General features: G+C 43.9%; 1 protein-coding gene across 2 annotated transcripts; it reads right to left on the reverse strand.

Annotated features, from left to right (window-relative positions):
- Positions 1–5,505: 5,505 nt before the first annotated feature.
- Positions 5,506–109,165, reverse strand: LOC120995001. 2 transcript variants are annotated; one of them, XM_040423944.1, is made up of 4 exons: positions 109,014–109,165; positions 26,663–27,174; positions 21,676–21,843; positions 5,506–6,284 (listed from the first exon to the last, which is right to left on the reverse strand). In XM_040423944.1, the coding sequence occupies exons 2-4, from the start codon at positions 27,141–27,143 to the stop codon at positions 6,067–6,069; spliced, it is 867 nt and encodes a 288-aa protein (XP_040279878.1). In that variant the 5' UTR covers positions 27,144–27,174; positions 109,014–109,165; the 3' UTR covers positions 5,506–6,066. The 2 variants fall into 2 exon arrangements, with proteins under 2 accessions (XP_040279878.1, XP_040279880.1); XM_040423946.1 differs by lacking the exon at positions 109,014–109,165 and adding an exon at positions 86,741–87,193.
- Positions 109,166–144,179: the final 35,014 nt, after the last annotated feature.

The following is a 144,179-nucleotide window of genomic DNA, read 5'->3' on the forward strand; positions in this document are numbered from 1 at the left end:
CTATAATAGAAAATGCCTATTCTTGTCCGCGATTGTGGACAAGAATAGGACATGCTCTCTCTTTTTTCCGGGGCCGAGGAACAGAACCACAGATTAAATTAATGGGTCCGCACCCGTTACGCAAAATTGCTGACTCATTCATACAGCCATTTGAACGAGCCCAAAGTTGAATAAGTAATCATCCTGCAGCACATTTCAAAGAGTACGTGACTAAAGGTCTTTTTACACAGACCGATCATCAGGTAAATTATTGGGTGTTTTCAGTAATGCTCGTTCCTGCTAATTTCCCTCTGTAAGGGCTGTTTCAGATGAGCGTGTCCAGTGTGGAAATCACGCTCCATGTGTGAGCATGATTCTCCGTTATGGACACTGCTCTTTTCGCAGGAGCACATGGCATTATACTGATTTATAATGCTGTGTGTATCTGCATGACCTGTATCTACTGAATTATACGGACATAATTCTGTAGAAGTAAGGTCATGCAGGGACACACAGAATTATACTGTAAATTAATATAATGCCATGCGCTCCTGCAAAAAGAGCAGTGTCCATAACGGAGAATCACACTCAAACACTGAGCGTGATTTCTGCATTAGACACGCTTGTCTGAAACAGCCCTAAAGGTGATCATGTGATGAACAAGCAAACGCTCATTCATTGGATGATTATCATTTGGACAACATCAAAAATAATAGATTCTGGGCAGTATATCTCCCAGTGTAAACCGTGATCTGTCCAGAAACAATAAATGTTTATGGGGAACTAGCAATCACAGAGGCATTTTCTTATCCCCATACAAAAGAGATGATTGCTTCAAGTAAATGCAGCTCTCACCTTCTCATATGATCAGGCAATTATTGGGAACATTTGGCTTGTTCGTGATAATTGTCTAAAACATCGGCCTGTGTGAAAGGACCATTACAAGTCCATAATAAGACGCTGAATCATATGTCCAAAAATCCAGTCCAAACGGCAAGTAGAAAAATATGTGATTTAATTTCACTTGAATGGATATTGTCATCTCTACTTTTTGTTCTATTGTTGTAAATCTTTAGGCTGCCCTTACACGTTCAGGTCTTGATCAGATTTTAAGGGGTGGGTCATAAAAGGGTCATTAACAGTGAGAAAATCTAAGTTTTCCTTCTCTTTTTGTAAATCCATTCCTAGTTTTAGCTTCAAAACTGCATCTACAAACCAGATCAAAACCTGAATATGCACCGACTGCCTTTTCTTTATTTAAGATACAATACGTTTAAGAAGATATAAAGTATAAACAAGAAGCATATTTGAGATATTAGAAAGGCATTTACTAAATAAAATAACATTTTTGAAGTGCAAAATCATTTTCCTTAGTTTTTTTGTACCAGTGTGCAGTATTATTGTATTCAAGGAAGAATGCCCTAATGGAAAAATATAGCCAAATGTCAATTAGATATCTGGGACTGTAAATCCTCGACTGCTTACATGGTTTGACCTTTTAATTTTAAGATATTTTTCCACATGAAAACACTAATTGGTGAGGTCCATCCAACCATTCTGTATACTGCAGACCAGTCCCAGATTTTGGTGGATGTCCCACAGTCCTGGGATGGCTGCATCATGTTCCGAATTCCCAGTTGTATAGTATACAAAGGTGAAGCAAGGAGCGATCTGCTCCCTTCTCCACCATTCACCAGTCTGTACTTTCTCCAGCAGGCAAGCACGATGCAGTGACATCATCATTCCTGCTGCTCTGAGCATTGGAAAGCACAAGCCAAGGAATTATGTACTTTGCTCATGGGGGAATAGGGCAAGGTATTACTTTTTTATTTTAAAGAGGTTTTGCCACTTCAGCAAGTGGCATTTATCATGTAGAGAAAGTTAATACAAGCCACCTACTAAAGTATTGTTATTACCATATTGCTTCCTTTGCTGTCTGGATTCATTTTACTATCAAATTATGACCACCTTGCAATCCATCATTGGTGCTAAGGGATGCACATATAGGAAACAATATCGGCCTCTCTGGTGACCAGGACTGTGGGAGCTCACACAGGCTAGTGCTTTTTTTAAAGTATGCAAGCACGGCCATGCTGATGGATTGCACCATGGCAATGAGCAGTGTATAATATGATGGAAAAATAAATTCAGCCAGCAAAGGAGGCAATATGGACAATCACAATACATTAGTAAGTGCCTTGTATTAACTTTCTCTACATAATAAATGCCACTTGTTGAAGTGATAAGTAGAGTATCACTATTGTGAAGGGTCGCTAAGGGGGCATTCCTACTGTGATGGGGCACTAAAGAGGTATTACTACTGTGACGGTGCTCTGAGGAGCCATTCTTACTATGAGGGGGCACTAAGGGGGCATAACTACTGCATAGTGGCTTCTTACTTTTACAGGGCACTAAGGGGTGTCATTACTCTGAGGGGGCTCAAGGGGGACTTAATATGTGGGAGCACTTACAGTGGGGCACTGTGAAAGGCTGTGGGATACAAAGGGACACTATTACTGAGTGGGGGCTCAACGGAGACTAAGCTAACTTCTTTCATTTTTTGGAAAGTTGAGAGTTATGCTTCTACTGACCTAGAGAACAGGTCAGTTAAGACTGAGCCAGTGTGGTCACTTGTGGTTACCATATGAAGGGTTGAGTGCCTTTACTTTATCTGGTTTAGATAAGCCCCATACAAATGTTTCTTTACCTGCATATCAGTGCATTACACAGACAACCCATTGATTTCAATGCATGCTATGTATTAGTTCAGTTGAGGGTTTGCTTGCTGTCCAACCTACTTTTGTAACCTTGTTTCTAAATGAGTATCACTGGCAGGACTCTGCGAACAGTTACTAAACTGATTTTAGGATGACTCCACAGGGAAAAAATCTGATTCCAGCGGCAGCAAATGTAAAGCACAATCCCATGTTAACTTGGGTATCTGTTTTGCTGCAGTTTTTCCCACATGAACCCATCTTAAGGATCTAGCAGAGACACTTAATATACAGAGTATGATGAGGGCAGAATGGATCGTACAATATACTATATCAGGAAAATTACAAGCACTATTATTGTGTATTGTTTTATCATTTGTGCTGCATAATGGTTTAGACACGAAACAGTAGCAAAACAAAAACAATATTTAGTAATAAGGCATATTGAGTTATTGTGCATATGATAGTTAGGCATTTCATAGCTTAAATTACAGGGGTTTACCAAAACTCAACTTTTTTCCTTTCCCTGCTCTAAACTAGGTTAATCAAGGTACTTTTAATATACTTTTTGAAGTCTGTCCACATTTCCTATTTTGCTTTCCATGATCATGCCTTCATCTCCAGTTCCGCTGGCACCCTGTACTTTTCTCCCATAATTATTTGCTTGAAACCCACTCCTCAAATGTATGGGACATCATAAGTGCCTGGATCATGTAATTCATCTATGGAACATGCACCATATCCGCACCAAAATCTGCAATTTCTAATTGGTGCAGTTTAGTTGTGCTTTTGCCACAGATCTCACCCTTCATTAGAAAAGGGTGAAATCTGCAGCTAAAATCGCACACATGATTGACATGCTTTGGATTTTGGAATCTGCATGGCAGGTCAATTTCTGCCCAGAAAAAATCTGCTAATAATGCTGTAGTTTTCAGCACAAAAATCTGCATGGAAAAACCGAATGTTATCCGCATAGTGTGCAGGTGCCCTAAAGCTAAAAATACCAATACAGTGGTGGATGCTGTTTTTTTTTTTGGGGGGGTTGACACTCAGAGAACCCCTTACAGGGTTTTCTGTGAGTTCAATATTGATGTCTAGACTCAGGATATGCCATCAGTATCTTAATGAATACTTCTGTTCAGTTTTTACAAAAGAAAAAGGAGAAGGACCTCCACTAGAAAGAATGACTATTAAATCGTTTGATGCATGTATCTTTACAGAGGAAGATGTTCTAAGTTTGCTGTCTAAGGTGAAGACAGATAAGTCACAGGGGCCTGATGAGATACACCCAAAATTATTAAAAGAGCTTAGTGGTGAGCTGGCAAAACCGTTAACAGATTTATTTAACCAATCATTAGTAACAGGAGTCGTCCCGGAAGATTGGAAATTGGCAAATGTCGTGCCCATTCACAAGAAAGGTAGTAGGGAGGAATCTAGCAACTATAGACCAGTGAGTCTGACATCAATAGTAGGCAAATTAATGGAAACCCTATTAAAGGATAGGATTGTGGAACATCTAAAATCCCATGGATTGCAAGATGAAAAACAACATGGGTTTACTTCAGGGAGATCATGTCAAACAAATCTTATAGATTTTTTTGACTGGGTGAATAAAATAATAGACGGTGGAGGTGCAGTAGACATCGCATATCTAGATTTTAGTAAGGCTTTTGACACTGTCCCACATAGAAGACTTATCAATAAACTGCAGTCATTGAGCATGGACTCCCATATTGTTGAGTGGATTAGGCAGTGGCTGAGTGACAGACAACAGAGGGTTGTAGTCAATGGAGAACATTCAAAACAAGGTAATGTTACCAGTGGGGTTCCACAGGGATCTGTACTGGGACCGATTTTGTTTAATATCTTCATAAGTGATATTGCAAAAGGCCTCGCTGGTAAGGTTTGTCTTTTTGCTGATGACACAAAGATATGTAACAGGGTTGATGTTCCTGGAGGGAAACGCCAAATGGAAAAGGATTTAGGAAAACTAGAAGAATGGTCAGAACTCTGGAAACTGAAATTTAATGTGGATAAGTGCAAGATAATGCACCTGGGGCGTAAAAACCCAAGGGCAGAATATAGAATATTTGACACAGTCCTGACCTCAGTATCTGAGGAAAGGGATTTAGGAGTAATTATTTCAGAAGACTTAAAGGTGGGAAGACAATGTAATAGAGCAGCACGAAATGCCAGCAGAATGCTTGGATGTATAGGGAGAGGTATAAGCAGTAGAAAGAGTGAAGTGCTTATGCCGCTGTACAGAACACTGGTGAGACCTCACTTGGAGTATTGTGCGCAGTACTGGAGGCCATATCTCCAGAAGGATATAGATACTCTAGAGAGAGTTCAGAGAAGAGCTACTAAACTAGTACATGGATTGCAGGATAAAACTTACCAGGAAAGGTTAAAGGACCTTAATATGTATAGCTTGGAAAAAAGAAGAGACAGAGGGGATATGATAGAAACTTTTAAATACATAAAGGGAATCAACTCGGTAAAGGAAGAGAGCATATTTAAAAGAAGAAAAACTACCACAAGAGGACACAGTTTTAAATTAGAGGGGCAAAGGTTTAAAAGTAATATAAGGAAGTATTACTTTACTGAGAGAGTAGTGGATGCATGGAATAGCCTTCCTGCAGAAGTGGTAGCTGCAAATACAGTGAAGGGGTTTAAGCATGCATGGGATAGGCATAAGGCCATCCTTCATATAAGATAGGGCCGGGGGCTATCCATAGTATTCAGTATATTGGGCAGACTAGATGGGCCAAATGGTTCTTATCTGCCGACACATTCTATGTTTCTATGATCGGTGGGGGTCCGACACCTGGCACCCCCACTAATCAGCTGTTTGAAGAACTGCAGCTGCAGTGAGTGCCATTGAGATCTTGTTCATTGGTCACTTGCCTATTTGCAGATCAATCCCATTCAAGTGAATGAACTTGAGATACAATAGCAAGCACAGTCACTATACAATGTACACCGCTGTTCTTTGTAAGCTGTGAGGAGGCTGCAGTGCACACCAGTGCACTGCAGCCTCTTCAAGTATCTAATCCACATGGATGCCAGGTGTCGGACCACCAGTTATCAAATATTATGAGGATAGGCCAGTATTGAACTACTGGAAAACCCCATTATAACTGTTTTGACAATGAGAAAAAATATATCATAGTTGATTAAAAAAAGGCACTTGAAAGAGAACCTGATACTAGGCAAACATACATACATTGCAGGTATACTTAAGACATGAACTGGTTAACTGCTAGTTAATGGTCATAAGCCAGTGTTTATAAAACAAACAACTCATTAAGGCAATTCATAGAACCTAAGAAATAAGAACTTTTGGTTCCCATCAGTTGAAGTGCATCTCAAATCAAACATTTCTTCTTAAGGAACCGGTATATGCTGGATCCATGTCCTTATCTCCGGGTAAAAACTCCAGTCTAAATTGGCCTGGTCTGCCGCTGAATGAGACATAGTCATGCTGGGATTCATCTTCCTCTAAAACTGTCATATTGGGATTATAAATCCGGGGTGCATCATATAGTCCTCCAGAGATCACAAGAGTATCATCAGGTGGAGAATATCCCTCTGAAGAAACAGAGCAATAGAAAAATAAGTAAATCATCTCTGACGTTTGGTTTATAAGAACACTTATGTTATATACTATGGGGCACATTTATTAAGACTGGCATATTAGACCTGGCGTGAGCGGGGCGAAGTCACAGATAGCTTCACAATTAACCATTGCGCCGCTATCTGCGCCTGAAATATGCCTAATTTAGGTGTATTTCGGCATAGTAAATGACCCCCTATTTACATATAGATTATCCTTGACTAAGCAGTTGACAGGTGGCAATCACAACCATAGTCCTGGCAGTCACATAACAAATAAGAATTAGAAATCAGTGAAATGACAACTATGGGTACAATATCAGCAGAAGCTATCTCATAAAATAAATACATTTTATAATGTATTCATTTTATACGCTTTAAAGGGTTTCTACCACCACATTTTCACCTATTTAGCTGTCAGACACTAGCGATCTGCTAGTGTCTGCTCTACCTAACCATGCTATTGTAATCCCTTTCTGTGCAGCGGTTACCCTAAAAAACTTTGTTTTATTGGTATGCTAATGAGCCTTGGTATGCTATGGGGGCGTCTTTTCAGCACCTAGAGGCTCCGTCCACTCACAATTTCTGCCGCCCAGCGCGCTCCAGCCCGCCCCTCTACTCTAGATTGACAGCCCACTCATGCCTGCGCCATGTGCTTCTGTATTCGGCGCAGGCGCAGTGACTGTTGGACTGCTCCCTGCGCCGTAATCGGCGCAGGTGCAGTGAAGATGCCGGCGCAGGGAGACAGTCACTGCGCCTGCGCTGAATACAGAAGCGCAGGCGCGAGAATACGGCCGAGATCCAGAGAAGTAGTCTATCAATCTAGAGGAGAGGGGCAGGCTGAAGCGCACTGGGCGGCAGAAATGGTGTGTGGATGGAGCCTCTAGGTGCTGAAAAGACGCCCCCATAGCACCTAGAGGCTCATTTGCATACCAATAAAACTACTTTTTTAGGGTAACTGCTGCACAGAAAGGGATTACAATAGCATGGTTAGGTACAGCAGACACTAGCAGATCGCTAGTGTCTGACAGCTAAGGCTACTTTCACACTTGCGTTCGGGGTTCCGCTTGTGAGCTCCGTTTGAAGGCTCTCACAAGCGGCCCCGAACGCATCCGTCCAGCCCCAATGCATTCTGAGTGGATGCGGATCCGATCAGAATGCATCAGTCTGGCTCCGCTTGGCCTCCGTTCCGCTCAGCAGGCGGACACCCGAACGCAGCTTGCAGCGTTCTGGTGTCCGCCTGGCCGTGCGGAGGCAAACGGATCCGTCCAGACTTACAATGTAAGTCAATGGGGACGGATCCGTTTGAAGTTGACACAATATGGTGCAATTTTCAAACAGATCCGTCCCCATTGACTTTCAATGCAAAGTCTGGACGGATCCGTCTGACTAACTTTCACACTTAGATTTTTTTCTGAACTATAATGCAGACGGATCTGTTCTGAACGGATCCCAACGTTTGCATTATAGGAGCGGATCCATCTGTGCAGACACCAGACGGATCCGCTCTGAACGCAAGTGTGAAAGTATCCTAAATAGGTGAAAATGTGGTGGTGGAAACCCTTTAATGAGTCACAACAAAAAGGAGTGCAAAACACACCATCAATGAATAATAAAATATAATGTTTATTAATAACAATGGTAAAAAATATTGTCCACAATGCAAATTTGTGAACAAGCAGGGACAAAAACACAGTATGGTTTTCTGCTTGAAATCATCAAGCAGTTCTTCAAAGAAGACAAGCAAGTGTGTGACTCCCACTAACTGTCTTGTACCAGTTTTCGTCCCTCTGTTAGCACACTGTGTAAGCAGAGACTGCGTATGTTTTGTAAATTTCTACTTTCTAAACAACAATCATTAATTCAGGGAGTATGACTTTAACCACTTCCCGCCACGCTAACGCCGAAAGGCGTCATTTCTGCGGCGCTCCCAGGTCACACTAACGCCAATAGGCGTCATCTCGCGTGAGCCGAGATTTCCTGTGAACGCGCGCACACAGGCGCGCGCGCTCACAGGAACGGAAGGTAAGAGAGTTGATCTCCAGCCTGCCAGCGGCGATCGTTCGCTGGCAGGCTGGAGATGTGTTTTTTTTAACCCCTAACAGGTATATTAGACGCTGTTTTGATAACAGCGTCTAATATACCTGCTACCTGGTCCTCTGGTGGTCCCCTTTGTTTGGATCGACCACCAGAGGACACAGGTAGCTCAGTAAAGTAGCACCAAGCACCACTACACTACACTACACCCCCCCCCCCCGTCACTTATTAACCCCTTATTAGCCCCTGATCACCCCATATAGACTCCCTGATTACCCCCCTGTCATTGATTACCCCCCTGTCATTGATTACCCCCCTGTAAAGCTCCATTCAGACGTCCGCATGATTTTTACGGATCCACTGATAGATGGATCGGATCCGCAAAACGCATCCGGACGTCTGAATGAAGCCTTACAGGGGCGTGATCAATGACTGTGGTGATCACCCCATATAGACTCCCTGATCACCCCCCTGTCATTGATTACACCCCTGTCATTGATCACCCCCCTGTAAAGCTCCATTCAGACGTCCGCATGATTTTTACGGATGCACTGATAGATGGATCCGATCCGCAAAACGCATCCGGACGTCTGAATGAAGCCTTACAGGGGCATGATCAATGACTGTGGTGATCACCCCATATAGACTCCCTGATCACCCCCCTGTAAAGCTCCATTCAGATGTCCGCATGATTTTTACGGATGCACTGATAGATGGATCCGATCCGCAAAACGCATCCGGACGTCTGAATGAAGCCTTACAGGGGCATGATCAATGACTGTGGTGATCACCCCATATAGACTCCCTGATCACCCCCCTGTAAAGCTCCATTCAGATGTCCGCATGATTTTTACGGATGCACTGATAGATGGATCGGATCCGCAAAACGCATCCGGACGTCTGAATGAAGCCTTACAGGGGCATGATCAATGACTGTGGTGATTACCCCCCTGTAAAGCTCCATTCAGATGTCCGCATGATTTTTACGGATGCACTGATAGATGGATCGGATCCGCAAAACGCATCCGGACGTCTGAATGAAGCCTTACAGGGGCGTGATCAATGACTGTGGTGATCACCCCATATAGACTCCCTGATCACCCCCCTGTCATTGATTACCCCCCTGTCATTGATTACCCCCCTGTAAAGCTCCATTCAGACGTCCGCATGATTTTTACGGATCCACTGATAGATGGATCGGATCCGCAAAACGCATCCGGACGTCTGAATGAAGCCTTACAGGGGCATGATCAATGACTGTGGTGATCACACCATATAGACTCCCTGATCACCCCCCTGTCATTGATTACCCCCCTGTAACGCTCCACTCAGATGTCCGCATGATTTTTACGGATGCACTGATAGATGGATCGGATCCGCAAAACGCATCCGGACGTCTGAATGAAGCCTTACAGGGGCGTGATCAATGACTGTGGTGATCACCCCATATAGACTCCCTGATCACCCCCCTGTCATTGATTACCCCCCTGTCATTGATTACCCCCCTGTAAAGCTCCATTCAGACGTCCGCATGATTTTTACGGATCCACTGATAGATGGATCGGATCCGCAAAACGCATCCGGACGTCTGAATGAAGCCTTACAGGGGCATGATCAATGACTGTGGTGATCACACCATATAGACTCCCTGATCACCCCCCTGTCATTGATTACCCCCCTGTAAAGCTCCATTCAGATGTCCGCATGATTTTTACGGATGCACTGATAGATGGATCGGATCCGCAAAACGCATCCGGACGTCTGAATGAAGCCTTACAGGGGCGTGATCAATGACTGTGGTTATCACCCCATATAGACTCCCTGATCACCCCCCTGTCATTGATCACCCCCCCTGTCATTGATCACCCCCCTGTCATTGATCACCCCCCTGTCATTGATCACCCCCCTGTAAGGCTCCATTCAGACATTTTTTTGGCCCAAGTTAGCGGAATTATTATTATTTTTTTCTTACAAAGTCTCATATTCCACTAACTTGTGTCAAAAAATAAAATCTCACATGAACTCACCATACCCCTCACGGAAACCAAATGCGTAAAATTTTTTAGATATTTATATTCCAGACTTCTTCTCACGCTTTAGGGCCCCTAGAATGCCAGGGCAGTATAAATACCCCACATGTGACCCCATTTCGGAAAGAAGACACCCCCAGGTATTCCGTGAGGGGCATATTGAGTCCATGAAAGATTGAAATTTTTGTCCCAAGTTAGCGGAACGGGAGACTTTGTGAGAAAAAAATTAAAAATATCAATTTCCGCTAACTTGTGCCAAAAAAAAAAAAATTCTATGAACTCGCCATGCCCCTCATTGAATACCTTGGGGTGTCTTCTTTCCAAAATGGGGTCACATGTGGGGTATTTATACTGCCCTGGCATTCTAGGGGCCCCAAAGCGTGAGAAGAAGTCTGGTATCCAAATGTCTAAAAATGCCCTCCTAAAAGGAATTTGGGCACCTTTGCGCATCTAGGCTGCAAAAAAGTGTCACACATCTGGTATCGCCGTACTCAGGAGAAGGTGGGGAATGTGTTTTGGGGTGTCATTTTACATATACCCATGCTGGGTGAGAGAAATATCTTGGTCAAATGCCAACTTTGTATAAAAAAATGGGAAAAGTTGTCTTTTGCCAAGATATTTCTCTCACCCAGCATGGGTATATGTAAAATGACACCCCAAAACACATTCCCCAACTTCTCCTGAATACGGCGATACCACATGTGTGACACTTTTTTGCAGCCTAGGTGGGCAAAGGGGCCCACATTCCAAAGAGCACCTTTAGGATTTCACAGGTCATTTACCTACTTACCACACATTAGGGCCCCTGGAAAATGCCAGGGCAGTATAACTACCCAACAAGTGACCCCATTTTGGAAAGAAGACACCCCAAGGTATTCCGTGAGGGGCATGGCGAGTTCCTAGAATTTTTTATTTTTTGTCACAAGTTAGTGGAAAATTTTTATTTTTTTTTTTTCATACAAAGTCTCATATTCCACTAACTTGTGACAAAAAATAAAAACTTCCATGAACTCACTATGCCCATCAGCGAATACCTTGGGGTCTCTTCTTTCCAAAATGGGGTCACTTGTGGGGTAGTTATACTGCCCTGGCATTCTAGGGGCCCAAATGTGTGGTAAGGAGTTTGAAATCAAATTCTGTAAAAAATGACCTGTGAAATCCGAAAGGTGCTCTTTGGAATATGGGCCCCTTTGCCCACCTAGGCTGCAAAAACGTGTCACACATCTGGTATCCCCGTACTCAGGAGAAGGTGGGGAATGTGTTTTGGGGTGTCATTTTACATATACCCATGCTGGGTGAGAGAAATATCTTGGCAAAAGACAACTTTTCCCATTTTTTGTTTATACAAAGTTGGCATTTGACCAAGATATTTATCTCACCCAGCATGGGTATATGTAAAAAGACACCCCAAAACACATTCCTCAACTTCTCCTGAATACAGAGATACCAGATGTGTGACACGTTTTTGCAGCCTAGGTGGGCAAAGGGGCCCATATTCCAAAGAGCACCTTTCGGATTTCACTGGTCATTTTTTGCAGAATTTGATTTCAAACTCCTTACCACACATTCGGGCCCCTAGAATGCCAGGGCAGTATAACTACCCCACAAGTGACCCCATTTTGGAAAGAAGAGACCCCAAGGTATTCGCTGATGGGCATAGTGAGTTCATGGAAGTTTTTATTTTTTGTCACAAGTTAGTGGAATATGAGACTTTGTATGAAAAAAAAAAAAAAAAAAAAAATCATCATTTTCCACTAACTTGTGACAAAAAATCAAAAATTCTAGGAACTTGCCATGCCCCTCACGGAATACCTTGGGGTGTCTTCTTTCCAAAATGGGGTCACTTGTGGGGTAGTTATACTGCCCTGGCATTCTAGGGGCCCGAATGTGTGGTAAGGAGTTTGAAATCAAATTCTGTAACAAATGACCTGTGAAATCCGAAAGGTGCTCTTTGGAATATGGGCCCCTTTGCCCACCTAGGCTGCAAAAAAGTGTCACACATCTGGTATTGCCGTACTCAGGAGAAGGTGGGGAATGTGTTTTGGGGTGTCATTTTACATATACCCATGCTGGGTGAGAGAAATATCTTGGCAAAAGACAACTTTTCCCATTTTTTTATACAAAGTTGGCATTTGACCAAGATATTTATCCCACCCAGCATGGGTATATGTAAAAAGACACCCCAAAACACATTCCTCAACTTCTCCTGAATACAGAGATACCAGATGTGTGACACTTTTTTGCAGCCTAGGTGGGCAAAGGGGCCCATATTCCAAAGAGCACCTTTCGGATTTCACAGGTTATTTTTTACAGAATTTGATTTCAAACTCCTTACCACACATTTGGGCCCCTAGAATGCCAGGGCAGTATAACTACCCCACAAGTGACCCCATTTTGGAAAGAAGAGACCCCAAGGTATTTCGTGATGGGCATAGTGAGTTCATAGAAGTTTTTATTTTTTGTCACAAGTTAGTGGAATATGAGACTTTGTAAGAAAAAAAAAAAAAATAAATAAAATCATCATTTTCCGCTAACTTGTGACAAAAAATAAAAAGTTCTATGAACTCACTATGCCCATCAGCGAATACCTTAGGGTGTGTACTTTCCGAAATGGGGTCATTTGTGGGGTGTTTGTACTGTCTGGCCATTGTAGAACCTCAGGAAACATGACAGGTGCTCAGAAAGTCAGAGCTGCTTCAAAAAGCGGAAATTCACATTTTTGTACCATAGTTTGTAAACGCTATAACTTTTACCCAAACCATTTTTTTTTTACCCAAACATTTTTTTTTTATCAAAGACATGTAGAACTATAAATTTAGAGCAAAATTTCTATATGGATCTCGTTTTTTTTGCAAAATTTTACAACTGAAAGTGAAAAATGTCATTTTTTTGCAAAAAAATCATTAAATTTCGATTAATAACAAAAAAAGTAAAAATGTCAGCAGCAATGAAATACCACCAAATGAAAGCTCTATTAGTGAGAAGAAAAGGAGGTAAAATTCATTTGGGTGGTAAGTTGCATGACCGAGCAATAAACGGTGAAAGTAGTGTAGTGCCGATTTGTAAAAAAGGGCCTGGTCTTTAGGGGGGTATAAACCTGTGGTCCTTAAGTGGTTAAAGAAAGAAGATAACATATAGTAAATCTCTCGCCCTGCCATTGTTTTATAAGTAAAGGCCTAATTACGCTGCCCGATATTCAGGCAGGAAGTGTGTCTATAGATGATACACACATCCATCATCATCTATTACACAGGCCGATGCAAAGTGAATGTGGGAGGAACAATTGCTACCAAAGTCGTTCTTCCCTGATTCAGTTTTATTGATTATTGGCAGCATGTCCCTGATTACACAGGGTGATGTGCTGCTGATAACTATGTATCTATCATCCTAAATAAAGATGCCAAACAGCCAACAAATTAGCTTTTGCTTGTTCTTTGATCTATTGGCTGCATGATTATAAAGGCCACTTATCAGGGATGAGCGTTCATATGAATGCTTGTTTACAATAATTGGCCCAAATATTCAGTCGAAGGCTACTTTCACACTAGCATTTTGGCTTTCTGTTTGTGAGATCAGTCATGTGCTCTCACAAGTGGTCCAAAACGTATCAGTTTGGCCCTAATGCATTCTGATTGGAAAAGGATCCGCTCAGAATGCATCAGTTTGCCTCCGATCAGTCTCCATTCCGCTCTGGAGGCGGACACCAAAATGCTGCCTGCAGTGTTTTGCTGTCCGCTTGACGAAACTGAGCCAAACGGATCCATCCTGGCACACAATGTAAGTTAATGGGGACGGATTCGTTTTCTCTGATACAATCTGGCACAATAGAAAACGGATCCGGCTCCCATTGACTTTCAATGGTGTTCAAGACGGATCCGTCATGGCTATAGAAGACATACTACAACCGGATCCGTTCATGACGGATACATGCGGTTGTATTATTGTAACGGAAGCGTTTTTGCAGATCCATGACGGATCCTCAGAAAACGCTAGTGTGAAAGTAGCCTAAGAGTTAAAAATGGATATACTGTCAGTTTTTCATGGTCAATTTAAAGCCATTTAAAACAGCCATTAAAAACTGATGAATTTCACTGGCTTTTGAATGCTTTTACTTATCCAAGCCATTCTGAAATTGTTTTCTTGCAATACATTGTACTTCATGATAGTGGAAAATTTTAGTCAATATAATTTACTTTTATTTATTTAAAAAATCCCAAATTTACAGAAAATTTTGAAAAATTCACAATTTCCTAAATTTTTATTTCTCTGCTTTTAAGGCAGATAGTGATAACTCATAAAAGAGGTATTACTTTACATTTCCCATATGTCCACTTTTATGATTGCATAATTTTGTAAATATCATTACATTTTTTAGGATTTTATAAGGCTTAGAATTTTAGAAGCAAATTTTAACATTTTTAAGAAAATTTCTGAAACTCACTTCTTTAACCTCTTAAGGACACATGACGTACCGGTACGTCATGATGTCCTGGTACTTAAGGACACATGACGTACCGGTACGTCATGAATGGTTCCGATCACTGCCGCTCGGCCGGCGGTGATCGGAACCCGGTGCCTGCTCAAATCATCGAGCAGGCACCTGGGGCAAATGCGTCGGGGGGTCCTGTGACCCCCCCATGTCGGCGATCGCAGAAAACCGCAGGTCAATTCAGACCTGCGGTTTTCTGCATTTCCGGGATATTCGGGTCTCTGAAGACCCGATAACCCGGAACAGGATGGTGATGGTGGTGTGATTTCACTCCACCAATCACCATCCAGCGATCCTGAGTGGTGATGGTGACATCACCACTCAGGATCGCTTTCTGATTGGTCTGTGGGTGGTCCGGCGGCAAATTCAAAAGATGCAGGCGCTCCTCTCCTCCTCCTTTTGTGTTCTGGAGCCGGAGGAGAGAGGAGCTGCCTGCACGTGTGTCTGCCAGCACCCCCAGGACCCGATCTGTGCCCCCAGGACCCGATCTGTGCCCCAGCACCCCCCATCAGGTACATAGGGACAGCACAGGGAAAGTTTAGTTTAGGCAGGGAAAAAAAAGGGAAAGTTAGTTTGTGAACTTTTATTGCATCACCCTAAGTTAGGGTGTCTGGGGTCCCCAGCACAGCTGTGTGACCCTAGACCCCCCAGGGGTGCTGCCACTTCCCCCCCCACACCTTTTTTGGGGTGCATTTTTTCTTTTTTTTTTTGGTGTACGCTGACTGTGGCCGGCACTTAGTGTCCGGCCGCTGTTAGCGCATCGCACACCTCACCGCTGATCAACTTCGGACGGTTGATCAGCGGTTTTGAATTTTTTTTTTCACATTTTTTGCCCTTTTTTTAGTTAGTTGTTTTTTTTTTTTTCTGTTAGTTTTAGGGTTAAGTCCGCGAACACCCGTGCCCCCACACACACGCACACAAAATAAAGAGTTACACACACGCACATATACACGCAGACACACACTCCCCTATGGCCCGCCGGACGTTCTCGGCCGAGGAGGCATACGCCCAGCTTGCCTCTGACTCCGAGAGTCCCAGTGAGGATGAGGATGACCCCACATTCCTGTTGTCATCCGCGTCCTCCTCATCATCTAGCGATGATGATGAGCCCCCAAGGCGGCGGAGACGCCGCCAGGCGGAGCAAGGGGACCGCCATGTTAGGGACCCTGTGGCCCAGCCTGGTACGAGCAGCTCTGGGGCTCGTACTGGTTTCCCGGCCCACCAGTTAAATCCACCGGAGCCCCCTGCCGGTGAACTTGTCTGGTGTAGCCCAGAGCGATACGAGCCTGTGATTCCTAAATTTTGTAGGCCAATCAGGAATCCAGATTTCCACAGTGGGCTACACTGAATATGACTTTTTTTGTCATTTTTTCAGTGACCCACTGGTAAATCTGATGGTGGAGCAGACGAATCTGTACGCCCAACAGTTCGTCGCTCAACACCCGGGCTCCTTTTTGGCCAGGCCCGGTGGCTGGACGCCGGTCAGTGCAGCCGAAATGAGGAAATTTTGGGGCCTCATGCTGCATATGGGCCTGGTCAAGAAACCCAGTGTCAGGCTGTACTGGAGTGGGGACGTCCTATACCAGACCCCACTTTACAGTACAGCCATGACACGCTCCCGGTTTGAGGCCATCCGGAAATGTCTGCATTATTCCGATAATGCAGCATGTCCACCCCGAGGTGATCCTGCCCATGACCGTCTGTATAAGATACGGCCGGTCATCGATCACTTTGGGGCCAAATTCATGGAGGCCTATGTACCTGGAAGGGAGGTCGCAGTTGATGAGTCTCTCATTGCGTTCAAGGGGAGACTCATTTTCCGCCAGTATGTGCCCTCCAAGCGGGCGAGGTATGGCGTAAAGCTATACAAAATTTGTGAGAGTACCTCAGGGTACACTTACAAATTTCGTATATACGAGGGGCGAGATTCCCGGATTCAACCACCAGAATGTCCCCCCACTCTGGGTGTTACCGGGAAACTTGTGTGGGACCTTATGTACCCACTGCTGGATAAGGGTTACCACCTGTACGTGGATAACTTTTATACCAGTATCCCCTTGTTCCAGTCCCTTGCCGCCAGATCCACGTTCGCTTGTGGGACCGTGCGGAAAAATCAACGCGGCCTCCCTGCCCTCCCCCTCCAGGTACCTATCCCCAGGGGTGAGACCCGTGCCCTTACCACTGGAAACCTGTTGCTGAGCAGGTATAAGGACAAGAGGGATGTCCTTATGCTGTCCACAATTCATGGTAACGGCATCACCCCTGTCCCTGTGCGAGGTACCGCGGCAACGGTCCTCAAGCCCGATTGTATCGTCGCCTACAATCGGTATATGGGAGGAGTTGATCTCTCGGATCAAGTCCTCAAGCCATATAACGCCATGCGCATAACCCGGACATGGTACAAAAAAGTTGCGGTCTACTTGGTGCAGGTTGCCATGTAGAACTCTTTTGTACTATCCCGAAGCGCTGGCAGCACAGGGACATTCCTGCAGTTCTATGAGGCAGTCCTCATGGCCCTGATCTTTTCGGACCGGGAAAGAGCAGGCCGGAGTACCTCGGGAACTGTAGGTGCCCGGATCGTCCCTGGCCAACACTTTCCAGGTGTGGTCCCCCATACTGGAAAGAAGGGACGAACCCAAAAAAGGTGCAGTGTGTGTCACAGGAGGGGGATACGGAAGGACACCACTACTCAATGTGACACGTGCCCCGATCATCCGGGCCTCTGCATTATTGGTTGCTTCAGGGAGTATCACACTTCCATGGAGTACTAAATTTATATCCCAATTTAGCACTGACATCGGAAAAAAAAACTGGTTCTCAGACTTGAGACACCCAAAAAAAACGAAAATAATTTATTAAAAGTAGACATATTAGGTATTGCCGCGTCGGTAATAATCTCCTCTATAAAAATACCCCATGACCTAACCCCCCCAGATTAACACGGTCAAGAAAAAAAAAAAAAAAAGGTGCAAAAAAAGATTTTTTTTTGTCACCTTACATAACAAAAAGTTTAATAGCAAGCGATCATAAAGTCATATAGCCCCCAAAATAGTGCCAATAAAACCGTCCGCTCGTCCCGCAAAAAATGAGCCCCCACATAAGATAATCAGATAAAAAAATAAAAAATAAATGACACCTAGACTTTAGAGATACAAAAATTTATTTTTTGTATCAATAAGGATAATATAGTCTAAAACCTAAATAAATGTAAAAAAAAGTAGACTTATTAGGTATCGCCGCGTTCGTAAGAATCTCCTCGATAAAAATACCCCATGATCCAACCCCCCAGATTAACACGGTCAAAAAAAAAAAAGTGCAAAAAACGATTATTTTTTGTCACCAAACATAACAAAAAATTTAATAGCAAGCGATAAAAAAGTCATATAGCCCCCAAAATAGTGCCAAAAAAAACGTCCGCTCGTCCCGCAAAAAATGAGCCCCCACATAAGATAATCGGATAAAAAATAAATAAAAAAATGACACCTAGACTTTAGAGATCCAAAAATTTTCTTTTTGTATCAAAAAGGATAATATAGTCAAAAACCTAAATAATTGTAAAAAAAAAGTAGACTTATTAGGTATCGCCGCGTCCGTAAGAATCTCCTCTATAAAAATATCCCATGACCTAACCCCCCAGATTAACACGGTTAAAAAAAACGGTGCCAAAAACGCAATTTTTGGCACTTTTCCATTTCAATCCGTTTTTTCCGGTAACAAAACGAGGGTTAACAACCAAACAAAAGTTAAAATTTATTACCCTGATACTGCAGTTTACAGAAATGCCACATTTGTGGTCGTAAACTGCTGTATCAGTAAAAGGGAGGCCGCAAAAGGAAAGGACCGACATGGTTTCTGGAAGGCCGATTTTGATGGCCTTTTTTATTGACACCATGTCCCTTTTGAAGCCCCCCTGATGCCCCCCTAGAGTAAAAACTCCCTAAAAGTGACCCCATCTAAGAAACTACACCCCTCAAGGTATTCAAAACTGATTATACAAACTTTATTAACCCTTTAGGTGTTTCTCAACAGTTAATGGCAAATGGAGATGAAATTTCAGAATTTCAATTTTTGGTAACCTTGCCTCACAAAAATGTAATATAGAGCAACCAAAAATCATATGTACCCTAAAAATAGTCCCCCAAAAAATGCCACCTTATCCCCTAGTTTCCAAAATGGGGTCACTTTTAGGGAGTTTCGACTCCAGGGGTGCATCAGGGGGGTTTAAACAGGACACGGTGTAAATAAACCGGTCCATAAAAATCAGCCCTCCAAATACCAAACGGCGCACCTTTCACTCTACGCCCCGCTGTGTGGCCGTACAGTAGTTTACGGCCACATATTGGGTGTTTCTGTAAACGGCAGAGTCAGGGCAATAAAGATACAGTCTTGTTTGGCTGTTAACCCTTGCTTTGTTAGTGGAAAAAATGGGTTAAAATGGAAAATTTGGCAAAAAAATGAAATTTTCAAATTTCATCCCCATTTGCCAATAACTCTTGTGCAACACCTAAAGGGTTAACGACGTATGTAAAATCAGTTTTGAATACCTTGAGGGGTGTACTTTCTTAGATGGGGTCACTTTTAGGGAGTTTCTACTCCAGGGGGGCATCAGGGGGGTTGAAACAGGACACGGTGTAAATAAACCGGTCCATAAAAATCAGCCCTCCAAAAACCAAACGGCGCACCTTTCACTCTACGCCCCGCTGTGTGGCCGTACAGTAGTTTACGGCCACATATTGGGTGTTTCTGTAAACGGCAGCGTCAGGGCAATAAAGATACAGTCTTGTTTGGCTGTTAACCCTTGCTTTGTTAGTGGAAAAAATGGGTTAAAATGGAAAATTTAGCAAAAAAATGAAATTTTCAAATTTCATCCCCATTTGCCAATAACTCTTGTGCAACACCTAAAGGGTTAACGACGTATGTAAAATCAGTTTTGAATACTTTGAGGGGTGTACTTTCTTAGATGGGGTCACTTTTAGGGAGTTTCTACTCCAGGGGGGCATCAGGGGGGTTGAAACAGGACACGGTGTAAATAAACCGGTCCATAAAAATCAGCCCTCCAAAAACCAAACGGCGCACCTTTCACTCTACGCCCCGCTGTGTGGCCGTACAGTAGTTTACGGCCACATATTGGGTGTTTCTGTAAACGGCAGAGTCAGGGCAATAAAGATACAGTCTTGTTTGGCTGTTAACCCTTGCTTTGTTAGTGGAAAAAATGGGTTAAAATGGAAAATTAGCCAAAAAAATGAAATTCTCAAATTTCATCCCCATTTGCCAATAACTCTTGTTCAACACCTAAAGGGTTAACGACGTATGTAAAATCAGTTTTGAATACCTTGAGGGGTGTAGTTTCTTAGATGGGGTCACTTTTAGGGAGTTTCTACTCTAGGGGTGCTTCAGGGGGCTTCAAATGGGACATGGTGTAAATAAACCAGTCCATAAAAATCAGCCCTCCAAAAACCAAACGGCGCACCTTTCACTCTACGCCCCGCTGTGTGGTCGTACAGTAGTTTACGGCCACATATTGGGTGTTTCTGTAAACGGCAGAGTCAGGGCAATAAAGATACAGTCTTGTTTGGCTGTTAACCCTTGCTTTGTTAGTGGAAAAAATGGGTTAAAATGGAAAATTAGACAAAAAAATGAAATTCACAAATTTCATCCCCATTTGCCAATAACTCTTGTGCAACACTTAAAGGGTTAACGACGTATGTAAAATCAGTTTTGAATACCTTGAGGGGTGTAGTTTCTTAGATGGGGTCATTTTTGGGTGGTTTCTATTATGTAAGCCTCGCAAAGTGACTTCAGACCTGAACTGGTCCCTAAAAATTTAGTTTTTGTAAATTTCTGAAAAATTTCAAGATTTGCTTCTAAACTTCTAAGCCTTATAACATCCCCAAAAAATAAAATATCATTCCCAAAACAATTCAAACATGAAGTAGACATATGGGGAATGTAAAGTCATCACAATTTTTGGGGGTATTACTATGTATTACAGAAGTAGAGAAACTGAAACTTTGAAATTTGCTAAATTTTTCCAAATTTTTGTTAAATTAGGTATTTTTTGGTGCAAAAAAAAATAATTTTTTGACTTCATTTTACCAGTGTCATGAAGTACAATATGTGACGAAAAAACAATCTCAGAACGGCCTGGATAAGTCAAAGCGTTTTAAAGTTATCAGCACTTAAAGGGACTCTGGTCAGATTTGCAAAAAATGGCCTGGTCCTAAGGTGTAAAAAGGCTGTGTCCTTAAGGGGTTAAGAACCAGTTCATTTATGAAGTCACTTTGTAGGGCTTACATAGTGGAAACCACCAATAAATGACCCCAATTTAAAAACTAAACGCTCAGGTTATTCAAAAATGATTTTACAAACTTTGTCAACCCTTCAGGTGTTCCACAAGATGAACTTTTTAAATTTCACTACGGTTTGGCAGACATTCCATTTTAATCAATTTTTTTCAATGATCATGTGCTATTTTTATATAGTCAGTCATTACAGACATGGGGATACCTTATATGTCTGTTTTTTTTTTGTTTGTTTTTTTGCAATTTAATATGTCTTTTTTATGGGAAAGGGGCATTACTTAGTTTTTGTTTTACTTAAAACTTTGATTCTCTTTTTTCACGTTTTTTTTTTTTTTGTCCCATAATGGGACTTCAACATTTCATAGTCTGACCCCTGCTTCAATGCAGTACAATACATCTGTATTATACTGCATTGACTATCAGTATATTACAGTGAATCCAGTTCCCTGATATGGTCTTTATATTAGTTTCTCAGTAATGGAATACTTGTATTCTAATGTTAGCTTTACCTGATTCATACACATTTTCACGTAGAGGGTGGTGAGAGTACTGAGATCTTCCTTTCCTGTATTTGTTGAAACAGAAGGCGAGAATAGTCAACAATACCACAACTAAGATGGTGCTAAAGATGGATGTCAAGACTGTCTCCGAGTATTTCATACCACTACTTTTTACACCTAGAAAAAAATGAAAATTGTTTAAATTTGAATACATTTTCTGTTTTTATCACATTTATCTCATCACATTCAGTTACTTTATTGAATTGCATACATGGACAAGACAAAGAAATATTGAAGACAACATTTGTTAGAGAAAAATTACCTTCAGTTGTAACATAAAACAATATGATAGAAAAGAAATATATACACCATGCTGCCTTTTTTCTTTTCTGAGCTGCTATCTTAAATTATACTAGTAAAAAAATATATAACAGCTCCTTTACTTACACTTGTGCTTCAGTTTTTGTTTTATTTTTCATTGCATTTTATGCAAGCCTTTTCTATGACTTTTTTCAAATTCAAAGAGCAGTGATAAGACATGTCTACTCCATCACTTAAAGGGAACCTGTCATGTGGATATTTGATTATAATCAAACTAATTATATACAATCATGAACTACTAAAAAGTACCTTAGATGTATTCACTTACTGGTGTGACAGATGGTTACCTCATAATATACACACCAAGATGCCACATGCTAATGAGCTGATTTGAGTCCAGCGTGATGTTATTGAGTCCAGCGTTTATTTAATTAACAGCTATAGCCACTCCCCTGCCCACCTGCTACTGATTCATATGGAAAATAACTGTCAATCAGCAGCAGGTAGGCTGGGAGAGTCAGGAGCTCATAAATATTCATGACTCATCATTATCAGCTGGAGCTTTTCAATACAAGATGTAAGCAGATTGACTGGGTCAATTAAAGAAAGTGACCCAGCATTTTGCTAAGAGAATCAGTCAATTATTTATGTTGCCCTTAGTTACGACACCATAAAACTGGTGACAGGTTCCCTTTAAGGGAATGAGTTACCTTTACTAAGTGCCTAGTAGAATACCTATCAAAGATAAGGGCCCAAAGTAACGCCAACAAATAAACCACAGGTGCTAAAAATACATAACACCTATATGGGAAAACCCAAGGACGCTGTATACACAAATCTACAATGTATTCCAAAATATATATATATTTTTTTTTTTATTAAAGTTATAAAATGACATGATAAAAGATATAAAGGAATTATCAATGACAGACAAAAACCACAATAGTGTGCCAGAATAGGTTCAGATGTAAATATGCATAAGATAAAATAAAGTAGATTCAAGGTGTGGGTGTATCACAACAGTCTAGCCATATGGCTCACCCTCCTAGAAGTTAGAAAAGTTACACAGTCCACAGCATGTAAAATACAGATTCGGTTCATGGCACCTCCAAAACACCCCGACACGTGTTTCGCGTAAGCTTCCTCAGTAAAAACATATTTTCCACCTTCATATGGTAGGCATGTTGCGTAAAAGCAAATGGTGCAAACCCCCAGTTTGTTATGTAGCAAAACAAGAAAAACACCAAGCGAGCAAATACTTTAACAAGTCTCATTGTTGCCTCCTTCCTTAGGGCAGTTTTACAGGAGTGTATGAGTCCTGAAAACATGCTCATGTGTGGGAGCTGTATTTCCCAGACTGAACACTGAAGTGAACTTGCAGCATCATAATGATTTATGATGCTGTGGATTCCCATCTCAACGGTGGTCTACTGAATTTTACTCACATAATGCCAGGATTACAGTTAAGTAGACACTTCAAAGCAGTGTTCAGTATGAGGAATACAGCTCCCATATGGAGTTTGTTTCCCGGACAATATAAATTGTGTGAAACTGGCCTTATAGACACAAACTTTTGACAAAGTTATAAACAGTGTCTAAAACACATAATACATTTTTCATTGAAAATCTCCCTCATAGTTTTAACGTATTTCGGGTCTTTAAAGATGTAGTATTGCTGTAACTGACCCAAAGAGAGTGAAGTTGACATGTTAGTCTTACTGCATAGGGAACAACCTAAAAACAAAACCCATAAAACTGTGGCGGAATTAAGTTTTTTTCAATTTAACCCCATTTAGAATCTTATTCCAACTTCCCACCACATCGTATACAATATGAAATAGTGTCATTAGAAAGTACAACTTGTTCTGCAAAAAACAAGCTCTCATATGGCTATGTGAACAGAAAAATAAAAAAAAGTTATGGCTTTGGGAAGGCAGAGAGTGAAAAACAAAAATGTAAAAGAAGTAAATTGCCTTGTTGGGGCGAGGTTAAATTCTCATACTAGGTCCATAAAAATTTAACTATCTCAATATGTTAATATTGGATAAATTCAGTGGCGTAACTACCGGGGAAGCAGCTGCTTCGGGCCCGGCGCCCCGGCAGCGTGTGTGACAGTTTACTTTAAAGTTATATCGATTCTTGTCTTAATGTTCAGGGCCCCTTCACAGCAGCAGCGGCTGACCAGGCCCCCTCGCTAATGTGATCTAATCTTACTATCTTCCTAAAGTCTCCTGATGTGTCTGGGATTCGAACCCACAACCTCCAATGTATCAGAGGCAAAGCATTAACCCACACAGCCATAAAGGCTGCATTGCAACTGATTGAAAAAATATGAGACTTCTACTGTTATAGCTGGCTAAGTGTACATCTATACACATGACAGCTGCCCCAACACACCCAGCACTGCTATATCTCTATATGACAGCTGTCCCAGCACACTCAGCTCTGCTATATCTCTATATATGAGCAGCTGTCATGTGTATAGATGTACACTTAGCCAGCTATAACAGTAGAAGTCTCATATTTTTTCAGTCAGCAGCAAGGCAGCTCTTATGGTCTTGTGGTTAAGTGCTTTGCCTCTGATACAGAAGGTCGTGGGTTCGAATCCCAGCAGAAACTTTTCTGAAATACAAGCACTGACTCCATATATGGACATACAGGAAGAGGCTGCATTGCATCGCTGACATGGAGGTAAGTAGAAGTGTTTATTATTTTTTTTTAATACCCGACTGTTACTGCCATGGGGGAGCGGGAGGCACTTGATACTGGCACATGGGGGGAGGGGGGTTGGCACCTGATACTGGCACCTAGGGGGGGTTCGCACCTGATACTGGCACCTGGGGGGGGGTTGGCATCTGATACTGGCACATGGGGGGGGAGAGGCACCTGATACTGGCACATGGGGGGGAGAGAGAGAGACACTTGATACTGGCACTTTTTTTGTGTGGGGGGGGGAAGATGGCACTATGATACTGGGACATGGGGAGGAGAGAGGCACTTGATACTGACACCTGGGGGGGGGGGGGGGGGGGTTGGCACCTGATACTGGCAAAAGGGGGGGGGGTTGGCACCTGATACTGGCAGGGGGGGAGAAGCACCTGATACTGGCACATGGGGGGGAGAGGGGTTGGCACCTGATACTGGCACATGGGGGGGGGAGGGAGAGAGGTACTTGATACTGGCACTTTTTTTGTGGGGGGGGGAGATGGCACTATGATACTGGGACATGGGGGGGAGGAGAGAGGCACTTGATACTGGCATGTGGGGGGGGGGTTGGCACTTGATACTGGCACATGGGTGGGTTTGGCACTATGATACTGGCACATGGGGGGGCACTTGATACTGCCACTTTTTTGGGGGGGGGGGTGGCACTATGATACTGGGACATGGGGGGAAGAGAGAGGCACTTGATACTGGCACATGGGGGGTTTTGGCACTATGATACTGGCACATGGGGACATGGGGGGTGGGAAGGAGAGAGGCACTTGATACTGGCACATTGGGGGGGGAGATGGCACTATGATACTGGGACATGTGGGGGGGAGGAGAGAGGCACTTGATACTGGCACATGATGGGGAAGCATCTATGGGGACACTTACTGGCACATTATTGGGGGGCATTATGGGGGACACTAGGCCGGCAGTCTATCAGAGGCCGGACACTGAGGGGCATCTACTGGGGCACTATATATGGGGCATTTTATCTGCTACTAGGGGCTGCTACTAGGGGCTCATACCCTAGTAGCAGCACCAGCCTCTCCCTGCTCTGCTATTCCTCTGCCCCTTCTCCAAATCCTTATTATGAAATCTTTCTCATTAGGATAAAGCACAACATCAGCTCCGCCGAGTCCCCGGCCAAGTGTTGAAGTGGTGTCCGAGATCCCCAAGGGTCAAGTAACTGTAAGTTTTCATATGAAATATGTTTATGTTATACACATATAGCATCCACTGTGCCACACAATATACAGTATACCGCTACACTGTGCCAAAGGAGTGGGGTTTACACAGGAGGAGGGAGGTGCGAAGCGCACTGGAGGGGCCCTTACAAATATTTGCTGTGGGGCCCAGTCACTTCTAGTTACGCCCCTGGATAAAGTAATCAGAAACTGACTCTCTATCAGCCTCATGATCCTTCTATATCTAGCACTTTGTCGATTGAAATGAGAGTAAAGTAATCAATTCAATTATTCATTTTTCGCATTGCTGAGAAAAATGTAGTTTGAATATATGCAAAATGAGCCTTTAGGAGTAACTATGGCGTTGCTGTTACTCAGAAAGGCTCTGCTCTCTTTCTGCATCTGCCGCACCCTCTGCACTTTGATTGACAGAGCCAGGCAGTGAAAATATCATCATGCCTCTCCCTGTCAATCAAAGTGCAGGAGGCGTGGCAGTTGCAGAGAGAGCAGAGCCTCTTGGTGTAACATCATTTTTCTCAGCAATGCGGGCACATATGAACATGGGACCAACACAGATGCCTTCAGCTGCCAAGGGCACATGTACCAGGTCAGCCAGTTTCATAGGTACAAATCTGCAGATGCCCTTAAACATTTTCAGGCGCCTTTACTTGCTGTTCTTTTTTGATGCTGTTGTATGAAAAGAAAGAAACATAATAGATAATTGTGACCAGCTTCAGCTTATACTAAATATATGAATATGAAAAGTTTTGACAACATACCTGACACTAATGTTGAGTTTTCCTCCACTGGGAATGTCAGAGTCACTGGTGTATTGCCTTGAGTTGATATTTCTTGGAATGGAGAGACAGTTGTTGTGTTATTGCTTTTATTAACTGTGCTGCTCACATCTCCAGTCACTGATACAGCCAGAGATGACGATAAAGTTGAGGGGGCTGTGGTGATGGATCCAGCCTCGGTACTGTTCGTCATAGGTGTAGGTGTAGTTAGAAATGACATCTCAGTGGAGTCCACAGCTGTCGTGTTGTCATGACTGAATGTTGAATTAGGACTTGAATACAAGACAGGAGAAAGGGTAGTTTCTGCTGGTGTGTCAGAAGGCACATTTGCTGTGGTTACTGAAGCTGTAGCATTAGAATAGCCCTCAGTCGGAGTCACTCCAGTTGTTGTAGCTTTAACATTCCAAACTGCAGAAGTGCAGATAATAATAGCAAAAAGTGCAGATGTTGTTCTTGAATACATTGTAACCACTATGTATCAGGTCTCCTGATGACTGAAAATGAATACAAAGAATTGAATTACTGCTTCACATATACATTTATAATCTAGTATTAGAAAGGCTAAACATATCTACCTGATATTTATCTAGCTGCATTCAAACGACCGTAAGTGTTTTGCAGTCTGGAAATTTCGGATCCACAAAACACTGATTCTGGCCGTGTGCATTAAGCATTTTGCAGACCGCACATGGCTGGCACTATAGAGAAAATGCCTATTCTTGATTGCTCTAGGACATGCTCTATATTTTTGCTGGGCAACGGAACTACAGATGCGGACAGCACACTGTGTGTTGTCCACATCTTTTGCGGTTTTAAATCCCATACACCTACCGCATTATCCTAAAACGAGACCGCTGCAGCGATTTTGTGTCCGGTCAAAAAAACTGACCAAACCGTAATAGAATGCATCCTGATCTGGTTTGTTCAGTTTTTTTCCCCATTGACAATGAATGAAACGTTTTGCCCCGGTTTTGAGATCCTCTGCCGGATAAGTAAGTAGCCTTAGGCCTCATGCACACGACCGTTGTGTGTTTTGCGGTCCACAAATCGCAGATCCGCAAAAAACGGATGGCTTCCGTGTGCATTCCGCAATTTGCGGAACGGCACGGACAGCCTTTACTATAACTGCCTATTCTTGTCCACAAAGCGTGGACAAGAATAGGACAGGTTATATATTTTTTGCAGACCACAGAACAGAGCAACGGTTGCGGACAGCACACAGAGTGCTATCCGCATCTTTTGCGGCCTCATTGAAGTGAATGGGTCCGCATCCGAGCCGCCAAAACTGCGGCTCGGATGCGGACAAAACGGCCGTGTGCATGAGGCCTTACTTTGCATGAGGCTCTTTTTTTACTTTGGTCCCAGGGTAAGTTCACATGGAGGATTTTGCCCGTGACCAAATTCTCTCTGCATCCCACAGCAGAAACCATTGCACTGTGCTGTGATTTCTGCTGTGGGTTTTCATGCAGGCCTACTCTAGGTGTAGATTCAGTGAATGGAGCTAAACCATGGGCAGGCTCCTGCTGCAGCTTTTGAGGGTCCAAGTGGTAACCGTGCCAAGAATGGACCTGTACATTATTGGCAAGGTCTTGAAAACTGTGTGGCAAAAACTATCGCCATGGCCTCCCACTGAAAACATTGGAAGGCAGTTTCAGCGCAGATTCAGCCCGGTTTTTGGTACTGAATCCATGCTGAAACCACACCCAAAATCCTCTGTGTGAACCTACCCTAAATCTTACTTGCTGATGTGAGATGGGCCACAATTATTGAGGCACAAGCCAGAACTGAATCTTTACCAACTAGAAAATAGATAAATAAATAGGACTGGCACTCTGTATGTGTGGTAATATGGAATAAATACAATAGGTGATGTAATAAAAGTGATCACAATTTATTCAAAACAAAATACAATAAAATACACAATAAAATAGAAGCATATATAAACACTAAAAATTGATAGCAGCACTGGCATATGATAATTTCTTTGTGGATTTATGATATAAAGTTCATGTAAACGACCAAACTCAATTGGGTAGAGTAATTGTCTTGTTAATCACAAAGTTATATAAAGTGCAAAAGGACATGTGCAAGCGAAAAGTCTGATGGTTATGCAGCTTGTGCAAAAATTGTGCAAATATTCAGCACAAATATGTTGTCTCCTGAATAGCGATAGGTTGCAGTCACTATAATGAAGTACTCCAAGGTAAGAAGATATCGGATCTTACCTTAAGCTGACTGGAGTAAAAAGACATATATATATGAAATGGATAAAAACATATAATAGTGATACATATTGTTTGGTGTCTTGGTTAATTCCAACAATCCACTACTTTGAGGGGTTTCAGTATTAAGATGTTTTTGAACAGGGATGAAAAGTGAAATCAGTGAAAAACTCCTTCAGGATCTGCCGAGCACAGCTCTTGCTATCTGACTGCCGCACACTAGGTCTCGCGATACCTTGCCAGAGTTCCAGACCGGAGGTACGTCACGGATCACGTGAGACGCAGCATACTCTGCGATACAGACGGCCAAGCCAGCAGCACGCCACAGACCGCACTGCTCCGGCGTCTACTTCCAAGTGCGAGACCATTCGCACTACACATGTGAGTGACTTTGTCTTTTTACTCCAGTCAGCTTAAGGTAAGATCCGATATCTTCTTACCTTGGAGTACTTCATTATAGTGACTGCAACCTATCGCTATTCAGGAGACAACATATTTGTGCTGAATATTTGCACAATTTTTGCACAAGCTGCATAACCATCAGACTTTTCCCTTGCACATGTCCTTTTGCACTTTATATAACTTTGTGATTAACAAGACAACTACTCTACCCAATTGAGTTTGGTCGTTTACATGAACTTTATATCATAAATGCACAAAGAAATTATCATATGCCAGTGCTGCTATCAATTTTTAGTGTTTATATATGCTTCTATTTTATTGTGTATTTTATTGTATTTTGTTTTGAATAAATTGTGATCACTTTTATTACATCACCTATTGTATTTATTCCATATTACCACACATACAGAGTGCCAGTCCTATTTATTTATCTATTTTCTATACTTGTCTGTATGGGTGATACAGTTTTTCTGGCCTAGAGCACCTGGTCCTCATTTGCATAAGAGTGAGCTATTCCTTTTACACTTTTTTCAACTTTACCAACTAGTAACTGTTAGATATCAGGTATAATTTATGCTAGTTTTCTGAAGTAAATTATAATAAAATTGCTGGGCCTCCTCTGACCCTCTCTGTATTGCCTACTTATTTGAAAAGTATTAAGCGTGGCTCAAAACCTCCAAAAGTGACAAAGTTTTGTGCAAGTGGGGCTTTCACCAGAATTTGTGACTTTATGACAAAAAAACTGATGTAGGGAGTTTGATAAAAGTCCCTGTATGTATTTTAAAGCATTTTTTGCCATTTTGTGCACCGCTTTAAGTGCATTTCCCTTCTAACACTTTAAGCATAAATTTTTTTTTTATCCTAGAGAAGCCTATGGGAAAACCAAAAATATGCTATAGCTAGAACATAACTAACAACAGCAAACATTAGCTATTAAATTCTTCGTATGTATTGCACTTCATAAAGTACTACAGACTTTAAAGTAACATTTGCATGCATGAAAAAGCAACAGAAAAGTGCCACAAAAAAAAACAACAACATGACACCACCCTAAGGGTACAGCCACATGTAGCAGGCCCGTTGTGGATTCTCTGCAGCCGAACATCTGCATATCTAGTCAAAACCTACAGTAGCAAAATTGCTGTGGATCATAGCTCAAATGGGTTTTCTGGTGCTTAGTTATTGATGATTCCCAGCACCACCAATCAGCTGCCTAACGCAGCCACTGGTGCGGGAAACTTTTCAGTGGACTAAAGGCTCTTTCCACTGTTTTGTGTCTGTCATCAGAGTAATGCAGCTTAGCTTCTATTCACTTGAATGAGAGGTTAGCTGCAGTACACCAGCATGGCAACTACACAGTGGAACCTTGTGCTTCCAGCTCTGTCCACTGCCCGAAACAACTGACCGGTGGCGCTGCTGTGTGTCAGACCACCACCAGTTTGATATTGATGACCTATCCTATGATCAGTGCTCTGCTAGCACAGGACTGTGGCTTTATTACTGAGCAGTTTGCACGTTTGGATGTGCACCATGCCACTAAAATGTTGCAAGTAATAGAGTGTAATATTTTAGCGGTAAAATATTTGGTTTTCCTTGCTAGTCGCCAAATGACAAAACAGTTGAGAAAAATAAATGTAACTGAAGCCAATTTTTTTCTGTGAAACAGTAGGAAATTGCACATTTTTGATGCACATCTATACCTTCTCAGGGCAAATGTAGATTTCACTTGTTGGACAATAAATAACAACAATTTCAACAGTGTCAACTATCGCAGACATTCTGAAGATGTATCTTTAAAAAATGTTTTCAATGTTTACACACATTTACATTTTACATACGATATTTACTGTCGATTTTAAACATTTCTTCCTTGTGTTTCTGTTTATAACTGTTTTGTTAAAAAGTCTTAAGATCTACATTTATAGATCTCATGGCAATTCAAACTGTCGGACAATTCCACAAGCACCAGATTTACTAGGTGGCCTACTAATTTGAATAAATGAAGCAAAATTATTTTCAATGAATACTTGCTATTGTAAAATACTCTGCTATTGATGAATATAGGCCGATGTTTCTCATTTCTCTGACTTATACAGACTATGGTTCTACTATATAATAATAATAACAATATATAAGTACTGTATAATTTCCTCTTCCAATATGAAATTATTGAATGCAATGCTAAATTTAAACACTAGAGGTCCACAGAGTTCTGCAGTTCCTTTACTCAAGAACCAGAAAACATTGGAAAAAATTGCAAAAATATATTTAAAAAATGGAATCAACTGAAACATGTCAGATATAAACATGAAAAAGTAAATAAAGTTTAAATAAATGAAGTAGAAAGAATGAGCCTCATAATCAGATAAAATAAAGTTTAAATAAATGAAGTAGAAAGAATAAGCCTCATAATCAGATAAAAAATTATAAAATTAAAAAGTATGCAAAAAAAAAAAAAATACAGTATGCGAAATGACTATATGAAGAACCAGTCACATGTACAGATACACATTAAATTACTGTATAGTTTAATGTTCAAGAAAATTGATTTTGTGACGGATTCATAGATAGATTTTTTTGCCTTCACAGGATAGCTGATAAATGTTCAATCCAAAGATCGAGGAGTAACCGAGTTCCCTCTTTGAATAAAGTGGTAGTACTGTATGCATTTTGGTTGACCATTCCATTCACTTCTGTGTGTGAACAAACCTTTAAAAAGAATTACTCCAAAAAAAGCTGCATCCATGTGCAGAAAAAGTGCCAACAGCTTATACCTGATCTTATGCACGTCTGACGGATAACATCTTCTGGATAACTCTGCGCAGTTATTGTATTTACTGTGCTGCCTGTCAGATGCTAATGCCTTTGATTATCATCCTCAGCACAGACTTCATTTGTGGCCTAGTAGAGGATATTGAGGGCATCTAGAATGTGTTTTATATAGTATTGCCATGGGGGACTTCCCTCACCTATGCAGGTTATAAATGAGCGGCATAGCCATTTCAAGCAGCTGATTAGTGGGTCATAATCTGATATTGATGACCATCAATATTCCGAACCCAAAAAACCCCATTAATCACAATCAGTGACTGCAGCTTGGACAGGATATCATGAATCTAAGAAATCCAGTAATTGTATAGTAAGGAGAGGAAATGCCAGCACCGCCAAAGAACAAAGTGCTCACTAATCCAGATTTATTGTGAAATCCAAATCTGGTACAAAATCTTCCGAAAACTGCTTACAGGTTTAAACCAGCATATTAAAAAAATCAAAGATAAGATTGAAACGCAAACCATAATTTTTTTGGACTATTTTGTACTAGGTTTATCTTGTACAATAAAGCTGAATTAGTGTGCACCATGATCTTTGGCAGTGCTGACATTTCTGAACTTTACAAAGTGTATTTGTATCTGTATGGTACAGTAATATACACTCTGAGTGGAACCATACTATGGAAGTATTCTCTCCTTGAGGTAATGTCATAATCCAATGGAAAAGGCATTTTTTTTTCCTCCCAGATTCCACTGCTTTGTCCTTTCTTATACTTTACATTGCAGCTCATGTACAAACTCACCAGAAGATCTGCGCATATTGAGATGATTCACTTACAGCAAAGATTGAGATTGTATAACAAGATTGTGAAATGTATGTAGGTCACTGTTCACAAAATGGTTAATTTCTGGAAAATAGACCCCTTTGAACTGTCCAGGTTATTTTATTGCAGGATGATGATACAGGAACCAGAGTTTTCTTGGAGGAGAAAGAGTGAGACTTTTGACAGCTTGGGTTTAGTTTGTCCAGGTTCCAAAGGACAGATGGACATTTGTTTATCCTCACTAACCGCCCCCTTCCCCGTCCCATACAGTGAGATGAAAGGGACAATTGACAATTTAATATGCATGGTACTTGTCCCCTTATTAATCTACTGTCCAGTCACGTTTAAAACAATGAAATGAGATTCATGCGATTGAAGCCAGACCTGAAAGCTGATTGCAAAATGTACATGGCTGTGCTGTATTACTAGTACAGTTGAATATACAGGGAGTGCAGAATTATTAGGCAAGTTGTATTTTTGAGGATTAATTTTATTATTGAACAACAACCATGTTCTCAATGAACCCAAAAAACTCATTAATATCAAAGCTGAATATTTTTGGAAGTAGTTTTTAGTTTGTTTTTAGTTTTAGCTATTTTAGGGGGATATCTGTGTGTGCAGGTGACTATTACTGTGCATAATTATTAGGCAACTTAACAAAAAACAAATATATACCCATTTCAATTATTTATTTTTACCAGTGAAACCAATATAACATCTCAACATTCACAAATATACATTTCTGACATTCAAAAACAAAACAAAAACAAATCAGTGACCAATATAGCCACCTTTCTTTGCAAGGACACTCAAAAGCCTGCCATCCATGGATTCTGTCAGTGTTTTGATCTGTTCACCATCAACATTGCGTGCAGCAGCAACCCCAGCCTCCCAGACACTGTTCAGAGAGGTGTACTGTTTTCTTTCCTTGTAAATCTCACATTTGATGATGGACCACAGGTTCTCAATGGGGTTCAGATCAGGTGAACAAAGAAGGCCATGTCATTAGATTTTCTTCTTTTATACCCTTTCTTGCCAGCCACGCTGTGGAGTACTTGGACGCGTGTGATGGAGCATTGTCCTGCATGAAAATCATGTTTTTCTTGAAGGATGCAGACTTCTTCCTGTACCACTGCTTGAAGAAGTGTCATGGTCTTACCTTCTTGCTGTTCTCCTTCGTTTGACATGTGCTGGCGGCCATCTTGGTTTCTGGGTTTCTTGTAGCCTCCCACCCTGCGGCTCCTCCTTCCCACTGGGAGGAGCTGGATGCCTAGCTCATATACATAGAGGTCTGTGGCTTCAGTTCCTTGCTTGGTCCTCCTGTGTTCACATGCTTCTAGACTGCTGCTGCTTCTGGTTCCTGATCCTGGTTTCGTCCGACTACCCTGCTGGTTCCTGATCCTGGTTTCGTCCGACTACCCTGCTGGTTCCTGATCCTGGCTTCGTCTGACTACCCTGCTGGTTCCTGACCTCTGGCTTCGCAAAGACTCTGCTTCGGTTTCGCCATCCGTTTGGACTTTTGCTTTACAGCTTTATTTTCAATAAAGCCTTCTTATTTTCACTTATCCCTTGTTGTACGTCTGGTTCATGGTTCCGTGACATTAGGACCAAGCCATGAATTCTGACGGTACAGGGCCATCCTCGCTACCCACGCTGGTTGCCAGACTTGATCAGCAGGATCACCTGTTGGGTCGGTTCGCTGTGGCGTTGCAAACCCTGCTTGAACGCACGGCTCATTTCGCTCCCGTTGCCGATGGGTCGGTTGTCGCTTCTGGGCCCGCTCCTACTGCCGCTCCGGTTGTTGCGCCAGAGTCTACCCCGACACCTGTTGTTGCACCTGCGGTGTTTCGGGGTATGATCGGTTCTGCCCCTCTTCCACAGCGCTTTGGGGGAGAGCCAACTCAGTGCCGAGGTTTCCTTAACCAGGTGGGCATTTATTTCGAGTTGCTGCCACATGCCTTTCCCACTGAGAGATCAAAGGTGGGCTTCTTGATCTCGCTGCTCTCGGACAAGGCCTTGGCCTGGGCCAGCCCTTTATGGGAGAACAACAATCCGGTGGTTGCCGAGTTTTCCGGTTTTGTTGCTTCCCTTCGGAGGGTATTCGATGTGCCGGCTCGTGCTGCCTCTGCTGCGAAGCTCCTTATGTCCATCAGACAGGGTTCACGATCCGTAGCTGAATACGCCATTGAGTTTCGTACCCTGGCAGCAGAGGTGGGCTGGAATAATGAGGCTCTGGTCGCTGCTTTCTCTCATGGTCTCTCGGATGCCTTGAAGGATGAGGTTGCAGCTAAGGACCTACCAGTGGAGCTCGAGTCTCTTATTTCTTTCCTGATTTTGATTGACACCAGACTCAGGGAGAGACCTTCCTTTAAGGAGAGCCTGCGGAGGTTTTCTAACAGATTGGCGCCTACGTTTGCTGTCCCACCCGTGCCTCCCTCTCCTCCCACGCCTCCTGGGGATGACTTGTCTGGGGGTGAACCCATGCAGCTGGGGTTTGCTCGCCTGTCCGAGGGGGAGAGGGTACTCCGGAGACGCGAGGGCCGATGCATGTACTGTGGTCTCGGTGGGCATTTTCGGTTGGCATGTCCGAACCGTCCGGGAAACGCTCGCACCTGAGATCCTGTCGGGGGCAGATCTTGGGTGGAGTCTCCTCGTCCCCGGTTTCCCGTGTTGACAAACCACTGATTACTGTTGTCCTCTCCTGGGTCGGGGGCTCGGTGACGACCCAGGCGTTGGTGGACTCTGGTGCTGGTGGTTTGTTCATTGATAATGTGTTCGCTGCCACCAATTCCATTCCTCTGCAGGCTCGAGGTTCCCCACTGGCTCTTGAGGCGATAGACGGCAGACCCCTTCTGCCGCCACACGTGACTCATGAGACCCTTCCAGTGGGGATAGCCATTGGTGCCGTTCACAGAGAGTCGGTCTGCCTCCAGGTTATTTCGTCTCCACACTACTCGGTGGTCTTGGGGTACCCCTGGCTCCGGAAGCATAATCCGACTTTCGATTGGAGATCGGCCGAGATCCTCTCGTGGTCACCGCAGTGTGGGGCTAGTTGCATCCATGGGTCTGTCAAGTTGCTGTGTACTTCCTCGGACTCTCTGTTGCCTCCTGAATACGAGGAGTACCGGGATGTATTCGATAAGGTGCGCACGGTTGCCCTACCTCCGCACCGCCCATACGATTGTGCCATAGAGTTACAATCTGGTGCCGTTCCTCCTCGTGGCAAAGTCTATCCACTGTCGGTAGCGGAGAATGAGGCCATGGAGGAGTACGTGAGGGAGGCGCTTTCACGCGGACACATTCGCAACTCCTCGTCCCCGGCAGGGGCTGGATTTTTCTTTGTGAAAAAGAAGGGCGGTGAGTTGAGGCCTTGCATCGATTACAGGGGTCTCAATCGCATCACGATCAAGAACGCTTACCCGATACCCTTGATTTCCGAGCTGTTCGATCGCCTTAAAGGGGCCACGGTCTTTACCAAACTCGACCTGAGGGCGGCATATAACCTGGTAAGGATCAAGGCGGGCGATGAGTGGAAGACCGCGTTTAACACCAGGACCGGTCATTATGAATCCTTGGTTATGCCCTTTGGGTTGTGCAATGCGCCCGCAGTCTTTCAGGAATTCATCAACGATGTTTTCCGTGACCTGTTGCAGCAGTGTGTGGTGGTCTATTTGGATGACATCTTGGTATATTCTGAATCCATGGAGGCCCACATTCTGGATGTCAGACGAGTGTTGCAACGGTTACGAGAGAACAAGCTGTTCGGTAAGCTTGAGAAATGCGAATTTCACCGATCCCAGGTAACCTTCTTAGGTTACATCATTTCCGCTGAGGGGTTCTCCATGGATCCTGAGAAGGTTTCAGCTGTCTTACAGTGGCCCCAGCCCAGTGGTCTTCGTTCCCTGCAGCGCTTTTTGGGCTTCGCCAATTATTATCGGAAGTTCATCAGGGACTTTTCCATGCTAGCCAAGCCTCTCACGGATCTGACCAGGAAGGGCAGTAATTCCCAGGTCTGGCCGCTCGAGGCCATCCGAGCTTTTGAGGCTTTAAAGTCCGCCTTTGTGTCGGCTCCGATTCTGTCGCATCCCAACCCTGGGTTGCCCTTTGTCCTCGAGGTGGACGCGTCTGAGACGGGAGTAGGCGCCCTTCTGTCTCAGCGTAGAACACCAGAGGGTCCTCTGCTTCCTTGTGGGTTTTACTCCCGGAAACTGTCTTCCGCGGAGTGCAACTATCAGATTGGTGACAGGGAGTTATTGGCCATCGTGCAGGCCCTTAAAGAATGGAGGCACTTGCTCGAGGGTTCGGTGGTTCCGGTCCTCATCCTGACGGACCACAAGAATCTGACCTACCTTTCTGAGGCCAAGAGATTGACACCACGTCAGGCCAGATGGGCTCTGTTCTTGTCACGTTTTAATTACGTGGTCTCCTACCTACCCGGTTCCAAGAACATCAGGGCGGATGCCTTATCACGGCAGTACTCCGAGCTGTCCAGGGAGGAGTCGATTCCGACTTCGGTCATACCTCCGAATCAGATCTTGGCCGCCATTCGCACCAGCCTGACCTCTCCCCTGGGTGAGCAGATTTTGGCGGCTCAATCTGGTGCTCCCTCTGGGAGACCCAACGGCAGATGTTTTGTGCCTGAGGAGTTGCGCACTCGGTTGTTGCGAACCTACCATAACTCCAAGACCGCGGGGCATCCTGGAAAGAATCAGCTGTCCTGGGCTGTTTCACGTCTGTTCTGGTGGCCTTCCCTACGTTCCGACATCGCCGCATATGTAGCGGCATGCTCCGTTTGTGCCCAGAGTAAGTCCCCTCGGCACCTTCCGTTGGGTCTTCTGCAACCCATAGCCACCGGGGAGCGCCCATGGTCACACCTGGGGATGGATTTCATTGTGGACCTCCCTGCATCCCGAGGCCATACGGTCATTCTCATGATTGTGGATCGGTTTTCCAAAATGTGCCACTGTGTTCCTCTCAAGAAGTTACCCTCTGCACAAGAGTTGGCCACGATTTTTGCCAGGGAGGTCTTCCGGTTGCACGGTTTCCCCAAGGAGATTGTGTCGGATCGGGGGAGTCAGTTTGTGTCCAGGTTCTGGCGCGCCTTTTGCTCCCAGTTGGGGATTCATCTCTCCTTCTCCTCTGCCTACCACCCTCAGTCCAATGGGGCCGCAGAACGATCCAATCAGGCCTTGGAGCAATTCCTTCGTTGCTATGTCTCCGATCACCAAGACAATTGGGTTGACCTCCTGCCTTGGGCTGAGTTTGCCAGGAACACGGCGGTGAACTCTTCCTCTGGGACGTCTCCCTTCATGGCCAATTATGGGTTCCAACCTGCCGTGTTACCGGAGGTATTCTCTCCCCAGGATATTCCGGCTGTGGAGGATCACCTTTCCGTCCTACGTGCTTCTTGGGTACTGATCCAGAAGTCCCTTGAGGTCTCTGCGCAGCGCCAGAGACTCCAGGCTGATCGCAGATGAGCGCCTGCTCCTTCCTACCAGGTCGGAGACCGTGTATGGTTGTCCACCCGCAACCTCAACCTTCGAGTGCCCACTCCCAAGCTGGCGCCTCGCTTTGTTGGTCCCTTCCGAGTGCTTCGCAGGGTAAACCCGGTAGCCTATGCCCTTGCGCTTCCTCCTGGCATGCGGATCTCCAACGTGTTTCATGTCTCCCTGTTGAAGCCACTGGTGTGTAATCGTTTCACTTCCTCGGTTCCTCGGCCTCGTCCGGTCCAAGTGGGTAATCGTGAGGAGTATGAGGTGAGCAATATCCTGGACTCACGCCTGGTCCGCGGTCGGGTGCAGTTTTTGGTCCATTGGCGTGGTTATGGTCCAGAGGAGCGTTCCTGGGTTCCCTCCGCAGATGTCCATGCTCCTGCCTTGCTCCGAGCCTTCCACGCACGCTTCCCTCAGAAACCGTTCTTTACTCCGCGGAGGAGGGGCCCTTGAGGGGGAGGTACTGTCATGGTCTTACCTTCTTTCTGTTCTCCTTCGTTTGACATGTGCTGGCGGCCATCTTGGTTTCTGGGTTTCTTGTAGCCTCCCACCCTGCGGCTCCTCCTTCCCACTGGGAGGAGCTGGATGCCTAGCTCATATACATAGGAGGTCTGTGGCTTCAGTTCCTTGCTTGGTCCTCCTGTGTTCACATGCTTCTAGACTGCTGCTGCTTCTGGTTCCTGATCCTGGTTTCGTCCGACTACCCTGCTGGTTCCTGATCCTGGTTTCGTCCGACTACCCTGCTGGTTCCTGATCCTGGCTTCGTCTGACTACCCTGCTGGTTCCTGACCTCTGGCTTCGCAAAGACTCTGCTTCGGTTTCGCCATCCGTTTGGACTTTTGCTTTACAGCTTTATTTTCAATAAAGCCTTCTTATTTTCACTTATCCCTTGTTGTACGTCTGGTTCATGGTTCCGTGACAAGAAGGTGTCTTCCAGAAACTGGCAGTAGGACTGGGAGTTGAGCTTGACTCCATCCTCAACCCGAAAAGGCCCCACAAGCTCATCTTTGATGATACCAGCCCAAACCAGTACTCCACCTCCACCTTGCTGGCGTCTGAGTCGGACTGGAGCTCTCTGCCCTTTACCAATCCAGCCACGGGCCCATCCATCTGGCCCATCAAGACTCACTCTCATTTCATCAGTCCATAAAACCTTAGAAAAATCAGTCTTGAGATATTTCTTGGCCCAGTCTTGACGTTTCAGCTTGTGTGTCTTATTCAGTGGTGGTCGTCTTTCAGCCTTTCTTACCTTGGCCATGTCTCTGAGTATTGCACACCTTGTGCTTTTGGGCACTCCAGTGATGTTGCAGCTCTGAAATATGGCCAAACTGGTGGCAAGTGGCATCTTGGCAGCTGCACGCTTGACTTTTCTCAGTTCATGGGCAGTTATTTTGCGCCTTGGTTTTTCCACACGCTTCTTGCGACCCTGTTGACTATTTTGAATGAAACGCTTGATTGTTCGATGATCACGCTTCAGAAGCTTTGCAATTTTAAGAGTGCTGCATCCCTCTGCAAGATATCTCTCACTATTTTTGACTTTTCTGAGCCTGTCAAGTCCTTCTTTTGACCCATTTTGCCAAAGGAAAGGAAGTTGCCTAATAATTATGCACACCTAATATAGGGTGTTGATGTCATTAGACCACACCCCTTCTCATTACAGAGATGCACATCACCTAATATGCTTAATTGGTAGTAGGCTTTCGAGCCTATACAGCTTGGAGTAAGACAACATGCATAAAGAGGATGATGTGGTCAAAATACTCATTTGCCTAATAATTCTGCACGCAGTGTATGTGCGTAATACAGATATAGCATCGCTAGCGCTCCCTTCAGAATCGCGGGAGCGCAAAGCGATTTCCAATTCAATTAGCAAACCTGAATCGCGTAAATAGCCATTGAGAAAAATCAAGGTGCAATGTTGGTTTGTGAACACCAGATGGCGCATGGAACTACAGTCAGTTAGTTCTCGTGCGCTATACAGTAAATATCAAAGTATCGCTGTGGAGATAGAAGTACTGTAGGTGTCAAGGCTTATTCCATTACAGAAGTCTCGTAAAGACGTCTAGCAGACATACAGGTTGTAAACCATTCGGCCATAACTTCACATACTGTACAAAGCACTAAATCCAGTGCTTCATTCATGTTCCTCCAGGAGACATGCTGTTCATATGGTAACAAGTCATATACTGGCGGCAGTTAGCGGAGAAGTAGCAGTAAATCACTGATAAAGCCGGTCATATCAAGTGTCCTCCCTGTAAAGCTGGTAGCATAAGTTTTATATGAAGCAGTAGTAAATAAAACCCACGTCCTCCTCTCCCCGTTCGCTTATCAATGCAGTATACAGTAAAAGAACGCTTGTCAGGTCCGTGCTGCAGAGGCAGAGATTAATCGCAGCTGTCCCCTTAGCTTCACTTTAGTGGGGTGTTAATTGGCAGGAGTATCGGTATTGTAAGTAGCTGCCCTCTGTATTTTCTTTCAAATCGTAAGATGCAGCGATGCATAATATATATGGCACAGTCATAGGGTACAGTATTTGTTGCTGTACTAGCGGGTGTATTAACAAATGTTCTCCTTAGTTAGTCACGGTCCACCGGTTGTCAGGTCCGCGCTGCACAGGCAGTGATTAATTAACGTTCTGTGTAGAGCCGATTCACACTATCATTCAGTCTATCCTACCGCTCTCTCCCCGGCTCTGTCTTTTCCGCTGCTGTTCTGTGCCTGCCCAATTCTAAACTATTACAGTACTTTCCCCTATATTTATTTTAAAGGAAGAGGGGTAAAAGGGTTAATGTGCAGTCGGACTGGAGGTCAGGGGGACGCTCCAGAACATAAGGGGCCAATAAAAGAAAAAAAAAAAAAGGACAGTATCTGGGCTTTAAATATAATGGGGACTGCCATTTTATTTTCTGACTGGTCCTTATATACCCCCCAGGGTGTGTTTCATTGGTTGAAGGAGTCACATGCCCTCCCCTGGCCAATCACATTACTGAAACTAGGTTTCATTCAAAGAATACTGAATAGGCAGCAAATGGGATACATTTTCCCACGGTCATGAGAGCCAATCAGGGGCAATCCCCAGGTAATTAAGGTTTTAACCCCTCCAGCCCCTCCTCGCCCATGTGAAAAGGGCCTTAGATCCTATTGTAGCCATACTGAGAGTGGGGGGTAGGGTGTAAAGTAACACCCTATACAGTAAACATTCTTAAAACATAAGTAAAATAGTGTTTAGGGGATAAGAAAGTTATTAGAGAATGTCCCAATTTTAAGTAATAAGATAGTTTGCTTCAAGTATGTCAGATACACAATCAATATTATTGCATTCATCAGTTTTTTTTTATCCTTTAAGTGTATATTGTTTTGTATCTTGATGCAGTTTTCCATATTTATTTTTATTTATTATTTGTTTTTCTCTGAAGTAGTGGATACAGAGTGTATTTATTAGCTATGTTCCTATAGTGGCTGAATGTTAATACGGTATTTATATTATATATAAATTTACATATAGTATAATTAGTGTAATATTGTATAGTTATTTATTCCATGATCCATATGAGGTATGGTGATTTAGATATAGTGTATTGTACAGTATAATTGACATATATAGATAGATAGAAAGAAAGATAACCTCTGTATTAAAAAATAATTATACAATATTACACTAATTATACTTACCCAGCGCTGCAGCTGTATTGATTTATTTATTTTTGTTTTTCATGTAACAATATTATTTGTTTTAAGGGTGTCAGTTAGGGGTGGGCGATATAGGCGATATGCGATATAAATTTGTGCCACGATATGGATTTTGTGCATATCACTTATATATCCCGGGCCGCGATATGATCACGCTCTCGGCGCGCACCATGTTCTCCTAAGCCGGCACAGTGGAGAAGGAGGGAGTCCCTCCCTCCCCATTGTGCGCGGCTGCCGCTGACCACCAATGAGAACAGAGTAGGAGGAGGAGGGGAGGGACTGTGGCCACTGCGCCACCAATGAATGTGCCGGCCATATCCCACGGGGTCCCCCCCCATCATTGGTGGCAGTGGGCAGTTCCGATCGGAGTCCCAGCAGTGTAATGCTGGGGCTCCAATCGGTTACCATGGCAGCCAGGAGTCACGCTACTGAAGTCCTGGCTGCCATGGTATGTTAGTGAGCAGCATTATACTCACGTGCGCCGTGGCCGCCGGTCGCTCCTTCTTCTGTCTGTGCAGCGCATTGCTAATGCTTATAGCATTCGCAATGCGCCGCACAGACCTATGAAAAGAAGGAGCGGCCGGCGGCCACGGCGCACGTGAATATAATGCTGCTCACTAACATACCATGGCAGCCAGGACTTCAGTAGCGTGACTCCTGGCTGCCATGGTAACCGATCGGAGCCCCAGCATTACACTGCTGGGACTCCGATCGGAACTGCCCACTGCCACCAATGATGGGGGGGGAGGAGGGGGACCCTGTGGCCACTACCACCAATGATTAATACTGGGGAGGGAGGGGGCTGATCAGAGGCTGGGGGGCGGATCAGAGGCTGGGGGGCACATGAGAGGCTGGGGGGCACATGAGGGGCTGGGGGGGCACATGAGGTCCCGGGGGGGGGGGCACATGAGAGGCTGGGGGGGCACATGAGAGGCTGGGGGGCGGATCAGGGGCTGGGGGGTACATTAGAGGCTGGGGGGAGGATCAGAGGCTGGGGGCACATGAGAGGCTGGCTGCCATGGTCAGCTCCCTGCTGTTTTGTGCACAAAGCACAGGGCAGCAGGGAGAGTGTAAAGTCCTATTCACCCTAATAGAGCTCTATTAGGGTGAATATGTCAAGGGTTCTAGCCCTTAAGGAGGCTAATAGTTATTAAATAAAAAGTAAAAAAATAAAAGTTTAACCAGCTCAGGACCGCCGTACGCAGGATTGCGTCCTGGCGGCGGCCCTGCTATTCTGGGTGGACGCATATACGCGTCCTCTCGCGAGAGGCGAGATTTCCTGTGAACGCGCGCACACAGGCGCGCGCGTTCACAGGAACCGAAGGTAAGCGAGTGGATCTGCAGCCTGCCAGCGGCGATCATTGGCTGTAGATGCGTTTTTTTTTTTTTAACCCCTAAAAGGTATATTAGACGCTATTTTGATAACAGCGTCTAATATACCTGCTACCTGGTCCTCTGGTGGTCCCTTTTGCTTGGATCGACCACCAAAGGACACAGGCAGCTCTGTAATAAGTAGCATCAAACACCACTACACTACACACACCCCCCCCCGACACTTATTAACCCCTTATTAACCCCAGATCACCCCATATTAGACTCCCTGATCACCCCCCTGTCATTGATCACCCCCCTGTAAGGCTCCATTCAGACGTCCGTATGTGTTTTACGGATCCGATCCATGGATCCGTAAAACACATACGGACGTCTGAATGGAGCCTTACAGGGGGGTGATCAGGGAGTCTATATGGGATGATCACCCCCCTGTAAGGCTCCAATCAGACGTCCGTATATGTTTTGCGGATCCGATTCATGGATCCGTAAAACACATACGGACGTCTGAATGGAGCCTTACAGGGGGGTGATCAATGACAGGGGTGTGATCACCCCCCTGTCATTGATCACCCCCCCTGTAAGGCTCCATTCAGACGTCCGTATGTGTTTTGTGGATCCGCAAAACACGGACACCGCGGATCCGCAAAACGCATACGGACGTCTGAATGGAGCCTTACAGAGGGGTGATCATCCCATATAGACTCCCTGATCACCCCCCTGTCATTGATCACTCCCCTGTAAGGCTCCATTCAGACATTTTTTGGGCACAAGTTAGCGGAAATGTATTTATTTTTATTTTTTGTTTTTTCTTACAAAGTCTCATATTCCACTAACTTGTGTCAAAAAATAAAATCTCACATGAACTCGCCATACCCCTCACGGAATCCAAATGCGTAAAAATTTTTAGACATTTATATTCAAGACTTCTCACGCTTTAGGGCCCCTAAAATGCCAGGGCAGTATAAATACCCCACATGTGACCCCATTTTGGAAAGAAGACACCCAAAGGTATTCCGTGAGGGGCATATTGAGTCCATGAAAGATTTTAATTTTTGTCCTAAGTTAGCGGAAAGGGAGACTTTGTGAGAAAAAAAATAATATAAATTCCGCTAACTTGTGGCAATTTCCGCTAAAAAGTTCTATGAACTCACTATGCCCATCAGCAAATACCTTAGGGTGTCTACTTTCCGAAATGGGGTTATTTGTGGGGTGTTTGTACTGTCTGGGCATTGTAGAACCTCAGGAAACATGACAGGTGCTCAGAAAGTCAGAGCTGCTTCAAAAGGCGGAAATTCACATTTTTGTACCATAGTTTGTAAACGCTATAATGTTTACCCAAAAATTTTTTTTCTACCCAAACATTTTTTTTTTTATCAAAGACATGTAGAACAATAAATTTAGATAAAAATTTATATATGGATGTCATTTTTTTTGCAAAATTTTACAACAAAGAGAAAAATGTCATTTTTTTTTGCATAAATTTCGTTACATTTCGATTTAATAACAAAAAAAGTAAAAATGTCAGCAGCAATGAAATACCACCAAATGAAAGCTCTATTAGTGAGAAGAAAAGGAGGTAAAATTCATTTGGGTGGTAAGTTGCATGACCGAGCAATAAACGGTGAAAGTAGTGTAGTGCAGAAGTGTAAAAAGTTGCCTGGTCATTAACCACTTACCGTCACGCTAACGCCGAAAGGCGTCATTTCTGCGGCGCTCCCAGGTCACACTAACGCCAATAGGCGTCATCTCGCGTGAGCCGGGATTTCCTGTGAACGCGCGCACACAGGCGCGCGCGCTCACAGGAACGGAAGGTAAGAGAGTTGATCTCCAGCCTGCCAGCGGCGATCGTTCGCTGGCAGGCTGGAGATGTGTTTTTTTTAACCCCTAACAGGTATATTAGACGCTGTTTTGATAACAGCGTCTAATATACCTGCTACCTGGTCCTCTGGTGGTCCCCTTTGTTTGGATCGACCACCAGAGGACACAGGTAGCTCAGTAAAGTAGCACCAAGCACCACTACACTACACCCCCCCCCCGTCACTTATTAACCCCTTATTAGCCCCTGATCACCCCATATAGACTCCCTGATCACCCCCCTGTCATTGATTACCCCCCTGTCATTGATCAACCCCCTGTAAAGCTCCATTCAGACGTCCGCATGATTTTTACGGATCCACTGATAGATGGATCCGATCCGCAAAACGCATCCGGACGTCTGAATGAAGCCTTACAGGGGCGTGATCAATGACTGTGGTGATCACCCCATATAGACTCCCTGATCACCCCCCTGTCATTGATTACACCCCTGTCATTGATTACCCCCCTGTAAAGCTCCATTCAGACGTCCGCATGATTTTTACGGATGCACTGATAGATGGATCCGATCCGCAAAACGCATCCGGACGTCTGAATGAAGCCTTACAGGGGCATGATCAATGACTGTGGTGATCACCCCATATAGACTCCCTGATCACCCCCCTGTAAAGCTCCATTCAGATGTCCGCATGATTTTTACGGATGCACTGATAGATGGATCCGATCCACAAAACGCATCCGGACGTCTGAATGAAGCCTTACAGGGGCATGATCAATGACTGTGGTGATCACCCCATATAGACTCCCTGATCACCCCCTTGTCATTGATTACCCCCCTGTAAAGCTCCATTCAGATGTCCGCATGATTTTTACGGATGCACTGATAGATGGATCGGATCCGCAAAACGCATCTGGACGTCTGAATGAAGCCTTACAGGGGCATGATCAATGACTGTGGTGATCACCCCCCTGTCATTGATTACCCCCCTGTAAAGCTCCATTCAGATGTCCGCATGATTTTTACGGATGCACTGATAGATGGATCGGATCCGCAAAACGCATCCGGACGTCTGAATGAAGCCTTACAGGGGCGTGATCAATGACTGTGGTGATCACCCCATATAGACTCCCTGATCACCCCCCTGTCATTGATTACCCCCCTGTAAAGCTCCATTCAGACGTCCGCATGATTTTTACGGATCCACTGATAGATGGATCGGATCCGCAAAACGCATCCGGACGTCTGAATGAAGCCTTACAGGCGCGTGATCAATGACTGTGGTGATCACCCCATATAGACTCCCTGATCACCCCCCTGTCATTGATTACCCCCCTGTAAAGCTCCATTCAGACGTCCGCATGATTTTTACGGATCCGCTGATAGATGGATCGGATCCGCAAAACGCATCCGGACGTCTGAATGAAGCCTTACAGGGGCATGATCAATGACTGTGGTGATCACCCCATATAGACTCCCTGATCACCCCCCTGTCATTGATTACCCCCCTGTAAAGCTCCATTCAGATGTCCGCATGATTTTTACGGATGCACTGATAGATGGATCGGATCCGCAAAACGCATCCGGACGTCTGAATGAAGCCTTACAGGGGCGTGATCAATGACTGTGGTGATCACCCCATATAGACTCCCTGATCACCCCCCTGTCATTGATTACCCCCCTGTCATTGATTACCCCCCTGTAAAGCTCCATTCAGACGTCCGCATGATTTTTACGGATCCACTGATAGATGGATCGGATCCGCAAAACGCATACGGACGTCTGAATGAAGCCTTACAGGGGCATGATCAATGACTGTGGTGATCACCCCATATAGACTCCCTGATCACCCCCCTGTCATTGATCACCCCCCCTGTCATTGATCACCCCCCCTGTCATTGATCACCCCCCTGTCATTGATCACCCCTCTGTAAGGCTCCATTCAGACATTTTTTTGGCCCAAGTTAGCGGAATTATTTTTTTTTTTTTCTTACAAAGTCTCATATTCCACTAACTTGTGTCAAAAAATAAAATCTCACATGAACTCACCACACCCCTCACGGAAACCAAATGCGTAAAATTTTTTAGACATTTATATTCCAGACTTCTTCTCACGCTTTAGGGCCCCTAGAATGCCAGGGCAGTATAAATACCCCACATGTGACCCCATTTCGGAAAGAAGACACCCCCAGGTATTCCGTGAGGGGCATATTGAGTCCATGAAAGATTGAAATTTTTGTCCCAAGTTAGCGGAACGGGAGACTTTGTGAGAAAAAAATTAAAAATATCAATTTCCGCTAACTTGTGCCAAAAAAAATTTTTTTCTATGAACTCGCCATGCCCCTCATTGAATACCTTGGGGTGTCTTCTTTCCAAAATGGGGTCACATGTGGGGTATTTATACTGCCCTGGCATTCTAGGGGCCCCAAAGTGTGAGAAGAAGTCTGGTATCCAAATGTCTAAAAATGCCCTCCTAAAAGGAATTTGGGCACCTTTGCGCATCTAGGCTGCAAAAAAGTGTCACACATCTGGTATCGCCGTACTCAGGAGAAGTTGGGGAATGTGTTTTGGGGTGTCATTTTACATATACCCATGCTGGGTGAGAGAAATATCTTGGTCAAATGCCAACTTTGTATAAAAAAATGGGAAAAGTTGTCTTTTGCCAAGATATTTCTCTCACCCAGCATGGGTATATGTAAAATGACACCCCAAAACACATTCCCCAACTTCTCCTGAATACGGCGATACCACATGTGTGACACTTTTTTGCAGCCTAGGTGGGCAAAGGGGCCCACATTCCAAAGAGCACCTTTAGGATTTCACAGATCATTTACCTACTTACCACACATTAGGGCCCCTGGAAAATGCCAGGGCAGTATAACTACCCAACAAGTGACCCCATTTTGGAAAGAAGACACCCCAAGGTATTCCGTGAGGGGCATGGCGAGTTCCTGGAATTTTTTATTTTTTGTCACAAGTTAGTGGAAAATGCTGCTTTTTTTTTTTTTTTTTTTTTCATACAAAGTCTCATATTCCACTAACTTGTGACAAAAAATAAAAACTTCCATGAACTCACTATGCCCATCAGCGAATACCTTGGGGTCTCTTCTTTCCAAAATGGGGTCACTTGTGGGGTAGTTATACTGCCCTGGCATTCTAGGGGCCCAAATGTGTGGTAAGGAGTTTGAAATCAAATTCTGTAAAAAATGACCTGTGAAATCCGAAAGGTGCTCTTTGGAATATGGGCCCCTTTGCCCACCTAGGCTGCAAAAACGTGTCACACATCTGGTATCCCCGTACTCAGGAGAAGGTGGGGAATGTGTTTTGGGGTGTCATTTTACATATACCCATGCTGGGTGAGAGAAATATCTTGGCAAAAGACAACTTTTCCCATTTTTTTATACAAAGTTGGCATTTGACCAAGATATTTATCTCACCCAGCATGGGTATATGTAAAAAGACACCCCAAAACACATTCCCCAACTTCTCCTGAATACGGAGATACCAGATGTGTGACACGTTTTTGCAGCCTAGGTGGGCAAAGGGGCCCATATTCCAAAGAGCACCTTTCGGATTTCACTGGTCATTTTTTGCAGAATTTGATTTCAAATTCCTTACCACACATTCGGGCCCCTAGAATGCCAGGGCAGTATAACTACCCCACAAGTGACCCCATTTTGGAAAGAAGAGACCCCAAGGTATTCGCTGATGGGCATAGTGAGTTCATGGAAGTTTTTATTTTTTGTCACAAGTTAGTGGAATATGAGACTTTGTATGAAAAAAAAAAAAAAAAAAAAAATCATCATTTTCCACTAACTTGTGACAAAAAATAAAAAATTCTAGGAACTTGCCATGCCCCTCACGGAATACCTTGGGGTGTCTTCTTTCCAAAATGGGGTCACTTGTGGGGTAGTTATACTGCCCTGGCATTCTAGGGGCCCGAATGTGTGGTAAGGAGTTTGAAATCAAATTCTGTAAAAAATGACCTGTGAAATCCGAAAGGTGCTCTTTCGAATATGGGCCCCTTTGCCCACCTAGGCTGCAAAAAAGTGTCACACATCTGGTATTGCCGTACTCAGGAGAAGGTGGGGAATGTGTTTTGGGGTGTCATTTTACATATACCCATGCTGGGTGAGAGAAATATCTTGGCAAAAGACAACTTTTCCCATTTTTTTATACAAAGTTGGCATTTGACCAAGATATTTATCTCACCCAGCATGGGTATATGTAAAAAGACACCCCAAAACACATTCCCCAACTTCTCCTGAATACAGAGATACCAGATGTGTGACACGTTTTTGCAGCCTAGGTGGGCAAAGGGGCCCATATTCCAAAGAGCACCTTTCGGATTTCACTGGTCATTTTTTGCAGAATTTGATTTCAAATTCCTTACCACACATTCGGGCCCCTAGAATGCCAGGGCAGTATAACTACCCCACAAGTGACCCCATTTTGGAAAGAAGAGACCCCAAGGTATTCGCTGATGGGCATAGTGAGTTCATGGAAGTTTTTATTTTTTGTCACAAGTTAGTGGAATATGAGACTTTGTATGAAAAAAAAAAAAAAAAAAAAAAATCATCATTTTCCACTAACTTGTGACAAAAAATAAAAAGTTCTATGAACTCACTATGCCCATCAGCGAATACCTTAGGGTGTGTACTTTCCGAAATGGGGTCATTTGTGGGGTGTTTGTACTGTCTGGCCATTGTAGAACCTCAGGAAACGTGACAGGTGCTCAGAAAGTCAGAGCTGCTTCAAAAAGCGGAAATTCACATTTTTGTACCATAGTTTGTAAACGCTATAACTTTTACCCAAACCATTTTTTTTTTACCCAAACATTTTTTTTTTATCAAAGACATGTAGAACTATAAATTTAGAGCAAAATTTCTATATGGATCTCGTTTTTTTTGCAAAATTTTACAACTGAAAGTGAAAAATGTCATTTTTTTGCAAAAAAATCGTTAAATTTCGATTAATAACAAAAAAAGTAAAAATGTCAGCAGCAATGAAATACCACCAAATGAAAGCTCTATTAGTGAGAAGAAAAGGAGGTAAAATTCATTTGGGTGGTAAGTTGCATGACCGAGCAATAAACGGTGAAAGTAGTGTAGTGCCGATTTGTAAAAAAGGGCCTGGTCTTTAGGGGGGTATAAACCTGTGGTCCTTAAGTGGTTAAAGGTGTTTAAGCTAGGGGGGCTGAGGTGGTTAAACACCCCCCCCCCCAAATATAGAAAACAATATATTGAGATATATATCGCATATCGCACATGCTTAAAATTATATCGCAATATAGATTTTAGGCCATATCGCCCACCCCTAGTGTCAGTGTTAACATCATAATTCATATTAGGTTTCCATTGAGCAATTGTGGAGAAAGAGATCCAACATTAAGAATAGCAAGAATAGGTGTGGGAATTGTCCTGTAATAATTGGAATAAAATGTTGTTTCCTCTAATAATGTTGCTTAGTTGTAGATGGGTCTGTGATGTTATTCAAGTCTCTCTGGCATGCGCATGTTAGTCCAGTATACAGTATACTGTACATTGTTCTGTCTTTCAAGTAGTTGAGTTGCCTACAGTACTTGAGTTGAAATGTCTGTCTTTCCATAGTGCTGGCTAGGGCTGGGGGCTATTATTCTGTGAGTCCAGTGCCCCCCGCTGATCTACTGCCAGGGGCCATTCTCTGCTCAAGTGCTGGGTTCACAAGGGTTAATGGAAGCCTTATAAAATTGTATTCTTTGTTATTTTTTACACTTGTGTTGCGCTTATTAATATCATACTTGGTTTGGAGTGTGCCAGTATGGTATAGACACAGACCTGGACATATGTAGCAGAGCCGATTTTGTCATTGAATTCTCAGAGGGCTGCGTGCTTTCCTAACTCTTGTGCATACAGTACCTACTGTACCGCTGGGGCTTCGGTGGCTATGTAACTACTGAAGGGCGGCATTAGCATATGAATCGCGATTTGCATCTAAATACCTTCAGTGTTTAGGGGATAAGAAAGTTATTAGAGAATGTCCCAATTTCAAGTAATAAGATAGTTTGCTTCAAGTATGTCAGATACACAATCAATATTATTGCATTCATCTGTTTTTTTATCCTTTAAGTGTATATTGTTTTGTATCTTGATGCAGTTTTCCATATTTATTTTTATTTATTATTTGTTTTTCTCTGAAGTAGTGGATACAGAGTGTATTTATTAGCTATGTTCCTATAGTGGCTGAATGTTAATACAGTATTTATATTATATATAAATTTACATATAGTATAATTAGTGTAATATTTTATAATTATTTATTCCATGATCCATATGAGGTATGGTGATTTAGATATAGTGTATTGTACAGTATAATGGACATATATAGAAAGATAGATAACCTCTGTATTAAAAAATAATTATACAATATTACACTATATGTAAATTTATATATAATATAAATATATAAAATATATTTATATATAATAAATCAATATAGCAGCAACGCTGTATATATTGGTCTATTTTTGCCTGTAAACTTTTGGTGTATTTTAAAACTTACCCAGCGCTGCAGCTGTATTTATTTATTTATTTTTGTTTTTCATGTAACAATATTATTTGTTTTAATGGTGTCAGTGTTAACATCATAATTCATATTAGGTTTCCATTGCGCAATTGTGGAGAAAGAGATCCAACATTAAGAATAGCAAGAATAGGTGTGGGAATTGTTCTGGCAGAAGGGGGGGGGGGGGGGGCGGGGGGGGTTGCCGTCAAGGAGGAAATGATCAAAAGGCTTTGCTAAATACAAATGTATCCATACTGTACATGTTGTTTTTCGATACTGTATTAACATTCAGTAGCATCCTGGCTGCCATGGTAACCGATCGAAGCCCCAGCGATTAAACTAGGACTCCGATCTGAACTGCCGCTCCACTGCCACCAATGATGGGGGGGAGGGGGGTTTTTAACCAATGATTTTAAATAGGGGGGAAGGGATAGGGGAGGCCGCACTGGACACCAATGATTTTAATAGGGGGTGGGTGGGGTGGGGGGGCCGCACTAGCCACCAATGATTTTAATAGGGGGAGGGGGGGCCGCACTGGCCACCAATGATTTTAATACTGAGGAGGGAGGGGGGTCTGGCCCCCTGCTGCCTTGCAGCACCTGATCTCTTACAGGGGGCTGTGATCCGCGCAATTAACCCCTCAGGTGCGGCACCTGAGGAGTTAATTGTGCGGATCACAGCCCCCTGTAAGAGATCAGGTGCTGCCAGGCAGCAGGGGGCCATTATGTCCACAGTTCTCAGTATATTCTAACTTGAAGCGTCCCCATCACTATGGGAACGCCTCTGTGTTAGAATATACTGTCGGATCTGAGTTTTCACAATCTAACTCAAATCTGATGGTATATTCTAACATAGATGCGTTCCCATGGTGATGGGGACGCTTCAAGTTAAAATATACCATCGGTTTGGAGAAAACTCCGATCCGATGGTATATTAATATTACCCGAACCCGAACTTTTACTGAAATGTTCGGGTTCGGGTACCGAACACCGTAAAGTTTGGGTTCGCTCAACCCTAGTGCCATCCCCGATGTACTGTAGGTCTGTGTGGTTCTGCTCACCCATTTTTGAAATTTTATTTAATGATTGACTGTTCAGGTGCCATCCCCTATAGCGCCCGGCTCCTGTACAGTGTCGGGATGACTACGGGCTGTATCAGGAGTCGGATAGCGATATTAATACACAGCACATGCTGCTCTGTACATCGAGTTACACTACTAGAAATTCACATAAAGTACGGTACTACTGATTAATCTAGTACTTTAACTCAACACTGCCATCTACTGGCATTGGTGTGTATTGATACACTGGAGGAGATAAAATCGCGTTTAGTTAGTAACGAATTGCGAAATAAGGGATCGGTAGCGATGACACATCTGTACTTACCATTTGTAATGTCCATTTAATGCTCAGAACAATATCAAAGGGTCAATCATCATAGTTATAAATCATAGCATGCTACTTTCTGTTCCCTTCTTCAGAATCTTCCTGATGTCCCCTCTCAAAAATTGGCTAATATGCCTACAATGAACAGATCATTTTTTCCACATCATCAACACCTCCCAGAATGCAAATCACCAGAACAAGCTTAGACTGGTCCTAAAGTAAATTCCCCAGTGGGCCCCCAGTCCCCCAGCCTCCACAAGTGGAACATCATACGGTAAGACTGCACTACATATAGAAAAGCAACGTGCAGGATTTTAGCCCAGCGGACCGTGCCGGCACTGCTGCTTCTACCCGAGGGCACGGGTGTCGGGCTCCCTCTTCCCCTCCTGCTACCATGCGCGGGCAGCAGGTAGCTTAACTGTTGCATCTGTGCTCCATGCCAGAGTTTACTTCCTGCTGGAGACCTGAACTGTTTGTTAGGGCTTGCATGGGTGTGTCTCTCCTCACTTATGAGGCAGCACGTACATGCCCTCTGTCTTACCAGCCTATGGCTGGATTGTAGGAAGTATCTAAAGGCGCTTCCTACCCAATGAGCAACTCTTGGTCACTAGCTTGTCTAGTTCCTGGTGTGAAGGTGTTTTTGAAGTTCTGTTTTGCTGTGTACTGGACCCTGCTTTGGAATTATTGGATTTTGCTTGTTTGCCGCCTGCCCCTGACCTTGTACTTCGTTTACGGACCCTGCTTGATCGCTGCCTGCCCTGACCTCGGACTTCCTAACCACATCCTTCCCCACAGTGCTTGCACCGGTATCTCTGACCCCCCTGGTCAGCTGCCACTGACTCGGGGACTGCTCTGGAGTGGCACCTGGCAACTACCCTAACGGCCCAAGCCTATCCTAACCATCATAGGCTCTAGTGAAGACCAGGTAGTTGCTTAGTCACGCCCCTCCAGAGTATAGCCAGTCAGTGGCACAGTGGGTCCACACCTGCTTGCATAACACAGTATCTCAACCAGCCCTTGTGAATATAAAAACTGAGTAGCAAACTACCCAATTTATTATTATAGATGCATCAGGTGGCTTATCTAGGTATAACGGCAGGCCACCCAGCATCCTCTTTCCCCAGGGACCTGCCTTCTCTAAGCTTCAGCAGGGACTCCCATAATCAATCATAATCTAGCATCTTGCTGCTGCTGTGTGAGCAGTAGTGATGAGCGGCATAGGCAATATTCGTTTCCGGGATATTTTGCGAATTCTTCACATAATATTTGCAATAAATTCGCAAAATTCTAGAATTCGTGATCTTGTCATTATTTTCGAAAATCGGCCCTAATGGTGCGCATATTTTTTGCGCAATACATGCAACTTCACATTTTATCAGGTCTGAGTAGATATTACTGATTGGTGCACTAATTGATGTGACACCACAGCACTATGTCTGTAGCATGTATGTATGGACAGCAGAGAAACAGTCATTCCTATCACACTACCTAACACCCTACACTGGAAATCAGCTACACTATATCACTATCTAACCTACACTGACTCCCACTAACTATCTGTTTTACAGTGGATATAAAAAGTGTACATACCTCTGTTAAAATGTCAGGTTTCTGTGCTGTTAAAAAATGAGACAAAGATAAATCATTTCAGATTTTTTTTTATGTGACCTATAAACTGTACAACTCGATTGAAAAACAAACTGAAATCTTTTAAGTGGAGGGAAGAAAACAAAACAAAAAAAAAACTAAAAATAATGTGGTGGCATAAGTGTGCACACTCTCTTATAATTGGGGATGTAGCTGTGTTCAGAATTGAGCAATCACATTCAAAAATCATGTTAAATAGGAGTCAGCATACACCTGCCATCATTTAAAGTGCCTCTGATTAACCCCAAATAAAGTTCAGCTGCTTTAGTTGGTCTTTCCTGAAATGTTCTTAGTCGCATCCCATAGCATCCCATAGCAAAAGCTATGGTCCACAGAGAGCTTCCAAAGCATCAGAGGGATCTCATTGTTAAAAGGTATCAGTCAGGAGACGGGTGCAAAAGAATTTCCAAGGCATTAGATATACCATAAAACACAGTCAAACACATCATCAAGTGGAGAAAATATGGCACAACAGTGACATAACCAAGAACTGGACGTCCCTCCAAAATTGATGAAAAGACGAGGTGAAAACTGGTCTGGGAGGAATATCTGGCAAGTACTGGCTGTGTGGTACATGTGACAACAATCTCCCATATTCTTCATATGTCTGGGCTATGGGGTAGAGTGACAAGACAAAAGCTTTTTCTTACGAAGAAAAACATCCAAGACAGGCTACATTTTGCAAAGGTAGAAGAAATGAAAAAATGCTCCAGCACCGCAATGGATGAAGTGAAATCCCGGTCTTTATTGACACCAATATTCAGGCATGTACAGCAGTCATATAACTGGCACCCTCCGGTTCCCAAGATCCAAGATCTACGCGTTTCGAACAGTCGTGTTCTTATTCATGATCCCATACATTTTGCAAAAACACATCTGCAGTCTCCCAAAAGCATGTGGGAAAAGGTGTTATGGTCTGATGAAACCAAGGTTGAACTTGTTGGCCATAATTCCAAAAGATATGTTTGGCGCAAAAACAACACTGCACATCACCAAAAGAACACCATACCCACAGTGAAGCATGGTGGTGGCAGCATCATGCTTTGGGGCTGTTTCTCTTCCTCTGGAACTGGGGCCTTGTTTAAGCTAGAGGGAATTATGAACAGTTCCAAATCCCAGTCAATATTAGCACAAAACCTTCAGGCTTCTGCTAGAAAGCTGAACATGAAGAGGAACTTCATCTTTCAGCATGACAATGATGGAAAGCATACATCCAAATCAACAAAGGAATGGCTTCACCAGAAGAAGATTAAAGTTTTGGAATGACCAAGCCAGAGACCAGACCTGAATCCGATTGAAAATCTGTGGGGTGATCTGAAGAGGGCTGTGCAAAGGAGATGCCCTCGCAATCTGACAGTTTTAGAGTGTTTTTGCAAAGAAGAGTGGGAAAATCTTGCCAAGTCAAAATATGCCATGCTGATAGTCTCATACCCAAAAAGATGAGTGCTGTAATAAAATCAAAAGGTGCTTCAACAAAGTATTAGTTTAAGGGTGTGCACACTTATGCAACCATATTATTTTATTTTTATATTTTTTCTTCCCTCTACCTAAAAGATTTCAATTTGTTTTTAAATTGAGTGGTACAGTTTATAGGTCACATTAAAGGTGGGAAAGGTTCTAAAATGATTTATCTTTCTCTAATTTTTTTACAGCACAGAAACCTGACATTTTAACAGGGGTGTGTAGACTTTTTATATCCACTGTATATATATGAGCTAACTAACTATCTAATGTAATTGGATAAGGAATAGGATCCAGATGAAAGCACAGAGCACAGCAATGACACTGCTCTCTCGCTCTCTTTCAGAACTGCAAAAAAAAAAACTGCAGAAAATGGCTGCTGGGGAGTTTCCCATATGGTAAGGGGTAGGCAACTTTCCTATTGGTTGCTAATTCTCTAAGTGCCGATATTCGCGATAATTCGCTATTAGAATATAGTGCATATAGTACACTAGTGAGCAGATATTATTTGCATGTAGCTGTACAGTGGGAGCCCAGGTAGAATTTACTGGTGGGCCCTGTAGAGGCAGAGGGGCCATAGACCCTACAGGAATATTTCCCAGTGGGCCGATGCCCAGGGGGCTGCCCAAGACCTCCTCATGGCTGAAATCTGGGTACATTAATTAATGTATGAGCATCAGGCGCGTATGTATCTGACTGGCGGCCACAGGTGCCCACCTGAACTCAACAATTTTGCCGCCCTCAGGACGATTATATAGTTTCATACTGTGGCGGGGTCAGTAGTATTTTATGCTTTTCTGTGGTATTTGGTGTTGCAGCCAGTATTTTGTGCTGCACTGTGATATTTGGTTCCGCTGGAGAGGTATTTTGTTCTGCACTACGGTATTGCTGGCCCTGCCTGCTTCTGTTGTCTCTGCCTTCTTGTATTGCCCTGCCTTCTGTTAATTTGAATCTGCCTGCACCATGGGGCCACTTTAAGTTCCCAGTCTGCCTCTGGGCCTTAGCCACCCCAGTCTGACACTTCACCAGAGCAAATTCAGTGAAGATGTTAAACCAGCACATATGCAGCACTGTAACTACAGCTTTGGACTATACTGCAGACTGCAAGTTCAGTATAAAATACATAAATATATGTATGAAGTTACTCAACATATTCTGTATATTTAGTCTATATCGTATTTCAAATGGCAACCATACAGGGATTGTCATAAAGGGATTGTCTTGGATATTTTGTTAAGTAATGTTGATCGAGCACCAAAGTGCTCGGGTGCTCTGGTGCTCGAGTAGAACACTTTGGGATGCTCGGGTGCTCTACAGAGCACAATGGAAGTCAAAGGAAGAACCAGAGCATTAAACCAGGCACCCCCTGCTCTGAAAAGGGGAGGGTGTCTGGTTCACAGGAAAAGGTCAGAAATAGATAGAAACACCACTGAAATGGTTCGGGAACAGCATGGGGAGGATGTCTGGATGTATCTTGGACTCCCAGGTCGCTGATGGGAACAATGCTGTCCAAGTAGTATGCCACTTTTACAGACTGACAATAATACACACAAAACCGAAGATAAAATCGATTTTAGAGGACAAATTGCTAGGAAACATTCTTTCCTGTATATTTACTTGTATATAAAGTGCAAGTGCACTCCGATACAACCTGTATATCACATAAAGGAGGGCCTCATTCACATTGTGGTACAATTGTCCAGGTAGTAGGACTCCTACACCCATAAAGCCTATGCACTAAGTGAAAGGGCTGCCAAAAATTACAAGGAATCGGCACTACAATACACCCTTTATTACACATAAAGGAGGGCATCATACACACCCTTGAAAAATTATGATTGATGGCCTGCTGGTGACCCTCAAAAACATTATTAGCAAGGGCCTGCTGGTGACCCTCAAAAACATTATGGGTGAGGGCCTGCTGCTGATCTGACCATCTAAAACATTAGGGGTGAGGGCCTGCTGCTGATATGACCATCTAAAACATTAGGGGTGAGGGTCTGCTGCTGATCTGACCCTCTAAAACATTAGGGGCGAGGGTCTGCTGCTGATCTGACCAACTAAAACATTAGGGGTGAGGGTCTGCTGCTGAGCTGACCCTCTAAAACATTTTGAGTGCCTGCTGCTGATCTGACCATCTAAAATATTAGGGGAGAGGGCCTGCTGCTGATCTGACCATCTAAAACATTATGGGCGAGGGCCTGCTGGTAACCCTCTAAAACATTAGGGGTGAGCGTCTGCTGCTGAGCTGCCCCTCTAAAACATTAGGAGCGAGGGCAGCCTAATAAGCATGTTGATATGATGGAGGAGGACGAGGACAAGAAAAGGAAGATTGAACCATATACCCTTTTTTGTGGTTGAAGGGGTGCATGGGAATACAGTGTATTCAATACACCATAAAAGCCACATTTAAAGTGCCTTTATGTTCCGCTGCTTTCCTCTAGTGGAGTAGAGAAGTCAGGTGCAATCCAGGCCTTGTTCATTTTGATAAGAGTCAACCTGTCAGTATTTTCAGTTGACAGGCGGATGAGCTTATCAGTTATTATGCCCCCAGCAGCACTAAATACCCACTCTGACAAAACGCTGGCGGAAGGATGGGCCAGCACCTCCAAGGCATAGAGCGCCAGTTTGTGCCACGCGTCCAGCTTGGACACTCAATACTTGTAAGGCACAGATGGATCACTGAGGATACTGACACTGTCTGCTACGTACTCCTTCACCATCTTCCAAAACTTTTCACCCCTTGTGACACTAGGCCACGCATCAGGGTGAGGATGCTGGCGGGGTGTCATGAAACTGTCCCAGGCCTTGGAGAATGTTGCCCTGCCTCTGTTGGAACTGCTCAGTGTTCCCCTTATCTCCCCTACTCAGTTGCCCAAGGAACTACGTACTCTGCCGCCAGCGTTGTCAGCTGGAAATTTTTGGAGCATTTTTTCCACAAGGACCTTCTGGTATTGCACCATTTTGCTAGTCCTCTCCACCACAGGAATGAGAGATGAGAAGTTCTCTTTGTAGAGGGGGTCGAGAAGGGTGAACAACCAGTAATCAGTGTTGGCCAAAATGCTTATAACGTAAGGGTCACGGGAAAGGCAGCATAACATAATGTCAGCCATGTGTGTCAGAGTCCCAACAGACAAGACTTCGCTGTCCTCATCAGGAGGATGACTCTCAAGCTCCTCATCCTCTTCCTCCTCTTCGGCCTATCCACGCTGAACAGATGGAATAAACCTGCTATGGGTACTACCTTCTGTAGCGGAGGCAACCCTCTCCTTCTGCTCCTCCTCCTCCTCATCATCATCCAATTCAAGCTGATAAGACAAACTGAGGGTGGTCTGGCTATCACCCTGTGTACTGTGTTCCCCCATTTCCACCTCTTCCACATGCAAAGCGTCCGCCTTCATTGTGAGCAGCAAGCGTTTCAGTAGACACAGAAGTGGGATGGTTACGCTGATAATAGCGGTATCGGCGCTCACCATCTGTGTTGATTCCTCAAAGTTGCATAACAGCTCACAGACATCTATGCCCACTCGTCGCTTGTGAAGAGCGGAAGCTGACTGGAAAGGCGACGACTATGTTGCAGCTGGTATTCCACTACTGCCCTCTGCTGCTCACAAAGCCTGGCCAACATGTGGAACTGTGGAGTTCCAGCGCGTGCTCACGTCGCACAACAGTCAGTGAGCTGGCAATTGCAAGCGCTGATGCAGCGTTGCCAGACTTTCTGAATTCAGCACACACGCGGCGCACCTTCACCAGTAGCTCAGGCAAATTGCGGTAGGTTTTATAAAAAAACGCTGAACCACTAAGTTGAAAACGTGGGCTAGGCATGGTATGTGTGCGAGCTTGCCGAGCTCCAAAGCCGCCACCAAGTTATGGCCATTATCAGACACAACCATGCCTGGTTGTAGGGTGAGTGGCGAGAACCACAGCTCAGTCTGGTCCCTTATATCCTGCCACAGCTCTGCGGCGGTGTGCTGTTTGTCACCTAAGCAAATTAGTTTCAGCACAGCCTGTTGTCGCTTCCCCACTGCATTGCTACACTGCTTCCAGCTACTGACTGGTGCTGCAAGATGAGAATTCAGAGGTGGAGGTGGAGGAGAAGAAGGGGGGGTTGCAGCAACTAATGTAGGTGGTGGAGGAAATCCTGATGGAAGTAGGGCCCACAATCCTTGGCGTCAGTAGCACCTGTGCCATCCCAGGGTACGACTTGCTCCTGGCCTCCACAACGTTCACCCAATGTGCCATCAGGAAAATGTAGCATCCCTGACCAAAAGCACTTGTCCATGTGTCAGTCGTTAAGTGGACCTTCCCAATAACTGCGTTGGGCAGGGCACGGGTGATGTTGAGGGACACATGATGGTGTAAGGCGGAGATGGCACACGGGTTAAAATAGTGGCAGCTGGGGACTGAGTAATGAAGGACGGCCGCCGCCATCAGGCCGTGGAAAGCCTCAGTGTCCACAAGCCTAAATGGCAACATTTCCAGGGCCAGCAATTTAGAAATGTGCGCATTCAGTGCTATGGCCTGTGGGTGGGTGGCTGGGTATTTGCGCTTTCGTTCAAAGGCCTGGGGTATGGACATCTGTACGCTGCGCTGGGACACAGAAGTGGATGTGCTAGCTGATGATGCATGCGAAGGTCCAGGTGCAGGGCGGGAGGCATCCGGGCCTGCGTCTTAGACAGGGGATTGGCCAGCACGTAACACAGGAGAAGATGAGGCAGTGGTGTGACCCGTAGACACTGATTGTGGATCCAGGCGTTCGGCCCATCTATTAGGGTGCCTTGATGCTATGTGGCGGATCATGCTGGTGGTGGTGCACACCCCTGCTCATTTTGGTACGGCATAGATTGCAAATGACAATTATTTTATCGTCCACACTTTCCTCAAAAAAGCGCCAGACTGCAGAACACCTACCCCTTGGCAAGGGAGATTGCCGCAAGGGGGTGCTCTGGGGAACAGTTGCGGGCCTATTTGGTGTGGCCGCCTTCTCCATTTTGCCAGCCCACTGCCTCTTCCAGCCTGTTGCAGTGCTACGGATCCCTCCCCCTCTGTACTGCTGTCCTTGCTCGGCTTGCCACCTTCCCAGGTTGGGTCAGTGATTTCATCGTCCACCACCTCCTCTTCCACTTCCTCACTCTGGTCATCCTCCTGACTTGTTGACCTAACAAGAACCTCACTTATTGACAACTGTGTCTCTTCCTCATCATCAACCTGTTGAGACACTAATTGCCGTTGACTTATTGGCAACTGTGTCTCATCATCATCATCATCATCCACCTCGTGAAACAGTAATTGCTTTTCCACACCATCATCTTCTTCTGACTGTGGATGGTCAAGAGTTTGGGAATCAGGGCACAAGATCTCCTCATGTCCCTCTTTAAGTGGGCTTGGCCCGAGGCCCAAATCAAGAAATGGTGATGAAAAGAGCTCCTCGGAATATCCGAGTGTGGGATCACTTGTTTGCCAAGAATCTCCATGGTGGGAGGAAGGAGGATCAGGGTGAGGATTCTGTTGAATGGACTTTGTGGAGACTGGACTTTGTGGAAGACAGGGTGGTGCTTAACCAACGGGAAGCATTATCTGCTGCAATCCAACCGACCACCTGGTCGCACTGGTGTGACTTCGAGAGTGGTGTCCTGCGCCACCCTGCAAACTGAGACATGAAGCTAGGTATAGTGGATGAGTGTGTTTCTTGTGCTCTGGCAGCAGGCACAGTTTCACCGCGCCCAGGGCCACGGCCTCTGCGTGCACCATCAGCAGCACGCCCACTTCCTCGTCCCTTACTGCTCGCCTTGAGCATATTAAATGGCATATGTGCTTGCAAGTATGTCACACGTACAGTAGCGCATGTTTTTTAAGTGTATGCGCAAATAAATTACACTAAATGTCACAGATATTTAGGATGCGCAAACGTTATGCAGGAGATGTAGCGCAGGTAATGTTGCTGTCACAAGCGGCTAAGAAAAAATTACACTAAATGTCACAGATATTTAGGATGCGCAAATGTAACACAACAGATGTCGCATAGGTTGTGTCACTGTCAGCAGCTGCCAAACAATTGCACGCAATTTAGCGCACGTTGCGCTAATAATATACAGTACAGACCAAAAGTTTGGACACACCTTCTCATTCAAAGAGTTTTCTTTATTTTCATGACTATGAAAATTGTAGATTCACACTGAAGGCATCAAAACTATGAATTAACACATGTGGAATTATATACATAACAAACAAGTGTGAAACAACTGAAAATATGTCATATTCTAGGTTCTTCAAAGTAGCCACCTTTTGCTTGGATTACTGCTTTGCACACTCTTGGCATTCTCTTGATGAGCTTCAAGAGGTAGTCCCCTGAAATGGTTTTGACTTCACAGGTGTGCCCTGTCAGGTTTAATAAGTGGGATTTCTTGCCTTATGAATGGGGTTGGGACCATCAGTTGCATTGAGGAGGTCAGGTGGATACACAGCTGATAGTCCTACTGAATAGACTGTTAGAATTTGTATTATGGCAAGAAAGAAGCAGCTAAGTAAAGAAAAACGAGTGGCCATCATTACTTTAAGAAATGAAGGTCAGTCAGTCAGCCGAAAAATTGGGAAAACTTTGAAAGTAAGGGCTATTTGACCATGAAGGAGAGTGATGGGGTGCTGCGCCAGATGACCTGGCCTCCACAGTCACCGGACCTGAACCCAATCAAGATGGTTTGGGGTGAGCTGGACCGCAGAGTGAAGGCAAAAGGGCCAACAAGTGCTAAGCATCTCTGGGAACTCCTTCAAGACTGTTGGAAGACCATTTCAGGGGACTACCTCTTGAAGCTCATCAAGAGAATGCCAAGAGTGTGCAAAGCAGTAATCAAAGCAAAAGGTGGCTACTTTGAAGAACCTAGAATATGACATATTTTCAGTTGTTTCACACTTGTTTGTTATGTATATAATTCCACATGTGTTAATTCATAGTTTTGATGCCTTCATAGTCATGAAAATAAAGAAAACTCTTTGAATGAGAAGGTGTGTCCAAACTTTTGGTCTGTACTGTATATTGCAGCCAGATAAAACAATTTGGGTCTCTAACACCTTTTAACACTAAACCCTGACTAAAAAAATAAACAAATTCCTGTCCCTATCTGTCTCTTCTGCAGCAGCTCGCCCTGACTAAGACTGAGCCTTACCACGTGTCATCGGGTGCTTTATAGCACCCGATGACATGTTTCGGCTAGCCAATCACTGTAATGCCAGTAACCAACAAGGCTACAGTATTACAGTGAGTGCCAACACTTTCCCGCACGTTTATTGGCTGCTTAGTAGCCAGCAAACGTGCGGGGAGGAGACTTGAGCATCGCTCACGAGCATCGCGTTCGAGCACACGCGGTGTTCGGCCGAGTCAAAATGGTGTTCCGCCGAGCATGCTCGCCCAACACTAATGGTAACGTAATGTTGAGTAATGCTGACGTAATAAAGATCACCCTACTGTATTTTATTGTGCACTATAAAATATTGAATTTCCCTTGCTGTGGTGCTATTGAACAATTATACTTGTTGCTTATACAATGCTAAGATATTCAACGCTGATATTGCTTGCCATTTACTTCAGTCCCTGTCCCCAATTGGCTTGGCAATCCAACTTAGGAGTCAATTAATGGGATTCTATCACCTCTTTTTACCCTATAGAGATGCGGACATGCACAGCTAGATCGCTGCTAGCATTTCCGCAATATAACCGGCTAGTGTTCCTTCCCTGTGCTGGCATCAGCCTCATGGAAGGAACTGCGCATGCGCGAGCTCGCGCACCGCGAGATTATGGCGATCTGACTTCGTGATCAAGGAGGAGATTCGTGGATACAGGTGGTGCTGGGCTCCTTCACAGGGGGGCATGGCTGGGCTCCAGAACGGCTAGTACAGCCCCTTGGGCTCCTTACCAGGCTGATTTACATATATATGAAATCATTTTTTACACTCAATATAACCACTCAGAGATATGGGACAGGTATATTGTGAACATGCTAGCGGCGATCTAGCCAAGCATGTCTGCATCTCTATAGGGTAAAAGGAGGTGACAGAATACCTTTAAGCTACATACTATATATAATTCTGTTTGGAGTGTGGAAGGAAACTACAAACACAGAGAGAACATGTACACTCCTAGCAGATGTTAACCTTGGTCAGATTCAAATCCAGGACTATTTGCAAAAAGTCATAATGATAATTTACATAAATTATGTAAAATGCGGGACATGGCACAAACAACTCTAAAAATGGTGCAGATACCCCATAAATTTGGCACAAATGCCTACTCTTATTACAAAACAGGCAAAATCAATCCACTTTTGTGGCACAGTGCACTTGTTACATTACCCCCCTAAGTTTACATCACCTATTTGTTGGTTTAATTTAGTCCAAAAATGCACCTAAATGTTGTGACATGTTGTGACCAAGGTCCTGATTGTATAGAAACCTCAACTTTGTTAAAACACTGTGCAACATTCTGAATTGCTTATGGACATACAGTCACAATTGTGGATAAAGAAATTGTCTCCTAATTGCACCCTAACATGAAGAGTGTTTTATCATACACCTTATGTTCGATATGTGTTACAGGCATGAGTAGTGAAACTAATTGTTCCCTTTTGAAATTAAAACCAGCAGTATAGCAAGTCTGGAATCTGCCTGAAGGATTGCTGTGCCTAAGATATGTGACATGATCTACATTCTTACATTGTGAAAATGATGCATACTGTACGCCTAAGCCAATATCACAGTAGTACAAATATACCAATTGTATCCTATGAACACCTCACCTATGATGACAATTTTTTTTATCACAAACGCTCTTTAGGTACTGTACAGATTTAGAGTCAACTGTATTCAGATTTACTGCAGACAGAAATGTTGTATCCAACCTGCATATTTTGCATCTTTTCATTTACCCTTTACCTCCTTTCCTGTTTCCTGTAGGTGTACACGTTTCAATATATTTGTGCTAAGTGGGTAAGGGGGCTTTTTCAGTTGTGAATAAGAGATGTGCACTGAACCAATCAGATGTCTGCTCATGCCATCCCCTTCCCTCTCACAGCATGCAGTCTAAAGCTCTCTTTCTTAGGCCTCATGCACACGGCCGTTGCCCGGCCGTGGCCGTATTGCCACTTGAATGCCACTTGAAGTCTGCAATCCATAGCTGCGGTGCGGAACGGTGTCACGGAACCCCACGGAAGCACTACGGAGTGCTTCTGTGGTATTTCTGTCCGTGCCTAGAAACATATTCTATTTTTTTTTGCAGTGCGAACAGATCACGGACCCATTCAAGTTGAATGGGTCTCGATCCATCCCGGCCGCTGCACGGATGTTGCCCGTGCATTTGGGCCCACAAATTGTGGCTCCCAATGCACGGAATGGCTGCACAACGGCCGTGTGCATGAGGCCTTACTGTTTTCTATTTTTCATTTTATACTAGATGTATTTTTTCGGTGACTGAGGAGGTTTTTAAATATTTACACATAGGGGGTCATTTATAATTTAGGAGTATTTCAGGCGCAGAATGAGGTGCAACAGCTAGATGAGCCGCAATATGCGACTTCTTCCCGCTAACGCTAGGTCTAAAATTGTGGGCGTGATGTTAGCGGGGAAGGGGACAGGCCGGGAGGCCCGTCTCATTTACTATTTTCTACGCCTGTTTTAGTGTCTTGCAAATGTCTTGCAAATGTCTTATTAGTCAAAAATCACAGAAGCAGATAAGAACAACCTGCATGATATGATAAATGAATAGGAAGATGTGCATGGCTACAATTATAAAAGAAAACTCTAAACCTATCTATGCCGTTTTGTATCTACATTAAGTAGAGCAGACCCTGCATGTATATTGTGCTGCTCCTTGTTACCTCTGTGTGCACCAAGCAAACAATGACAGGAGGAGCACGCACAGCTATATTTACCACCTAATCAAGGTCTCCTGTGGGATCCCCAGATAAAATAGAAGCACATTCACACTGGAAGGTTCCACTCCTTCAAGTATATACTACAAACTAGTCAAAAATCACAAAAACAGATAAAAACATCCTGCACGACATTATGAATGAATATGCGGATGTGCATGGCTACATTTATAAAAGAAAAATCACAGAAAATAATGCACTAACAAGGAGCTTCACACTATATGTGCAGGGTCTTCTGTCCTAAATGTAGATGCCCAATGGCATAGAGATAGGTTTGGAGTAGATCCTGCCTGACTGAGACCACCTTGGCGTTTGTTTTGATCAAAATATATTACTTGAGAGTCTCAGATTAGAATGAGGGCTTAGTCTATATATAATGTTTGCATCTATGAGTGTTAGTGCATTATTTTTTGTGATCTTTCTTTTACAAATGTCTTACGCTTAGAACTGGCAGAGGATCCGCTGAAGTTATGAAGAGGCCCGCGACTCTTCATAACTTCGGCGGAACCACTGCCAGTTTAGGGCTTTATTAAGACTGGCGTCTAAAATGCCTGTCTTAATAAATTTGCCTCATAGTCTAAAGAGGGTGAACTAGAGGAAGATGAAGACGCTATTTACCCCTAAAAAGGTGTTCGATATTGTAATAATATGCCACCATTGCAATAAGTCAGTTTGTGAACATTATTTCTCACCTAGATATTCCATCATCTACTGTGAGCGGTGTTATTACAAAATAGAAGGGTTTAGAAACCACAGCAACTGAGCCACAAAGTGTCAGACCACGTAAAGTTACAGAGCTGGGTTGCTGAGTGCTGAGGCACATAGTGAACAAAAGTCACCAACACTCTGCTGATTCAAGGTTTCAAAACTTCTCTGGCATTAACATTGTAGCCATGGCCTAGCAACTGCATGCAAACTTTACATTACCAAGCATGCCAAGCATTGGATGAAGTGGTGTAAACCATGCTGCCACTAGACTCTGGAGCATGGGAAACGTGCTCTGTGCAGTGACGAATTACAAGCATTGGATGAAGTGGTGTAAACCATGCTGCCACTAGACTCTGGAGCATGGGAAACGTGCTCTGTGCAGTGACGAATTACAAGCTTTGGATGAAGTGGTGTAAACCATGCTGCCACTAGACTCTGGAGCATGGGAAACGTGCTCTGTGCAGTGACGAATTACAAGCATTGGATGAAGTGGTGTAAACCATGCTGCCACTAGACTCTGGAGCATGGGAAACGTGCTCTGTGCAGTGACGAATTACACTTTTCTGTTTGTTGAATGTCAGGAGAACAGTTGTGGCAACTGTAAGGTTTGGTGGATGAGGGATAATGCTGTGAGTATGTTTTTCAGGGTTTGGGTTGGACCTATTACTTCCAGTGAAAGGAAATCTTAATACTTCAGCATACCAATACATTTTGGACAACTCTATGCTTCCAGCCATGTGGAAACAGTTTGGGAAAGGCTGTTTTCTGTTAAAAGGGTTTTCAAACACTTTTATACGTAATCGGTGAGGGTCCAACAGCCGGAACCCCTGCCGATCAGCTGTTTTAGAAGGCACTGGTGCACTCCTTCTCTCAGCTCACCAAGCATAGCGTTGTGCATTGTACAGTGTCTGTGCTTGGTATCGCAGCTCAGCCCCAGTCAAGTGAATGGGACCGAGCTGCCCCTAGGCCATGTGAACGATGACTGGGATTTACATATGGCCTAGGCTAAACTGCAAGAAGGCCACTGTGCTACTGCCAGTGTCTTCTCAAGCAGCTGTTTGGCAGGGGTCCCAGATGTCAGAACCCAACTGATTAGATACTGATGACCTATCCAATGGATAGGTCATCAGCATGACTGTGCTCTGGTGCACTAACCAAGGTCCATAGAGGCATGGTTGGATAAGTTTGGTGTGTAATGACTTGACAAACCTGCACAGGGCTCTGACTTCAACCCCACTGAACACCTTTGGAATGAATTAGAATGGAGTTTGCAAGCCAACATTAGTGTTTGACCTCACAAATGCTCATCTGGATAAATGTGTACGAATTCCCGAAGCCAGACTCCATAATCTTGCAGAAAGACGTCCCAGAAGTGTGGAAACTGTTTTAGCTGCAAAAGGGTGCCAATGAATTTAGAATGGGAGAGATCCAGATCCTTTGGTTGATTTGGAAAGTAGTTTGGATCTGATAGCGAGAGAGACTCGGAATCAGCCATCTCACTGTTGGTTATTCCTTGATCAGCTTTGGAAGTATTGTGAATGTACTCTGGGGTGACAACTGAATAATATCAGTGCCTTTGTTATGAACTACCTAAACCACCTCAGTAAAGAGACTGTTTGCTGCTCAACAAAATAGACCTCATTGTTGACTTGCACTCACTTCACTGCCCCACCATTGCATGGCCTACATCACGAGGGAGCTTTAATTTGTACCTCTAAACCTCACAACATCAAGGGCGCCCCAGCCCACATTAGGCAAAAATCCCAGAACAAAAGGTGTGTCCTGAGGGGAAGAAAGGTTGTACCCTTCTCCCGTCACTTCATGGCCCTAGGGAGCGCTAGAGTGAGGAACTCCACTGTGAACCACTGCTACCACTATCAAGATCACAACCACCACTCGGATCCGATCTATCCTGCACCTCCCCTGCAGCTTCTTTCAATTCTGATGGATTTTTTTAAGAAATGTTCAAAACCAATGATGCCACTAGTGAATCTGTTCAGTAGATACTACAAAAGGGCGAATATATATTTGCAATAACACTTGTAACATATTTAAAGGGGTTATCCCATGAAAATGTAAAAAATTTAAATATACATAATCTAGTACACGATTACTGCTTTCTAACAAAGCTAGACACAGGCCTGTACCTCACATAATTCCAGAGATCTCGCCATTCATTACTTCAATTGTTCTGCTAGATTTATTTCAAGCTGCCAGCTTAGGGGCTGTGTCCATTCTTATGGGCGCGCCCTTTCTGCTGCAGCTGGAGGCAGATGAAGGATAGAACTGAGCATTCACTTCCATCTCTGTCTTAAATTTTTAATTACAAGCAGTTACAAAAATATTCTGATACCGATGCTGGTGTGAAAACGGTAGAATATTATTTTGTGAGACAATCTACAATTACCACTTACATTTTTTAGGCACAAAGTTAACTCATGGGGTAGGGTGTTTTGGGCCTTAAAATGTCATCGTTTGGAATACTGCATTCTAAAGGTGATTTTAAAAAATCTTAGTCTTTCTACTTTTCTTTATGAGAGACAAATGAAGAGTTCTTCCGATTTAAAATTGGAGCTAATATAATATCATTTCAGTTTGTAGGAATTATCTAGAGAAAATTCACCAAGGAACGGAAAAATGCATTTTTCTCATATTTTCATGATCTGTTTTCAGGTAGTTTATTCAATTAGTACAGTATTTACCCCCCAACACTAATCCTTTATTCTCCTGTGCCTGGCAAATCTAAGTTTGTGTACATTGTGTAATGTTTGACGTCACTATAACACTGAGAACAAAGAAACTCATTTAGTAATTAATGTATCTTTCTCTCTTGAAGTTGGATACATGGATGACAATAAGAGAAGGCACCAAATCAGAAAGCGCAGGCTTGGAACACACAAAATTATATATAACCAGTGTTAAAATGCTTTTTCTAGCTGATAGTGTGCTTCTAGCATGACATTTTGGTCACTATTTAAAGAAAACAGTAATTTGGTGCTTGTCTGCAAAGTCTGATGATATTAATGGTATCTCCATATATGCTGGCAATCTGTAAAAAGAAGGATTTTCATAATATGTGCTGCTCATGTGTGATGAGCCTGATGAAGGTGGCGGCCTACCACTGAAACGCATAGCTAGCCTATTATTTATAGTGTTTATGTATGTTTTTAATAAATAATTTTATAGATAGCAGAGGCTTTTGTTTTTCTTTTTCTGCTCCTTGTTGAGCAAACATTTTGCTTAGCTAATCAAGGGACTGTTCCCCAGTTGGGGACAGCTATTTAGGGTGATCATCCAAGTAGATAGGGACAGTGGTGTGGATCGAGACTAGGGGGTGCACTGTTACCTAACGTGACAGTTGCATTTATTGCTTCACAGCAAGGCCAAGCAAAGGCATGGTGTATTGGATTGAATTGATGATCAAGTGTAATATTTTTACTTGTTTGTTTGATTTGGTTATCTTGATCAACTTTTTTGGTCAAATTTAGGCAGAAATACAGAAAATCCTAAAGAGTGCACAAACTTTCAGACACCACTGTAGGTACTTTTTAAAATTTTGTCAGATTACAAACTGTCCTTTTTGTCAGAATTCATGGTTAAATTGTATATTTGTAGTATGTTACTAGAGAGCAAATGAAAGATGTTTAAAGTGCAACTATCATTTCATTTTTTAATGTGTAGGGACAGTGAGTGTGTTTTTGCAATACATTTTATTAGAGAAATACTGTATGTCAATTTTATTACAAAACTGTGTGTAATGTTTACCCTTAGCAATTCTCTAACTGAGGGTTGCTAAGAAGAATCCATCTACTTCATTCTACTCAATGTTGAAGACCCTGGATAACTGTATGATGCAGAAGGAAACTTCTCAGCCTGCCTCTGGTCTCCCTCTTTCAGTCCCTTCTTCATTACCCCAGCCTTCTTCCCTAAGTGTGCAATAGCTTTCTAAAAATGATGTAACATGCTTTCCTGCAGTTTATCTGCTGCCTTAGCTCTGACAGTATTACAGGAACATGGCGCCCTCTTCCTTAGGCCGCAGCCTTACTACAGCGCTTGCCACACAGGGCCACAGAGCCCCTGAACATCGCAGCATCCTGCTACCCACTGAGGGATCATTTAACTCCATGCTTTTTCACTCATCTATGCGGCTCAAACCGGTTGTACTGAAGAAGGCGATAAGCCGAAAAACGTTTTTTGACTGGAACCGCACATTAATAAAAGCATTATTCTTGAAAACCAAGTGGAGTACAGGAGTCTAAATTCTATCTAGGAACATAGTACAGTTATCACTAGGGCTGATTTCTGCAGCCCTGCTCCTCTTTCTATCTTTCCAGCATTAACCAGAGACACAGTAGAAAGACAGAGAGTAGTGGGGCAGTGCTGACAGTACATTTACAGAAATATAGTAAACATACTGTCAGTGCTGAATGCTGTAGTCTCGCTCCTCCTCTTATCTTCCAAGGACTAATCAGAGAGACACAAGGAAGAAAGGAGCAGGACTGCAGTGTTTAGAACTGACAGTAAGTGTACTATGCTCCTGGCAAGCTAAGGCTACTTTCACACTCGCGTTTTGGGCGGATCCATCATGAATCTGCAAAAACGGATCCGTTACAATAATACAACCGCATGCATCCGTCATGAACGGATCCGTTTGTATTATCTGCAACATAGCCAAGACAGATCCGTCATTAACTCCATTGAAAGTCAATGGGAGACGGATCCGTTTTCTATTGTGTCAGAGAAAACGGATCCGTCTCCATTGACTTACATTGTGTGCCAGGACTGATCCGTTTGGCTCACTTTCGTCAAGCGGACAGCAAAACGCTGCAGGCAGAGTTTTGGTGTCTGCCTCCAGAGCGGAATGGAGCTGAACAGAGGCAAAATGATGCAATCTGAGCGGATCCTTTTCCATTCAGAATTCATTAGGGGAAAACTGATCCGTTTTGGACCGCTTGTGGGAGCCCTGAACGGATCTCACAAACGGAAAGCCAAAACGCGAGTGTGAAAGTAGCCCAAGAAGCCATCTCTATCATACATTTATCCAGCGCCTTCAGTGTTTAGTAGAATGCTGAAGACAGATTCTCCATAGTAACCCTCAGAGGATTGAGGGGTGACTTGACATGCATAATAAAGTATATTACCATACAACACACTTACTGTACTTTAAAGGGATGCAGTGAATTTTAAGTAGGCAGAACTTATAGTGTAAGTGCTCTTTACAAGTATGGTTCCTTTGTTGCAATTGACCCACAGAAAAATAGAAATGTTTAAAATGTTATGCTTTAATGTAATGTAGCTGACATCTAAGAAATGTGCGTTGTCATTAGAACATTAGGAATTTAGAGAGATTATTCATGTCTGCTCGACATGCAGAAAAAGCTGGGTTAATCATTAACAAAACTTGTTTCAGCAAGTTGGCATGTACTCAGCATAGTTTGTGATAACAATAAAAGATTGTTGTGTTATACGGAAAAGTTTTCATCTTAAGTTTATTCCCCAAATAAGTATTTTCTTCTTCTGACTGCAGAAATGAGCCATATTGACTGTACCAGTAGTAGTATAAGCAGAATGTACTGCTTACTTGTCAAAATCAGTATTTGTCATTATTGCTAACTCTATAAATGAACCATCATCATATCTTTTTATTCCATACAAAATCACTGATTGTATGGATCTATTCCACAATACAAAGGATGCCAAGCCCAACATCTTCCTGGCCTCTTCCCCAGCCATGTAGTGTTTCTGGAGACTCTACCCACTTACAACTGTCCATGGGGACTGACCATCTTTACACCTAGCCTCCACAGTGTATTGTATGAACGTACAATCCTATGAAGAATTATACCCCTCAATCCTGCTCACTCCTCTCAACTGAAATATATTTCTATTGAAAATAATGAAAGCATAGTAAGACATGTGAGAATCATAATACGACATATGACACAATGTATTCCTTGTAAATGCATTATGATAAACTGCAAATATCACGTCATAGGACTTAAATATTGAGAACAAACTGATGTGAAAAAATAATGGAACTCAATATACAAGGCAAAAAGGATATGGTGGGGAGTACAATTATGCAATCCAAAAAAATAAAATAATAATCTGTTATCTGTTGCATACAGTAATGGGTCAGACTCAGAGCACAATGAAATAGGGTAGCACTCCTCCCATGTCCACCTTAACATAAACACACTTGTCTTCCAATTCCTGCATGATTAGAAAGTGGCTTGGTTCCATGACTGCTGCAGCCAATTATAGGCCTCAGCGGTCACAGTGGCTTGAATGCTACATCACAGCATAGGCATGCAATTTGTAGTAGCGGTCATAGGACCAAGCCACTTCCTGGTACTGCTGGAACCGGAACCATCTGGTAATGGATCTGCCACGTAATGCGGTGAGTGGATTTGTTTATCTTCAGGGAGACAGGGGAGGAACCCAGGGGTTGTCGGCTCTATGTCTAGACAGTGCCTTTAAATCATATAAAACGAATGTGAGGTTTGCAAAGAAATTAGAGGACGCCCACCCAAGTTGCCCACTGTTGTAGGGACTTATTTCTATGCCACTCGGAAGTATCAAAATACAGTTTGTATCAAAAATGCAGATATACTCTATTAAAGAGGCTCTGTCAGCATGATCAACCCTATTAAACCAGGCATACTGCCTGGTAGGGCTCATCTTGCTTATTAAGCTATATATTTATTTTGTCTATATGCTAAATAGCTGAAGAGATAGCTGTGTTTTTATTTTTATGCAAATGAGTAAGTTTGAGCACCTGGAGGCAGGGCTAAATCCTTGGAACACTGCTTTGTAACACCCCCTGTGCTCTGAACTCTTCCCATCACTTGATTGGCAGAGATATACATCAGCATGTTGAGGGCAGAGATGTATCCTAGCATGTACATACCATATACCATATACACTGCTTATTGTAAATAACCACATGGAAAACTAATATACATACAGTTGCAAGAAAAAGTATGTGAACCCTTTAGAATGATATGGATTTCTTCACAAATTGGTCATAAAATGTGATCTGATCTTCATCTAAGTCACAACAATAGACAATTACAGTCTGCTTAAACTATTAACACACAAAGAATTAAATGTTACCATGTTTTTATTGAACACACCATGTAAACATTCACAGTGCAGGTGGAAAAAGTAAGTGAACCTTTGCATTTAATAACTGGTTGAACCTCTTTTGGCAGCAATAACTTCAACCAAACGTTTCCTGTAGTTGCAGATCAGACGTGCACAATGGTCAGGAGTAATTCTTGACCATTCCTATTTACAGAACTGTTTCAGATCAGCAATATTCTTGGGATGTCTGATGTGAATCGCTTTCTTGAGGTCATGCCACAGAATATCAATCGGGTTGAGGTCAGGACTCTGACTGGGCCACTCCAAAAGGCATATTTTCTTCTGTTTAAGCCATTCTGTTGTTGATTTACTTCTATGCTTTGGGTCGTTGTCCTGTTGCAACACCCATCTTGAGCTTCAGCTGGTGGACAGATGGTCTTAAGTTCTCCTGCAAAATGTCTTGTTAAACTTGGGAATTCATTTTTCCTTCGATGATAGCAATCCATCCAGGCCCTGACGCAGCAAAGCAGCCCCAAACCATGATGCCCCCACCACCATACTTCACAGTTGGGATGAGGTTTTGATGTTGGTGTGCTGTGCCTCTTTTTCTCCACACATAGTTTTGTGTGTTTCTTCCAAACAACTCAACTTTGGTTTCATCTGTTTTGCCAGTACTGCTGTGGAACATCCAGGTGCTCTTGTGCAAACTGTAAACGTGCAGCAATATTTTTTTTGTACAGCATTGGCTTCCTCTGTGGTATCCTCCCATGAAATCCATTCTTGTTTAGTGTTTTACGTATCGTAGATTTGCTAACAGGGATGTTAGCATATGCCAGAGACTTTTGTAAGTCTTTAGCTGACACTCTAGGATTCTTCTTCACCTCATTGAGCAGTCTGCGCTGTGCTCTTGCAGTCATCTTTACAGGATGGCCACTCGTAGGGAGAGTAGCAGCAGTGCTGAACTTTCTCCATTTATAGACAATTTGTCTTACCGTGGACTGATGAACAGCAAGGCTTTTGGAGATACTTTTATAACCCTTTCCAGCTTTATGCAAGTCAACAATTCTTAATCGTAGGTCTTCTGAGAGCTCTTTTGTGCAAGGCATCATTCACATCAGGCATTGCTTCTTGTGAAAAGAAAACCCAGAACTGGTGTGTGTTTTTTATAGGGCAGGGCAGCTGTAACAGACACCTCCAATCTCATCTCATTGATTGGACTCCAGTTGGCTGACACCTCACTCCAAATAGCTCTTGGAGATGTCATTAGTCTAGGGGTTCACATACCTTTTCCACCTGCACTGTGAATGTTTACATGGTGTGTTCAATAAAAACATGGTAACATTTAATTCTTTGTGTGTTATTAGTCTAAGCAGACTGTGATTGTCTATTGTTGTGACTTAGATGAAGATCAGATCACATTTTATGACCAATTTGTGCAGAAATCCATATCATTCCAAAGGGTTCACATACTTTTTCTTGCAACTGTATTACTGGATTATTCACAGGCACAATATATGATTATAAAGTAATACTACTATAATATAGTAATATGTATTAGCTTTCTAACCATAGAAAAAAACCTTTTCTCTATGTAATAATACTATAGCATAGTAATAAGTGGTCAGCCTTGTATGTAGAGATCCCAGGTTTAAATCTTGGGAGAGACTCTCAGATTTTTTTTCTGCCACATTTAACCCATAATAAAAGTCTATTGAGAGAACTGTTCTTTAATGATTAGTAAGCTAATACATATTGCTGGTTTCTTTATAATCATATATTGTGCCTGTGAATAAACCAGTAATACGAGCAGTAATAAAAAACAAGTTTTAGGTTTGTAATCATTAAAAAACTCTATTCTCAATATAGTAAGACATTTTATTATATTATTATTATATAATTTATTATAGTATATCCTTTTATTATGGGTTAAATGAGAGAGAAAAAAATCACAGAAAAAAAAACATGTATGTCTTTTCTGGGACTTGATCTTAGGATCTCAACATGCAAAGCTGACCACTTAGTCCCACATGAAGATAGTTTTTTCTATACTCAGAAAGCTAACACATTACTGGCGTCTAATCATAGAAATCCACTCTTCTCAATGTGGTAAATTTACAGTAAATATTGTATATAATATTTACATTCTGGGAGACAGCTTTAGAACACAGCTCTACCCTCACCATGCTCATGTCTAGCCCTGTCAATCAAATGGAAGGGGGGAGGGTGCATAGCACAGGGGCTCCAAGGATTCAGCCCCACCTTCTGGTGTTTGAACTTACTCATTTGCATTTGAATGAAATCACAGATATCTCTGCAGCTATTTAGTATACAAACAACAGAAAAATATATGGGGTAATTTATTAATGCTGTCATTTTAGACGCCAGTCTTAATACCCCTGCTTGTGCATGATGCGCCTAAGTTATGTAGCGGCACCAGCTTCTACATAACTTAGGCGCATCCACTGCTAACCTAAATCTGCACCAGCTCCTTTGCTGGCATAGGTTCAGATTATTTTCTGCACCTAAAACAAGCATAGAAAACGGTAAATGAGATGGGCCAGTCGGCCTGCCCCCTTCTCCACCCATGCCATGCCCTCTTTTTTAGACCTGCTGTGAGCAAGGAGAAGTTGCAGATTCGTCTGCAAATCCCCTTTGCGACCAATTCTGTAAGAGGTATATGCCAAAAATTGGCGTATATCTAATAATAAATGACTCCCATAGTTTTAATCAGCATAATGAGCTCTACCAGGCAGTATGTCTGGTTTAATGGGTTTATCATGCTGACAGAGCTTCTTTAAGGAACTCTGATAAATTGAGAGCATCAGTTGGTTTCCATTTGTTTGCTATGTGAAACCTAGTTGCTATGAGAATCCTAGTAGAATGTTCAATATAGTTAAGAAAGTATAGACATGTAGAGAGAATCTCTAAATCGCACATCCTCATACCTATGCTTCTGATATAACAACTGTTTTCAATTATCAGCATTTCTTATGATAAAACATGGCTATACAGCACTGTTATCAATCATTTGCTGTGCACTATAAAGAACAGTTGTTATATCAGAAGCATAGGTATGAGGATGTGCGATTTAGAGATTCTCTCTACATATCTATACAATTTATGCTATAAACTTGTTTTTCCCCCTCCCCTGAATCAGCACTCCTCTCCATGTGGCTCAGGCGCTTTTTAATTAGCAGAAGTCTGCAAAGGGTCTATAAATTCCTACCACATCTCAGTTGGAGTTCCTGAGAGGCTGTGAACAGGTGAGCCATTTGCACCAGTTCACATGCGGCGCTGGACGGCGGCCGTCGCTGCTTCTGTGCCGTGCTGGTGGAGTGATGGGACCCGGGGCCCAGGTGGCCTCACTGTACAGTGGGGCTGCTGTGCGGCTGCTGGATCCCATTGCCTGCTGGAGCGGTGTGGTGGCGCGGTGGTCGCCGCACGGCTCTGCGCCATGGTTAGAGTAGGTTCCCACTTAAACAAGAGGCAACCTTGTCGCGGTAAGTGGGCCTATGCTCTTTGATCAAACTGGTATACTAATTACCTCTTTATAGTGCACAGCAAATGATTGATAACAGTGCTGTATAGCCATGTTTTATCAAAAGAAATGCTGATAATTGAAAACAGTTGTTATATCAGAAGCATAGGTATGAGGATGTGCGATTTAGAGATTCTCTCTACATATCTATAGTTAAGAAAGTGTTTGGTTTAATGTGACCCTCTGGTTGAAGAAAAAAATACACATTTACTGGGGAATGAACAGGACATTTACATAGTGATCTCCTTTTTTCTTTTGTTGGTAACCCAAGACTAGAGCTGGACAAGTAGGAAGTGTGTTGGACCATAGATGCACATTTTGCATCAGATAATCTGAGAGGTGATGTGGTCATCTTGGATAGCAGAAGAGTAGCCTCAGAATTATTGTAGCAGATCTGCAGCTAAAAAGATGTTAGTGTTCTGTTTGTTCCTCACTTAATGTGAAATTTTTAAGTTCTAAATCCATTAAATCAGAAATATATTAAAAACTATGGGGGTAATTTATGACCAGATATATGTCACTTTTGTGGCGTATATCTAGTGCAGATTCTGTTGCATGCCATATTCTTCCCTGCTCACGCCAGGTCTAAAAAAGTGGGTATGGCATGTACAGGGAAGGGGATGGGCTGGCAAGTCCATCTCATTCTTCATTTTCTACACTTGGTTTAGGTGTGCAAAATGTTATAAATGTAAGACAGCAAGGAAGCTGTCTTACATTTAGAATCAGAATTGGATGTGCCGAAGTTATGTAGAGGCCTGCGTCTCCACAAAACTTCAGCGGATCCACCGCCAGCTGTAGGGCTTATAAGCGCCAGTCTTAATAAATGTGCCCCTATGTTTCCAAAATGGTTATGGTGCTTTACATAACCACCATAAGTGATACAACATGACTCTGACTCTCTTCCCATTTGCATTGGGGGCTCAATTCGTAGCCTCCATCTCAGATTCTGGCATATTTGACAAAGGACTATTATTTTTTACTGTCAAAACGACAGACACCTTGTCAGAAGCTGGTGCCGCCTCTCATCATAAGTCATTAGGGCCTGTTAGATGCCACTGGTATCCATTGTGCAACAGAGTGTGTTGGCTCTGGCTTGTTTTTGTGAACCTCCACACAAAGGGCTCAAATGTAGGCTATATTTAAAAGCAAGGCATAAACAAGGATATGAATGAATATTTTATTAAATGGTATGGATTTTTTTTGTATTGTTAGTAGGGTAGAAAGCTCTGTCTATTTTTTTCTTGGAACATAAACTCCCACATTGATTCTAACACGGTAACAATTGGCACCAGACAATATTGCATCAGAGAGTCAGATCTTAAGACTTACAAGCCTAGAATGTCCCTAGAGGACATAAGATAATATTGAGGCACATACAATTAAAACAATGGATGATCACAGAAGTTATTATTTTTTCCTGTATAATTTAGTAAAGAACTTTTGCAGTACTGTCATTAAAACCATAGATATGTATGTAGTATAGAATATTCTCCCTCTATTGCTATTAGGAGGATGGTCAATGTGTTGTGCGTGGTATTGCAGCTCTGTTTAAATGAAGTCTGAGAAAAAGTATTCATACCCCTTGAACTTTTTCAAATTTTTTTATGTTACTCCCAAAAACTTAGATGTATTTTATGTGATAGACCAACACAATGTAGCAAGTGTGGATGAAGTGAAAAGAAAATGATACATGATTTTCCAAAATTTTGATAAATAAATATCTGAAAAGTGTGGTGTCCATTTGTATTCAGCCCCCTGTACTCTGATACCTCTAAATAAAATCCAGCGTGACCAATTGCCTTCAGAAGTCACCTAATTAGTAAATGAAGTTCACCTGTGTGTAATTTATTTTCAGTATAACTACAACTATTGTGAGAAGGCCTCAAAGGTTTGAGGTCTCAAAGGTGATCAAGCAGCATCATGAAAGGAACACACCAGACAGGTCAGAGATAAAGTTGTGGAGAAGTGTAAATCAGGATTAAGTTTTAAAAAAATATCTCAAGCTTTGAGCATCTCATGGAGCACTGTTTAGCCCAACATTCGAAAATGGAAGGAATATGGTACAACTGCAAACCTTCCAAGACATGGCCGTCCACCTAAACTGACAGCCCAGGCAAGGAGAGCACTAAATAGAGGAGCAGCTAAGTGGCCCATGGTCACTCTGGAGAAGCTACAGAGATCCACAGCTCAGGTGGGGGAATCTGTCCACAGGACATCTATCAGTCATGTACTTCACAAATCTGGTCTTTATGGAAGAGTGGCAAGAAGAAAGCCATTTTTGAAAGCAAGCCATAAGAAGTCCCATTTGCAGTTTGCTACAAGCCTTGTAGGGGACACAGCAAACATGTGGACGAAGGTTCTCTGGTCAGATGAAACCTAAGTTGAACTTTTTGGCTTGAAGAGGACCTTTCACTAGAATAAGACATCTAAACTAACTATACAGACATGTAGAGCGGCGCCCTGGGATCCCCCTGCACTTACTGTTATACCTGGGAGCCGCTCCGTTCTCCCGATATAGCCTCCGGTATCTTCATAGTTTGGCTCCACCCAGGGGAACCTGCCGGCGTCTCATTCTCCCATGCTGTAGCGCTGGCCAATCGCAGCGCTCAGCTCATAGCCTGAGAGGCTTTTTTTTCTCTCAGGCTATGAGCTGAGCGCTGCGATTTGCCAGCGCTACAGCATGGGAGAAGGAGACCCCGGCAGGTTTCCCTGGGTGGAGCCTAACTATGAAGATACCGGAGGCTATAACGGGAGAACGGAGCGGCGCCCGGGGATAACAGTAAGTGCAGGGGGATCCCTGGGTGCCGTTCTACATGTCTGTATAGTTAGTTTAGATGTTTTATTCTAGTGAAAGGTCCTCTTTAAATGGAAAACGCGGAAAACTAACAAGGTACATCACCCTGAAAACAATCCCCACCGTGAAACATGGTGGTGTCAGCATCTTGCTGTAGGGATGCTTTTCTTCAACAGGGACAGGAAAGCTGGTCAGAGTTGATGGGAAGATGGATGGAGCTAAATACAGGGTTATCCTGGAGGAAAACCTGTTAGAAGCAGCAAAAGACTTGAGACTGGGTCTAAGGTTCACCTTCCACACAGTATAATGACCCCTCTAATGCCCCCACAGTATAATGACCCCCCAGTGGTCCCCCACACAGTATTATGTCCCCCAAGTTTCCCCCCATTTAGAATAATGACCCCCAGTGGCTCCCCTTCAGAATATTAACCCCCAGTTGCCCCCACACAATATAATTACCTCCTGTCACCCCCCATACAGTATAATGACCCCCCAGTGGCCCCCTCACTGGGGGTCATACTGTATGGAGGGGGCAATGGGGGTCATTATACTGTGTGGAGGAGCCCTCACACAGTATAATGACCTCCCAGTGGCCCCCTCACATACCTATCATTGCTGGAGCGCAAGTTAGCCGTCAGTCCTTTCATTCACTAACCACAGCTCATCTCCCTGCACTCCTCTCCTCTGGCCTGCGTCAGCAGTGAGACACAAATCCTGACGTCACCGCTGGGCCAAGCCTGGAGGAGAGAAGGAGCTGCGGTTAGTCAATGGAAGGACCACCAACTTCCCTGCGCTCCAGCAATGAGCACTTCCATCTGTATTGATGGAAGTGCTCATAGCATCCAGCCCAGCACCCCCTAAGAGCTGGCACCCAGGGTGGACTGACCCCCCTTGCCACACCACTAGGCAGTGGACCCCCCCAGGAACAGCGGGCCCCGGCACTTGCCCGAGTATGTTGGTTGCTGACGCCGGCACTGCTTAATTCCATTGAGAATCTATGGCAAGACTTTAAAAAGTGCTGTTTACAGATGCTCCCCATTCAATCTGACTGACCATGAACTATTTTGCGAGGTAGAATGGGCAAACATTTCAGCCTTTAGATGTGCAAAGCTGGTATACCCCAAAAGACTTACAGCTGTAATTGGAGCAAAAGATGGTCCTACAAAGTATTGACTTGGGGGGGGGGGGCTAAATACAAATGTATGCCACACTTTCCAGATTTTTATTCATTAACATTTTTAAAAAAACATTTATTATTTTCTTTTCACTTCACACATACTTGCTACTTTTTGTTGGTCTATCACATAAAATACCAATAAAATACATTTATGTTTGTGGCTGTAACATAACAAAATGAGGAACAGGTCAAGCAGTATGAATATTTTTTCAAGGTACTGTACGATACCCTATGTAGCTTATGCTGACAGTAGAGCGGAAATAACCAATGGCCCACAATGGGGTCACTCTTCCAACCTCTTGCTGATGAGAGTTGGCATTCATCAATGACAACCGGGGACCCCGCTGAGAAGACACAAATTCCCGCTTCTGACCTCTTCTTTGTCTCCACAGAGGTCTTTTTTCCCCTGTAACTGGGGCTCTTCCGGATATTTTAATGACCTCTTGGAGAACATATTATGTGCCAAAAATATATAAAAAAATATGCAAATTTTTTTATAGAATACAAAAAAAAAATAAAAAAAAAAATAAAAATCTCACATCAACCAAAACCATTGCCACTATTGCCTCATTCACATGAAGCTATACATATTAGATATCAAAACGACCGACAAAACATAGGGAACCCATTTAAAAAAAAAATTGTCAGTGTCAGTTTGCATACTTAAAGAATATGTAGCTATAGTTTGAAAGAAAAATACTTTTTAAAGATTTGTTTACGCAATTCTCCGCTAGTAAAACAAAAAAGGCCAGCTGGCCAGGTCAATAAAGGGCTAACTAAAGAGTTCTCTCCCCACTAGTAAGGGAAAGTGCTTACTGGTTATTGCAGGGAAGCAGTCACACAGATATAACCTATAACTGGGGGGCGGGAGGCGGTAATAACCAATGAGCACCTTACTCAGCAGAGAAGGAAAGCGCTAATTTATGAATAGGAGGCAGGATGGCAGGGAAGGAAATGCTGTCTGTTATGGCCCCATTACCCTGCACAATTTACGGGCTAATTATTGAGAACAAGTGTTCATAGGAATGCTCATTCTGGCCTGTATAATTGTGCCAATGATCAGCAGCACAATTGCGTCTGTAATCAATCAACAGAACTGGATGAGAGGGGAACGACTGCGGAAGCGATCATTCCTCCCCATTAACTTTGCATCGGCCAGTGTAATAGGCCAATGCAAATGACCCCTGATCAACATTTTTTGCAGCTAAATGGAATAGAACAGTATAACAATGCAGCACTCAGACCAAAAGGACTGTGCCCCCCTGGTGTATTGGCTTCCCGTGCACCACCTATAGCTACACCCCTGGACATAAGAACCAGAATAATTCAGCGATTGTAACTGCATGTCTTCCTGCAATTTCACTCATCAATTTTGCTCAATTATTAACAGAAAACCGGGACAGCTATTTGTTTGCTTTCACCAATAATTAGTTTAAAGCTGTTTGGATTAGCAGACATGATTAGAATAATAATTCCGGTCCACTAAGTCATACAGTGAGTTCTGCTGTTGTATGAAACCATTGCTGAGTCCTGCTAAAGACCCTGACCTTTGTCTTGAATATAAGTTGCATTTTATTACACCTTTACTGACATATCTTTGCATTCACTGTATAATATGTCTTGTACTTGATCTGGTTTTGTAACCAGCTGCATAACATAACATGCTTTATGGCAGCACTTTGTGCAATGATTATATACTTCGTGGAAAGATTAGATACTGTTAGGCTGAATTCACACAGGATAGTTTTGTTGTGTTTTGAGCCACTGGGAAAACTACATTAAAAACACACACTTTCTAAGATGCCTATAAAAAAGCACAACATAATTGCATAAAAATGCCCTCTGTAAACCTTGCCTTATAAATAATATTTAGCATAGACTAGTAGTAGTAGTAATGGCTGTAACACTGGTATAGGACAAATTAAGGCCTGTTTCACACTTGCAGTATTTGGCAGATCTGGCAGAGGATCTCAATAGCAAAAAAAAAAGTTTCTGTTTAGTCCTCATGCATTCTGAACAGAAAGAGATCCATTCAGGATGCATTGGGATGTCTTCCGCTCTGGCAGCATTCTGTTTTGTGATCGGACACAAAACCGCTGCAAGTGGTGATAGTGATATTCTTTACTTGATTTGATAAGACTACACCTTTAATTAAATAAATAACTATGTTTATTAAAGGGGTCATCCAGGAATTTGATATTGAAAACCTATCTTTATGATATGTCATCAATATCGGATAGTCAAGGGTGGGACTCCCGACACCCCCAGCGATCACAGGATCGGCCACTGTGCTTACTGGAGGTCTGGTGAGCACTGCGGTCTGTTCACAGCTTACTAAGCACAGCATCATACATTGATATTGCAGCTCAGCCACATTCACTTGAATGGGACAGCTGTGCTTAGGTCACCTTGTATGTAATGTCACTAGCCTAGGAAGAGTCCTAAGCGCTCATGGAGAGCTGAAACCTCTTCCTACTGCTGATCAGGGAAAGGTGGTGGGGGTGACTCCCAGCACCCTCGCCAATCTCATATTGATGACTTATCCTGAGGATAGGTTATCCATATGAAATTTCCAGAGAAGCCCTTTAAGCCTGCAGTAATAGTTTGGGTAGTATAGCACATTCTCTGTATCACCCCTATTCTTCCTGAAAGCACCATAATCAGAAATATATGTTTTTCTTTGCTTTGTTATCTGCAATGCCAGAAATTACACGTACCCACCATCACCAGCAATTCACCAAACTGTTATTATCACAGGAAAACAGCAGCCTTATTAAGTGATAAAGTAGAACAGAGGTTAGCAACCTTCAGCGCTCCAGATACAACTCCCAGCAAGTACACTTGCTGGGCTGTTCTCAAAAACACTTAGAGATGTAAATGAAGCTACAGTACTGGAGGTTGCTGACCTCTGAAGTAGAACCTAGTTTACTCTTAGTCACACCATAATCATTATTCAAGAAGGATATTGTGCATAAGATATATACTGTACATACTGTATACAGCATAGACAAAGAAAATTTTATTCATTATAAAGTCTGATGGATATTTCTATGTGAACCCTCAGAGCTTCCCATGCAATTTTAGCCTAGAGAGCTGCAGTAGTCCTCTCTCCCACCCAACTCAAGAATTTCCATTTCATTAGTAATGAGTACTATTGTGATAGGATATAATCCTTCTGATGGGTCAGGTGCTATGCAACAGGCCGATTATTTCTTATGCAGATTTTAGGTGCTTTATGACTAAATGATGAAACTGAGGTCTGAACACAGCCAGTGGGGTACCTCAGGGATCTGTTCTGGGACCCATATTGTTTAATATCTTTATCAGTGAAATTGCAGAAGGCCTCAATGGTAAGGTGTGTCTTTTTGCTGATGACACAAAGATTTGTAACAGGGTTGATGTTCCTGGAGGGATACACCAAATGGAAAAGGATTTAGGAAAACTAGAGGAATGGTCAAAAATATGGCAACTAAAGTTTAATGTTAATAAGTGCAAGATAATGCACCTGGGGCGTAAAAACCCGAGAGCAGAATATAAAATCAGTGATACAGTCCTATCCTCAGTATCTGAGGAAAGGGATTTAGGGGTCATTATTTCAGAAGACTTAAAGGTAGGCAGACAATGTCATAGAGCAGCAGGAAATGCTAGCAGAATGCTTGGGTGTATAGGGAGAGGCATTACCAGTAGAAAGAGGGAGGTGCTCATGCCGCTCTACAGAGCACTAGTGAGACCTCATTTGGAGTATTGTGCTCAGTACTGGAGGCCATATCTCCAGAAGGATATTGATACTTTGGAGACAGTTCAGAGAAGAGCTACTAAACTAGTACATGGATTGCGGATAAAACTTACCAGGAAAGATTAAAGGACCTTAATATGTATAGCTTGGAAGAAAGACGAGACAGAGGGGATATGATAGAAACTTTTAAATACATAAAGGGAATCAACAAGGTAAAAGAGGAGAGAATATTTAAAAGAAGAAAAACTGCTACAAGAGGACATAGTTTTAAATTAGAGGGGCAAAGGTTTAAAAGTAATATCAGGAAGTATTACTTTACTGAGAGAGTAGTGGATGCATGGAATAGCCTTCCTGCAGAAGTGGTAGCTGCAAATACAGTGAAGGGGTTTAAGCATGCATGGGATAGGCATAAGGCCATCCTTCATATAAGATAGGGCCAGGGGCTATCCATAGTACTCAGTATATTGGGCAGACTAGATGGGACAAATGGTTCTTATCTGCCGACACATTCTATGTTTCTATAAAGAAAAAGAACACTCTCACAGACCTCTCCTTTAAGGATGAGTTCTAATGTTGCGGTGGTTGCATGCAGAGAAAACCCTTCCCTTTCACAGCAGCTAGCGGTTGCATGATACATCAGACTTCACTTCAAAATCATGCAGCCATTGGCAGCAGCGGGTGAGAATTTATTCACATGCTAGTGCAACATTAGAACAATAATACTGGAAATTTTCACGTCCATTTTACAGCACACAACCTGGACCCCCAACAATTCTACTGAACTAGACTTAGACGATCATAGGATTTTTTGATGATCTAAGTCAGCTCAGTAGACCAGCAAGGGGTCGCATAACTGTAATATAAACATTAAAATGAGCACAAAAAGGGAGCTTTAAGAACTTACATGCATATGTACGATAACCACACTTTTTTATATTGAATTTTCTAGGATATTTTACAACTTTTTTTTTTTGTTAAAAGAATGTACACTCAAAACTCAATCAACTTGACTTGACATGGTTCCAATGACTAAATATACATGAAAACTTGTAATGCTTATTGTCTACTGCACATTAGACATTGAGAGCTCCACTTCACACCCACTGAAATCCATGCAATAAAAAACAGGACTATAAAACACTGCGATTTGCATTTGATAAAGTTTGATGTATAGTACCTGCTCATAAGTTACTAACAACTCAAGTTACTTACAAATCTTGATTCAACTAGAATAAGTGGGCTTGTAAGGGCGTGTTTACCACAGCACCCTACGGTATTGTGCATAGCCGGGTGTCATAGGAATTGCATGTGCTACACACTTATATTCAGTCGATGGTCTTAGCTGAAACCTTATGGGTAGCTATATTTTACACAGAGCTAATAGTTCAGGACGGTAACAAAGTTAAAAGACTTTTTACGACAGTGCAGAGATTGCTGGGTGAACTGTTCCTCAGAAATCAGTGATAGAAGGGTTAAACACACTGAAGTACACTCAATAGGTGGGTTAGACATGTCTTACCTGAGCGATCTGGGTACAAGTTCAAATTAGCATGTATTTTTGTCAGAAGCTCAGTCTGGAGGTGAGATGAGGAAGATTGTTACTTTGTAACGCAGTTAAAATACTTCTCACTTCCGGGTGTGATACATGGGCTCTCAGGATTGCCTTTGTTCATGGACTAGAAGTTTAAAGCAATGTCTTCCCCTCTATACGTCCCTCAGTTTAAAAGTTTGAAGACAGCTCGTAAGGAAAGCTGATGACATAGTGTACCTGGAGGCAGCTGTTCTGGGTCATAACAGGTTTTCTGTTTGTCGAAAGCCTTTGTAATAATCTCCCTGGAGGGCTGAATGAGCCGTGGTAATATCTCTATGGAAACCACTGAAAGTTTAACCAGTGTTTAGAGATTACAGAGGGCGCCTTTACAATAGGCTTTGGACGCACCTGTCTGCCAAAGTGATCTGACTGAGAAAATGGCTTTTCTTATGACGATACTATAAGGGCAGGGCGGAAGTTTCATGTGCCCGGAGGAAAGTTGTGTTTCTGTTAAAGGTTACTGTACTGAAAAAAGCAGGATGTAAAGTTTTCATATATAGTATATCATTATGACCAGTGCCAAGGGGCAGACTGGCTCCAAGTAAACAGCTCTCTTAGAAACGGAGATGTTTTTATACCACTGCACAGCAAGCTATGTAAAACTGTGGTAATTCAAGTTACAATATATATATATTAGCTCCTGGATGACCATTATATATTGAAAAGATCATATCTTGAAACTCTAACTGCGCAGTACCCCAGACCTCGGGGTACTGCAATATTGTATATAGTTATTGTATTATATCATTATGTATTTTATTGTATGCAAATGGCAATATCTTCCAGTTAAGGAGATGGATGGCAAGGGTTAAGAAGGAACAGGGCTATCCACCCTGTTCCTCCCCTCTTGGTAGGAGTCGGCTGGTCCTGCTTCCTGCCAGAAGGGGGAGTTCCTGTCCAGAGACAGAAGGGAGAGGAAGCAAAAGTCTGAACTCCTGCTCCTGTTCTTGATTCTCCAAAGAGATCGATCTTTCTTCAGCTTCAACCTAGACAGTAGAGTGAACTGCGACAACCAGCATTTAAGGCACTACAGCAAGTTGAGGGATTACAGCCAAGACATCCATCACCTAGCATGTTACTAGAACAGTACCAACTAAGTGTTACATTGCCACCATCCAACCTGCCTTCATAATCATTACTAGTGTCAGAGAAGATTTGTCTGCTGCTACTGTATGTATTGGACTTTCTTCATGGCACTTTTTAATTCCACTGCACTGATCCCCAGGGAGCAACAGCCTGAGGGAGAACACAAAACACTTCATCAGGGCCACTACCACTCCCCTCCTCTACCACTCTCCTCCAGGGCTCGCTGGAACTGTATAGGATGTATAGGATCAAGGTAAAATAAGTAGGTAACTATTACAGATAAGGCTCCATTCACACATCCGCAATTACAGACCCATTCATTTCTATGGGGCGGCACTTCCGGGTCCACAATTCCGATCCTGAAAAAAATAGAACATGTGCTATTCTTGTCCGCAATTGCGGACAAGAATAGGCATTTTCTATTAAGTGACGTTGATGTGCAGAACCGCAAAACACACATGGATATATGAATGGACCCTAAAGCAAGTCTTTACATATAACAAGTAGATGTAGCTTTTGGAAGCTATAAACTACTTTCTATATCATGGACTGGTATTTCTTAGAGTCCTGTACAATACACACAGTGTACCAAAAAAGTTAAATGCAGTCATCCTCACCAGTGTCAGAGTTCTTTGGCTCTACTAGAGAAAATTATTCTCAAGATCAAATCTCCATATTATCATGAAAGTTTCTTGATTCAAAGCAAAAGACACTAGTGACAAGTGATTGACCTCAAAGACAACTCCAAATGGATTTTGGGGCCCACTATGGTATCAGAGCCTGTGCTCACTGGAGTATCCATTGGTACTCTGGTAGGTCAGTCTAACGCTGATTCTCACCTTAAGTCCAAAGTAGCTCATCGTGGAAAAGGTAAATAGCAGTTCAGAACCTGTAGTACCACACTGTGCTGTAGAGGCGTGCTACTAGACAGCCAATCAGTGCATGTACTTCAGTAAATATAAATTTTTTGTCAGTGCAAAGCTTATTAAAGCTGATTAATTGAATATTTCAGACCTACTTGCAGTATAAGGCTAGAACGCAGCTGGTCGACAGTCCCTATGAAACTTAAGTGCAGAGACAGACAAACAAACAAACACAGGCAGACAATTACAATACCAGAGTCATCAGAAATGTGTCAGAACCAGATGGGTTATGCAGTACCAGAACAAGAGACAGAAGGTGGTCAGAAGACAAGCCGAGGTCAGAAACACAGTATATAAATAAGCGAAACAGGAATGAGAAAGAAGGAACCTATCGTTTGCAACTGTGTATGGCCAGGAAGGGATTTAAATACAGCGCCGAGTCCTTGGATCAGAACCTGATAGGTCCATTACTCGGCCCCCTATTAATCAGAAACACTAGTACACAGTAATAGAACAGCTGAGCTAATGAGCCAACTGCTAATCTCTTCCAGCTCATGCCCGCTTTAGGGAGAAACAGAGCATTACATCCTGTGAAAAAGAATGCAGTCGCATCACCAGGTGGTGAGGCTCAGCAGAGCGCCCCTTCCGACACGGCCATGCCGAGGCTGAAGATCGTGCTGCTGGAACCCAGACAGGTAAGTTTATTATAAAAGCAATGCACATGCTATCTCCCAAATTTACACTCCTCAACATTGAAATTGCAACAGTAATAAGGACAGGCTATATTGATATTGAAATTGAGAAAGTGTGAGATGTCACTAAGATCTGCATGTTATAGATCTTGAGTGTGAACCCATGGTGCCAACTAACCAGTTTGGCTTTGAACTAAACTCTAAGGGCATTATTCCGATGCAGCTCCAGGGATCTGGACTTCACTGCAGAGAAAAACGATCAGATTGCTACCTTCTGGGATGGTCTTAGAGATCCAGGCAGCGCACAGTTAATACAGACACATGAAAGACTTGCGGGCGGAGTAATGAGACAAACAGGCAGACAGGCTCGAGATTTGACTTGAGCACAGACAACATAGACTGGGGGAAATTTATCAAACTTGTGTAAAGAACTGACTTAGTTGCCCATAGCAACCAATCAGATCCAGCTTTCATTTTCCAAAGAAACTGTGAAAAATGAAAGGTGGAAATCTGATTGGTTGCTATGGGCAACTAATCTAGTTCTACTTTACACCAGTTTGATAAACTTAAACACAAACTAAACTGAACTTGGAAGTGCAGGGGTACACAGGCAGGAAGGTAAAAGGTGAAACACAAAGGAATAATGGCAGGAGATAACGTAGGATAAACGCAGGTGAATCACAATAGCACTAGACTATTAAAACACCTTTGCTGGTCACCAGGGAATCTAAAGGTTTCTAACTTTCTAACTGCACCATTTAATATTGCATATGTTGTAGTAGGAAGCTGGAAAAAAATTCCAGAAAATGGGCTTTGCTTTTACGACGTTCCCTATACAGTAAAACTGACCTTTTCCCTTCATTCTCTGTGTCAGGACTCATGTACACGGCTTTAGCCATTTTTGCGGTTCACTAAATTGCGGATTGGCTAAACATGGCCAGCCAGGAGCCTTTTGCATTTTGCGTAACGGAACGTCCTGCCATCTATAGAACAGTACTATCCTTGTCCGTAAATTCGACAAGTATAGGACATGTTATATTGTTTTGCGGTGTGCTGTCTGCATCTTTTGCAGCCCCGTTGAAGTGAATGGGTCCGCATCCGACCTGCAAAAAATGCGGATTGGATGCGGACAAAAAACACATTCATGTGCATGAGCCCTCAGTATGATTATAATAATACCATGTTTATATAGTTTTTCTTGTGTTTTAACCCTTTCAGGCCCGGAGGTTTATTATTTTTTTTGCTCTTTCGTTTTGCACTCCCTGCCCTCCCAGAGCCATGACTTTTTTATTTGTCTGTTCACATAGCCATATAGGGGCTTGTTTTTTCAGGGACAAATTGTACTTTCCAATGCCACCATTTAATATTGCATATGATGTAGTGGGAAGCGGGAAAAAAATTCCAAATGGGGTGAAATTGCAAAAAAAAAAGAGCAATTCCACCACAGTTTTACGTTTTTTTTCATTAATGAGGTTCGATGAATGATACAACTGACCGGTTAATTTTATTCAACAGGTCAGTATGAATCCAGAGATACCTTATATGTGTAGTTTTTCTTGCGTTTTGATAGTGATAAAAAAAATTAAATTAAAAAGTGGGAAAAAAAATCTGTTTTATTTTTTTGTCGCCATATTTTGACCCCTATAACTTTTTGGTAATTATGAATATGGAGCTGTATGGGGGCTAATTTTTTGTGGGGCGATCTGAACTTTTCATTCATACCATTCTGGGGTGTGTATGACTTTTTGATCACTTTTTATTTCAGTTTTTGTAGAAAATGAAGAGACCAAAAAACGTCGAATCGGCCATTTGGACGCTTTTTGCTGTTTTGCCGTTTGCCGTATGGGGAATATATTTTTATACTATGGGCGTTTTCGCACATCGCGACAGCCATGATGTGTATTTTTTTACATTTTTTTAGTTCTTTTATTTTTATTTTGGTAAAAGGGGGGTGATTTGAATTTTTAATGTTTTTTTATTTTTTTAAACTTTTTTTTACACTTTTTTATAGTTCCCATAGGGAAATATAACATGCAATCATTAGATTGCTATTATCATAGACTCCAATGCACTTGCCTATTACAGGCAAGGGCTCCATAGGAAATACTATGCAGCAGCCTCCTGTCATTCACAAAGACTGGGGCTGCTGCGCACACGATCCGGCTTCTCTGATTGCCACACGGGGTGCCAGAGCACCACCGGAAGCACGCGCTTCCAGTGTTTCACACGCTCAGATAACGTGGTCAGGATTGACCAAGGCATCTGAGGGGTTAAATGTCCGCAATCGGCATTACTGCCGATTGCTTACATGAGCTGTGGGTGTATGCTATCTTTAAAGACCCCACCGTACATGTACGGCACTGGACGTTAAGGGGTTAATACTGGAAAAAAATGAAAACGTTAGAAAAAATAATTTTTTTCTTTACATCGCCATATTCTGACCCCTATAACTTTTTTTTATAGTTATGTTTATGGAGCTGTATGGGGACTATTTTTGCAGGGCGATCTGTAGTTTTTATTGATACCATTTTGGAGTGTGCATGACTTTTTGATCACTTTTTATTCAAGTTTTTTTGGGGTGAAAAGATGAAAAATGGGGAATCGGCCATTTCTATTTTTTTTATTCCGTTATGCAGTTAGTCATATTTATGTATGTTTTTTTTATCTCAATTATGGAGATGGGAGCAGGTGATTAGAATTTTTATATTTTTATATTTTTAAAACCCCCTTTTTTATTTTTTTTACTAGATCACCTAGATGGCTAATAAATAAATAATCATTATATTGCTTCTACAGTTCATTGCTATTGCTAAGTTCTTCTCCATAGATACTACAGCTGGGAAAACCCTGGTTTTCACAGCTGTAGTAGGGCTTTCACTTACAACCAAAGCTCCCCCAATCGCTGCACAGGTGAGCTGTTCAGGCCCCAGTAGCACAGCTCTCCAGAGTTTTCGGCCCTCAGTTGCCGTGGTCACTGGTGGCCACTGCGCTCGTGAGCAGGCACCATTTTTAAAAAGTGGTTAATCTATATATATAAAGAAGGACGAATACAGTATATGTATGTATGTATATGTGTATGTTTCACAGTCACTCAAAAACGCAACCATCGATTTCAACGAAACTTGGTATACACATCCCTTGCTACCTGGAAAGAAATCTTGTGAGGGGTCACAGCTCTCTAGCACGTACCGTTCCTGAAATATTCCCAAAAAATGCAAATATGGCACATCACATGACCTACATTAGCCAATAGAAGCCTGCAGGTCTTTCTCTTCATATCTCAATTGCCATACACACGGTCACATGTCCCATATCAGCCAATAGAAGCTTGCAGGTCCTTAGTCTCCACATACACACAGTTTTACTCCAGGTTTCCATAACAAACCTGCCATTATTCTTCACTGCTGCAGGTCAGCTTTAAAGGGGCAGGGCGCTGTGGATGACACTGTTAAGGGGGCAGGGGCCACTATTGAAAGGGCAGCTGCTGTGGAGGTCACTGTTAAAGGGGTGGGCACTGTGGAGGTCACTGTTAAAGGGGCGTTCACTGTGAAGTTCACTGTTAAGGGGGCAGGCACTGTGGAGGTCACTGTTAAAGGGGTGGGCACTGTGGTGTCACTGTTAAGGGGTTGGGCACTGTGGAGGTCACTGTTAAAGGGGCGGGCACTGTGGATGTTACTGCTAAAGTGCTAAAGGAGCGGGCACTGTGGAGGTCACTGTTAAAGGGGTGGGCCCCTGAGGAGGTCACTGTCAAGGGAGTGGGGTGCTGTGAAGGGGCAAGCTGCTGTAAAGGTCAAAGTTAAGGGGATGGGCTGCTGTGGAGATCCCATTTTAAGAAGGCTGGGCACTGTGGGGGGGGGGGGTCAGTGTTAAGGGGTGGGGGGCTGTGGAGTTCACTGTTATGGGGGATACTGTCGATATCTTTTAACGACACACACAAACATTAAGTGAAATAGATGAAATATACCCGTGCAAAGCCGGGTCCTTCTGCTAGTGTTGGTAATAAAAGTTATGTTTTAACTGGGTATGATTTCAATAGCAGTGAGCAATGCCATGAAGAAGCCTTCACAAGGGAACGTCACAATGGTCCTACTCCCAGGATTGGTGTGGGGTGGCATGAGGTATGGTAACTTTCTTAATTTGAGAAATATTAACAGCTTGGCATTGCATTGATTTGATCGTGGAGCCAGTGATACAGCCACTTCTCCAAAGTGTCCCAGGAGCCATTTTTCAACAGGACAACACAAAGCCACATGTTGCTTGTGCCACTGTGAGTAGCCTTTGAGGCCTAAACGTGCTACCATGGCCTTCAGAATCTCCAGACTTTGTATCCCATTGAGCACATCTGGGACAAAGGGAGCTGCCAGCTGCCATGATTTGCATGCCCAAAGGTGTGGCAGAACATTCCTCAGACCACCATTAATAACCAAATTAATAGCAAGCCAACATACGTTTGTGTATTTCTGTGCATTGCACCCATAATCAATACTAAATAAATAAAGATTTTTTTATATTTTATTTTCACTTTTTATCATTTGCATATCATTAAAGGGAACCTGTCCCCTTCAAAAACCATCTGAAGCCGCCAGCAGTACCTTAGAGTAGCCAGCAGTGTGTTTCTGACAATTGTTTTGTTCCTGGAGGCAAAAGCCCCTTCGCAGTGACTGACAGCCGGCAGTTCGGCTGGCTTTGCCGAACTCTCTGCATAAGCGCTGTCAGTCACAGAAAAGGGGCAAGGAAGGGGGCGTGGTTACCTTGACTTAAAGCAAGGAGGCCGCTGCCCCCTTCACTTCAATCATGTCTAGAGAATCGCGCCGGCAGGGGATAAAGGAACGTTTTCAGAGCTTTTGCCGCATCTGCCTTCAGGAACAAAACACACTGCTGGATACTCTCAGGTACTGCTGGCAGCTTCAGATGGTTTTTGGAGGTGACAGGTTCCCTTTAACCGCTTTACGTCCGCCCATAGGATATAAACGTCCTATGGGTGGACCTCTATTTCTGAAAGCACGTTTTAAAACGTCCTTTCAGAAATAGCAGCTGCACGCTAATCGTGCAGCTGCTGATCGGGTTGCCCGCTGTCAGTGACAGCAGGGCAACCCTTAGAGAAGGCAGGGACAGTTCCCAGGTGTCCCTGCCTTCTGGATCGCTGCAGACACAGCGCTCACCGAGCGCTGTGTATGCAGAGAAGGAAGCGCTATGCGCTTCCTTTTCCGGCCCGGCGGTCATGTGACCGCCGTGACCGGAGAGTGCAGGAGCTGTGTGAGGTCTCTCAGAGACCTCGATCAGCCCTGCTCTGAGGCTGTACAGCGCTGGATTGCTGCTGTACAGCCTCTCTAGGGGTGTATTTGTCCTGTAACTGGGGCTACTATGTCAGCCCCAGTTACAGGAGAAATCAACAGTGAAAAAAAAAAAAGAAAAAGTGAAGTAAATGTCCCCCAGAGGTCTTGTATGACCTTATGGGGGACGAAAAGTGTAAAATAAAAAAATAAAAATAAAAGGTTGAAAATAAAAAAATAAAAAAAGTTTCACATGTAAAAAAAAAAAGTCCCCAAGTAAGGAATGAAAAAAAAATTTTAAAAATAGAAAAAAGAAAATAAAATAGACATATTTGGTATTGCCACGTCCGTAAAAACCAGCTCTATAAAAATATCACATGACCTAACCCCTCGGGTGAACACCGTAAAAACAAAAAAACTGTGTCAAAACAAGCAATTTTTGTTACCTTGCATCACAAAAGGTGCAACACCAAGTGATCAAAAACGCGTATGTCCCACAAAATGGTACCAATAAAACCGTCACCTCATCCCGCAAAAAAAATGAGCCCCTACATAAGAAAATCTCTCAAAAAAAAAACCAAAAACTATAGCTCTTAGTACATGGAGACACTAAAACATCATTTTTTTGGTTTAAAAAATGCTATTATTGTGTTAAAGTGAAACAAATAAAAAAAAGTATACATATTAGGTATTGCCGCATCCGTAAAAACCAGCTCTATAAAAATATCACATGACCTAACCCCTCGGGTGAACACCGTAAAAATTTTTTTTTAAAAATGTGTCAAAACAAGCAATTTTTGTCACCTTGCATCACAAAAGGTGCAACACCAAGTGATCAAAAACGCGTATGTCCCACAAAATAGTACCAATAAAACCGTCACCTCATCCCGCAAAAAATGAGCCCCTACATAAGAAAATATTTAAAAAAATAAAAAAACTATAGCTCTTAGAACTTGGAGACACTAAAACATCATTTTTTGGGTTTCAAAAATGCTATTATTGTGTTAAAGTGAAACAAATAAAAAAAAGTATACATATTAGGTATTGCCGCGTCCGTAAAAACCAGCTCTATAAAAATATCACATGACCTAACCCCTCGGGTGAACACCGTAAAAAAAAACAAAAAAAAACTGTGTCAAAACAAGCAATTTTTGTCACCTTGCATCACAAAAGGTGCAACACCAAGTGATCAAAAACGCGTATGTCCCACAAAATAGTACCAATAAAACCTTCACCTCATCCCGCAAAAAATGAGCCCCTACATAAGAAAATCTCAAAAAAAATAAAAAAAAATATAGCTCTTAGAACATGGACACATTAAAACATAATTTTTTTTGTTTCAAAAATGCTATTATTGTGTAAAACTTTAATAAATGAGAAACAGTATACATATTAGGTATCGCCACGTCCGTAACAATCTGCTCTATAAAAATGTCACTTGACTGAACCCCTCAGGTGAACGCTGTAAAAATAAATAAATAGAAACTGTGCTAAAACAACCAATTTTTTGGTCACCTTGCCCCATAAAGTGTTATAATGAATGATCAAAAAATCATATGTACCCAAAAATAGTACTAATAAAACTGGCAGCTTATCCCCTAGTTTCCAAAATGGGGTCACTTCTTGGGAGTTTCTACTGTAAGGGTGCATCAGGGGGCTTCAAATGGGACATGGCATCTAAAAACCATGTGGAGTTCCTTTTCTTCTGCGCCCTGCAGTGTGCCCATACAGCAGTTTATGACCACATGTGGGGTGTTTCTGTAAACCGCAGAATCTGGGTAATAAATATTGAGTTTTGTTTGGCTGTTAACCATCGATGTGTTAAAGAAAAAAATTGATTAAAATGGAAAATCTCCCAAAAAAGTGAAATTTTAAAATTTGATCTCCATTTTCCTTTAATTCTTGTGGAACGCCTAAAGGGTTAACAAAGTTAGTAAAATCGGTTTTGAATACCTTGAGGGGTGTAGTTTCTACAATAGGGTCATTTATGGGGGTATCCACTATGTAGGCCCCACAAAGTGACTTCAGACCTGAACTGGTCCTTAAAAAGTGGGTTTTGGCAATTTTCTTAAAAATTTGAAGAATTGCTTCTAAACTTCTAAGCCTTCTAACGTCCTAAAAAAATAAAATGACATTTCCAAAATGATGCCAACATAAAGTAGACATATGGGGAATGTTAAATAATAAATATTTTATAAGGTATCACTTTCTGTTTTAAAAGCAGAGAAATTGAAATTTAGAAAATTGCAAATTTTCAAATTTTTGGGTAAATTTGGGATTTTTTCATAAATAAAGGTGAAATATTTTGACTCAAATTTATGACTATCATGAAGTACAATGTGTCACGAGAAAACAATCTCTGAATGACTTGGATAAATAAAGGTGTTCCAAAGTTATTACCACATAAAGTGAGATATGTCAGTTTTGCAAAATTTGGCCTGGTCAGGAAGGGGGCAAATGGCCCAGATGGCAGGTGGTTAACATGTCTATCAATCCTGTGATTTCTATAATTGCTTGACTTTTCCTTTTTGCTGAGAAGCATTAAGTACCCTAGAAATTTTTCGAGTTTTGTACAACAAATAAGCATAGTTTGGCTAAAAGGAGTATGGCATAAAGGGCTTCTGTCACCCCACTAAAGTCAAATTATTTTTTTTGGTTACTTAAATTCCTTATACTGCAATATATCAATATATAATACTCTTACTGATTTTCGTTCTGTAGTTTCTTCAAAAAATGGACTTTTATAATATGTAAATTACCTCTCTACCAGCAAGTAGGGCGGCTACTCGCTGGTAGCAGCCGCATCCTCCTTTCATAATGACGCCCCCTCCTCATGTTGATTGACAGGGCCAGCGAACGCGCTAGTCCTCTGACTGGCCCTGTCTGCGCTTTAAATCTTGCGCCTTCGCCGTACCGGTCTTCAGTCGGCGCAGGCGCACTGATAGGAGGACGCTCGCTCGGCCGCTCCTTCCTCAGTGCGCCTGCGCCGGGTGTAGATGTGACGTCATCGGCGCAGGCGCATTGAGGATGGAGCGGCCGAGCGAGCGTCCTCCTCTCAGTGCGCCTGCGCCGACTGAAGACCGGTACGGCGCAAAATAAGCCAATTAATAGCTGGTATACACTTACACCATTCTAAAAATGCACCAAATGTATCATCCAGCATCAGCCACTTTGATAAACTTGGTGCATCTTTAGACAGCTTAGTGCAGGGGTACTCAACTGGCAGACCACGGTGATGTATGGTATGGAGTTGCAACTATGGTCAAGGACAATATATGTCGTTCACAACCCACTGGGTAAATATGGTTCCGGACCGGGCACACCAGCAACTTGGCCAGATGATGCCATTATGCCATTATGTTGTAATGCTGGGATTCCTGTGCCAATGTCCTCCTCTGTCTCCTCATCCTCCACCTTGTCCATACCCTCCAATGTAGGAATGGTTCACAGTGGTCCTGCTATGCAAAGCTTGGCATTACCACGCAGTTCTGCACCTGGTCAGCCTGGGCAAACTGAGCCACACCGGGGAGGAACTGTTCCATGTCATCAATGAAGAAATCAAACAACGGCTGTCTCCTTGCCATTTGGAGATAGTAACCATGGTCACTAATAATTGGAAGAACATTTTGTCTGCGCTGTGTCAGGGAGGGCTGAGCCATGCCTTCAATCTAGTTGTCACCAGGTTCCTCAAGTCTTCCACTTAGGCTACTTTCACACTTGCGGCAGAGTGATCCAGCAAGTAGTTCCGTCACCGGAACTGCCTGCCGGATCCGGCAAAACGTATGCCAACTGATGGCATTAGTAAGACTAATCAGGATCCGGATCAGTCTTAAAAATGCCTCAGAAAAATGCATTGAAATGCTGGATCCGTCTTTCCGGTGTCATCCGTCAAAACGGATCCGGTATTTATTTTTTTTCACCTTTTTTTCGGTCTGTGCATGTGCAGACCGGAAGGATGGGTCCGGCATTCCGGTATTTTGAATGCCTGATCCGGCACTAATACATTCCTATGGAAAAAAATGCCGGATTCAGGCAAGTCTTCTGTTTTTTTCGCCGGAGATAAAACCGTAGCATGCTGCGGTTTTATCTTTTGCCTGATCAGTCAAAATGACTGAACTGAAGACATCCTTATGCATCCTGAACGGATTACTTTCCATTCGGAATGCATGGGGATATACCTGATTAGTTCTTTTCCGGCATTGAGCCCTTTTGACGGAACTCAGTGCCGGAAAAGAAAAATGCTAGTGTGAAAGTACCCTTAAATGCAAGAGCTGTTAAAAATGACCAGGGAACTGTGCATGCACTTCAGCCACTCTTACCTTGCAAAACACACCCTCTTTGAGCTGCAAAGGCAAAATGCTCTTCCCCAACATCGCCAATTATGCAATGTTTTCTACAGTTCTCAGAACTCTATGCTCCATATGTTAGACCGCCTGCACGAGCAAAGGAAGGGGGTCAATGATTTCTTAATACAGACAGGTCAACTCCCCGGTGTAACTTTCACGTTAGCCAGTGGCAGCTCATGTATAACCTGTGCTGTTTGCTCAGGCACTTTGAGGAAGAGGAAGCTTCATTATTTGTAATTCGGCAGAAGCACGCACATGCACGTCTTCTGAATGTTGCCAGCCCCTCCCCATAGCGCTGAGCAGCCACGCAGGGGAGAAGAAGGAGCCAGGGCCTTCACCTCAGTCCGTGTCTGGCTGTAGCTCACAGACAGACAGTGGTGCCTGAATATAAGCCCAAGGTGTGTGTGTGTCTCACTGTGTCTCACTGCTGTGCCCCCCCCCCCACCCGTTGCCTGCTGGCTGCTGTGCCCCCCCTACCCGTTGCCTGCTGGCTACTGGCTGACTACTGTGAACCTTAGGGCCTGCAGCTGCCAGAGACAGGCTGTTAGCAGTGAGTCATGACTCAGAGTCGTGATGTTAATAACTTTCTGGTGCCAGTCTCTGCCATCATGGAGGTGGTCGGGGGAGAAATGTACCGTGGGGGGTGGGGGTTGGGGAGATGTGCTGCTGCCAGGCCCATGGAGGAGGAGAAATGTGCCATGGAGGGAGGGGGTAAGATGTGCTGCTGCGCTGCCAGACCCAAGGAGGGGGAGAAATGTGCCATTGGGGGGTAAGATGTGCTGCTGCCAGGCCCATGGAGGGGGAGAAATGTGCCATGAGGGGGGGGGGGGGGAATGTGACACGAAGGGGGTGATGTAAAAAGGAGGGGGTGATGTGACATGGAGGGGGAGTAATGTGACATTAAGGCCAGGGGGCATCATTGGAGGCACTTTTTACTGGCACATTATTAGGTGGCACTATGGAGGCACTTCTTGCTGGCACAATATTGGTGGGCACTATAGGGGAATCGCGGCCACAAAGAAGGGGTATGTTATATGGAGGGCTCTGTACAGTGGCATTTTATACTGGGACACATTATGGTGAGTACTATGGGGTCATCTCTGGGGGGCACTAAGAAGGGGTATTTTATGCTTGCAAATTATAGGGGACACTGAGGGCATCTACTGGGGCAATATATAGGGGCCTTTTATACTGGTACATTATGAGGGCACTAGGAGGAAGGGGGAGAGGAGCACTATGGGGCCTTTACTGGGGGTACTATATAGGGGTATTTTATACTGGCACATTATGGGGGACACTATGGTAACATTAGCTCAACTGGGGGCATTACAAGGGGGTATTTTTTGCACTGTCTATTATAAGGAGAGTTATTACTACTGGGGGAGCATTATGGTGGCTTTATTACTCCCCCATGGTATGATCCCCTAGTAGCAGCACCAACCTCTCTCTGCTCTGCTATCCCTCTGCCCCTTCTCTAAATCCTTATTATGAAATCTTTCTCATTAGGATAAAACACATCAGATCCGCCGAGCCCCTGCCAAAGTGTTGAAGTGGTGTCCGAGATCCCCAAGGGCCAAGCCAAGTAATTGTAAGTTTTTATGTGAAATATGTTTGTTATACACATATAGCATACACTGTGCCACACAATATACAGTATACCTCTACACTGTGTAGTCTGTTCTATAAGCACTACATTATTTTCTGTCCGCCACCACAAAACAATCTGGAAGTGTCCCTCCATGTGGCATCATGTAAGTGTCTGATCAGGGCGGGGGGGTCCGGCCGATGGGATCCCCCACGATCTCCTGTACGGTACTCCGGCTCTCCTTGTGCCCGGAGCGGTGGTCAACACTCCCCCTCCATGTATCCTCAGAAAAAGCGTTCTAAAGTTATTACCAGTTAAAGAGACCCAGTCAACAAAAAAAAAAGAGCCTGGTCATTAAGGTAAAAAAAATGGGTCTGTCTTTAACCGGTTAATATTTTGCAGAATTTATGTTTGTTTAACATTGTAGGATAGAAGACAAATATGCATAAAAGTGGGAGAGAACATGACAGGGGACGGAAATTTGAATCAGGTCACAAAAAAAGAAAAAAGAATATTGCTTTTGAGGAATGCAAAGAAGAATTACATGGCTCTATGCATACATTTTTAAAGGACAGGGAAGATAACTGCAGTTGAAGAGGTACCTGAACATGAACAGGTGGAATCCAGTTTGGCTGAGAAAGATGATTCACAGCCAAGCACTTCTGGTCTGACTGAACATCAAAACATTTTGTGTAGCACTGAGGAAGGAGTTGCAGAAAATCCTCAGGATTCTGGTTCTGACCATTCAGAGTCTAGTCATCAGCCTTTTTGTTATGATCCTGGGGAAGGGAATTTCCCAGTGGACGATCAAGACAGAATATGTTATATCCAGAAAGGACCAATCAGGGAAGAAAATTTAACTTTCCCATTAGACAGTACAAAAAGACATTTTTCCAACTTTAATTACTTACGTATTCTTAGCAACAAGGAAACCCAAGACAGGCGCTGGCTAGTTTATTCTAAACAGAAGGACTGTGTTTTCTGTTTTCCCTGTCGACTATTCTCAGTATCACGGAAAGCTTTTGTGTCTGATGGCTGCAGTGACTGGAAGAACCTCAGCAGTCGACTGAGTCTTCATGAAAATAGTTCTGACCATTTAGAGAACATTCTTAAATGGATGGAAGCTAAAACAAAATTTAGATGTGGGAAAACTATTGATGCATCAATACAGAAGCAAATACTGCTTGAAAAACAGCATTGGTGGGAAATTCTAGAAAGGCTTCTAGCCACAGTGCAGTTTTTGGCGTCTCATAACTTATCATTTAGAGGTCACAGGGATAATTTAGAAGAAAAGAGAAGTGGAAATTTTATAGATCTAATTAAACATTGTGCAAGATTTGATCCTGTTCTTCGTGAGCACTTACAGAGGATAGACGATAAACGTGTACACAACAATTACTTGGGCAAAACCACCAAGTGGTGTCAAAACCAGGATATTAAATATAAAACCTTTAGCCTTTTTTACACCCTGTGGATGTCACAGTTGGAATTTGGTACTTGGCGATGCAGCAGCATCTTGTTCAAAAGCTAAACTATTTTTGAGGGTTTTGCAACGACTTCACACATTATTTTCTGGCTCATCCAATAGGCGGTCTGCTTTAAAAGAGAAGGTTACTATTACCCTCAAGCCATTATCTGACTCTAGATGGGAATGCAGAGTTGAGAGTGTAAAGGCTGTTCGTTACCAACTAAAAGAAATCGCTGACTGTCTGGAAGAGATGGCACGGAAAAACAATGATCCTGCATTCTGTAGTAAATGTAATTCACTACAAGAAGAAATTTTGTCATACGAGTTTGTACCATCATTAGTTGTGTGGTATGAGATTTTGGTGAAAATTACCATGATCAGCAAGGTATGGCAAAAGTCTAATATGCAGTTAGATACATCATTGAAGCATTTGGAAGAATTCCTTCGCTGGTTGGAAGATTATAGACAAAATGGCTTTACTTCTGCAATTGTTGCTGCCAGCGAAATAGCTGAAGAATTGGACATTCCAAAAGAATTTCGACAGAGTCGGATACACAGGGCCAAAAGAATGTTTGACTATGAAGGCCCAGATGAACCAGTTGTTAAACCCGCAGACAAATTCAGAGCAGAATACGTCAACATTATTGTTGACAAGATTCGCACTAGTGCTGCGCCTCGGTTTGAAGGTTTAAAAGGCTATGTTAACAATTTTGGTTTCTTATATGACATCTCATCTTTATGCATGAAATCTGATGAAGACCTTTTACAAAACTGCAGAGAACTGGAAACACGACTTACTTTACCCAATTCTTCTGATTCTGACGTACGGGGTCTAGAATTGTACGAAGAGCTACGAATATGTGCTCGTACTATACCTCAAAAATTGGATATGTGCAGGTCTTTGATATACAGTACCTCATTGATAATAACTTAACTGATGTTTATCCAAACATTTATGTAGCATTAAGAGTCATCTTAACAATTCCAGTTACTCTTGCATCGGCAGAGAGGAGCTTTTCAAAACTAAAATTAATAAAAACCTACCTCAGATCAAGTATGAGCCAAGAGAGATTATCTGCCCTGGCAATTTTGTCCATTGAACATGATCTGGCTTCAAAATTGAATTATTCAGATGTGATGAATAAATTTACAACAGCAAAATGTAGGAGAATGTTTTAAAATTCAGCTTGTGCTGACTCAAAGATGTGGTCCTTTTAAAGTTTACAACTGTTAACACCTCAAGGAGGCTTGTGTATGAGCCCCAACTGTGATTTAGCACATATTTTGTGATAATTTCTTAAAACTCATGGATTTTCCCCCCTTTTACGTTTTATGTTATTTATTGTTGTATATTGTTATTTAAGTTTGTTACACTGCTGGAAAATTTGAAACTCAGTTTTTTTTTATTCTTGGTATTTTAAGTTATTGATATTCTTTCTTATTAAAGGAAACTGTGGTACTTTAATTGTTATCCCCTATCCACAGGATAGGATATAAGTGTATGATTGCAGGGGGTCCCACCGCTGGGACTCACCGCGATCTCCTGCCTGGTGCCCAGGTACTCCTTGGCCGGATTACTGTTGACCACAGTCTGAAGCTGTGGTCAACAAGCCCCCTCCATGTATCTCTTTGGGAGAGTCGGAGAAACACGAACGCTGTATCTCTGTCTCTCCCATAGAGATGAATGGAGGGGGTGTGCCGCTCTGAAGCCTAGCAGAGCTGGCGTTCTGGGCACGGGGCAGCCCCCCCCCCCCCCCCGCCACGATCAGACAACTTATCTCCTATCCTGTGGATAGAGAATAAGATGTAGGGGAGAAACTGAGTTATTTATTTAAGGTATTTGAAATATTTTGCACTTTGTACCGGTTCTGTTCCATGCACTGTTGAGGCAGTATGCTATGTTACATTTTTCTATGTTTTACTGTTTGCATGTTCATCCAAAAAAGGTGATTTATTCTTAAAATTGTTTACATAGTGATTGCCATATTAAACATTTTAAATACACACATAGACCTCATGCACACGACCGTTCCGTTTTTTGCAGTCCGCAAACCGCGGATCCGCAAAAAAACGGAAGCCGCCCGTGTGCCTTCCGCAATTTGCGGAACGGAACTGGCGGCCCATTGTAGAAATGCCTATTCTTGTCCGCAAAACGGACAAGAATAGACATGCTATATTTTTTTTGCGGGGCCACGGAATGGAGCAACGGATGCGGACAGCACACGGAGTGCTGTCCGCATCTTTTGAGGCCCCATTGAAGTGAATGCAAAACAATGGCCGTGTGCTTGAGGCCATATGTTGTAAGAGTATTTTTTTCCCCCTTAAAACAATGCTTACAAATGTATTGCATATTTAATAGACAGACTAAGGATACTATGCCAAGTGTTTTTGTTTGTAGTTGATCTTTATTATCGCTTGCATATCTTATGTTCATGGGGGCCTCATGTTCGAGTAAGGCCTCACAAAGTCTAGAGCCGCCTCTGGGCAGAACTACAGAATTAATGATGTCATTCCACTCCTTCACGTCCTGGAGTGAACATGTTTCTATGTTTCTATGGAGGGGATGCTGAAAATCTGATTGGCAAGGTGACAGAAGATGTGGCACCTACATCTCACGCCCTCCTGAGGAGGATGAGGACGAGGACATAAACGCCCATAAATTCTATACACAACTAAGTGGTTTATGTGCCCAAACTACAGAAGAGGAGCACTAGGAGCTGGAGAGCGACGACGAAGACGACGCAGATGATCCCGACAGACCATGGCAGGATGCATTGGAGATAGAGGCAGGGAGGCCCCCCGAGTCCCTTGTGCAAATGGCCAGATGCATGCTGTCATGTTTGTGTAGTGACAGCAGGATTTATCATAAGGATGACTACTGACTATCCACATTGTTAGAACCTTGCTACCGGTCCAAATTTTTATTTTTTTTAAACTTTTTGAGAGGGATGCAAAAATGAACTACTACAGAAACTTGCTGTGCAGTCAGTTGGTCGCTGTCTATGAGCACTATCGCCCATCCTTACAAAGGTCTGACTGGGGGAGCCTTTACGCTGACACTCCACTGCCATGACTGGTGGGAGAGGGGGCAGGAGCAGCACCAGCTCCATATGCAGCAGCTTCAGTCTGGAGTCTATAATGAGCAGTTTTCTTCAGCCGCCTACTGAAGAAACCACCCAGCAGCAGCAGTACATGCAGCAGAAGCTCAACCAGCCGGTGGTGGCATACCTGGTCTACACCCTATCACCCCAGATTCAAGACCCCCTGGACTACTAGGCAGCCAACTTGAATTGTGGCCGGCAACTGGCCGAGTTTGCCATGGGCCTGCTTTCCTGTCCAGCCAGTAGTGTGGGTGTTCAGTCTGCAGTGGGGGGGGGGGGGGGGGGGGGCATAGTTACCCCTATAAGAAATCACCTTTTCTACCAAAATGTTGAGACTAACCTTCATAACGATGAATCAGCTACTACCTCTACTGCCATTCCTACAAAGGGGCTTCTTGGCCTACTGATATATACATGTTAAATAAATAAATAAAAAGATATGCATGCCACTGGGCCCTGCTATTACACTGCTTTTGTTGGGTTCTGCTACTACTGTGATCTACCACCATCTTGTGCTGTATGCCACTGCTGTTGTCCACTCTCCTCACTTGGTCATGGGGCCAATATTGTCCTTTTTACTGCCACTGCCCGCCCTCATACCCACTCTGTTATGGGGTCACTATTTTCACTGTCACTACTCTGTTATTGGGCCACTATTGTCACAATTACTGCCTCTATTGCAGCTACTGCCACCATCCCACTCTGTCATGGGGCCACCGTTTGTCACGGTTATTGCCACTGCTGCTACCATCCCCACTCTGTCATGGGGCCATTATTGTCACAGTTACTGCCACTGCTACACCCTTGACATCAAAGTTTTTTTTTTACTTCTAAACCGTCAGAATAATAGAAAAAAAAAGGATCCTGTATTTTGAGCATCCGTATGGCCTTTTTCACACTGTCAGTGTTTGGTCGCTATTTTATCAGAATTTGTAAGCTGAAAGCAGGAGTGGGTGCAAAACACAAAAGACATAGAAATAATCCCATTACATGTTATCTCTGTTTTGGACCCACTCCTGTTTTTGGCTTACAATTACTGATGCAAAACATTGACCAAATACTGACCTTCTGAAAGAGGCATGCATGCAGGACTTTTTTTCCTTGTTAAAAAAAAAAAATATGATTTCAGACGTAAATGAATGCAAATTGAGCATAAGGCTTCTTTCAGATGGTCAGTATTTGGTCAGTGTTTTGAATTAATATTTGATGAGCAATTGGTAATCCAAAGCAAGAGTGGGTCCAAAACACAAATGAGATGTAAATAAGTCCATTACATTTTATCTCTATTTTGGACCCACTCCTGTTTTAGGCTTACAGATACTGATCAAATACTGATGCAAAACACTGACCAAAGACTGACAGTCTGAAAGAGGCTTTATGGATGCTCAAAATACTGGATTGTTTTTTGTTTTGTTTTTAGTTTTCTGTTCTTCTGATGGATCAGAAGAATATAAAAATAAACAATGATGTTAAAAGAACATTACTGCCTTTGCTGATGCCCCCCCCCCCTCTCCACTCATGTCATGGGACCACTACTGTCACTGTCTCTGCCACCTTCCCCACTCTATCATGGGGCCACTACTGCCACTGCTGCTGCTGTCACCACGGTCCCCACTTTGTCATGGGGCCACTATTGGCACAATCACCACTCTGTTATGGGGCCACTATTGTCATGATTACTGCCACTACTGCAGCTGCTGCCACTGTCCCCACTCTGTCATGGGGCAACTTTTGTCACGGTTATTGGCACTGCAGCTGCTGCCACCATCCCCACTCTGTCATGGGGCCATTATTTTCAAAGTTACTGCCACTGCTGCAACCATCCCCACACTATTTCATGGGGGAATTTTTGTCACGGTTACTGCAGTTCTTCTGCTGCCACCCTCCCCACTCTGACATGGGGCTACTATTGTCACTATTACTGCCACTGCAGCTGCCACCCTCGGTACTCATGGGCCACTACTTGAATCTTAGGGCACTGCATTGTTAAATCCACAGCGACAAATTAGACCTGACGGTCACAGTGACCTGTAATACTGATGTACAGTGATTCGACAGCTAACAGAAGGCATTATAAGCATGTGTTTGGACTGCCACAACATGCATTAAAAGATTTTTTTTTTCTCCGCTACTTTATTGGCCCTGCCTCTATTTCTTTATTTTGTTCCACTAAGGCCTCATGCACACGGCCGTGTCCGCGGCCGAGAGCGGTCCGAGGTAACCCGGCCGGGATTCCTTCTGACAGCAGGAGCGCACGGCGTCATTGGTTGCTATGACGCCGTGCGCTTCATGCCGCCGCTGCTGTACAGTGATACACTGGTATGATCTATACCAGTGTATCACTGTACAGCAGCGGCGGCATGAAGCGCACGGTGTCATAGCAACCAATGACGCCGTGCGCTCCTTCTGTCAGAAGGATTCCCGGCCGGGTTACCACGGACCGCTCTCGGCCGCGGAACACGGCTGTGTGCATGAGGCCTAAGGAGCCATTTGGACACAGCATCTGCAGGGGCGCACCCTTTTTTTTTTTTTTGCTTTACTGAAGGGTGCTGTATGATTAACTATGAATCTGGTTGCCCTGCACAGTAATGTAGACATGTAGTGATAAATTACAGCTGCCTATAATTCTGACAGCACAGTACCTACAGAACGGCTTAAGTATGAATGTGGGTGCTCTAGACCATAATGCACACAGTGATACACTCCCACTGCATGCTTCCTGCCCTTTCCCTGCCCTGCACTCTTGCTGCAGTTTAAGTTCCAAGTCTTCACACTGAGATTGGGCCACCAAGTGGGATGAATATGATTAGAAAGAGTGGCCTGGATACACCAGATTTACAGTGATTCATGACAATTAATTCGTAAAAAATCAATATTGTTGTCGAAGATCAGTGAACCGACCAAATCGAATATTTCAAAACTTCGCTCATCACTAGTCATGAAAAATACTAGTCTTATTATCTACGACAGAGGGACTTTTTGGGTTGCTGCAGGCTCCAAGTCCCTGGTGTGACTGCTATCCCTGAAGCTATTTTAATGCCCAAGGAAAGCTGGTTAACCGCACCCTTATTGAGTTAAAGGAGTTGCCCCATGAGAAATATTTAGTTACTTAAAGATCACACAATTTTTTTTTATTGGAATCAGTAAAAAAATCCTCCTGTGCCTAGGTAGTTTGTTTAGCGAAAGCTAACCAAGTGTTGGCGGCAGCTGTCATATGCCAGATACAGCAATTCTTTTGCCAAACAGAATACTTAAAGGGAACCTGTCACCTGGATTTTGAGTATAGAGCTGAGGACATGGGTTGCTAGATGGCCGCTAGCACATCCACAATACCCAGTCCCCATAGCTCTGTGTGCTTTTATTGTGTAAAAAAAACGATTTGGTACATATGCAAATTAATCTGAGATGAGTCCTGTCCCTGACTCATCTCACGTACAGGACTCATCTCAGGTTCATTTGCATATGTATCAAATCGGTTTTGTTACACAATAAAAGCACACAGAGCTGAGGGGACTGGGTATTGCAGATGTGCTAGCGGCGATCTAGCAACCCATGTCCTCAGCTCTATACACAAAATCCCAGTGACAGGTTCCCTTTAAATTACAAATGCATAGCCTGAATATCGCTGTTGCATACATATTAGTTATGGTGCCCCCCTCTCTGATTGTTATGTTTTACGTCACCTAACAAAGAAGTGTCATTTAATTTCATCCCCCTGTGTCCAGTAGTTTAGCACCCTATCCCTATAGTTCATGGTTCAGTGCCCTAGGTGTCCAGTGCTTATTACCTTATTGATTGATCCAGCAGGACTCTCCTCCTAGTCTGATCCCCCTGAGCAAATTGGCTGATCGCTTGAAGTTTTCTACTCTTGCACAGAAAAACAACACGGAAAGTTTCTTGTTATCTGATAAGCTGCTGCCATCTGCATCCACTTCCTTATGTGTGACTGGTCTCGTGACTGCATTTGTTGATTACAATACAGCATCAGAGTTATCATTCAAGTGTAAAATCTAGAATTCTAGAAATTAAATCTCCGTTGCTCCTGAGTTTCGCTACTCCATTGACCTCTGTATTGTAAGGGAATTTTGAAGAACTGATTGGTTCTATCCCCTTTAACCACCTCAGCTCCCCTAGCCTAAACCCCCTTAATGACCAGACCACTTTTTACAATTCTGCACTACACTACTTTCACGGTTTATTGCTCGGTCATACAACTTACCACCCAAATGAATTTTAACTCCTTTTCTTCTCACAAATACAGCTTTCTTTTGGTGGTATTTGATTGCTGCTAAGATTTTTCGTTTTTCCGATATTAATCAAAATAGGCCGCAATTTTCTCAAAAAAAGTGTATTTTTAACTTTCTCTGGTTAAATTGTTCAAATATAATTACATTTCTATACAAGTTTGTGTCAGAATTTATTGTGCTACATGTCTTTGATAAAAAAAAAATCCAATAAGTGTATATTTATTGGTTTGCGCAAAAGTTATAGCATTTACAATCTATGGTACAAAAATGTGAATTTCCGCATTTTGAAGCAGCTCTGACTTTCTGAGCACCTGTCATGTTTCTTAAGGTGCTAGAATGCCAGGATAGTATAAATACCCCCAAATGACCCCATTTTAGAAAGAAGACACCCCAAAGTATTCGCGGAGGGGCATGGTGAGTTCATGTATGATTTAATTTTTTTTCACAAGTTAGCGGAAAATGACACTTTCTGAGAAAAAATATAAAATAATAAAGTTTCCATTTCTGCTAACTTCTGGCAAAAAAATAACAAAATCTCCCACGGACTCACTATGCCCCTCAGTGAATACCTTGGGGTGTCTACTTTCTGAAATGGGGTCATTTGTGGGGTGTGTTTACTGTTCTGGCATTTTGGGCGGGGCTAAATTGTGAACAACCCTGTAAAGCCTAAAGGTACTCGTTGGATTTTCGGCCCCTTTACGCACCTAGGCTGCGAAAAAGTGTCACACATGTGGTATTGCCGTACTCAGGAGAAGTAGGGCAATGTGTTTTGGGGTGTATTTTTACATATACCCATGCTGGGTGAGAGAAATATCTCTGTAAATCGACAACTTTGTATAAAAAAAAATTAAAAGTTGTCATTTACAGAGATATTTCTCACACACAGTATGGGTATATGTAAAATTACACCCCAAAACACATTGCCCTACTTCTCCTGAGTATGGCGATACCACATGTGTGACACTTTTTTGCAGCCTAGGTGCACAAAGGGGACCAAATTCCAATGAGTACCTTTAGGATTTCACAGGGCATTTTTTACGCATTTGGATTCCAAACTACTTCTCACGCTTTAGGGCCCCTAAAATACCAGGGCAGTATAAATGTAGTGTACGGGAGCTGTAATGCCCGTCACTACAGAAGGGTCACTTGTGTGCTGTCGTTTCCCCTTATTTATGGGGAGGTTAGTATGAGTCATCTGCATAAAATATAATGTAATGTAATGCTATGTACTTCCCTGTTACTGTAAAATGTGCATGTACAGGCCTGCTAGGGGTGTCATTCCAGCTCTTAGTCACTAGAGGGAGCTAGGGAGCCCTAGTTTATATAAGGCCCAGTCAGGGTAAGGAGAGGCAGTCTAGAGTTAAAGAGTTGGAGTTGGAGTTGGAGATTAGACTATGTCTGAGTCAAGTCCAGGCCTGAAGCCTGCAGACCAGGAGAGGGTATTGCAGTCCCTGTAACCGGGTTCCAGATCCAAGGAGAAGGTTCCCCTCCTGAGTTTATATATGCAGAAGCAGGAACACCACAGTTAACCAGCCTGAGGAAACTGAGAGAGACAGAGGCAAGTCCAGAAAAGCAAGAGGTACTAAAGACAACAGAGGAGGTACTTGATAATTATAAAACCAAGGATATACGCCAGAGCTAGGGCATCGGACCTTGGAGAAGAGTTTCTATGTTCCAGGATCAGTCAGGAATAGAGTGCAAGCCGCCTGTACTGCAAGTCCTGTGTTTAACACTCTGAAGTCACCTTGCTATATATATTGCCTGCATCAAATGTACTGCAACCAACTGTCTGCAAAGGAACTGCGCTTCCATCTATGTCCATGTATGATGACTACTAAAGTTTGAGTTCTGTTTTAACATCACGTGGTTCCTCAGTTATTCCTGCTATCAGCAAACGGCGTGCCACCGTTTAATTGGCACTGGCGTCACGAACAATACTTATCATCACCTGCCCTTGCAGAGAGTCAGCTGTCTCAGGTTAGTGTCACAATTGCACTACAACACCCAGGAACATTTTTAAACCTAACTTGAGTACGCTGCATAAATACCCCACAAGTGACCCCATTTTGGAAAGAAGACACCCCAAGGTATTCTGTGAGGGGCATGGAGAGTTCCTAGAATATATTTTTTTTGGCACAAGTTAGCGGAAAATGATTTATTTTTTATTTTTTTCTCTTACAAAGTCTCATATTCCACTAACTTGTGACAAAAAATAAAATTTTACATAAACTCGCCATGCCCCTCACGAAATACCTTGGGGTGTCTTCTTTCCAAAATGGGGTCACTTGTGGGGTATTTATACTGCCCTGGTATTTTAGGGGGCCCTAAAGCGTGAGAAGTAATTTAAAATCCAAATGCGTAAAAAATGCCCTGTGAAATCCTAAAAGTACTCATTGGAATTTGGGCCCCTTTGCGCACCTAGGCTGCAAAAAAGTGTCACACATGTGGTATCGCCGTACTCAGAAGTAGGGCAATGTGTTTTGGGGTGTATTTTTACATATACCCATGCTGGGTGAGAGAAATATCTCTGTAAATGACAACTTTTCCCATTTTTTTATACAAAGATGTCAATTTACAGAGATATTTCTCTCACCCAGCATGGGTATATGTAAAAAGACACCCCAAAACACATTGCCCTACTTCTCCTGAGTACGGCAATACCACATGTGTGACACTTTTTTACAGCCAAGATACGCAAAGGGGCCGAAAGTCCAACGAGTACCTTGTAGGAGGGCATTTTTAGGCATTTGGATTCCAGACTTCTTCTCACGCTTTAGGGCCCCTAAAATGCCAGGGCAGTATAAATACCCCGCATGTGACCCCATTTTGGAAAGAAGACACCCCAAGGTATTCCGTGAGGGGCATGGCGAGTTCCTAAAATTTATTTTTTTTTGGCACAAGTTAGCGGAAAATGATTTTTTTTTAATTTTTTATTTTTTTCTCTTACAAAGTCTCAAAATCCACTAACCTGTGACAAAAAATAAAATTTTACATGAACTCGCCATACCCCTCACGAAATACCTTGGGGTGTCTTCTTTCCAAAATGGGGTCACTTGTGGGGTATTTATACTGCCCTGGTATTTTAGGGGCCCTAAAGCGTGAGAAGTAGTTTGGTATCCAAATGCATAAAAAATGCACTGTGAAATCCTAAAAGTACTCATTGGAATTTGGGCCCCTTTGCGCACCTAGGCTGCAAAAAAGTGTCACACATGTGGTATTGCCGTACTCAGAAGTAGGGCAATGTGTTTTGGGGTGTATTTTTACATATACCCATGCTGGGTGAGAGAAATATCTCTGTAAATGACAACTTTTCCCATTTTTTTTATACAAAGATGTCAATTTACAGAGATATTTCTCTCACCCAGCATGGGTATATGTAAAAAGACACCCCAAAACACATTGCCCTACTTCTCCTGAGTACGGCAATACCACATGTGTGACACTTTTTTGCAGCCAAGATACGCAAAGGGGCCGAAAGTCCAACGTGTACCTTGTAGGAGGGCATTTTTAGGCATTTGGATTCCAGACTTCTTCTCACGCTTTAGGGCCCCTAAAATGCCAGGGCAGTATAAATACCCCACATGTGACCCCATTTTGGAAAGAAGACACCCCAAGGTATTTCGTGAGGGGCATGGCGAGTTCATAGAAGATTTTTTTTTTGGCACAAGTTAGCGGAAATTTTTTATTTTTTTTTTCTCACAAAGTCTCCCTTTCCGCTAACTTGTGACAAAAAGTTCAATCTTTCATGGACTCAATATGCCCCTCAGCGAATACCTTGGGGTGTCTTCTTTCCAAAATGGGGTCATTTGTGGGGTGTTTGTACTGCCCTGGCATTTGAGGGTCTCCGCAATCATTACATGATCCATGTATGGCCAGCATTAGGAGTTTCTGCTATTCTCCTTAGGCCTCATGCACACGACCGTTGTTCGGGTCCGCATCTGAGCCGCCGTTTTGGCGGCTCAGGTGCGGACCCATTTATTTCAATGGGACCGCAAAAGATGCGGACAGCACTCCGCGGCCCCGCTAAAAAAACATAACATGTCCTATTCTTGTCCGTGCTTTGCGGACAAGAATAGGCATTTATATTGCCGGCGCCCGTTCCGTTCCGCAAATTGCGGAAGTCAACACGGGCGCCTTCCGTTTTTTGTGCATCCGCTGTTTGCGGACCGCAAAAAACGGCACGGTCGTGTGCATGGTGCCGCTGGCAGGCTGTAGATCAACTCGTTTACCTCCCGATCCTGTGAACGCGCGCTCCTGTGAGCGCGCGTTGACAGGAAATCTCGCGTCTCGTGAGATGACGCGCCAATGCGTCAAGGAGGAATAACCCGGCCGCCTGCAGGACGCATCCCTGCGTTAGGCGGTCGGGAGCTGGTTAATTATGTCTCTTTTATATTACCTTTAATATTCTGTGTAATAAAGTCTTTGTAATGTAGTCGGTTAGAGATAGTTAGATCCCTATTCCCCATTGTGCTGAGGCCACATTCCTGAGAAGTGGCTATCTCAGAGACATGCATGCTGTGCACTGCAGGAGGGGCTAAAAAGTATAAACTCTCTTACATACACACACACACGCACATTAATTGGCACTCTATTGAAGATTTCATTCTAGGTAGGATGTAAGTATTGATTTGCTCTATCTCTTGTACGCGCTGGGGTGTCGGCCATGTGCGGTAACATGGCCGGCTCGGAGTGCCCCCCTCCCCTAGGCTAGTGATGATGATTTACTTTTTATGAGTCTGTATGTGATTTGTCTGTGTTATATTATATTTAATCATTCTCAAATCTTTTGAATTCACATTTTAAAACAAACTCAAGCAGGCTCGAACACTCCCTCAACCCTTAGGCTGGGTTCAGACCTGAGCGTCTTTGATATGCGCGTTTTTGACGCGCGTTTTTGACGAGAGTTTTTTGCAATAGTAAACGCGCGTTTGACGCGCGTTTGTGTGATTGACTGCAATGTCCTATGGCCACAAACGCGCGTCAAAACGCCCCAAAGAAGCTCAAGTACTTGTTTGAGCGTAGGGCGTTTTACAGCGCGTTTTTCAGCGCTGTAAAACGCTCAAGTGAGAACCAGGGCCATAGGGAAGCATTGGTTTTCATGTGTTGAGCGTTTTACAGCGCGTTTGAACGCGCTGTAAAACGCTCAAGTGTGAACCCAGCCTTAGGCTACATGCACACGACAGTGAAAAAATAATGTCCGTTTTGCATCAGTTTTTAACGGACATGAAAAATTGATTAATTTGATTGGCAGTTATTTCTAGACCCACCCTTCTGAGAACACCCACAGGATGCTAGGCCCCCAGGTAAAATAATTTCCCCCATACTATAGGATTTTTTTTTTACTGCTCCCAGCTTTAATAATGCCCCCAATGTAGGCCCCCATTTTAAATAATGTCCCTCATAGTGTAGAATTTTTTTTTTTATGTCCCCATTTTTAATAATGCCCTCATGTAGGCCCCCAGCTAAATAAATGTCCCCCACGGTGTATATAATTTTTTTTATAGTGCCCCCAGCTTTAATAATGCCCTTATGTAGGCCCCCAGCTAAATAAATGTCCGTCACGGTGTATAGAATTTCTTTTATAGTACCCCCAGCTTTAATAATGCCCCCATGTAGGCCCCCAGCTAAATAAATGTCCCCCACGGTGTATAGAATTTTTTTTAACCGCCCCTAGCTTTAATAATGCCCCCAATGTAAGGCCCCATCTTAAATAATGTCCCCCATAGAGTGCTTTTTTTTTTTTTAGGGCCCCCAGCTTTATAATGTCCCCCATGGTTTATATAATGCCCCCATAGTGTCCCGCAGCCAAAAAAAAATATAAATAAACTCATCTTATCCACCTGTTCGCGGTGCAGCAGTCTCTTCTCTCTTCACAGAATGGGACTTGCCGAAAGTGCGCGATGACGTCACTGCCTGCTCCCACGTGGTTACGTCCTGCTCAATGAAGAGAGAGGAGACTGGCGCACCGCAAGCAAGTGGATGAGGCAAGTTTTTTTTTTTTAACCCCTACTCCGCCATCTATTATAACCAGGGAAGCAGCAGCTCGAATAAAGCGGAACCGCGCGATTATCCTGCGCGACCCGGCCGCCGTCTTCACAACCCCCCATAGACTTGTATGTAATTCATCTATCCTAATAGCCTGTGTACCCGTTTTTAACGGCTGTTAGACGGGTGCACTCCTGTCAATCGGCCATTAAAAACTGTCCCATTGATTTCAATGGGGTCCATGTCCTATTTTTGGACGGACGCTATTCACTGGCCGTTAAAAGAACGGCCATGTGACTAGCCCCATAGACTTTCACTGGTGCTAAAAATGGCCGTGTGACGGCCGTTACTTAGATGGCCGTCACATGGACATTATTCACTGTCGTGTGCATGAGGCCTTAAAGAAGCAGTGTGCCCATCTTGAGGTACTTAAGAAAAATTCTTCTATGAGCAATAGTTTCTAGTTCTCTAGTTACCTGCAAAGGCGTGCTGTTTCTCACTCATTTGCCTATGTACCAATTTCTGTCTAATTCGGATTTGACCCTTTACTGCCTGACCTAACCGCTGATGTTCTTTGCACTGATACTGAGCTGTCTGCCGTGACCTCATTTTGTTTATTGGAATGCATGTACCCTGACCTGGGCCTGTCCCTGACAACGGTTTTGCCTGATCCCTTTACTTTATTACATTATATACAATTAACCAACCACCACACTTAAAGACAGATTATTTACTTTGGGAGTAATGCAGTATTGGCGCTGGTAAGATTTGTCTACTATATTATGTATGTGTAAAAACACAGGGGGAGATTTATTAAACTGGTGTAAAGTAGAACTGGCTTAGTTGCCCATAGCAGATTCCACCATTCATTTTCCAAAGGAGCGGTGAACAATGAAAGATGGAATCTGATTGGTTGCTATCAGCAACTAAGCCAGTTCTACTTTACACCACTTTGAAAAATCTCCCCCACAGTTTCAAAAAATACATTTCTCTACTGTAAAACACACGATTAAAACCAGCAATGCGATTATTCCCCCTCAACAACACTAATATATTGATGCAGGAAAGGCCGGTGTAAGATTTGTGTACTGTGTTATTTGTGTGTCACAACTAGAGATGAGCGAACCAGTCGAGATTTGTTTCAGGTCCGATTCACCACATTTTTTAAAATGTTTGGTTCGGACCCGAATTGATTCAGACCAAATCGAAGTTGCTCCAAGTTGGTATATAACCCCCTAGGAATCATAATTTTTAGAAAAACTTGTTATCTCTTTTCATTAAAGGGTTTCTATCACTTGGTATCACATAATTAGCTGTCAGACACTAGCGATCCGCTAGTGTCTGCTCTAACAAACCATCCTAATATGATAGGTTTTGGGGCAGCCGTTTCGCTAAAATAAGAACTTATATCTATATGCTAATGAGCCTCTAGGTGCTATGGGGGCGTCATTAGCACCTAGAGGCTCGGTCTACCTTCATAAACTGCCGCCGCCCAGCGCGTCCCTCCAGCCCGCCCATCTCCTGCTGAATGCGATCCTCCCCGTGCGCGTCTCTGTTCGGCGCATGCGCAGTGAATGTCTGACCGCTTCCCTGCTCAGACATCTCCACTGCGCCTGTTCCTCGGAGCACTATGATGTCATCGGACCCCTGCACCGCTGTGACAGGGACCTGATGGCTTAGATGGCAGCCCGATGCCCTCTATAGGCACCGTGGCAGCCATCCGTGTCAGCCTGTGAGATCCAGCCCCCTTGAGGCAGGAAGGCTGTAAGTGTATTACACTGGTAATACACTTACAGCTAATGCATTACAATACAGAAGCATTGTTATGCATTGTAAAGGGGATCAGACCCCCAAAAGTTCCAGAGTGGGAAAAAAAATTGAAGTTAAAAAAGATGTCCATAGCAACCTGTTCTATAAAAATATCACATTATATGCCCCGTCAGGTGAATGAAAAAAAAAAAAAATAATAAACACCAAGCAATCAAAAAGTTTTATGTACCCCAAAATGGTACCAATCAAACCGTCATCTCATCCCGCAAAAAATGATCCCCCAGATAAGACAATCACTTAAAAAATAAAAACCAATGGCACCCGTAAACCAATCCATCAAAATCTGGGCTGCAAAAGCCATATATGAGTCCTGCCATGTGCCCCCATAGCACTTCACCACCGCATATGTGGTGTTGCCGTATTCAGGAGAAAATTGGTAACAATGGGGTTCTCTTGTTACCCCTTGTGAAAATGAAAAATTTGGGGCTAAAGCAACATTTTTTTGGATTAAATTAAACTTCATTTTCACAGCCAAGTGTTTCCAAATTCCGTAAAATGCTTAGGGGGTCAAAGTGGTAAGTACCCCTCTTAATATATTGCTTAAGGGGTGTAGTTTCCACTGTAGGGGTACGTCAGGGTCTCTTCAAATACAAAATGGTGCCTAAAAACCATTTTAGCAAAATCTGTCTCCAAAATCCATATGGCACTCCTTTCCTTCTGACCACTGCCACGTGTCCATAGAGCAGTTTACTGCCACATATGGGGTATTTCTGTAGACTGCAGAATCAGAGTAATATATATTGAGGTTTATTTAGCTGTTAACCCTTGCTGTGTTGCAAGAAAAGATTGATTAACATAAAAAATCTACCAAAAAAGTGAAATTTTGAAATTTCACCTCCATTTTCCTGTAATTCTTGTGGAACACCTCAAGGGTTCAAAAAATTTGTAACATCAGTTTTGAATAATTTGAGGGGTGTAGTTTCTAAAAAGGGGTCATTTAAGGGTAGTTTCCATTACATAATACCCTCAAAATCACTTTATAACTGAATTGGTGCTCCAAAAAATGGTTTTGGAAATTTTGTTGAAAATTTTAAAAATTGCTTCTAAACTTCTAAGGGTACTTTCACACTTGCGGCAGATGATTCCGTCAGGCAGTTCCGTTGCTGATCCGGCAATCTGGACGCAAACGGATGCATTGCATGCGCAGACCACAAAACCGGGTCCGTTTTGCTGGAACACTTGGGGCCGGATCCGGCATTAATGCATTTCAATGGAAATTAATGCTGGATCCGGCATTCCGGCAAGTGTTCAGGATTTTTGGCCGGAGAGAAAACTGCAGCATGCTGCGGTATTTTATCCGCCCAAAAAACGTAAGAGGGACTGAACTGATGCATCCTGATGCATACTGAACGGAATGTTCTCCTTTTAGAATGTATTAGGATAAAACTGATCTTTTTTTTCTGGTATTGAGCCCCTGTGACGGAACTCATTACCGGAAAACAAAAACTCTAGTGTGAAAAGTACCCCAAGCCTTCTAACCTCCTAAATTTTTTTAATAACATTTAGAAAAATGATGCCAACATAAAGTAGACATATGGGGAATGTTAAGTAATATATATTTTATGAGGTATCACTTTGTTTTAATTGTGGCAGAGGCTGAGGTGTACATTGGCGTGGAGTCGGGAGAGATGCCTATCACCCTCCATGATCTATCTGGCTGAACTGTGCCTGGAGCCAGTGCGGGGTAGGCCTGAATAAGTGGGCCACCCAAGAGAGTGGAATGAAAGAAAGAAGGGTCGGGAGGGTGGGGCATGAAGCGACCGTCCTCAGGGTGAGGACGCGAGGGAAGATATAGTCAGCAGCCCCGCCCACAAATACAGGCTGTAACCAGCCTTAATACTTGTGGCAGGGGCTGAGGTGTACATTGGCGTGGAGTCGGGAGAGATGCCTATCACCCTCCATGATCTATCTGGCTGAACTGTGCCTGGAGCCAGTGCGGGGTAGGCCTGAATAAGTGGGCAAGAAGATTACCCACGCTGTAGGAGGGAATAGTTAATTGAACCGAACGACACGGGAGATAACAAGGGCCTGAGAGATTCAGGCCGGAGCTGGGTTGTTAAACGACCTGAGCGATTCGGGAAGGCACTGGGTAGTTAGTAACTTGACGGTTCAGGATGACAGCGGAAGAGCAAGCTTGGGTGATCCAGGATGAGAGAGGCAACGTGGGCCTGGTCGATCCAGGATGAGAGAGGCAACGTGGGCCTGGGCGATCCAGGATGACTGAGGTAGAGCGGGCCTGGGTGATCCAGAATGAACAGAGACAGAGCGAGCCTGGGCAACCTAGAATAACCGAGACGGAGCGAGCCTGGGCGATCCAGGAAGACTGAGGCAGAGCGAGCCTGGGCGATCCAGGATGACAGGAGCAGAGCGAGCCTGGGCGATCCAGGATGACAGGAGCAAAGTGAGCCTGGGCGATCCAGGATGGCAGGGATCCAGGATGACAGGGGCAGAGCGAGCCTGGGCGATCCAGGATGACAGGACCAGAGCGAGCCTGGGCAAACCAGGAAGACAGGAGCAGAGCGAGCCTGGGCGAACCAGGATGACAGGAGCAGAGCGAGCCTGGGCGATCCAGGATGGCAGAGACGGAGCGAGCCTGGGAGGTCCAGGATGACAGGCGCGGAGCGAGCCTGGGTGATCCAGGACGACAGAACGAGCCAGGACGATCCTGGATGACGAGGGTAGAGCGAGCCTGGGTGAACCAGGATGATAGAGACAGAGCGAGCCTCGGCCAGCCAGGATAACCGGAACAGAGAGAGCCTGGGCGATCCAGGAAGACAGAGGCGCCCTGTCATCCTGGATCGCCCAGGCTCGCTCTGCCTCTGCCATCCAGGATCATCCAGGCTCACACTGCCTCGGTCGTCCTGGGGCGCCCAGGCTCGCCCTGAGCCTGGGCGCCCCAGGACGACCGAGGCAGTGTGAGCCTGGATGATCCTGGATGGCAGAGGCAGAGCGAGCCTGGGCGATCCAGGATGACAGAGACCTCAGATGCCGTGAGAGTGAGTCAAGAAGCAGGGAAGACAGACAGAAGGCGTATGCATGATACCTGAAGAATTCGGGAAGCAGAAGAGCAGCTACTTGGCTGATCGGGAGGACTGAATATCAGAGAGTACCGCAGCCCTGTTCGTTTTAAGAAAAGATTGCCCAAAATAGTACATTAGGAAACCGGAAAATAGCACAGCAACACAACCCCACTACTAAAACAACATTCATGGAGTTAGCTACACTAGAGGGGATAACTTGTGTTTCAACTGTTAGCAGCAGTGGAAGGTGCAGTTTCTGGCCCCAGACGAGGAGGCATAGAGCGATTGTGCAGCAATTGATTGGCACTTGTGGGTATAGGGGTCCACTGGAGGTACCAACTTAAACTTAACCTGGGCTAGTGGTAACATGGGTGAAGGGAAACAGAGCAGCAGTCCCTGACCCCGCAGCAGTGTCCGCAAGGCAGCACCTTACTGATCACACCGGTGTCTGGTCTCTCCGCTGCGTACTTTTTTTTTTTTCGGAATGGAAAAACAGTCCGGCAAGCCCCGTGCCTGCCAAACATGGCTTCTCGGCTGGAATGTACTGAAAAATAAATAAAATAGAAAACAATACATGCAATTATACCTAATTACTGTTGTAGATACCCCCAGGTCCGGTGTACTGAAGAAGTACTTGTACCAATTAGATTTCATTATTATTATTTTAAACACCGCTTTAGGAGAGCCAGGAAGAGAAGGAAGATGAGGGAACGGAGGACCGTGGATGGGGAGCAAGGAAGGATGACAGAAGCAGCGTGGGCCTGGGCGATCCAGGATGACAGAGGCAGCGTGGGCCTGTGCGATCAGGGATGACAGAGGCAGCGTGGGCCTGGGCGATCCGGGATGACAGAGGCAGCGTGGGCCTGGGCAATCCGGGATGACAGAGGCAGCGTGGGCCTGGGCGATCCAGGATGACAGAGGCAGCGTGGGCCTGGGCGATCCAGAATGACAGAGGCAGAACGAGCCTGGGCGATCCAGGAAGACAGAGACAGAACGAGCCTGGGCGATCCAGGAAGACTATGGATGATGTGTGAGAGCGAGATAAGAAGCATGGAAAACAGACAAAAAGATGTGTGCGTGAAACCTGAAGAAATTCGGGAAGCTGAGCAGCTACTTGGCTGAACGGGAAGACTGGATATCAGACGGTACTGCAGCTCTGTGATGAGGAGGCTCCCCCCGGAGCTGGGCGATCCAGAATGACAGAGACAATGCGCGCCTGAAGGACTCAGGAACCTGATGAGCAGCTACCTGGCTGACCTAGAAGACTGGATATAAGACGGTACTGCAGTCCTGTTCATGTTTGAAAAAACAACAACTTATCAGCACCCAAGTATAGACAACAAGCAAAATCAGCACCCCGTTGTAACGCGGCGGTGCCACACGCATGTGCACAGGAGGGCGGCGCGGAACAGTATGTGCCAAACCTGAGCATGAGAGGACGGCACTACAGCGGTGCCACACGCATGCGCCCAGGCGGGCGGCAGGCAAAGCCGCCAGGCACGTGTGCACAGGAGGGTGGCACCGCACCACTGTAGTGTACGGGAACTGTAATACCCGTCACTACCAATGTGTCACTTGGTGTGCTGTCGTCCCTCCTTAGTTGTGGAGAAGTTGGTATATGTCAGTTTTATAAAATGTCATGTAATGCAATGCTATGTGTTTCCCTGTTGCTGTGAAACTTGCATGTACAGGCCTGCAGGGGTGTCATTCCAGCTTCTAGTCGCTAGAGGGAGCTAGAGAGCCCTAGTTTATATAAGGCCCAGTCAGGGAAGTGCAAGGCAGACGGAGTCTAGTGTCTGTAATCTACAGTTGGAGATTAGACAATGTCTGAGACAAGTCCAGGCCTGAAGCCTGCTGTCCAGCAGAAGATTCCCTCCTGAATTCCCATATGCAGAAACAGGAATATGTTAGAACCTGAGGAAGTTTCCAGCAGCTGAGAGAGACAGAGGCAAAGATCAGGAAAGCCAGAGGTACTCAGAAAGACAGAGGAGGTACTTATAGAAGCCATAGCCAAGGATATAAAGCCAGAATTAGGTTAATGGGCCTTGGTGAAGAATTGCTGTATTTCAGGATCAGACAGAATTAGAGTGCAAGCTCCTGTGCTGCAAGTCCTGTGTTCAACACTCTGTAATTACCCTGCTATAACTGAATTGCCTGCATCGACCGAATTGCAAAATCGACTGTATGCTTAGGAACTGCATTTCCAATATTGTCTCTGCTTGCAAAACGACTAAAGTTGGAGTTCTGTTTTAAGACCACGTTTCCTCGATTTATTCCTGCATCCGCAAACGGCGTGCCACCGTTTACTTGGCACTGGCGTCACGAACTATTTCTACCTATACCTGCCCTTGCAGAGAGTCAGCTGTACCAGGTTAGTGTATATTGCACTACATCACCCAGAAACACCTATTGCACACAACTTGAGTACGCTGCACCTCTCTTTTGGCGTCACGAACAGGATACGCACGCTTTCCAGTGCAAGAAGCGTGAACTTTGTGCCTTATACAGTTGCCCTGTGACCAAAGTGACAATTTGCCTGTTTATTGCAAGTGGACTTTGTGGACTGAAAAACGTACCCAAAGTGTTCCAAAAACCTCTAAAAAGCGCTGTGCAGTGTTGCGCTATACAGAGGAAGAAAATCGCCGCATTGAAGTGTGGTTTTGTGGACTTTTTACAATCCTGCTTGCTGTCAGTGAATAGACAGCGTTTATACCCAAAGATGGCTGCCGGGCTTGCTGAATTTACTGCTGCGTCACCTTCATCCCGAAAAGGCGGGAAAAATTGGCGCCTTTCTGAGGAAAAAGCGGGAAGAAGGTCAAGGTCAGGCGCCACGGCTTATCTGGATATTTGCATGTCTGCCAGCATGGACACCGCCTTCCATATACTGAAATACCTGGGGGGCGGCCTCCCCGTGCAGTGGGAGGAGCTGGCTACTCTAATTGACGCAACCCTGTCGCTCTCCTCAGAAGGATCGAGCATGTTGGATAGTGAGCAGAGTGTTACTGCAGCTTCCGCACCTGAAATTGAAAAGATGACTGACATCGGTGTAGAGCCAGAAGAGGCTCCACCGGCCTACTCTCCGGGACCGGAGCAACCCGCCTGCCGCCCAAGGGAGAAAGAACCCGAGCCCTACTATGGCTCGTGGAGGGACTTTTTCCAACCATCTTTTAAATGGTCCTCCCTGATGGCGGAGATCCGAGAGGCCGCTATAAAGCGGAATACAAAGACCAAAATCATCTATGAGGAACTAACCAAGACCATACATGAGAAACATACGCACACCCAACCCCGCCTGGAAAGGAGAAAGGGAGTGGTGCTGTCATTTGACAAACCCCGTGGCTACGGGTTTATTCAGGACTATCTAACTGGCAGAGACCTCTATGTTAATCGAAGGTCTGTCAAAAGAGACTACCTCCCTTCGTACCAGCACAGCCCCTGCGAGGGAGAGGAAGTGGAGTACACCCCTGCCGAGAGCCTACGAGGCCCTTATGCGACTGCTGTGACCCGTCCCAAGCGTGCATCTGAGGACTGGGAGGCAGAAGAAGGAGAAGACTACTCTGGCTGCGAGCGGGAACCGGAACGCTCTCCAGAGCCGCCCCATCACGCCTTTCAGGAGCGGAGCTCCTTCATTGGGCCAAACGTCTTCTGGCAGCCAACCGTGTTGGAAAAATGGGTGAGCCCCTATCCTTCCCCCGAGCTGCCTCGTCGGGAGAAGACAATATCGGAGCTGGAGCAGTTAAAAGGACTTAGTGCTACCTTTCAGAACATCCGGATGGGACGGAGACCAGACGCATCGCCAGAACCTGCAGAGGCCGAGTCCGCACCATCGGTGACTGTACCTGCGCCGGCGGCGCCAGCAGATGACAGCGACTCCGACACAGAGAGCATCGGTGAGCAGATCGTCCGACTGGAGGAGAAGTTGCGGGAGTTGCGCAAGAGGTACACCGCCAGGATCCAGACACCGCCGAGGAAGGATGAGGTAAGGGTGCCTGTCACCACCCGTAGACCACCTTCTGTTGCCACCGCTCCGTCAGTGCCCCAGACCGGACCCGCGATTGCCGTAAACTGCTGCACCCAGAGCACCGGACCGCTTGCTGCGGCGGTGCCAAGCGCATTACACCCTGCAGTGATCATGCAAGGACCGGCACGGTCCACCAGAGGGTTCACCCCTAGGCCTAATGGGCCAATACCTATTAGGGGCCCCTTTACCCTACAGCTGCCCCCTGACACAGTTATGTGGGCACACCCTCCTGTAGAAGAATACTACAGACGATACCTGCCAGCGGAGCCAAGTGGTTATGATATACCACTGTAATCAGCCTGCTAGGCCTTTGATTTATTTCCTCAATGAATGAGGGTATTAACCCTTCCAGGACAGGAGTCCTACGTTTCTGGTCCTTTGTTGCGGCTGCCAGTTTGTCCACGGCTCAGTGGTAGGTGTTGACCACTGAAATCACAAAGTCAGCAAGGCCAAGTTTGTTTCCAGGACCTCCTGCCTGCTTTTGTTACCCCACACAAGTTGTGCCTGTTCCTTTAGTTGCACCTTTTACCCTTCACCCCCTTTTCAGGTTGATCAGGGGTATTACAGCACTTGTCTTTGCTGTCCTTTTATTGTGCAACTTCATACTAAGGAACCGTGCCCGGAGACAGACTCAAAAGTACCTGAGCCTCTGAGATTCTTATTCTTTTAAAAGTAATGTGCCCAGAGATGGACTCCACCGCATGAGAGCCTCTGTGATTAATAAGAAATGGCCTGGGTACGGACTCATGTTTGTTCTTTGAGCCTCCAAGAACTTTTATACTGTTTTATCCATTTTGCTGTTTTATCATGGACTTATTCATTGTCATGGACTATCCTGGTTATAATGTTACGCTGTGCCAGGTCAGCGCCCCCGTTCCATTCACTATCCTGAGAGAAGAGAACGACGCCCCTTGTCACTACCCTTCACTTTTGCCAATTGGACCTGATGTAAATGTAAATGCAGATGAATTACATGTATGTATGCCTGCATGTCTCTATTTTCTATTTCAGGTAGAGATTCCAGTTGGGCGACCCATGATGGAGTACGAGGTCGTACTCAGCTTAAAGCAGTGGGGTATGTAGTGTACGGGAACTGTAATACCGTCACTACCAATGTGTCACTTGGTGTGCTGTCGTCCCTCCTTAGTTGTGGAGAAGTTGGTATATGTCAGTTTTATAAACTGTCATGAAATGCAATGCTATGTGTTTCCCTGTTGCTGTGAAACTTGCATGTACAGGCCTGCAGGGGTGTCATTCCAGCTTCTAGATCGCTAGAGGGAGCTAGAGAGCCCTAGTTTATATAAGGCCCAGCAGGGAAGTGCAAGGCAGACGGAGTCTAGTGTCAGTAATCTACAGTTGGAGATTAGACAATGTCTGAGACAAGTCCAGGCCTGAAGCTGCTGTCCAGGAGAAGATCCCTCCTGAATTCCATATGCAGAAACAGGAATATGTTAGATCAAGAACTGAGGAAGTTTCCAGCAGCTGCGAGAGACAGGAGGCAAAGATCAGGAAAGCCAGAGGTACCAGAAAGACAGAGGAGGTACATATAGAAGCCATAGCCAAGGATATAAAGCAGAATTAGGTTAATGGGCCTTGGTGAAGAATTGCTGTATTTCAGGATCAGACAGAATTAGAGTGCAAGCTCCTGTGCTGCAAGTCCTGTGTTCAACACTCTGTAATTACCCTGCTATAACCTGAATTGCCTGCATCGACCGAATTGCATAATCGACTGTATGCTTAGGAACTGCATTTCCAATATTGTTCTCTGCTTGCAAAAACTACTAAAGTTGGAGTTCTGTTTTAAGACCACGTTTCCTCGATTTATTCCTGCATCCGCAAACGGCGTGCCACGTTTACTTGGCACTGGCGTCACGAACTATTTCTACCTATACCTGCCCTTGCAGAGAGTCAGCTGTACCAGGTTAGTGTATATTGCACTACATCACCCAGAACACCTATTGCACACAACTTGAGTACGCTGCACCACTGCGCCATAAACAAATGCACAGGGAGCGGTAGACATACGGTGTGATGCACATGTGCAGGAGGCGGCATAGCGGGTGTCACAGACATGTGCATAAGAGGGCGGCCATAACACGGCCGAGCCGTATAAAACGTGGTGTAATGCACATGCCTGCTGGTAGCACACAAATCTACAGAGGCAAATTTTTATTTTATTATTTACATTTCCATCTCGCTGAGAGCAAAACAAAATAAGGTGGGCTGCATAATGAACGAGGTGAACGTGAGCTAGTGATGGAGGGGGCTTAGACACTTGCGGCGCAGGCTGAGCCGGCAGGAAAGAACCGCCCCCTGAAGCGCCGTGGAGCCGGTCCCGCCGAACCCTAACCGCGGACAATCGGAACATACCTGATATGAGGAGGTTCCCCCCCGGAGCTGAAGGGAGAGGAAGACTGGCGGGCCCGGCTGGTTGCCGGACGAGCGCTGCCCCCAGCTGAGGAAAACCTGCAGAGCCGAGACTTACCCGGAAGTGACGCGCCGCGAACCGGAAGTGACGGGACGGACCGAGGAAAGCAAGCATGAAGCGGACCGTCCTCAGGGTGAGGACGCGAGGGAAAGATATAGTCAGCAGCTCCCGCCCACAAATACAGGCTGTAACCAGCCTAAATACAAGTGTAGGCAACGCAGTTGCCTTATTTTGTATAAGGGGAGGCTCCTAACCTGCCTATATAGTCCGGAGGGGGGAGCGCTCCTCACCACGGCAACCAGCGCCGGGTTGTATTCCTGCGCATGGCCATCTTTCACCTTCCGGGATCCCGGCGGCACACTGCACGGCGGTTCCAGCGTCTCCTCCATCGCAGCGACAGGCAAACTGGCCACATTCACCCGACTCATAGAGGCTCCAGGGGGTAGTCCGGTGCGCCTGCACCTACGAAAGCACGTCACATCTCGGCATTTATTTCTCGGCTCGTCCTGCCAGACGAGTCCCCACAAGCATAACTAGTGGGTGAATGTATACTGCGGTCCGGTCTCTGCTAGCCACATTATGTAAGACAGCTATTTGAACAGGGGCGGCAGGGTCCTCATGTACTTAGATCAGCATGGGGGCCACATCAGCACACCCCTCAAGTGGCATGTAAACAGAGTCATTGGTACGGACCCTAAACTCAGAGGTTGTCACGTGAAGACCCACGTTTTTTACCTGGATATTAGGGTTTGGGATTAACTGACCCCTCCAAAGCATCATTTCATCCATAGTTCAGTACGGAACGTTTTAAACCAGTTCATCATGATCACATTTAAGTCCAGTGTACGGTCCCGGTTAAGTCGACTATTTTCAGGAGGCCAACGTTCACACTCACTTTATCAAGGTAAATACTACTCCTTGGTTACCATTAGTCAATTCTCAAGCGGTCACTTCTGAATGCTTTCATTTATTTTTCAGCAGTAACTGGCATTTCAACAATTCACTAGGTAAAAAACAAACAACAAAAAAAAAACATATAGAGGGATAAAAATTGTTGGCAGTAGGAACCATGTGGCGCAGCCTGATAAACAAAAAACTAAAAAAACCTCCCTTTTAATTAAACCTCTCATTGTTGTCCCAGTCCTGCCACAAACCATAGGCCAGTTATTCCTGCACGGTCAGTCTTCTCCTGGCTTCTGGTATCCAGGCACGCCACAAGTCTCAGTCTGTCACATCTTCAGATTCGTCACGAGTCCACTCACGACCGCATGCACACATCTCCAGGCCGTCACGTTCAGTCTCGCTACGAGCCCTGGCACGGCCTCAGGCACCTTACCAGTCTGTCACGTCTTCAGACTCGCCATAAGTCGTGTCACGTACCTCAGGCACCTTACTTAGTCTGTCACATCCTCAGACTCGCCGTAAGTCCTTTCACGTACCTCAGGCACCTTACTAAGTCTGTCACGTCCTCAGACTCGCCATAAGTCCTGTCACGTACCTCAGGCACCTTACTAAGTCTGTCACGTCCTCAGACTCGCCACAATCCGGTCACGACCTCAAGCTCCGTTTCCGAGTTAGTAAATAAATAAAAAATGTAAAAATGTTATATGTGTATCGCCAGACGAGGGTCAACACCTCTCACGTCCAATTTTTACCATCAGTGGAGGGTAAAAGGTATTTTTTACTTCATATTCTGCGGCGGGATGCATCGTTCCTACGGGCAACACAGGAGGGTAGTCACTCAGGTAAACTCACTAATCTGTCATTGGTGATCGGGGCGTCACAGGTAGTCAGCAGGTTCACTCCAGAGTTTATGCACGGTGCTGTCTAACGGGAGCAGGTCATCAGTGGCAGTCATAACATATTGTATCATTATAGATGGACATGTCACAAGATATGGATGACCAGGGACCTGCATCATCCATTGCAAGCACGGATCTACGATCAGACAGAGATGGTACCCCATCCATGAGATCTTGGACCGTGCCCAAAATTACTGCTGAACTCCTTTGCAGAGGAATTCCTTTCTCTGCGTCAGCCAGGATGGCCGAATTATTGCGCCTTCTGCAGTCAGAACCTGGTGTCTATGTCCACAATTCAAAGCTCACTGTCACAGTTACATGCCACTATTAATAATATGGCCTCTTCCATGTCCGGCTTTCAGAACCGACTAGAGGCCATCGAAAATAGGGCTTCCACTTCCAGTACTGTCATGCAGAGACAAGCAATTCCATCGGCTTCTGAATCCACAGCCATAGCATTACCATCCAGTTTCCCTGACATTGCTCCATCGCATTTCATTCCGGCCAACATTAGGCAAGACATCTTAGATGGTAAGGATGTGAATTTGGCATCTTTACTTATAGCATCACATAAAGGTCCCAGACAATAAAACCATTGCCTGCGGCGAGGTTTCTGTCATATTAAAATCCAGAATTCGTATTAGCTTTTAGCTTATATAGAGACGTAATTTGTTCCGCTTCCCCTAACTGCCGAGAAGAATTAGATCTCTATCTGTATAAAGTGTCTGACCTAGGGCAGGTATCAGCAACCTTCGGCACTCCAGCTGTTGTGAAACTACAACTCCCAGCATGCAAATCTACTCGGCTATTCTTGTAATGCCCACAAAAATGAAAAGAGGATTCTGGGAATTGTAGTTTCAGAACATCTGGAGTGCCGGAGGTTGCTGATCCCTGACCTAGGGCATAAATCTGAGGGAACAGCATTTTATGATTATCACCGGTCTTTCTCGGCAAAAGCAGCGGCATTACTGTCACAATTTCAACACACTGTCCTTTGGTCCGTAATTGACGCTGAATTGTTCTGTAGGCATTTTGCTGGTTTAAAAGCACCAGCATGCACGAGCTGCGGTTCATACTCCCACTCCGCAGATTGGTGTTCTTCAAATAATCCATCTACGCATGGTTCTTCCTTTAAAAATATTCCGGAGAGTCACTCTCTAAAACCAACGACAGGGGTGGATAAGTTAGGCAGGCCGATAAAATATTTAGGCAAGACCCAGATATGTAACAATTTCAACACTGTTTTTATAGCCAATGCAGATTGTTGCACCTCTGCGCAATCTGTTTTAGAGCCCATCCCAAGGTAACATGCACCCAGAAAGGTCACAGCTCGATGTGACTAGGCGTAGTAAATGTCGAAACCCTTGCCGCTTACTTGGTTGGTTACCCTGACCAAGAGTGGGTCAAATTCATCATCAATGGGTTTACCGAGGGTTTCCACACCGGTTTAATCACGTTACCCCAAATATCCCATGAATGCAGGAACCTACAGTCAACTTTGAGGGACCCAGAATCAGTTTCCAGGCTCATTGACATAGAATTGGAGAAAGGCTTTTTGATCGGACCAGTAAACCCTCCCCCATCTGTTAAATGGAGGATCAACCCAATTGGTGTCGTGTCTGGAAAATTTTCGAATAAAAAGAGCTTGATATACGACTTGTCTGCGCCACATTCTTCGCATATACCTAGCCTCAATTCCCTGATCCCTTCGGAAGAATATTCCATGAAATATTCATCTATCATCTATCGACGAAGCAATACAAGTCATTCTGTTATTAGGGAAGAACACTTGGCTGTCAAAAGCTGATATAACAGATGCCTTCAAATTGTTTCCCATACATCCACAACTATGGCAATGGCACGGCATCAAATGGGACGGGTCATACTATTTCGCTAACAAACTAACATTCGGCTCCAAATCCAGCCCATGGCTGTTCGAGCAATTCGCCAAATCTCTGCACTGGATTTTGGAAAACAGATTCGACGCACATCACATCATACACTACTTAGATGATTTTTTGCTTATCGAACCTCCAGAACGTCCCCCTCGTGACCTGGGGGTATTGATCGAGGTTTTCAATACTCTGCTGACAAAAAGATTGATGGCCCTCACACCAGTTTGACCTTTTTAGGTATACACCTAGACACTGTTTTTTTTTCAGGCCAGTCTACCCTTGAATAAATTGCAGAGAGTCAGGGATGCCGTCCATAAATTATCTCAAGGGGGCTTAACTACCAAGGCGGATCTCCAGAGTCTTTTAGGTATGCTTAATTTTGCTATGATAATCATCCCACAAGGTAGAGCTTTTATCTCCAGACTCCTCCTCTTACTACCTTCAGCAGCAGACCAGGATAGCCCAATCAGGTTAGGTCAGCAAGCTATGGCGGACCTGGTGATGTGGGATCAGTTTCTTACACACTGGAACGGCATATTTTTATTCATAACTCCAGTCTCTTGAAAGTCACCCGTCATTCACACAGACGCTGCAGCAGCATTTGGGTTCGCGGCCATATATACGGAAATCATTGGTTGGCTAGTATATGGCCTCCTGAAGTAACCACCATCCCAGGTTTTTCGCGGTCCTCTCCATTGTTCGAAATATATCCAGTAGTGGCAGTCGCGCAAGCTTGGGGCACCCAATGGGGAAATAAGACCGTGTTAGTCTTAACGGATAACGCAGCTCTGGTTGATTTACTCAATAAAGGAAGATCCGCTTCTCCTCAGATCATGTCATTCGATAGACGGTTCATTTGGTTAGCATTACAAAACCATTTCCATTTTGAATGCGCACATATCCCCGGCAGAACAAATATGGCCGCAGACGCATTATCTAGGCTTAATTTTCAGTTTTTCTTTCAGATCTCGCCAAGAGCAGACACCACGCCAACGCCAACGCCACTTCACAGGTCATTAGTCATGGATTAAGTGTACATCTGGATACGGCTAGGTCCCTGATGAACGAGTCGCTGTCCAAAAATACCTTAAGAACTTATGAGACCGCATGGGCACATTTTAATAGATTCCAATCGTCATTTCCACAGTCGGACCTAGACCATATCTCATACCTGCTAGCATTTGTCGCATTTTGCCACTCAGACCTAAAATTATCCCATGGTACCATTAAACTATACTTATCCGGCATCCAACACCGTTGGCACATCCTTTATCCTGACAGGTTTTCTCTTTTCCTAGCTCACCCTATTAAGGCCATTTGAAAAGGAATACAGAAGTCTTCAGTTTCGCCAAAGGTTTCTAGAAAGCCATATTCAGGTCATATGTTCAAGAGTCTTTCCGACATGTTACTCAAAAGTCCATTCGGCAGCCAGTTGAGCTTATTGGTTAGGACGGCACTTTATCTGTGCTTTAACGGTTTTCTCAGGCCAGGAGAATTCACGTGTCCAGCATCCTCCAGATCTTACATACAAAAACAACATATCAAATGGCACGGCTCCTATTACTCTTTAACTCTTGGCCATACTAAAACCTCACGGTGCAGGTTAAATATTTCCCGTCAGGCAACAGTTGGTGTCCGGTTGAAGTTATTGACGCATGGTTAGACACTGTAAAGGGGGAATATTAATCACCAATATTTATGCAAATATCAATAATTAATATTCATAAATAGGAGGAGCCGTCTATTGATGACTCCGCCTATTTATACCTTTATATAAACATAATACAATACTTTGCTTTGCCTTACACTAACCACTAAGCTAGCTGCATGCGCCTTACTAAACTAACTATCGCTAATAACCACACATTACACAGATAGTTATATATAAAACACAGTATTTATTAATACCAACAATACACTACACACGCAATACACTAACAATACAGTACTATAAATACAGTACAGCACTAAACTACACTACACGGTTCCCAAATTCCACCCACAAACTAACTATACAATACACACACATGTATTAGCAGCCCACCCCACCTGACTAATTCTATCCCTAAGGGAACGACGAGGGTTAACGGTGGCGCTGCAGCGGCGAATGCAGGCCACAGACACAGATACAGTAATGCAAGGGTTAATACCCTGCAAGTGATAGGGGGTGTGTGTGGGCAGGTTGTGGGTAGGTAGTGGATAGGGGTAAGGTACAGTGAGGGTGACAAGGCTGTACAGCAATGCAAGGGTAAATACCCTGCAAGTGTACAGAGAGAGGGTGATTGGTAGGTTGTGGGTAGGTAGTGGGTAGGGGTAAGGTACAGTGGGGGTGATCAGGGCTGTACAGCAATGCAGTGGTTAATACCCTGCAAGTGTACAGTGAGGGGGTGAATCAGGGGAGTAGGGGTATAGTAGGGGGTTTATCGTTGGTGGGATAGCGGTAGGGGTTATGGGCAAATAGGGGTTAATCATATACTCAGCCCTCCGGGGGTATGCCCAGCATGCTCGTTTTCCAGGGGGATCTTCAGGAGGGGGGCAGCTCGGCGGCTCAGCTTCTCTCCTCCAGCCGGGGGGGGGGGCGGCTCCACTCTTCGTCACTGAGCACCGGCTGCGCTCTCCTTCAGGGAGGCCGGTAGGGGTACCCAACTCCTCCAGTGCTGGGCTGCCGGATATTTATATCCCACAGCCCGCACTCCCGGGCCGCGGCGCATGCGCTGTGCGCGCGGCACGGGCAAAAGACACGTGGGCCGGCGCGGTGATATGATGTCACCGCGCCAGCCCGCACGTCCCTGCACGCGCACAGCAGGGCGTGCCATTTGCTGACAGGCGGGAGAAGCCTTTGATCTCCCGCCTGCAGCACTTTGCATTCAGGACAGCGCGATAGTAATCGCGCTGCCGGAATACGCATAATAGAAGGAGGGGAGGTTTCTCCCCTCTTCCTATTATGCATGAATATCTCCAGCCGCGCTGGAGATACTTACTACTAAGGACTCCGATTCCATTGAATCTGAGTTCTTTGAAGCATACAGGATGACCGGACTTTTATCCGGTCATTTTGATGCAATTAGCCGGATGGCATCAGTGCGAATGCTTGGGGCACATTCACACTGATACATCTGGCTCCAGGTGAACCAGGGGGCGTAATATATAATATACATGTATATGGATGCTTGGGGCACATCCAAACACATGTATACACTTGATACTGGGGTATATAGGGGACATATATATATATATATATATATATATTATATACCTATTAGGGGGCACATATGACATCTATACATACACTCACCTAAAGAATTATTAGGAACACCTGTTCTATTTCTCATTAATGCAATTATCTAGTCAACCAATCACATGGCAGTTGCTTCAATGTATTTAGGGGTGTGGTCCTGGTCAAGACAATCTCCTGAACTCCAAACTGAATGTCAGAATGGGAAAGAAAGGTGATTTAAGCAATTTTGAGCGTGGCATGGTTGTTGGTGCCAGACGGCCCGGTCTGAGTATTTCACAATCTGCTCAGTTACTGGGATTTTCACGCACAACCATTTCTAGGGTTTACAAAGAATGGTGTGAAGAGGGAAAAACATCCAGTATGCAGCAGTCCTGTGGGCAAAAATGCCTTGTGGATGCTAGAGGTCAGAGGAGAATGGGCCGACTGATTCAAGTTGATAGAAGAGCAACCGAGGTATGCAGCAAAGCATTTGTGAAGCCACAATACGCACAACCTTGAGGCGGATGGGCTACAACAGCAGAAGACCCCACCGGGTACCACTCATCTCCACTACAAATAGGAAAAAGTGGCTACAATTTGCACGAGCTCACCAAAATTGGAATGTTGAAGACTGGAAAAATGTTGCCTGGTCTGATGTGTCTCGATTTCTGTTGAGACATTCAAATGGTAGAGTCCGAATTTGGCGTAAACAGAATGAGAACATGTATCCATCCTCTGATGGCTACTTCCAGCAGGATAATGCACCATGTCACAAAGCTCGAATCATTTCAAATTGGTTTCTTGAACATGACAATGAGTTCACTGTACTAAAATGGCCCCAGATCTCAACCCAATAGAGCATCTTTGGGATGTGGTGGAACGGGAGCTTTGTGCCCTGGATGTGCATCCCTCAAATCTCCATCAACTGCAAGATGCTATCCTATCAATATGGGCCAACATTTCTAAAGTATGCTATCAGCACCTTGTTGAATCAATGCCACGTAGAATTAAGGCAGTTCTGAAGGCAAAAGGGGGTCAAACACCATATTAGTATGGTGTTCCTAATAATTCTTTAGGTGAGTGTATATATATACACACATATCACAAGGGACCTATAAGGGGGCACATATTTCCCACAGGGGCCACAATGAACCCCTGTGGGCCACCAAGGCCAGATGTGCGCAGATGCTGGGCACATCTGCGCACATCATCCTATGATGTGGCAGTCCGTGCATGCATATATATCATACATGCATGTATGTGTTTGCATGCATGTATGGATATATATGCATACGTCTCAACCCTTCCTCAACAGACACAATCAAATCGGCTCCAGCCGATTCCCCTTTGTTAGCTTACAAATCTGAGCCTCTCAGCTTAAATACATTCCTAAGATATATACGTATTCTCCTACCCAAGTTAGCCGTCAACCCGCTCAGCATTACCGGCCACTCCTTCAGAATAGGGGCAGCTTCCGCAGCCTCCCAGAATAACATTCCGGTGCACATCATCAAGAGACTGGGTCGCTGGAAGTCCTTCTGTTACACGCGTTACATTCCTAATCGTCGGATAGAAATGTCTGTGGCCTTTCAGAAATTTTTATTGTAACTAATCATTAAATGTAGCTCCTTTTCATTGGCAATTGTACTCTGGTCTTTTTGGCCCCTTTAGGCTACCTTTCATACAGCAGTTTCACCACACCTCTACTGCTATTAGTTAGGCATTCATACATTCTGATAGTCGACCCGAATACAAGTGTAGGCAACGCAGTTGCCGTATTTGTATAAGGGGAGGCTCCTAACCTGCCTATATAGTCCGGAGGGGGGAGCGCTCCCTCACCACGGCAACCAGCGCCGGCGTTGTACCCTCCCTCCCACACCCTACAATCCTTCCATCATCACAGTAGTTTCGCCACACCTCTACTGCTATTAGTTAGGCACTCATACATTCTGATAGTCGACCCGAATACAAGCAGAGAAATATAAATTTTGAAAATTGCTAATTTTTCATAATTTTTAGTAAATTTAGGATTTTTTCATAAATAAAGGTTAAATATATTAATTAAAATTTATGACTGTCATGATGTACAATGTGTCGCGAGAAAACAATCTCAGAATGGCTTGGATAAGTAAAAGCGTTCCAAAGTTATTAGTAGAGATGAGAACATTTTTAAAAAATTCGATTTGGCAGGTTCGCTGAATTTTTTGAAAAAATTTGCTTTGATCCGAATTTATTCGAGGGTGAAAAAAAAAGCTATTTCCTGGCTGCAGAGAGCCTTTATAGTGGAGTAGAACACTGTGCCTTGCAGTAACACGCATAGGGAGTCTGCTGTGGTAGTGAAATAATACTGTGAGTCAGTATGACATGCAAATAACAGACGTCGCTCTTAGAATCACTGCATACCTTACTTATTTGGGCAGTCACGGGGCCAAAACTGACCAAATAACTCAAGTATGAACTCAGCCTTACAGGTCGATGTTAGCGCCAAGAAGAAGCGCACTCCTTTTACACCATCTTCAGCTGATTCCACGTAGATGTCTACAGAACATGTTCTATTAAACACTTATACAAGCAGAGCCCCACAACAGAGTGGAGAGGGTGTTAGCAGTAAGTTTGTGTTGACGTCACTGATTATTTTGCCCTTCCTCTGATCCGTCAGAACAATAACCACCAAAAAACTGATCCTGTCTGATGAGCATCCTCCTTCACTCAGTCAGAATTTGGTCAGTAATCCATCAGTATTGCTAATGCCCAATAAAACAGGAGTGGATACAAAACAGAGATGATACATGAATGGAATATTTGCATGTCTTCTGTGTTTTGTACCCACTCCTGATTTTGGCTACCAAATCACAAGCCAATTCTTTTTTTTTTTTTTTTTTATGGGGGAGAAAAAAATTTGTTTATTTCACAAACAGGACACAAATTACAACACAGAAGGGGCATAACCACAAGATTTTAAAAACTGGGAAAAAAAAGTGCTTCATCAACAAGAATGGATTTGCAACCAGTGTTGGGGTGACAACAATGGTAATGCATATTGATCATGAAATGTATGGGGTTATGGCTAATGACTGGAGGACAGTCCAGCAAACAAGCCGACTCCAGCTCTTTCCTACAGTGCAGGCCACACAATCAGAGCTAGAAGGTAACTGGTCGGTACAGGCAACACCCAAAAATCTTCATAAATAAGCCTTAGTATGTGCAGGTCTCACAGCCGCTGTAACAGAACTGTAAGAAGCAGTATAACATGTAGTAAGCTCTGCAAGGATCATGTCTAAGACATGTAAGACGTCCGGGGGGTCCCGAATATTGTGGACAAGGTCCGAGATGAGAGTCGTCCATGTGTTCAATACTGGATGTTATTGATGGCCAGCTCCGTGATAAATCCCAGCACTCGGATTAGGTAGTACTTACTGAGGAACTTCCTTCACAATGCGCTGATGTCACAGATGTCATCACCTTAACGAGCTGGGTTGCTGATAAGTGGATTCTAAAGTGTCTGAAGAAATGAGAGTAAAGACATTGGAATAAATTACCCACTTCCTCCAATGTGACCTCGTCCTTTGTTTTATGAATATAATTCCATAAAGTCTTGAAGTCAACTGCGTGGCTGGCATAGGAAATGTCCATAACAGAGAAAACAAGCTCTGTGGCCGACACTGATCCAGACACATCATACCCGGTCCACATCGCTGCTAATCACGTAAGGTCCTGAGAACTGATCACCAGCCTACCGAAACAACAGTCAAAGTTTCTTTGGAACCACGTCCCTACGATAGCCATGAGCGCCTCGGAGCCGTTATAGAGGAAGAGTGGGAGACAAGTAAATGTCCCTGGTAACACCTCCATCAGATCGTCCTCTTTGTACGTCCCGCAGAACCAACCTGTCCACACAATCTGGTCCTCTGTGCTTGCCTTGGTGAGTGGAGGCTTGGATGAAATCTGTATGAGCACACAGGGGCGGATTAAGTGCATAAAAGGCCCGGGGCTGTCTACCCAACTTGGGCCCCTCCCTGCATTTTAGTTTAGTTTTTTTTTTGTATGAAGAGGCTGCGGTAATCCATGAGCGCCACAGTCTCTTCCTAGGCCATATCTTCAGACTAAAAAAAATACCCCAAATTACTCCAAATTGGGTCCTAAACTGAAAAATTTGGTCGCCAAATTTAAAATACATATAATTATAATAAAAAAGACATGGAGGAGAATACAGCACCACATACCTCTTACATCCTTGACACCAGGCCATCTTCCAAAAGTCTTTGCCTCACTGTGCGTGCAGATGCGCTCACACCTGCCTGCTGCCATTCCTGAGCAAGCTCTGCACTGGTGGCACTCCGATCCCGCAGCTGAATCCTCTTTAGGAGACGATCCTGGCGTTTGCTGGACTTTCTTGAACGCCCTGAAGCCTTCTTAACAAGAATTGAACCTCTTTCCATGAAGTTCTTGATGATCCTATAAATTGTTGATTGAGGTGCAATCTTAGTAGCCACAATATCCTTGCCTGTGAAGCCATTTTTATGCAACGAAATGATGGCTGCACGCGTTTCTTTGCAGGTCACCATGGTTAACAATGGAAGAACAATGATTTCAAGCATCACCCTCCTTTTAACATGTCAAGTCTGCCATTTTAACCCAATCAGCCTGACATAATGATCTCCAGCCTTGTGCTCATCAACATTCTCACCTGAGTTAACAAGACGATTACTTAAATGATCTAAGCAGGTCCTTTAATGACAGCAATGAAATGCAGTGGAAAGTTTTTTTTGGGATTAAGTTAATTTTCATGGCAAAGAAGGACTATGCAATTCATCTGATCACTCTTCATAACATTCTGGAGTATATGCAAATTGCTATTATAAAAACTTAAGCAGCAACTTTTCCCATTTCCAATATTTATGTAATTTTCAAAACTTTTGGCCACGACTGTATAAGTAAAGCCCTCATTGTGGCCTTTGGGACTCAGACTGTCCAGTCTGTATATCCACTTTGTTTCTTCTTGTAAAAGGATTCTATCCAGGTTTCCCTTTCTCACCCCAAGGGACTTCTTACATATACCCCAGAATTTCAAGCAATTGGGGTCATCATGAAAATGTCTCACATGTCTAGATATGACAGTGTCTGCTTTGGTATTGATACTGCTGATGTGTTGACAGATATGACGTCTAAATTCTTGTGTTGTCTTGCCAACATAAATTTTCGGACAGGGACATTGGGCAATATAAATGATACCCATCGACTGGCAGTTGATAAATTCTTTGATACGATATTCCTTATAATCAACAGGATTACTGAAGATCTTTGTTTTCTTAATGTAACAGCAAAAGGAGCAACAGAACAGGTCACCAATTCACATGTTATTAGGTGTATAGGAACTTATGATGCCCAGAGTTCAAAAGTATACCAAGTTCTCAGAAAACACTGGCACATCCTTCAGGCAGATAATGATTTGCGGGACGTGATAACCACATGTCCCAGCATAACATATCGAAGAGGGAAGAATCTTAAGGACACTCTTGTGCACAGTGTCTTTGTCTCGGAACCTCCTTCCACTACATGGCTCAAGTCAGGGACAGTAGGTACTCATCTGTGTGGAAGGTGCTCCTTTTGCTCTTACATTACATGTGTTTATCCCAGTCCTAACTCATTTCTTCAACCTGTCACTAACCTCTGGAGTCTTCCCCTCTGGTTTTAAACATGCTACCATTACACCCATCCTCAAAAAGCCTTCACTTGACCCATCTTCTTTGTCCAGTTATCGCCCCATATCACTTCTTCCATATGCCTCAAAGCTACTTGGACAACATGTCCATTCTGAACTGTCCTCTCATCTCTCCTCCTGCTCCCTCTTTGACCAGCTACAATCTGGCTTCCAAACCCACCACTCAACTGAGACTGCCCTCACCAAAGTCACCAACGACCTACTAACAGCCAAAACCAAAAAACATTACTCTGTCCTTCCTCCTTCTCCTTGACCTGTCCTCTGCCTTTGACACTGTCGACCACTCCCTTCTGTTACAAACTCTCTCATCTCTTGGCATCTTTGACCTGGCCCTCTCCTGGATCACATCATACCTCATGGAGTGGACATTTAGCAACTCCCACTCTCACAACACCTCCTCGTCTCATTCCCTCTCTGTTGATGTCCCGCAAGGCTCTGTCCTAGGACCCCTACTCTTCTCTATCTACACTTTCGGCCAGGGACAGCTTATAGAATCCCATGGCTTTCAGTATCACTTTTATGCACACAAATCTACCTCTATGGTCCAGACATCACCACCTTACTATCCAGAATCCCACAATGCCTATCTTCCATATCCTCCTTCTTCTCCTCTTGCTTTCTAAAACTTAACATAAAACAGATAAAACAGAATTCATCATCTTTCCCCCATCTTGCTCAACATCCCCAACAGACCTATCTATCACGATCAATGGCTGCACACTCTCTCCGTTCACCCAAGTCCGCTGCCTTGGAGCAACCTTGGATTCTGGCCTCTCCTTCCGACCGCACATCCAAGTTCTTTCCACCACCTGTCGCCTCCAACTCAAAACATCTCCCGCATCCGCAGTTTCCTCAACTTTGAGTCTGCGAAAATGCTTGTACATGCCCTCATCATCTCCCGACTAGACTACTGCAATATCCTCCTCTGTGGCCTTCCATCTAGCACTCTCGCACCCCTCCAATCTATCCTCAACTCGGCTGCACGACTAATCCACCTCTCACCCTGTTATTCCTCTGCCTCTCCCCTCTGCCAATCCCTTCACTGGCTCCCCATTGCCCAGCGAATTCAATTCAAAATACTAACAAATACATACAAGGCCGTCCACAACCTGTCCCCTCCCTACATCTCTGAGCTACTTTCCCGATACATCCCCACATGAAATCTCCGATCCTCACAAGACCTCCTTCTCTCCTCTCCTCTTATCATCTCTTCCCACAATCGCCTACAAGATTTCTCCCTTACATTCCCCACACTCTGGAACTCACTACCCTAACATATCAGACGCTCACCTACAGTGGAATCCTTCAAAAGAAACCTGAAAACCCACAACAAGCCTACAACCAGTGACCCTGCTGCTTCTATACCGCCATGACCAGCTTCACCCTCTCCTACTGTGTCCTTCTCCCATACCTTGTAGATTGTAAGCCCTTACGGTCAGGGTCCTCTCTACTTCTGTACCAGTTTGTAACTCGTCTTGTTCATGCTTAGTGCAATTGTCTGTATTATGTATGTGCACCGCTTATCATATGTACAGCGCTATGGAATGAATGGCACTTTAATAATCATAATAATGTGCCTTTCATACCTGGCATTGTACTCAATTAATATGCTTTGTTGGTGTCCATACTTTCAACTTGAGTCATCCATAGTACAACCACCATATTTGATACCACATACCTACCTGTGGCCCTCGCAGAGGTTGTGTGCCGTAATGTCATCCCCTCTTTCATTTATTATTGTAATGTTAGGCATTGTCAAATACTGCAGGGAGGATTAATACAGTACTGCGTGTGTTCTGCAAAACTAAGGGTGTTACCTGTCAGCAGCGGCCTCCTTGCTTCAAGTCACGGTAACCACGCCCCCTTCCCTGCCTCTTTGCTGTGACTGACAGCTGGCAGTTCGGCTGGCTTTTCCAAACTCTCTGCATAAGCGCTGTCAGTCACAGTGAAGGGGCAGGGAAGGGGCGTGGTTACCGTGACTTGAAGCAAGGAGGCCGCTGCCTCCTTGACTTCAAGCATCTGTGGAGAAGCGCGCCGGGCAGGGGATAAAACAATGTTTTCAGTACTTTTGCTGGATCTGCCTTCAGGAAGAAAGGCATCATCATAAACACACTGCGGGCTACACACAGGTACTGCTGGCGGCTTGGGATGGTTTTGGGAGGTTTCCTTTAAGTCCTAGCATACTGCCCCTCTGGGCAGTACACACGCACTGTATACTCATGTTCCGGGTATTCAGCTAAGTTCCTGCGCATTGATCCTTTACACAGGACATGTGCATTTTCATTCTACTTGCGGCAAGTTCACGGTGTCCCTGCGCATTTATCATCTGTACCTCTTTACTTCCGGGCAGATTACTAAGTTCCGGCGCAGCCTTGGAGGAAGCCCTTTGATAGGTGCAACATAAGTCCATGCGCACTCTATTGATGCGCATGACATAATGTGTAACACCCCATCAGCACACTGCCACAGGTGGAATGTTATGGATGAGTTACAACCCAGAGCGGAGCGATAGGCGTATCCCAGGTTTGGGTGTTTATGGTAATGGTATGTCTCTTTAGCTGATTGGACATTACAGATGCCAATATGGATTAACAGGTCATTTATACTTTGTTTACAACGATCTTCCTCATTGCTGCCCAATACCCCTGATGAAGCCAGCCTAGCTGGTGAAACATGTCGGGGGGCAGTCAGTAGGGTTTTAGGTGTCTGAGTCTGGTCCTGTGTAGTTCTCCAACAAATATGTAACCAGTTTATGGTGTTACACGATCTCTCAAATAATTATGTAACCAGTGTATGGTGTTGCATCATTATCGGTGAGATACCAACTGTTAGTGAATTAACCAGCAAACATTGTCACATACAGTGCCAGGTATTCACTGGCAATATTGACAAGGAAGCGTCACAGAGATAGCTGCCATAGACGTGCACTATGTCCCAAGCATCACACATATACGCTTGATACACAGACTAGACACAGCTGTTTTTAACTTCTTGTATGTTGCTTTCTTAATCTCGATCAGTAAAAGTGAAGTTTTAGAGGGAGAAATTATCTGGGTCAAGTTTGGGTATTTAGCCTGATGGCTTCTTTTTGTTGATTGATTCAAGTATACACATACCCAGATAGGGTCCGCTAGGGATTTATTTGATCTCTAGTTATTACCACATAAAGTGACACAAGTGGCTCGGTACTGAAGGGGTTAAACTGATTTTTTAATGAGAAAAAAATAAATAAATAAAAAAGTGTCTTTGGGGAGCGTGATGATAGACAAATTGCATGATGCAGGCCACAGCAGCAACCGTACAGAACGTGATGGTTGGAAAGTTGCATAAGTGCCATGGCACAGGCCGCAGCATGCAGCAGCCTCACACAACGTGATGGTAGGCAGGCAGACAGACAGCAAGATTGGCAAGATGGGGCACCTGCAGCAAGGAGAGGTCTATTGATGGTATTCAGCCTGCCTGGACTGTGAGAAAATCTCTGTATTAATACAGTAATCATGTACATATGCTGCCTCCTAAATTGTAACCCCCCCCCCCCCAATTTATTTATTTATTTATTTATTTCAACATGTTAACCACCCGTCATAAACAGTTAACAATTTGAACTGCAAAAATTAATTTTTTACATTTCAACCATGTGGAAAGTGAGTTTATGGAAACTGACCCACAGGCATTAGTGGCATGATGCAGGCCCTAGCATTGCCTGGACTGTGAGAAAATGTCAGCATTGAGACAGTTATCACATACATTTATGCTGTGCCTTAAAGAAATTTAACCCCCCCCCATAAAAAATTTCATAATTTCAACCGTGTGGAAAGTGAGTACATGGGAAACTGACCATCAGGCATTAGTGGCATGATGCAGGCCCCAGCATTGTCTGAACTGTTAGAAAATGTTGGTATTGAAGCAGTAATCATGTACATTTATGCTGCGCCTTAAATAAATTTTATCAGCACCCCCCCCCCCACCAAAATGTATTTATTTTTAATTTTTTATGTGTAAGTAATGACATACAGATTTTTAAAATTTAAACCGTGTGGAAAGTGAATACACATAAACTGATGATTGAGAGGCACTGAGTCACTAAGTGTGGAGTATGGCAACAGCATGAGGAGTCAACATAATGGCCCAGTCACAGAGTGGGGAGGGGGGCAACAGCAGTGGCAGTAACAGAACAAGATGGTGGCAGTAGTAGAAGATGGCAGCAGAGGCAGCAGGTGTGTGGTATCAGGTGGGAGGCAGCATTAGTATAGTTTCTGAAGAATGTGGCTAGAAGTAATGGTCCATATTTCATAATATTCTGGTGTGCCAACACACTGCAGACAGAACATTACTGCCTGAGTGATCTAGTCTAATGCATCAGTCACCGGTGTGTGAAAATCCTGGCTGATTCATGCCTGATTTATCTTTATAAAGGTTAATCTGTCAACATTTTGTGTTGACAGGTGAGTTCTCTTTGGGGTAACTATGTCTCCCACTGCAATATACAGCCGCTCTGATGCTGCACTACTGGTCGAGCAGGAAAGCTTATCCAGGGTCAACTTGGCCAGTTGCGGCCACAATTCAAATTTGGCTACCCAGTAGTCCAGGGGATCTTGTATTTGGGGTGACAGACTGCACACCAAGTATGCCACCACCTGCTGGTTCAAGTTCTGCTCCATGTGCAATAAGCAGGATACGGGTATACGCTGACGCCAAATTATGCAATGACTGGGTCAGGTGTAGACGATAGTCTATGTTTTGTTTGTGACGCCAATTGCAGTGTGCGCAGGGTACTATCAAAGGG

Source organism: Bufo bufo, chromosome 3 (genome assembly GCF_905171765.1).
Source record: "Bufo bufo chromosome 3, aBufBuf1.1, whole genome shotgun sequence".
Lineage (NCBI taxonomy): Eukaryota > Metazoa > Chordata > Amphibia > Anura > Bufonidae > Bufo > Bufo bufo.

Coding starts and splice junctions, on each gene's coding strand:
- LOC120995001 (XM_040423944.1), bottom strand. CDS start 27,143: ATGTATTCAAGAACAACATCTGCACTTTTTGCTATTATTATCTGCACT. Junction 21,844..26,662: donor AAACTCAACATTAGTGTCAG/GTATGTTGTCAA, acceptor ATTTTTTTCTAG/GTGTAAAAAGTAGTGGTATG. Junction 6,285..21,675: donor TGAAAATGTGTATGAATCAG/GTAAAGCTAACA, acceptor CTGTTTCTTCAG/AGGGATATTCTCCACCTGAT.